General features: G+C 38.0%; 1 protein-coding gene across 2 annotated transcripts; it reads right to left on the reverse strand.

Moving 5' to 3' along the window:
* Positions 1-10,036: 10,036 nt before the first annotated feature.
* On the reverse strand, positions 10,037-116,388 carry NTN4 (netrin 4). Of its 2 annotated transcripts, none has more exons than XM_029205526.1 (10): positions 115,957-116,388; positions 112,593-113,122; positions 77,512-77,790; positions 52,112-52,238; positions 49,950-50,138; positions 26,182-26,395; positions 25,706-25,818; positions 19,414-19,482; positions 16,472-16,642; positions 10,037-11,453 (listed from the first exon to the last, which is right to left on the reverse strand). In XM_029205526.1, exons 1-10 carry the CDS (start codon positions 116,009-116,011, stop codon positions 11,317-11,319), a joined length of 1,884 nt encoding a protein of 627 aa, XP_029061359.1. In that variant the 5' UTR covers positions 116,012-116,388; the 3' UTR covers positions 10,037-11,316. The 2 variants fall into 2 exon arrangements, with proteins under 2 accessions (XP_029061359.1, XP_029061358.1); XM_029205525.1 differs by having other exon boundaries at positions 10,040-11,453; positions 25,706-25,821.
* Positions 116,389-140,142: the final 23,754 nt, after the last annotated feature.

Consider the following 140,142-nt stretch of genomic DNA (forward strand, 5'->3'; position numbering starts at 1 on the left):
TAGATTCTGTGTACTTAACCACGCCAATAAGCTGTTTCTTTTTGTAGCTGCTGTTCAATAAATGTTGAATGATTGAATAAATAAGGAAAAGGGAATAGTTGAATATGCTTTGGGGGATATCACCTATTGATTCATTTGACAAATATTTTCTGAGTACCTGCTATTTGCCAGGCACTTTGGTATGCATAGGGGATAAAATATGAACAAAACAGATATGATCTCTGCCCTCAAAGAGCTTGTACAACCTAATGGAAGAAAATAGACTAAGTATGAAAATGAGTAATTATCTTATTATGATGTGTTATTTTCCATCCTTCTAAGGTGGTGGTCTAGAAGTAGTTATCACTATCATTGCTATCCAAGATGTTTGGTTTCATTTTTAGGCAATCAGAGTACCACCCATACCAGTTCCATAGGGTATACTGTTAGGTAATGGGGCCATGATGGCACCATTCCCTACACTCAGTGATTTTTTTTAAAAAAAGATTGTAGGGAAGTCATCATTTCCCAGGCTTAATAGGGAGAAGAGAATGGAGATGCTGAAGCTCCTACTAATGATGGTACCTAGCTGCAGGAAGAGTTACCAGTTCATTGTCTCAGGACTCAGTTCCTGAGTTCTTCCAGCAAATGGTGCAGAGGGCCAGAAGGAAGAGAGAGATTCAGGGAGAGTCAGAGCAGTTGGCTGCCTCTGCAGACTGAGAAAGCACATGTTAAAGAAGAAGGACTACAGTATAATGACTAAGAACACAGACTCTGGGGCTCAGAACTGGGCTTGTACTCTTGCTCTATCACTTACTGCCTGTGATACAAGGGCCTAGTTGCTCACTTGGGCTTCCTCAAGAGTAACATGGGAATAATAATAGCACCGGCCTCATTGTTGTGAAGATAATGCATATAAAGCAGACCTCAATGACCTCTGGATTTCAGGGGAGTCAGGACATTAGAGCCATCCCAGTGAAATTCACTTTGCCTAGTGAAATTCAAAAGCAGAGAAGTTGCTGTTAGACACAGCCAAATCACCTTCTCTTTAATGTCTCCAAGAATCTCTCATTCAGGGCTTCCTCAGCATACATTTTTGTGGTTCATTAATAGCACTTATCCCGGTGTGACATACTGTTGCTTGTTTGTATTATCTTCTCAATCAGATTTCTATTTGCTAGTGTTTGAATTGCATTAGTTTTCTCCCCTCTTCCACCTCTCAATTATTAGAATAAGCGCATGTGTACTCTATGTTGGAGGAAATACATACTGAATCTGTGGCTCTGTAAAGAAATGGTTTCTGGGAATTCCCTGAAGGTCCAGTGGTTAGGACTCAGCGCTTTCACTGCCCTGGCCTGGGTTCGATCCCTGGCTGGGGAACTAAGATCCTGCAAGCCATGCAGTGTGGCCAAAAAAAAGTTTCTCTTTGCAGAGTGTAATAATTATCCCTGCTCTGTTATCAAAGTCAGTGTTTTTGACTCCTAGTAACACTAGCCTAAGTTTGTATCAGTTGAAGCTCCTTCGGGACACTTCTTAATGATGGGATAATTTTTTTTTCTTTGCCTTAAGAAAAATTGGAGCAACTTCTCATATTTTTCTATTATTTTTCCTCCCTTTCTTTATAGAGGAAGAAATAGCAAAGAGGAGGTAAGCAGGAAGTGAGTCTCCTAAAAAGAATTCCCTGGTGGTCAAGTGGTTAGGACTCCAGGCTTTCCTGCAGAGGGCCCTGATTCAATCCCTAGTTGGGGAACTAACACCCCACAAGCCCTGCGGTGCCCCCCCTCCCCCACCACCCTGCAAAAGAATCACAAGTGAGAATGAAATTTGCAGGAGAAATTCAAACAAGGGTGATTTGGAGGATGCAGTTGGACCTAGAAAAGGACACAGGAGCATTTGGTTTTCAGGACCCTGAAAGGAGTGAAGACTTCTTAGAACAGCCATCAGTAGTCATAGATGTAGATTTCTGAAGCTTAAGGAATAAACTGTTCTGCAAAATTTCCAGATCACGAACAATGACTCTGCTCTGGAATAGCAATCCTTGAAGTTGAAAATCTTCGAACCTCTGAAAAGTCATTGCTCAAAACCTGAGGATAATTCACCAAATCCCAGACTGACCTCCCTATAGAATCAGCTTGTGGTTCACGATTTAAAAAAAGGCAGGGAGAGAATTTGTAGAGTTAATTACTAGACCTCGGTCTATTAAATGTACAAAGCATACAATGATGGTGCTGAAGCTTTGACATAAGTGGAGGAACTTGAATTCTTTTGCAGCGGGAATGTGCTGGAACTTCCCAATGGCTTGAAAGAATGCTTAGAATTTCTTTTTTTATTATGATCACTGTTATTTCTCACAGAGGCAAGTGCATCTTCCCGAGCTCTCGTGACTGGAGTAGATGAGCCCCCAGCAGGTTTGTGGGGAGCAAAGCTGGCCAGTGCACCACAGCTTGGGCACATGGGATCCCTGTGATTCTCATGCATGAGTGTCAGAGCTGTTGTAAATCTTTAAAGCCAACAGGAAAATTAATGAGCACCGCACAGAGCAGGACCTTGTCAGCTCCATAATGGGTGGCGGGGGGAAGAATTCTGCTGCTTCCCCCCAGGCATTTAGTGTAACTCAGAAACGCCTGCTTTGTGTTCATTAGCCAATTTTAACAGCTTTCCACTCTGAAGAATTTAGTCATTTACTGCTTTCACTTCATCTGGGGGAAAACAGTGTTCAGTGCAATCAAGAGGATAGGGTCTATTGCATTGAATTTTCCCTTTAGTGATGAAAAAAGAATATCTCTCTTAAATCATTTAGGGCATTGAGTGCTCCATAAATAATTCCTACAGTGTGGATATAGAGCAGGGATTATTATATCTATCTTCTGAACGGACTTCCCTACTAAAATGTAAGCTCTATGAGAGTAGGAATTTTGCTTTGTTCACCACGGTATCCCCAAGACCCAGAACAATGCCCACTGCATAGGAGGGTCATAAGAAATATCTGTCTTCAAAACGTTGTTCTGAGGACTAATTGAGATGAGGATCGTGATGGTGTTTGGCACGCTGAAAATGCTGGTTCTACCCCTACCTTCCATAAATCATGTTGTTTTAGTGAGAATTTACATAATGGACGACCTACTCAATGGGAGAGTAAGCTAGGCTAGCATCTACTTACTGCCGTAAAAATAGATTTTAAAGAACTCTTCAGGTTGCAGGGTACTTATTGTTCTGTTTTTATACATGTGTTATTTTTATTTTCTACTTAAAAAATGAAAACACATTTCATAAAGATATTGAATCAGAGTCCTGAAAAATCAACTGTGGCCTACATGAGGCTTTAAAACATCACTTCTCAAATAGCTTTTACCTAATCCAAGTAGGATGACATTTGGGGGCAAGTGAAAACTTAGAGGAATCTTTCTTAAAGTTATAGCCTTCTTTCCTGAGCCATTTGGTGAGACTTGTGAAATTCTGGAGGATGCAAATTAAGTATACTTGTAAATACTGCATTAAAAATAATGTAATCACTGCATTTTTGCTTCAAACTGCTTAGTGCAACATTTATCAAAGGCAGAGAACACGCTGATAAAAATATCCAGTTGTGTATTCTCAATTGTTATAAAAAGCTCTCAAGGCTGCTGAAGGTCACTTCTGGGCAAGTGTCCCTGTGTAAGAGGTTGGAGCGTGTGTTTATGTATAATGAGTATTACTGAGGTTAAGGAATTCTGTTCACTGTGATGCAAGTTGGGTACATTTCCTTGGTTTTTCTCCCCATACATATCAAGGAAAATGTTATCCTAGATTTTACTTCTCATTTACAGGAATGGGAAAGCAAAATGTGAAGTCTGTGTGGATTCATATTTTATTTGTGGCTTGAATCCTTATTTCTGAGAGAGGGTAAGTTAGATGGTCCCCAATGCTTTCCTTTCCCAGTGTCACCGCTTTTTACCTTTCTCCTTACTTCTTAAGCTTCTGAGTGGGGTACAGTTGAGTGTGTGAGTAGGACTGGCACTGTCTAAAGGGTAATTAGGAAGCTGCCTAAGTGTCCTGATTTATGAGGCATTGAAAGGCACAGCTGACCAAAAATATCTCCTCCACTGGCCTGCCATCAGTGCCTGAAATTCCCATGATAAGAATCACCCATTAAAAGTTTTCTGCAGACACGCATGGTTTATTTGAGTTAATAAAACATTGTGTTTGGGAAAAAGGAAAGTGGGAAAACAGAAAGTATCTCATTAGAATGACTCATTTTATCTTATCAATCTACCAATCTCTTGGTCAAGAGTAGCATCTTGACAAGTAAGTATACTGTTTAAGGCTGGAGGGAATGTTGGGAGTTCAGAGTTTTGTGTAGCATCTTCGTGTAGACTCTGAGCAGTATGAAGCCAATAGGCACTTGGGAGGAGATTGCCCAAAATGGACCAAGGAGCTAAGATATCAAAGACAAATTCAGGCATTTCGTAATTCCGTTTCAGGCCAGGTTAAGAAGTAGGGTATATAATAGCTGGAGGAATCTCCTTTCAATTCCCTTTTTCCACCATTTTGGTTCTTGGGTAACCATGACAGGACTAATGATTCGGTTATTCATAAAATAATATGTGTGATGAAGGCCAAGTAGATTTATGACCAGAGGGAGATACATTTGTAGAAGCAGAACTAATGATAATTCTGACTTTGTTGAGACTATTCTGTAAAAGTGTCTAGAGCAGTGTTTCTCAAAGTCTTTTCTATAGACCACCTGTATCTGAGTCACCACTGGTGCTTAGTAAATTGTCCCTCCCGGATCCCCACCCAGACCTTCTGAAACAGACATTGTGAGATAGGGGCCTGGGACTCTGCACTTTAACAAACATGTCTGTTGATTTTTATGGACATTATTTGAGAATCATTGGTTTGGAGGCTTCAGTAGATCATAGGGGTTAAAAGTATGTGTTCTAAAGCTAGGAAAATCAGGGTTCAGATCTCAGCTTTTCTGCTTGTTTGGTGACCTTGGACAAGTAACCCTCTGGCCCTCAGTTTCTGTCTAATAACAGTACCAACTTCACAAGATTGTTAACTGAGGTCTGAGGTAAGTCGTATAAAATTTAGCACAGCATCTGGCACTTAATAAGGGCAAAAGTGATAATCATTATTAAGATGAGTCTTAGGCAATGCTTACTGGTATTAAATATTTTGATGACTATGTACCTTGTAAAAGGTAAATTTAAAATTCTATTTCAATATATGGTAAAACCAATTGGTTTCCTAATTTCCGAATTACTATCACCTAAGATTTCTCTGTTGCTTTATTTTTTTTAGCTTTTCTGACTCCTCAAACATAACTGATAGCAAAAGAGTTGGATGGAAAAATTTTGTAATAAATGTTTGCAGTGATCTCATATAAATCATGATATCTATGTGAAGTATCTATGAACATACTTCAGTCAACCAATGGAAGAATTGGCTGACTGAGTATGTTCTACTTTAAAATATCTTGCATATTCTTACTAGAACAGATCACCTGGCTCCTTTTCCAGCTGTTGCTTTCCTTTATTCTCTTATATCTTTACCCCTTCTTTCTTGCCTCTTGCTCTCTCTCCTTGGTTGACAAGTGCCTACATTCTCTATTTTTTTCCATTTCCTTGTGTCTTTCTGATGTAATTCCTTCTCATTTATCTTGCAAGCAGAATTGCTCTACACAGCAAAATTTAGAGCTGAGAGAACTGATTGAAATGCTGTTGAATTGTACAGTAGCTTATTCAGGGACATTACTGATAAATGCAAAAGTGGACCTTATACCTAAATAGATCTCAGAAAATCAGATCAAGAGGAAAAGAGCAAAGATAAAAATGGACTCATTATCTCAACTTAGTATAAATTATGGTAAACAGTTTTACTCTAATGGCAATGTAATAATGAGAAAGATAGTAGAAAATTATGTAATCGCAAGGTGGAATAATGGGATACATTATAATCTGGAGTATAGAGAAGGAAAACTGGGAGAAATGCTGACCTTCAGTGTTCTTCCCTCAACTATGATCTAAAAGAAACAGCCATGTGGAGTCTAAAATATGACACAAATGAACTTATCTATGAAACAGAAACAGACTCACAGACACAGAGAACAGACTTGTGGTTGCCAAGGAGGAGGGGGGCGGGGGAGAGTCGGATTGGGAGTATGGGACTAGCAGATGCAAACTATTATATATAGAATGGATAAACAACAAGGTCTTATTGTATAGCACAGGGAACTATATTCAATATCCTATAATAAACCATAGGGGAAAAGAATATGAAAAAGAATGTATATATATGTATAACTGAGTCACTTCGCTGTACATCAGAAACTAACACAACTTTTTAAATCAACTATACTTCAATAAATAAATAAATAATAAATAAATAAATGAAATGGCCAATGGAGAAAATGGTGCAGTTGGCATCATCTCACGTGAATTCCTTTCTGAATGCTAGGATCCCCTTTTAGTGGTTGAAATACGGACTCTGGGAATTAGAATGCTTGGGTTTAAACCCAGGTGTCACAATTATTAGCTGAGTATCCTTGGACAATTTAGTCTCTCTGTGCCTTAGTTTCCTTATCTGGGAAATGGAGGTAATAATATGTCCTTTACGTGTGCTTAGGAGGAGCAAATAAGAATAACACATATAAAACATTTTGAAAAGTGTCTTCTTAATTATTGATTTCTACTGATATATTATCTTTCTTATTTTTTATTCACCACGTTTGAAATCCTTGACGGTACCCTGGCTGAGGAGGGGGTGTCCAGGGTGTCTCTGGGTGGACCATGTTGTTCACACTGTGAAAATTTGCTGACAGTGGTTATTTTTCTTTCTGGGAAGCAAGTTTCCCTGCCTGGCTGCCATTCCCCTCTATTCAGATAAGTGCACTATGATTTGATCATCCCCTGTAAATCTTGGAGAGCTTTGGATTTCTAAATTGACTCATTATTAACGATCACACTTTGGAACACAGCCACCCACCTGTGACTACCTAGTAAGAAACTAGAGATGTGTTCAGCATTTACTAAAACTCTCTTAACAGAACATGCTTCTCAATTCTGGAACTATCTATTTGGCCCCGTGCATATTTCTTTCTCTCTCACTAGTATTTTGCTTTTTTGGGTCATTCACCCTATGTGAGTTGACTAATAATAAAGCTGAGAATTTGTCATTTAAAATATTGCAGGTCTCAAAACACAGTCAGTAATGCTCAAGAAGTAGAGAAATGTTTAAATCCCTTTGGCGCAAGTGTAGGAAAGCAGGAACAAGGGCATCGGTTTTCAAAAAGTATTCTCAGACAAATCATTCTCTGAGATTTAAAAAAATCCGTCATGCAAGGCACCACCCTTTTGCTTCTATTCCATTTTATCATACCAATCTCCCTTGCAAACTTGAGGTTATTCATAAATATTTTCCTTCCAAACTGTGGGAAATAAATCGTGAGTAATTTGGCTCTTTGATAAAGTTAGGTTAGGGGACTGCTTCTCATTGAAACAATGAACACAAAGGCGATTCAGTCCTGGGGCCTCTGACAAAACTCTCAACAGCCAAGGCGGTGTTCGTGCTCCTTGTTCTCAGGCATTCCAGAGCAGTGGCAAAGGGACAGCCAGCACAAGGAATTTTCAAGGGTTTTTTTTCCCACCCTTCAGAGTAGATAAGTCTCTAATCATTTAGAAAGGGACTCGTTCTGCAAGAACCCAAAGTATCCCAAAGAACTATGTTTACCCGTAACAGGCCTTGCTCTCTGTTTAATATAGCCAGATGCACACTGCTTTTTGGACTCGCCATCATATCCCTACAGATTTGACCTCACTATTAAAAGATTATCCCGTGATTGAGAATTTCCATTGCATCAAATACCAAATATTAGTAACATTCCTCTATGGGGAAAGTGATGTAATAAGAAGGCATAGACTGGGTTGACCTCAGACAAATTATGCACATAGGTATGTGGAGATTATGCAACTAATCTGCTGGCTAATAAAGCCCCACAGTACAGAGAATAAAGCTCTGGGGGCAGAGACTTTCCCACTAGCTCGTGAAGGAAGTATTCATGTTCATCTGGAGCCATAGATGGAAGTTTTATGTGATTCTGTTGCCTTGGTACTGTGATGGTTATTTTGAAAGATGCCAAGGGTGAGAAAGTGTACAGAAGTGTGGCAGAATGATGGAATGATGGAATGGGAGTGGGGTCAGGGGGCGGCTTGCTCACATTTCATTTTGTTGTTTACTTTTACAAAGAGGAACATGAGGTTCCTTCTATTTTTCTTTCTCTTTCCTTTTTTTTTCACTTTGGAAGCCAATAATGCTCATAGGAAATTAAAACTGCAGTGAAAGGGCTGCAAATGATTTAAGAATCAAAAATTAAAAAATGATTATAACACTGACCTATGTTTTTGGAATGTTGCCAGAAAAGGTGTTGAAACAGCACCTAATGAAGATTCTAATCAAAAAAACTGGAAAACCATATAGGGGCCCAGCAATTTGGTAAACTATCTAAATTAAACTTTCAGTTATGATTTTGCTTGAACATACTTTAAAAACAGTTGATTAAATTTTAAGTGTTTAGGGCTTCCCTGGTGGTGCAGTGGTTGAGAATCCGCCTGCCAACGCAGGGGACACGGGTTCAATCCCTGGTCCGGGAAGATCCCACGTGCCGTGGAGCAACTAGGCCCGTGCGCCGCAACTACTGAGCCTGTGCTCTAGAGCCCGTGAGCCAGAACTACTGAAGCCCACACGCCTAGAGCAACAAGAAAAGCCACCGCAATGAGAAGCCCGCACACCGCAACGAAGAGTAGCCCCCGCTCGCCGCAACAAGAGAAAAGCCCGTGCGCAGCAGCGAAGACCCAACACAGCCAAAAATAAATAAATAAAATAAATAAATTAAAAAAAAAATTTAAGTGTTTAAAAAATAAATTACAAAAGCAGTACGTGACCAATGAAAGAAAGTCAAGCAATGCAGACATATGCAAAATACAAGGTGAGAATTCTCTTTCCCCTGCAGGGGTAAATACTGCTATAATCTATCTGTCAGAACTTTTGAGATGCTATGTTATTATAAATGTGTTTTGGGGGTGGGAGCTAATACTATAAGTATTGTTCTGTCATTTTCTTTCACTGAATAGTATATTGTGGGCATCTTTCTACTCTTTTAAAAAATAGACATTATTTATATTCTTCTTTTTAATGTGTAGTAGCTATTTTATATAAAGTGAAATGGAAAAGAAGGCAACCTGGCAATTTTGAAACTTAAGAAAATCCTATATCTGACATACTTAAAATATTTTTCTTGGTATGATGTACTTACCACCATGTTTTATAAGTTGCTTGTAAATGATGTCTACTAGTTAGCATTCCATCTATGAGGATAAGATAGGAATAGGTAAGAAACTAAGAGATATGCTACAGATTATAAAAGCAGACTTCATAAGAGTATGTATAGTATAATTCCAATTCTATAAGAGGTATGTATATGCATACAAAGTAGTCTAGCAGCATCTACACTAAACTGCTAACAGCTATTATCACGATTGTTGGAATATAGGCATTTTTTTTTCTCATTATGGTTTTCTGTATTTTCAACAGTGAACTTTTATTACTTTTAAAATTAGTTAAAAAGTAAATGTAAGGGCTTCCCTGGTGGTGCAGTGGTTGAGAGTCCGCCTGCTGATGCAGGGGACATGGGTTCGTGCCCCGGTCCGGGAAGATCCCACATGCCGGCTGGGCCCGTGAGCCATGGCCGCTGATCCTGCGCGTCCGGAGCCTGTGCTCCGCAACGGGAGAGGCCAGAACAGTGAGAGGCCCACGTACCGCAAAAAAAAAAAAAAAAAAAGTAAATGTAATATAAAAAAATGCAATGCATCTGATGAAAAAGTTCACGTCCAACAGCTACAGAAAGTAAACCCATCTGAATTAGCTTCCACTCCATCCCCAAACCCTAGAATATAAGAGTAGAAATACCAGGTCCTTATTTGATTTTCTTAGTTTAAGGAATTAGATTTGAGTTCCCTCATTAAGAGAAGGTAATCTTTAGCATCAGTGAAAGAGTTGATCAGGAAGTGAGGCAAAAATCAGGAGATCATATTCCTTTATTACATATATGAAATATAAAAAATTAACAGAGCAATATATATATATATTTTGCAAGTCCACAGGACCTCAGGAAAAATATGTTCTGTATGTGAAGTTAATCTTACGGCACTGTGGTTCAGGTTTTATATATTCAAGTACAGAAGAAATGATATGTATAGTGGTTATGCATGAGTACAGAAGAGAAATAATAATGAAAAACTGTAATTTGGTGAACTGTCACATACATTGAGTCAAAAAATGAGTGAATAGAATGACCATATACTGTTAATAAAGACAAGGAGGAAACTGTTTCCATATTCAGGTTTAAATACTAAACACAAAAATAAAACAAATTGTGTCTACAGTAATTTTTGAAGTGTATACAAGTGCATTGAAAATAAATGGGCTTTTAAAATTTAAAGTCCATTTTCTCTTTATCCAAGCATTTTCTACGCTTATGACTCCTTTCTCTTAGAGTCTCTTCTTGTTCAGTTTTTTTAAAAGTTTCATCATGGCCGGTATCTGTGGAATCTAACGTCTGTCCCAAAGCTGAGACTTCATGCAAACATATTCTCCTTTCAGGTTGCGTCTTCACATAGTTACTCTCAAGTGTTCAAGTTTAAAGAGTACAACTTCCACATTTTTTCCACACGTAGTGATAGTGCTTCTGTTTCAGCAGGTTTTCTTACGTGCCCTTTTCTTCTTTTTTTTTCTGTCAACAGCAGTCTCCAAACTTTCACAACACAAGTGGTAGGTAGTAAAGTGCTTTATACAATGAAATACTATATACATGTGGAGAGGTTCCATTTAACACCCCACAGACCAAAGTTCACACACATCACGCAAGAGAAGGCTCTTTTTAAGAAACACCTTTTCTGATAGTAGGGTTGGGGATTCCTTAAAATCTCATTAATTACTCCAAGTAGCACAAATGTAAGTAACATATCTGAAGATGGGAGGAGTCCTTGTTACGTGCATTGCCCTTAATGGATTACTGCTAAATATCTTACTGCTATTAAAATATTCTTAATAGTTATGAATTTCAGAATCAGTCCTATAGAAAATAGGTATCGGTATTGGATTTTTCATTCCACTTTATGAAACAAACTGTATTTAAACATGGGCCCAAAAGAGATAGGGTAGACGAGGGCCATGCATTGGAACATTTCTATATATTTTGGCACTAAAAAAAATTTCCAGTTTCATCTTTGAGGTCTCCTTTCCATTAATTTTGTGTTTTGTACATAGAGAATTGCCATTATGTGCTATACACCTTTTCTGCTACTTGCACTCTCTTTTCAAAATATCTATGACTTTTCTTCCAAGAGATGGTTTCCAGTGCTGGACAAAACTTTTCATATTCACGACTAGTTTGCCTGTTCTTACATCCTCATGTCCTGCTACAAGGTACTCCAAACCTGAAAGAGAACAAAATTAGGGACTATGTAGTATCATAGTTTATTGAAGGGAGAGATGTGACTTTAGCAGTTTCATATATACATGGTTCACGGTTTTATAAATTCATAGTTGAAATAGGGAGTCATATGCAATAATAGCTGACACTTAGTAAATATTTATTATGTGCTAAGTGCTCTAAATGTATTATCTCATTTAATCTTGAAAATAACCCTATGAACTAGGTATTACCTTTCTTCTTTCCTTGTTTTACAAATGAGGAAACAGAGGCTTGGCAAGATTGAGAAACAGTGTTTGCCAGTAAGCAGTGCACGCTGACTCAAGTTCAGGCCTGTCTGATTGTTGAACTTTTACTCTTTCCCTCTATGGTGAAGAAGTGAGGATTCTGTGGGTACTTAACATGCTGCCACAGTTCAATATTTCTTGGAGACTCACTATGTATAGTAGTGTATATTAAGGAGGATTTTATAAAAGTGAAACAATCATTTGGGAAAACGTATTGGAAGAGAGCTATGGATTATACAAAATAACACATATCTCCTATATAAAGTCAGTGTGTTTTTGGAATATAGAATGTTTGTTTGTCATACTTAAAAAAAAGATGAGACTTGACTAGTGCTGACTTTATAATCCAAAATTCTTTTCAGGCTTCAAGTAAAAATTTTGGCTAACAAACATAAAAATCCAAAAGGACAATCTCATTATCCATACATTAATAAAAGGAAATGTGATAATCTCCCTCGGTACATGTCTGTAGTAATATCAATATTAGTATTTTGAAACAATTTTCTTTAATATTATAGGGTAGAGCAAATAAGTAATTACATTTATAAAATAAAACTTTCCTATATAAGATCAAGAGACATATACTTTAAAACTCAAGTTAAGGGAAAACACAAGATGTTAAAATTCAATTGAAAATATCAATTTAAACTCATGGTTTAATATATACAGTCTTGTTCATTCACTAAAATGACTTTAAAAATGTCATTCCAGTGGTAATGAACACCTGTAACAAACATAACGTCTCTAATAACAGGTCTCACTAAAGACAAAACAAAACTAAACAAGGCTTCTTGAAGAAATGCTTTTTTTAGGTCCAGGGCAGGAAGATACAAGGTAAGCATGGGATTTCTTATTGTGCTAAAAAATGCAAGGAAGCTTTCAAAGCTTAATGGGAATCATTTTAAAAGGATACAGGAACCAGCAAGGGAGGGTTATAACTCGCCAAAGTTGTGATAATTTGAGCACCAAGAATGTAATAATTGTGTGTGTGTTAATATACTGAATCAACAAAAATCCATAATTCCAAAGTGATACTCAAAAAAGAGAAATCCAGAGAAAAATTAACTTGTCATCTTGAGACAGTTGTTAAAACCATTCCTTACTTTGGAAATTGAAAATTAAAGGAAAGAATTTAGCATTTATCATGCTTTTATAATAGGAACTATATTTCACGGTAACCTAATAGCCCAGCTTGGGAGAGAAAGTCCTCTTACAGAATAATGTTAATTGATAAATGAAGGGAATTAGGTGAAATTAGAAAAACATCATTTCTCAAATTCTAATGAAATTATTCATTGAGGAAGGGATTGCCAATTGAATTGGTGATAAAATCATTAAATTGAATAGTTAATGTGGAACTGGATGTTTGCTTAGTGACTAAGTAACTCATACTCATTGTTTTCTAGTCTCAAAAGGGAACCCAATGGAGAGATCAGACTGTAATCACTCCAACCCCAGAGTCAAGTTTAGCAACCCTGACGGTGGGTCATCCAGGTACTATATATCTTGTGATGTGATTTAACATGATGTGATTTAACATGAAGCACACAACAATATCTTTGATGAATTCTAGACAAAATGTTTATCTTGAGTCTATCAAGCTTTTCTTTATGAGTACAAGAAATATAGGAAGTAGAGAGACAAGCTAAATGACACCACAAAGAACCAACCAGACACATATAGAAGGCAGGATAATCTACAGGACACCTGGCCTGGTTTCTTCAACAATAATAATTTCTTCAATACTAAAAAGAAACTCTGCATGAATAAAAGATACTTGAGGGACTTAAAAACTAGATACAATGTGTGATTCTGGATTGAATACTGGCAAGGACAAACCACGTCTAAAGAACATTTTGGGATCAATTGGGAAATTGGAATATGATCTGAGTATTAAGAGTATATGAAAATTAAAACTGAAGGTAAAGATAATAACTGAATAAAGTAGGTTGCAGAATGAAGCATATACTTATGATTTCATTTTTGTTAAAATATATACATATATATATTCGTAAGATGGATTATAAGGTATTTAAATTCTTTAAAGGGTAACCTTAGCTTCTTCATGAAAAAGAATCCCGATATTTGATTAACAGACTAGTTAAAACATAATCGTCTTAAAAAAAAAACAAAAAAACCCAAAACATAATCGTCTTGATATTGTTTGTATCATCTCTAAAATAATAAAATCCTCAGTTAAAAATACGATAAACAATTTTTAGGAAACTTTCAGTGTTAAGTCTAGTATTTTAAATGAATTTACTTTGAAACTATAAATAGAACAAATATTATAGGAGTTTGCCATTACTTTGAAGTATAAACAAATTAAACTAATAAAAATGATGCTGAATAAATCCATAAATTATGGAACAGCATCATGCCAAAAGTTAGCATGGAAAACAATGTTACCTGTTGTATCACTTATTAGCATTTACATTTTATTTTCCTATCTCTATGCTTTTGACATCTACCTTGCTCTAAGTTTTTATTTATTTATTTATTTATTTTTATTTTTTGGCTGCGTTGGGTCTTCGTTGCTGTGCGCGGGCTTTCTCTAGTGGTGAGCGGGGCCTACTCTTTGTTGCGGTGTGCGGGTTTCTCATTGTGGTGCCTTCTCTTTGTTGCGGAGCACAGGCTCTAGGCACACGGGCTGCAGTAGTTGTGGCACGCAGGCTCAGTAGTTGTGGCTCACAGGCTGTAGAGCGCAGGCTCAGTAGTTGTGGCACATGGGCTTAGTTGCTCTGCGGCATGTGGGGATCTTCCCAGCCCAGGGCTCAAACCCATGTCCCCTGCATTGGCAGGCAGATTCTTAATCACTGCGCCACCAGGGAAGTCCCAACCTTGCTATAAGTTTGAGGGTGCAAAGTTTACTTTATATCCATAGAGAAAGAAAATATAATACTTTAGTGCTAGTCTTGGTATTCTAAAATACATGATTGATGAATGAGTAAATGTATGTATGAATGTAGGAATGAATGAATTTGCAGGGATGCTAATTAGATTACTCCTTTTCAAAAGTAGCAAAGGAAATGTTGGCGTGTAAAGTTTCAGAGTTTTCTTATCAGCTTTCTTTGGCCTTAGCTATTGAACTTGTAAAATGGAAAAACAAAGTGAAATGAAAGAGTGTCTGGTTTTGCTTTGGCAGGTTCTAGTCTTTTCATCGAAGTGAATAAACATGTTTTCAAGAATTCTTTGAATAATTGTGCTTATGTTTTCAATTGTGATGAACTCAGTTGATTCTTTTACTCTATTTGGCAGAAATCTGATTAGGAAGTGTAATTCACTTCCTGGAGGGTGGCTCAGATTGTCAAAGCTTTTGTTTATAATGTCTTACTAAAAAACTGAGTGGATTTCTTTCTTTCTTTTTCTTTTGCCAAGATAGTAGAAAGTGCTTATAGAAAGAGCCCCGGGAAACAGAACTTAAATTGATGACTCCTAGTCTCCGGTATTCAAAATCCAAGATTCTGATTACTTCATTTGTTCTTTGTAAACATATTTATTTTAAAATGTCTTTAAATTTTTCCTTATTAAAATTTAGATTAATTTAAATAAAATATGAAGAGGTATAAAAGGGTGTGAGAGATTAGTCAGTGGTCAAAAGTCAAGAGAAGGGTGTGAGAGATTAGTCAATGGTCAAAAGTCAAGAGTTTTATATCACTGTAGATCGTTTAGGTTGTGGGGATAAAATAAAAATTCATAGTTTTTCTCTCTCTTTCTCTCACTCAGTTATCTATTTCTCTCAAATTTATTAAGCAAAACCCATAAATGACTTCTTAACATAACTGTGGTTTCCTGGACTTAAATTTGAAAAGAATTAGATCCAGAACACAAATTATGCACCTGTTTCAGCAGTGCCATTAAGACACAGCTGGCAACTTCGTAAACAAGGAAATACAGAAGATTAAAAAATATATTATTTGTTTTACTAGAACTTACTCTGTGGGTACTTTGTTACTGTTATTTGGGTACTAATGGTAGGCCCTGGAGATGGTATGGTCAAAAATCTAAATCCCATCCTCAAATTTAATGAGGGAGACAGAAATAAGCAGCTTATGACACAGTATGAGTGTACTTGTAGAGTGAACAGATATGAATCCCATCCTTACTTGCTTGCCTCTATGTCTGCCACAATGTTTTAAAGTGCAGATTTTCCTCCACTCCAGGTTTCTCTAAGATTCTGTAGTTTTGTTGTTGTTTGTTTGTTTCTGCTGTTTCTAATTTGAAACCAAAAGGTCATTTATTGAAAAAGAAGATGATGAGAACTTGAGAGTTGTTTTCTATCCAGGAGAAACAGATGCTTCTCATGCAACAGTAAAAATGAATTCGATATTATTTGCACAGATGGAATTTTGCATTTGAACTTCCTTTTGGGAGCAAGTTCTAACCAGGGCATCATAATAGGACCTAGCTTTCCAATACAGTATTACTGGCAGATAAATTCGTGAAAGTGCTTTCCTTGCTACTGACACCTGGAACCAATCTGAGACTTCTCTTTCAGGACAGAAAATATTATATTGCTGGATTTTAAAATATTTTACTTTTATAGAGCATGTGAAAGAGAAAAAATTTTTTGATGTCAGTTCAAGGAATTCCATTTGGATTTTCCCTAGATCAGATGGTGAAAAGGAGAGATACTCTTGCTGAGTTTATTTAGGTTGTGGTTCAGAGAATGTAGGACAAGCAGCAAATCAGCAGAAACACGGTAGGTAACAAGCTAGAAGAGACTAATGCTCACCAGGGTTGAGGATTGGACAAGTGCAGCCTCTGTTAGTCCATGATTCTGGATATAATGTTCGTTTTCCTCGTAAAATTTTCAATTTGGTGGATTTTAAGACTTTTTTAATCTTCACATTGACCTCAGCATGAGATCCTTTATCATGAGCTGATAAAATCTTTATTTTTAGCACTGTAACAACACAATTCCAAAAGTCAAAATGCATAGAATTTCATACTATCCTTTGAACTTTGAACAACTTAAATATGCATTTCAGAGTATAATGGAAAAGTAAACCAATGATGATAATGTGGAAATTTGCTTTAAAAATCATTAGGGATTAAGAGGTACAAACTACTATGTATAAAATAGATAAGCTACAAGAATATATTGTATTGTACAACACAGGGAATATAGCCAATATTTTATAATAACTGTAAATGGAATATAACCTTTAAAAATTGTGAATCGTTAGTTGTACACCTGAAACATATAATATTGTACATTAACTGTATATACCTCAGTAAAAAGAAAGAAAATCATTAGGCTCATTGATTTTGCACTGACTTCATCTCATTTATCTATATTAACTTCCTGTTCTTTCTTAACATTTTTCAACTGCTACTTCTGTCCATATCACTATGCTAAGAGAATATCAGCCATTTGCCTACTGCAAATAAATCTTAAACACATTCAGCTATCAAATCTAAATAGAAAAAAGATGCACAGGAAGTAGAATTGTTATCCTGGTTTTTATTTAGATTCTGACTATATTATACTCTTATAGCTAGCTTTGTGTAATGTTATGACAAAAGGCAAAATGTTACTGCCAGGACATATTTTACGTATTCTAAAGAGATTAAATAATATTATTGATTACTTAATTTTCTTCCCTGGTGTAATGCAAGCTGACTGGGATTAGGAAGCTGTCCTACGTGATGGCAGAGCTCCAGTTTTCGACATGACTCCTGATTCTATTATGTTCTTCCATCTATGAAATGGATGTGGATAGGGATCAAGTAATGGGATAAATTGGGGTGGGGAAAAACATAGACCTAAGGAACACTGAATGCAACGTTCTGTATTATTAGGAGAGTTCTTACTGGCTCATCTATATCTTGGAAGATGATGGAAGATTGTGTGTAATAAAAGAACCCTATCTTGGCTGGTACCATATCCTGAGAATATGGCTGTCAGATAGCCATGTTTTCTTTATAGATTCACCAAATGCACCAAATTATAGATTCACCAAATTTTAGACGTCTAAGGGCTCTTAAGAGCTCATCTAGTCTTGTTTTATGTATGAGGAAGCAAGTTTTAAGTGAACTGCTCAAACCTGTATGCCTGATTGATTAGAGGTAGACTTTGGACTAGAACTCTGATAAGATAAATGCATGAAGGGTACATATTGTAGTAGCCCCTCGCACATGGCCAATGCTCAATAAATGTTCACTATTATTTTTCTAGCTCAAAGAGAGCAGGAAACTTATCAATTCACTATTATAACTCAATAAATATTTGCTAAAAGAATAAAAATGAATCGAGTATTTTTTCTATTAAGTCAGAGAATGGGGAGGGGGAGACCATTTTCCCCCAAGTCTGTAGGTGTATTGCACTTAATAAGACCAAGATACTTCATGACATCATTAAAAGCATTCAAGTTCTCTTAAGCAGAAAATAATACAGTTGTATTAAAAGATATCAATGTGGTTGTAAATTCAGTCAAAGAGCTACTGAATCTATGTGATAATGAAAATCAGTTGATATTTCTATTGAACTGAATGACTTTGGACTAAATTGTCATATTTTTTTGCTTTTAATAGTAAATACCTTTCCCTCTAAACTGACTTTTCTTTACTGGGCACTATGCATTTCAAAAGTTTGCTTCTATTATTTAACCAAGTTGGCAGGTGAAAGGAGGGAAATATGCACATAATTTTAGATAAGATTTATGAGGTTTTTAACATTTGTGTGTTTATCTTTTATGAGAATAAATACAATGTTATCAAGAACCTAAACATTTTGTTTCAGAAATCATGACTTAAAACTTTCTCTTCATTGTAATGCATAAATAATAAATAATGCTGTATACATTATGGAATAATAAAAAGATTCAGACACTAGCCAATGATATGTTGGCAAGATAAGGCATCTTTAATATACTTAATAATAAACATAAAGCCATTTAGAATTTGAAGATAGTAACAGTCTTTACTTAGGGCAATGGCATTTTCCTTTGTCCATACACTGTATTTTCCTGGCATTTGGAAGGTAGAGGATTCTAGAGTATATAGAGAGGGCAGGGAAGAGACTCAGGCAGAGAGCTTGTCTCAAGGCCCCCCCACTATATTTCCCCTTCCTTCCCTAACACTGACTGAGCATCTAGTATGTGCAAGGTAATGTGCTGTGTGCTTTTCAAAAATCTCATTTCATGGGGAAGGTGGCGTCATCCCTATTTTACAGAGGAGGAAGTCTGGAGACATTAAGTTACCCACCCAATAAACCACAAATAAAACCCATGTAGGTCTGAGCCCAAAGCCTGAGCTTTTAATCACTGTGAAATATACTGCTTTAAACTGATTTCTGCCTAGTAGTACTACAGGATAAACTGGCTGAGAAATCATTTAAGTGGCTAGAGACTTCCCTTTTAGATTACTAATACAAGAAGCATTTATAAGAAAGGATTACGTGTCATGATTTTTTTCTTTTTCTTGTTTGCCTCTTTTCCACATAGCAGGATAACCCTGCTTTGCTCTAAAGCCTCCTGCTCTCACCATTACATTCAACACCATCTCTATTAGGAGAATCTAGGTCAAGGCCAGACTACTATGTTTACTATTATTATATAAGACTAGTGCTTTGATTTACTGTGAATGTGATAAACCAGGCCACCCATTTCCTTAAAAACTCTTCCTACTTAGTTTGAATAGATCCTTAGAAGCATTCAAGCACTTCAAACTCACCGTATGAATATTTCATTCCACAGAATGCCTTGGAGTTTCTTAACACCTGTTCCTTACACTCACATTTACCTACAGAAAGTAAATGAACATGGTGTTAGTTATTTAGAAAAAAAGTAAAACAAAACAAAACAAAAAACAATCGCAAGTAAATTCAAGAAATCTTTGGAAGACTTTCAAAATGCCTTTGTACATAGTCTGTAACAGCATTCTTATACTTATTTATGTACCTGTTTCCTCTCTAGACTGTGATCCTTGAGGACGATGGTTATGTCTTATTCATCTTTATATTCTTAAAGCCCAGAATGGATACGATTTTCATTCTTTTTTTTTTTTTTTGGCCATGCCGCTCAGCTTGTGGGATTTATTTCCCCGACCAGGGATCAAACGCGGGCCCTCGGCAGTGAGAGCAGAGAGTCCTAACCACTGGACCACCAGGGAATTCCCCAGGATTTTCATTCTTACTGATTTAACAATTAGATATAATTCTACCTCTTCCCTAACCCCTCCCCTCCTACCCTCACACATTGCATTTTATAGGCACTGAGTGGCATAACAGCAGGTAACATTTACTGGGGAGCACTTACTACATGCCAGACACTATTTTAAGTCTTTTACATTTATTTACTAAGTATTTATTTATTTATTATTTATTTATTTATTATTATTTATTTACTATTTACAATAGTCTAAGATTCTAACAAATAGAAATTTGACAGGAATACAGAGATAAAAGGATGAGCAAAGAAATGTAAGAGAAAGAGGAGAGAGTGTTCATGGAAGAACCAGTTGTTCTGTTTATCCTGGGTACAGATTGAGTTGAGAATAATAGAAGGTATCATGGAGGACCTTGACTGATATGCAGTTAGGGCCGGAATTTAATTTGTTAGATAAAGGGGAATTTTCAAAGCTATCAGCTTAAAGAAGTTACATGAATTTTAAAATATATATATGAAAATTAATCTGGCATTACTGTATCAAAACTATTGGAATGGAGAAAATATGAAGGCGGGGACCAGTTAGAAACTCGTGAAATTGGTAACACACAACAGTAACTAAATTGAATACCAACTATAAGCCATAAACTTTATAAGGAATTTTATCCATATGATCTTATTTAATATTTACAGTTAGGTTATGAGATAGGTACTATTAACAAATGAAAAAAGGAAGGCTCAGAGAGGTTAATTAGCTTGTTCAAGGCAGCGTATAGCTAACAAGTAGAAAAGCCAGATTTTAAGCCTGGGTTGGGGAGAATCTGAAGCCCCCAATCTTTCCATTGTACTGTCTTTCTAGGGCAGATGGGATGTGGGTCTGAGAGGTGGCCATGGGTGTAGATAGGAAGAAATATCAAAGGATGCTGCAGAGTTAGGGTCTACAGGTCTACAAATCCTGTCACTGCATTGGATGAGGACAAGCATCGAATTTTATGAGGAAGCATAAAAATGTACTTGAAATTTTCAGCCAAGGTGACAGAAAGGATTGTAGTTTCACTAACAGAAATAGGGAAGTTAGGAGAAGGAGAGCATTTTAGGAGTGTATTACGTTTTTTTTTTTTTGTAGTAATCAATAGTCTAACTTAATTATTGAAAGTTTATTGAGTAGCTCATAGAAAGGAGAAAAAGCCGAAGAACCAGAACTCTGAAAGGACAAGAAACAAGAGAGTGCCAGAGATCTATTGGGCAGTCTCTTTACGGCTTTGCCATTGGAATCATGAACTCTAATCAGTTTCAGAATTTGCCACTTTCAGCTCAAGATTTAAACTCTAGGGACAGAACATCTGATTGACCTCTCTAAGACTGTATTAAATGGCGGAAGAGTGGTTCCCCAAAGAAAAACTGGGTTGAGCTACCACAGAAATAGCAAGAAAGAAGGGGAAAGGGATCTGGTCAGGCAAAAAACAACAGAGGTCTAGTACGAGGAGAATATAATGAATTAGAGATGCTGACAGACATACATGTGGAAATGAGAGTGTGATTCTGGTGAGACTAGGTAGGTAGATATGGAAAATGGAAAATATTGACATATCGGCTCTAGCTAAAGTTTCTTGAGAAACCAGAACGAGATCTGCAAGTAGAAAATCACAGTGGAATTAAATAGTGGGAAAGATTAAATCAAAGATGCTTAAAATGAGCTGTTGTGATTTGTTAAGTAATATTGCTTATCATCTAAACAAAGCAGAGGATTGCTCATTCAGAAACTGTAGTAACCTGAGTGGACAGCTCATTGCCTTTGATGATTCCACCAAAGCAAGAGAGTATGGTAACTACCATGCATATCTTACTCCTCAACATAATGCTCTTCCCTTTGTCCTTGAGCCTATAAGAACATGAGTAGGGAGGGACAATATTGGGGTGGGGGAGTGGGAGGTACAAACTATTGGGTATAAAATGGCTCAAGGATGTATTGTACAACATGGGGAATATAGTGAATATTTATAGTGAATATAGTAATAACTGTAAATGGAAAGTAACCCTTAAAAATTGTATAAAAAGAAAAAAAAATTTAATAAAAAGAACATAAATAAGTCTGTTACTTGAAGACCTTTCCTTGGCTGCTTTCCAATACTCTCTTTTCATATGTTAAGAAATCAGACATTAAAATTTGCTTTTGAATAAATCTTTTTTTGATTAGGCTTCAGCCCAGATGTGTTTTCTTAAAAGAAATTTGGAAGAAGAGGAAAACCTATTTAGTTATACTGGGTTGTTAGAACGTTTCAAAAAAAAGTATTGCTTACAGTTCTCTGGTACTAGTTAAAGCCAGTTTTGTTGGATAGGAAGTGAAATTTTACATCTGATGCTCTCTACCCCACAAGAAGTGGTAGAAATTAAGAGTATCTTGGTATAGTGCATTATATTCCTAGTTATGGAAACTTATGGCAGGTAAATAGGTATGTAGGCACATAGATTTGAAAATGAACCACAGTGCTTAGAAAACTGATTATCACTTTTCTGTTGAAAAAGGTGCCCAGGGGCACTATTTTATACTCATTGGGAATATTGCTGTAGCAGGAGACTGAACAGTCTCTTCCTCAATCCGGAGCTCATCCAGATGAATTTCAGAGACTCTCTGGGGACATCATAGACCTAACAGCTGTTGTGGATGTGAGAGTCTGGAGTTAGTCTGATGCCAGCACCGTTATGTGCTTCATTAGTGTGCTGCCAGCTCCCTCCCTAGTAACATGATGATTGGCTTAATGAATGTCTTATGGCACTAGAACCTTGATTTTTACAGATTTGGCTTGGCAGACAAAGTTGGAGAATTCTGAAAACGATTGTGTTAGAAAAAGAGAAGAAATCTTTCAAAAGTGGTTATTAAAGTTAACATCATAGAATTCAGACTACGTAGCATTAAGGCACAAAATTAATGGGAAAGATTTTTCCTTTTCAAATGCTAAAAAAGACAAATATGACAACTTCATATTACCTTATCTTTCCCACCTTCTTTCCTGTTGTGAATTAAAATGAAACCAATTAGGAAAATGATCATAAGATTATGTTAAGTGAAAAAAAACCCATGATATGGAATTGCAGATACCAAGTGTTTCTATAACTTGAGTTCTTGATTCTTGAAAGGTCCATAAATTCTCTATGAGAAGGTATTAAAACTGTGGTTTCTTACTCTGCTTCAGCCACACTGGCCTCCTTGCTGTTCCCTAAATAAGTCAGGCCTAGTCTCACCTCAGGGTTTCTGTACTTGCTGTATCTTCTGCCTAAACTCTCTTTCCTCTGTTATCTGTATAGCTCACTCCCTTACCTTCCTCAGGTTTTTTTCTCAAAAGTCCTTTCATAGGACTTTTCTGATCACCCCATTTAAAAGTATGTCCCTCTCAAGTATTTCTTATCCCACATCCCTGCTTTATTTGTCTATTATATTAAACATCATTAAATATTTTACTTGTTTATTAGCTGTCTTCCTCTGCATGAACGTGAACTCCTTGGAGACTGAGGTTTTTGTCTGTTCAATTACTAGATTTACAGCACTGGCACGTAGTATGAGTATTCAATAAATATTTGTCAAATGAATGAGTCTATAAAGCATTCCTACAAATTAGTAAGAAAATTACAAATAGGAAATTCACAGAAAAAGAAACCTGAAAGTCCAAGAAACCATGAAAAATTCCTAATCAGGAAAATGCAATTAAAATGACAAGATCCCATTTCACACCCATCAGATTGGCAAAAATTTAGAGGTTTGATAACATCAGTTTTAGAAGTCCAATAAATATTGAATGAGTTAAACTGTGCCTGAGTTAACGAGTTAGAATACTGCTTGGCCCCTTGTATGTGCTATATAGACATTTGTTAAATAAGTACAAAGTACTTATTTGTGAGGATGTGGAACAACAGGGTGTCATACTTTGCTGGTGGAATGCAAATTTATGCAACCACTTGAGAGAGCTATTTGGCAATAAATGGTAAATTTGACAATAAGCACACTGTGACCCAACAGTGTCTAGATTGTACCCCAGAACAAGGGTCAGCAAACATTTTCTATAATGGAACAGATAATAAATATTTTAGGCTTTGTGGCCATGGGGAAAAATTAAAGATTTTATGTAGGTACTTATATAACCATTTAAAATAACCATTTAAACCTTAGAGCAGGCAGCTTAGCCTGTAGAAAAGTAGATGGCAGGCCACATTTGGCCTGAGGGCTGTAGTTTGCCAGCCCCTGATCTAGTGAAACTCCTTCTCAAGTACACAATATAACACATATAAGAGAACATTCATGGTAGCATTATATATAATAGTGGAAAATTGGAAATTGGAAATAACCTAAATGGCAAACAATGGGAGAATACAGAGTGTTGTATTCATATAATAGAATGGATAAATCTAAAAAAAGTACACATTTAACTAAAAAAAAAAAAAATCTAAAGGGTAGGTAAGTTATCATGTACATGAGATTTTTAAAACATTACATAAATATATAAATATATAAATTATATACTATTTAATATATATATAGTAAAATAGTAAAAATGTGAAAGTGGATGATGAACACCAAAATTCAGGTTAGTGGTTATTCTGTGGAGTAAGGAAGGCTAGTCAACTTGTAGATTGGTACATCAGGGGCTTCAAATGCATCTGTAGAATTTAAATGAAAATATGAGGCAATTATGGCAAAATCAAGATTTGATAACACTAGAAGGTGTTCACATGGGTGTTCATATCACATTTTTGGTGTTTGTCATGTTTAATAATAAAAAATATTTTAATGTTATTTTAAGTTTTATTTGGATGATTTGGTGAGCACTTTACAACCAAATGCTGACAAGATTTCTTGTCCACATTTATATTTGTGACATGATTTAAGTTGATGCTAAATAGAACCACTTGAGTTTCTATGAGAAAAGAATAGAGATAGGATGAACACAGAAATTATGTGTTCACGCCAGTATCACAGCCTGCTCCTCAAATGACAGAACAGGTAAACATCACAGGAAAATTAAATCAGAATAAAGAGGAGTATAGACTTGATAAACTCAAGGAATCATATTTATGTAGTAAACAGTGTTTTGGCTTCAGTAAAAATCATTTTTCATATTCAATTAATGTTAATTTGAATTTTATTAGTTTTATTTGGCTTATATTTGTAAAATTATTTTTGTTTTATAGTTGGATAAAAGCTTTAAACATGAGGAGTTCACAGCTAGCTTTTGCTTTGTACTGAGTTACATACACTAGGTCTGTAAGAATGTTTTTCCTTTAAATGAATCTGTACATTTCCATTGAGTTAGCTCTCAACTGTGTAAAACAGTATGTTTTAGAGAGGGGAAGGGACTTCCCTGGCGGTCCAGTGGTTAGGATTTCGCCTTCCAATGCAGAGGGCGTGGGTTTAATCCCTGGTCAGGGAGCTAAGATCCCACATGCGTCGTGGCCAAAAAACCAAAACATAAAACTGAAGCAATATTGTAACAAATTCAATAAAGACTTTAAAAATGGTCCACAGCAAAAAAAAAGAAAAATCTTAGAGAGAGGGAAACACACCAAAGTATTAACAGTGGGATAGTGAGATTTGGGTTTTTTTTTTACTGTGATATTCTGCATTTTCCAAATTTTCTGTACTAATTACATGTTATTGTAACAATCAGAAAATAAACAAAAGCTTGTTAAATACCATTTAGCTATGTTTAAGAGTTTTATACTTACGGGGGTCACTACTTTGTTAACCTTAGAACTAGAGTTCCCCTTGTAAGATCCAAAATCTGTTCTCTGGTTTGTCATGAATCACTGTTACTCAAGACCAGACCCGGAAATATGACTAGACGCAGTAATATCTATTGTCTCACCTGAATGTCGAAGTGCAGAAAATCCTTGCTCATCCTCCCACTCCCAGGTTGGTTCACTCTTATTGTGCATGGAATGGAAGTTAGGAATTTCATGATGCCAGTCTATGTCTGTGCTGCTAATAAAATAGAAAATGATGAAGAACTTATTAAGGAATTTCTTAGAACTTGAATGAAATGAATGTATTTCTAGAGATTTAAACCTTATTAGCTACCTTCCCATCCTTTCACTTTTCAGAAATAGTGTTGTAAAGGGCTTATTGTTAAAAAGAATAATTTATTTTGCAGAATGAACCAGGCCATCTCTAGAATCTTGCAAGAACAAATTACTTGACTCTGCACTTTGACAAAAATTTTTTAAAGAGATGTGCAAATACATCTTTGTCCACTAGCGGCATGCAACGTTTTCCAAATCACTACCAGATCTTCAAAAGAATCTGAAAGACACAGAGGTGAGAACAAGAGCCATGCACATTCACCTGCTGATGCAGTCTCCTGTGAGAGGGTCGCAGCTCCCTGCACAGTCACAAGGCCTGCAGCCATAGGCTCCGAAGCCCCAGTATCCCACCATACACCTGTCGCAATGTGGCCCTGCCACCCCAGGCTTGCAAGGGCAGTCACCGTTGCTGGGGTCACAGAAGGTCACTGAGCTGAAAGGAAGGACAGCTGATCCAACTGGATGACAGGAACACACTACAACAGAGAGGACACACAAGGACCAATGAGTGACCAGATTATCTGTGGAGATTAGGCCCAGCCATCCCAAACTGGCTTCCCTTCACCACACAGCATATCTCTGAGGCTCCTCCTTTACCCACTTGGTGTATGCTCAATGAATGAAAGCTAATTAAATGACAGATAAGAAGATATCATCAGAAAAGCACATCTGCTGCTAAACCACCTAATTTATCCTAAAATTAAAGGCATTAAATATGAATGGCTTTTGTTTGGGGTGATGAGAATGAATAAGCAAAGAAAACAAAGAAGGAGCAGTTAGTGAGAAAGGAAAAAAATCATGAGTGCATGGTGTTCTGGAAGCCAAACAAAGTTTCAAGGAGGTGGACGACATCAACTGTGTTAAATGCTGACAGGTCCAAGAAGATGAGGAACAGGAATGGGTCACTGTACTTGACAGCATGAAGACCACCGGTGTCCTTGGCAGGAACGGTTTCAGTGTAACAGTGAGTGGCGAACCTCACTGAAGAAAACTCAGGAGAGAATGGGAATAGAGTAATCTGAGCAAGAGAACAGACAGCTCTGATGTGAGCTTTTCTATAAGGGCACAGAAATGTGGTGGTAGCTAATACCGAACGGATATATGAACTGAAGTGAAGGTTTGAGTTTTTGTCTGTTTTGATTGTTTTAAGATGGGGGAAATTACAGCATGTTTGATGTTGATGGAAATGATCCAGTAGAAAGGGAAAAATGGATGAGTAGAAGAGACATGGGAGAATTTTTAAAGGGATACTTGAGTGAGGAAAAAAAGGATGGGATTTGGTGTAGAAGAGGAGGTGTTGGACTTGGGTAGGAGCATGATTAGTTCATAGTAATAGGACAGAAGGCAGAGCATATGGATACAAATGCAGGGAAGTGAATAAATGCAGTGGTGGGAGCCGGTGGGATTTTTCTTCTGATTGCTTGCATTTTTTTTTGGGCTGCGCTGGGTCTTTGTTGCTGTGCCCGGGCTTCCTCTAGTTGCAGCAAGTGGGGGCTACTCTTCGTTGTGGTGTGTGGACTTCTCATTGCAGTGGTTTCTCGTTGCGGAGCACGGGCTCAGTAGTTGCAGCATGAAGGCTCTAGAGCATGCAGCCTTCAGTAGTTGTGGCACGTGGGCTCAATAGTTGCAGTGCGTGGGCTCAGTAGTTGTGGCGCACGGGCTTAGTTGCCCCGCAGCAATGTGGGATCTTCCCGGACCAGGGATTGAACCCGTGTCCCCTGCATTGGCAGGCAGATTCTTAACCACTGTACCACCAGGGAAGTCCCCTGATTGCTTGTATTTTTCTGGATGAAATAGAAAGCAAGGTCATCAGGTGAGAGAGATGATGAAGAATGGGAGTGGGAGAGTGAATGAGACACTTAGGAAGTGAAGTATAATTGCCAGCAGCATAAAGGCCACCTTTTGAGGTTAGTAGTCATCAATTTATAGTGACCCCAGATAAAATGATAGGTTGTTTCTCCAACCCTATACAAGTGGGAGAGTTCAGGTTTGGTGTAGGAAGAAAGCTTAATTTGATTTGTTGAACGTTTGTGTCCCCCTGCTTCAAATTTGTATGTTGAAGCCTAATCCCCAATGTGATGGTATTTAGAGGTGGGGGGCCTTTAGGAGGTTTGGATACAATCTGGGGGAGATGAGATTGGTGCCCTTATAAGGGAATGAAGAATGCAGAGCTCTCTTCTTTGTGAAGGATGTGAGGCAACAACAGAGGTTGGCAGTCTGCAACCCAGAAGAGAGCTCTCACCAGAACTGGACCGTGCTGGCACCCTATTGCGGACTTCAACCTCCAGTTATTTCTCCAACTGTGGGAAATAAACATTTATCTTTTAAGCCACTTAGTCTATGGTATTTTGTTATACCAGCCTGTATGGGCTAAGACAGCTCCTCAGACTAGAATCTATAATCAGCCACTTCTGCAAGTCCTTTCTGTTAATCAAGTCCTTCCCCTCAGCCCTCTCCCAACTCCTGCGATTGCCTACTGCTCAGTTTGACAATCCCCAACACTTTCTTTGTTCATGGGCTAGCAAGAGTAGCTGAACAAAGTAAAAAAAAATGTGCTTGTTGGGTTTATCACAAATGTGTGTACCCTAACCTCAGTAGGGTCCCCTAAATAGGGCTCATTAGCCCTATTTATTCAATTGTCCCTGCCTATTTTTTTTTAATAAAATTCCTCACAGTGGGTGTCCCAAAATTTCTCCAGGCTTTTTAATTCACCCTCACCACTTGGTCTGAAGATTCTGATTCACTGACAAGGTCCTCAGGTAATCTTTTCTCCACCTCAAAATCTCTTTATCTTCAACTTTCCACGCTTTTCTCTAAGAATCAAATGAGAAAGCTGGAAGAGATCTTGCTTTATGGCCTTGTCTCTCACAAGCTCTGTGATCCTGGGCAAAAAATGTAACTTTTGTGAATGTCGGTTTCTTCATTTGGGTATCTACATTACACGGAGATTTGATGAGAATGAGACTATTCTAAGTGAGATTACTTCAGCAAGGTGCATAGCACAGAGTCTGACACCTGCCGGCCCGGCTCTTCCTTCTGAATCTTCTCAAGTAACTTTCTAGATCCCACTCCCTCCTTTATCCCCTTGGAAACTTACTCTATTGATTACTTTCTTTGTCATTAAAAGCTCTGTTTGGCTTCAATCTGGCTTCATATCAACTACTAACTGTGTGACTTTTGGCAAGATACCTAGCCTCTCGTTTTCTGTTTTCTATAAAATGGAAAAGAGAACAATATCTACCCTCATACAGTTGTAAGGGTGAAAGGAGATCACGTATATAAAGCACTTAGTATAGTGTATGGCATATGGTTAGTTAATAGTGAGTTAAATAACTAATGAATTCATTAGACAATTCTTGTAGAAGCGTAGAGTCTATGCCTGTATAAGTTATGGTGACTCACGGATATGAGTCAAGGAGCTCATATCCGTGTGGGGGAAACAGAGGAATAAACAAAACATTTCCATAATCTGTGATTAGCACTCTGATAGAGCTCTATAAGAGCACAGAGGAGGGGTGCACAGGCTGAGGGTCTCACATAGGATCCACAAAGGAGGGGTCATTTAGACATCTGAGTTGATCCTAAAAGATGAGTAGGAGTTTGCAAGGTGAAAAGGAGGGGAAGATAGACAGTTGCTTATTTCAGCCTGTCTTTAGATTCTCTCCCCGTTGTATTTCTTATAAATAATTAAAACAAAATTTTAATTGTGGTAAAAAACACATACCATAAAATTTACCATCTTAACCATTTTTAAGTGTATGGTTCATCCTCATTGCATTTTATGTTTCTGCATTATATGTGGAAGCTCTTCCTGCTTCCTGAAAACGTGAAACTCTTTCATGCCTCAGTGCCCCTGGCTGTGCCTGCATTGCTTTTACCTTTACCCTTCCTTGTCCCACGCCTTCCAGACAATTAACCACCCTCTCTTCTATGCTGCCTCTGTTCTTTGTATGTATTTCTATTTTGTGTGTATCACAGTGCATTATTATTTATGTGCCTGTCTCCCTTATTACTGGACTCTGAACTCATTGACAGAAGGATCTTTATCTTCTTATTTTTGCTTTCTATGCCCCAGAACAGAGCCTGGTACATAGTAGATGCCCAAATAAGAATTTATGGAATTGACCTGAAGGACATTCCAGGCTGTAGGAGTCATATGTGAAAGGGCCTATTCGGGGACTGTGAGAAGGTTACTGTGTCTAGAGTGTACATTGAGTGGAAAGCAGTTGGAGCTGATGAGCCTGAAGAAAAAGCTATAGAGTTACGTTTGGAGCCAGACTGAGGCAGGGCCTAACCCAAGAAGTTGAATTTTGTCTTATGGGTATAAAGAATCATAGGAAGTAAAATGTTAAAAAAGCAGAATTACGACATGGTTATAATTTAATTTTGACAGTTACTTTGGCATCATTGTGTGAAATAGACTGCAGTAGGGGGAGACTGATGGCAGAGAAACCAAAGAAATGAGAGAGAACAAGGAACTTGACTAAGACAGCAAATGAAGGAATGGGAGAAAAGCTTGGATGTGACAAACCTTATTTTTTTTAATAGTGAATTGATAGGGCTCAGAGGCCATCTAGATGAGGAGGAAGAATGCATTGTTGAGGGACAAACAGAAACTGAGGAAGATTTTAAGGTTTGTAGTTTATGAAAGTGAATGACTAGAGCAGGTTGGGATAGGTGAATCCATGTTGGGGTGGAGACAGGGAAGGGAGGGAGAAGAGGGTGAGTTCAGGGTTAGACATATTAAGTTTGAGATGTCTGAAGGATGCACCAATAAGTTATAATACGCAACTGGAAATAATAATCTGAAGTGTAGGAGAAGGTTGGGGTCACAAATACAGTGTTGAGAGTTGTCAGCAGATGGGGATTGAAACTAGGAGGGCTGGATGAGATTTCCCAGGGATAGTGTATAGAGTGAGAAGGCAACCAAGGGTGGAACACTGGTCCAGGCAGTTAGAGGAGCAGTAACTTGTAAAGCAGATAAGGACCAGATAGAGAGGGAAAAGAATCAAGTAGGTGTTGTTATAGAAACCAAAGGATGAGAAAGTTTCAAGTGATTAACAATGTAAGACAACACAGAATGAGTAAGTCACGTAAGATTTATAATAGGACAGTAATGCTGTCAAACAGGAAGGTGTTGGTGACTTGTGAGAACAGGAGCTGAAGAAATGCAGGTATTGATGGTGTAGTACTCTGTTTAGATCTCTTTAATTTTGTTAAGCCTATAATCATTAGTGCAGTGGTTCCCAAACCAGCGGGAATGTGAGAAGTCTGCAAAAGTTCTTTACATCTTACATATGTGAAACACACCCTTCCTCTCCTCCCTTATGCTCTCCTTGGTTGAGAACCACTACAGTAAGGGCATGGAATATTGCCTTTTTTTTTTTTTTTAAACAAAAGGTATAAATTATCTTCTTGAGAATATTCATTTATTTGCTTACTCAACCAACATGTGTTAGTTAATAATTCTAATGTTTACGAAGCATTTGTAATCTACAAAACACAACTGCCCCTTAATCAAACATTTAAGATCCTTCATACTATGGCCCTAGCCCACTTTTCCGGTCTTACTTTTCATTACTCTCTTGCCTATAGCCCTTATTCTAATCGAATGGGATGAATTCTTGCAGATAGCCTTTATTCTAATTAAATGAACCCCCAACGTTTCCTGTTTCTGTACCTTTATTAATTTCAATAGGGAAATCTTTTCTCCTATACCTATCTGCCAAAATTCTACATGTCCTTTAAGATCTATTCAAGTGTCACCCCTAAAGTTGTTGCTGGAAGGGTATGGTCAAAGCGATTCAACCATTTGGAGCAGTGGAAGTGCTCAAGGTAGCAGCTCTGTTTGCACCTTTCTTGTAAAGACAGAACTTCAAAACTCATATTCAGTGATATTCAGAAAAGAGATGCAGCACCCTTCCCTCTGCTACCCTCTCCCACCTCACCAAGTATGAAGCCCAAAGCAGCCATTCCAGTTACCCATCTAATGGACAAGTTTACCTTCTTTGAGAAGTCATTCCTTATTTCAGCACAGTTGAATATGATTTCATCCTTTCTTTGAAACCCTCTAGTGCTTTAAAAATAACACTTCTTCTTAGAGCTCTGGTCTCTTCTACTTTGCATTTCAGACAGTCAGAGGTTTACTTTTCTCTGTCAAACCGGTATGTAAATTCCTTGAAGGTGAGCATGGGTCTCACTCACCTATCCCCTGAAGGGTTTAGTGGAGGTAGACTTGGGTTCAACTCCTAGCTAAATTTTTACCTTTATGAGCCCCGCATTTCTATTTTACCAGGTGGTACCGAGAGTTAAATGAGCCATAATGTATGTCCCTAGCACTTAACAGGCAATTAGCAGATAGCAAATTATGGCTGCTCAAAAAAAGACTGTTTTTGTTTGTTTTTATTCTTATTCCTCTTCTGTGAAGTCTGTCTTCTTGATCTTTCCCTATTTTCTATTGGATTATTGTTCTAAAACAGACTGTTTAATTGAATTAAAAGGCAGTGATAAAAGAAACTATTTACAAAGGACAGAGGAGGAAAACACCATAATAGATTTTGTTCGAAAGGATAACAATGTGTGTGTTTGTTTAAGGCAGCATTTATTGATCTGTTCACTTACTCAACAGACATTTAATGAGCATCTACTATGTGCTAAATACTGAACAAACTCCTAGGGATAAGACAATCTTGGCCCTTAAAGAGATTCATAATTTAGAAGAATAATTATTACAAGATTAAAAAAAAAACTTACCTAACACAAGAGAGAAGTAAACATTTTGCTTCTAAAACGTTGAATTTCTCAGGAGACCAGTTTTATTTTAATTCATACAGTTACGGTGATCACTATTTCCACATTAAATCCCCAGATATTTTTTCTTTTGGTTGGGCCTCATTATGAAAACATTAGGCATTTTCTCTTAAGATAGCAAAGCACTTTTGATTTTTCATTTGTTTTTAATTAAATAATTTGGAAGTATTATATAATATGTAACATGAATGTATCAAAATGCTATGACTTTAAATTAAATCCCATAATCCAGTATAAACATTTCATCATTTTGAGGTGACTAAACCAATAGTTACTGTATGATTCAGTTAAGTCAACTTGGTTCTTGACAGCAGACAGGGAGCCAGAAGAAAGACAATGTAGGACTCTCATCTATTATTATATGGTATTCCACCACCACCACCATTATGTTTTACTCTAATAGAAGATCCAATCCTTTCTAGGATTTGACCTCTCTGTACTGCCATGTATTTTATTTTATTTATTTAATTTTTAAATAAATTTATTTATTTTATTTTTGGCTGCGTTGGGTCTTCATTGCTGCGAGCAGGCTTTCTCTAGCTGTGGTGAGCAGGGGCCACTCTTCGTTGTGGTGTGGCGGGCTTCTCATTGTGGTGGCTTCTCTTGTTGCGGAGCACAGGCTCTAGGTGCACAGGCTTCAGTAGTTGTAGCTCGCGGGTTCTAGAGCGCAGGCTCAGTAGTTGTGGCGCACGGGCTTAGTTGCTCCGTGGCATGTGGGATCTTCCTGGACCAGGGCTCGAACCCGTTTCCCCTGTGTTGGCAGGTGGATTCTCAACCACTGCGTCACAAGGGAAGCCCTGCCATATATTTTAAAACCTACACACATTTCAGGAATGGCCAGAGAAGAATGTGATTCTATCACATGTGCTAGTGGATTTCTGTCAATGTGACTTTTCACATAATTACAAGATAAAAATACCATTTGGAAACTATGCAGAACTAGCTTCAGGCAGAAGGCCCTGACACCTTTCATGGCATACTTTTTTGGACTGCACACGGAGGCTTACCTTGCATACCTATCTCTTGAAGTTTGTATAGCAGGCAATATCTGACACACATAATCTACATTTCTTATTCTCTTCCAAAATGCAAATATATTTTCTTCTTGCTTGGGGGGAAAAAAAAGGTTCTTCTTAGATTCTGGTTCAGGTTCTGATCCTCCAACATATATTTCTTTTTTTTTTTTAGTTTATTTATTTTATTAATGTATTACTTTTGGCTATGAGTCTTCGTTGTTGTGCGCAGGCTTTCTCTAGTTGTGGCGAGCAGGGGCTACTCTTTGTTGCGGTGCGCAGGCTTCTCATTGTGGTGGCTCCTCTTGTTGCGGAGCATGGGCTTTGGACACGTGGGCTTCAGTAGTTGTGGCACGCAGGCTTCAGTAGTTGTGGCACGCAGGCTTCAGTAGTTGTGGCTCGCGGGCTCTAGAGTGCAGGCTCAGTAGTTGTGGCACATGGGCTTAGTTGCTCCATGGCATGTGGGATCTTCCCAGACCAGGGCTCGAACCCGTGTCCCCTGCATTGGCAGGTGGATTCTTAACCACTGCACCACCAGGGAAGCCCCAACATATATTTCTTACCAATTGTTGATTCTAAAATGCAACCTAAGCACTTACTTTTTATGCATTCATTATGATGAACGTCAAATTAGAACCCAATTGCAGTGACATAAATCCTTGACTTCAGCTTTCTCCTTGTTAGACATAAAACCCAATAGTAAAGATTGAACTAACATCATATACTATTATTCTAAACTTAATTATTTGTTTCATTACCACTTTTGGTGTATTCAGCTGTGGTAAATTGTTCTTGACAGCTGAAAATTGCCTGGTAACCAGATATGTTTAGAAACTATGTGGTCTACCTAGGTAGCAAATCACTACTGGAGTAATTATTACCACTACCCCCCAAAAGAAAATTTGCCCTAGGCTGCTCTCACATAATCATATTGGCAAAGCAAAATTATTAAAAATGTCATTTTAATTCCTCACTATTGTCACAAGATTTCTTTAATAATGAAAACATCTTATTTTAAACAATATGTTCTATACTGGTATGTCCTGTTATAAGAAAACATGACATAGTAATACAAAACTTCCAGAAGAGATGAGATAGAGGAAATGGGTACTTTACAAAAGATTTCACAACAATTTTCCTTCAAATAATGAATTTAGATAATTGCTAAATGTTGTACAAATTTTACAAATATATATTACAGTTATATATTTGTAATTACATCTATTTTGTGAAGTATTGTCCCTCCATAGAGCATGCACAGAAAAGAGGACATGAGCTGCTTTTCTCCTAGGAAACATAACTATTAATGAAACAATGGATGAACACGTTTTTAAATAACCTTGTGTATCTGTAAGGCTCTAAACTAATAATTGTTTCAATCGCAAAGGCTGACAATAAATACAGCTGTCTGGAAAGTACCTGTAATATCTCAGGAAGACATAAAATAAAACAAAGGCAATGTAATAGAGTTGGTAAGGGCACAAACTTAGGAGTCAGACTAGAAGAGTTCAAATTCTGGTTATGAGGCTTACTCCTTATAGGACTGTGAAATTAACCCCCTCAAGTCTCAGTTTTCTCATTCATGAAGGAAGAGTAAAAATACCTAGGCTATAGAGTTGTTTGTGTGAGGACTAAATGAGATAGTGTATATGTGTAGCAATGTTTCAGGCATTTAGTGGTACCATATGCTTAGATAATAACTATTATTGTTATCTGGATGAAACATATTGGTTTTAAAATGTCCATCATTCATTCATTCATTATACCTTTACCAAAGAGTTCTTGAGCTTTAGTGTTAACATGAATTATGCTAGGGGCTGAAGATACAAAGACAAATACAGTCATATCTCTTCAGAGAGGGAAGAGAGATATGCAAATAAATAATTACAGGGCAGTAAATGTTAAAACAGAGGTAGACCAGGGTGCATGGAAACACAGAGGAAAGAATAATAACTGCCTCATTATAGATATGGGTTGTTTTTTAAGGAAATTAGTGATCTAACTGGCTTTCAAAATAGGCTGAAATTCCTTGCTTTGCACCTGTGAGGAACTGGTGGCAAACAGCTTTCTTGACTAATCTAAATCCTATAGAATTAGGTTACTCTCTTGTTACATGTTCCTTTCTTTGCTTAAAAGAAAAATTAATCAGCTACTAGTCTCATTTTTTGGATCACAGTATGTTGAGAAAAAGTAGGGTATTATCTATGATCCTGCTGCTTATAGGGAGATACCCTGCCATGGAATGTAGGACAAAAGTCACAGCTGTCAATCTACATGAACGTAATAAGCATGTAAACATGGGTACAAAATGGCCAGGAACATAATGGAAGAGTTACGGCTTCCTTTATTTTGATGGGGTTGCTAAAGCATTTGGTGGTAGAGTCGCAGGAGACCACTGCTGCCTTTTCATCTTTATTCCCACCTTCACTTGAGCTCTATGAGTCTTCATATCTTTCACTCAGAGAGTGAGCCATAGTGCCAAGTGTGCAGCAGAAACAGCCTGCTGAGTTTAGCGTCTCACCTTTTTTAAATTGCCCGAACTCCTTAGTATTACCTGATGTCTCTAGCTTTTGCCATTGTATTAGTAAAAGCTACACTTGGAGCAAAATACCCTGAAAGTATTTGCTCCTGATTTAGCTTTTCTAAAAACAGAACTCAAAGTTCAAGGCCCTCAGCTGGGAAAGAAACTGCTCGTCAAGCCCTTTCACCACTGCTCAGTGGCCACTCCTTCAGCTGCGCCTCCCAGCCTCCCAACATTGTTTTCTCCTGCAAAGGCCAAGGCCCTACAGAATTTCTGATGGAGAATTTTTAATATCAAAGCCATTTTGAAAGCTGTCCAGCTTCCTGCCGAGGTTCTTAGAAGGAACAGAAGATGACTTTGAGATGTAGCTCCAAACAGAAGGAGACAGTATGAACTGTCATTACTATATTAAGTGTGAAGTTAAATGTTAGATAAAATGAAGTCTTCTACATTTTTTTGGCATTATTTTCTCCTTCTACTATCAACTGTTTTTTGGGGTTTTTTTGCTAGTGGATGGATAGCTACAAATAATAAAGAAAAAACTAAATGAACTTTACTCAAAGACAATATGGTTTACCCCTTTACTCTCCTAAGAAGCATCTTTCTATTCATCCTTTAAATGTTATATACATTGTATTCAAAGATAGCTAGTTCCACAATATTCAAGATATATGTTAATTTAAAAAAAAATTACACTAGAATAAATTTAATAAGAAAATAACCTAAATTAGGATTTGCCTATCAGTTACTGAAATGCAATGTCTCCTGAACTGTACATCCCACACAAAAGAAAGAGATCCATTTATGCATGAGATCTATTCATTCTTGCCTCTATTAAATGCTTTTTAAAAATAAATATAAGGTATTTAAGTGTATTTCCTATCTGTCTTCTATAAGCTTTTAAATGGGCAATGCAAATAAATACAAAAGTCATGCCCTTTAAAAATTTTTTTTTAATTCAATTGTTTGAATATATTCCCACTCAATTTTTATTTTATTTATTTACTTATTTTTGGCCACACCATGCAGCATGCAGAATCTTAGTTCCCCTACCAGGGATGAAACCATACCCTCTGCAGTGGAAGCACACAGTCTTAAGCACTGGACAGCCAGGGAAGTCCCAATGCCCTTTATTTTTAATGCTTTACTATGTGACCACTGCTCAGACCCTCAGTTTGATTTCTGTATCATTCCTTTCCTGTTTACTAGTTGTAACTGAGCCAGTTCCTATTTATTTCTGAGTATATCTAAGAGATCTTAGCAAGCTAAATAGCCATTTTATATTCCTGGGTTGCTACTTTAGTTAAAATTGAAGAAAGTACTTTTGAGTGTACAGACAAATTTTACTATGGGAAAACTTTTAGTATAATTTTGGACAATGTATTTTGCTTTGGAGAATTTGGTTTGATCATACGCCATTATCTTTTTTGTTGAAGACAGTCTTCTATATTCCCAGGCCACTCAGGTACCACTCAGGTGCCTAGTTCCTAGCTAGGCATCTAGTGAGAAACTGGGGTCATCTCTAACTCCTTTTTCCTTTGGAGAAAGAATCCCTATTGACTCCATTTATCACCATGGAACTGATGGGTTAGCCTCTGCTAGATTCTGTCATGGTACCCTTTTCTTCTTAATACTAAATGCAGTTTTTAATTTTCATATTTACTTGGGTAAATTTATTTATAGCTTGTTCCCATGGGGTTAGGGACTGTTTTGTTGTATATACCGTGAATAGGATAGGGCTGCCACATGATAGGCACTGAGTAAATCCTTGTTGAGTTTTTAAAAGATGGATTAATTATAGCCAGTTAATAGATATTTCTTAATGACTGATGGTCTTCTGGCCTCCAATGTAATTTTGTTATGATTTTTCGCCTCATTGCTGTCTCCATAGTACATTGTGAAGGCCTAGAAGGTAGGGGCCATGTCTTTTCATCTCTGTATCCCCAAAACCTAGGACCATGACTGACCCATTTTCAGAACTAATCTCTGTTGAATGAATGTGCCTCTCAATGAGCAACAACCAGGAAATGATTTTATGTTTTGATGAACCTTCTAAAAGGCTCATACTATTTCTTTTACAGGTTTTTAGTATCTTAGCATCATAGCATTGCAACACTAAGATATTAGAAACAGAACAAACACAGCAAATTCATAAAGAACTGAGATGGTCAAACAGAACAGAATATTCTGAATCTTCCCAGTGCAAGACTGTTCCCTGCATGAGTGCAAGACTGCTTCCTACATTTAATGCTACACTCAGTCAAGTATTATTATTTATTATTTGTAAGAAAAGTTCTTTATTCTAACTCTGTGGGAGACATTCCCCACCCATAAATACCTCTCACTGGCAGCAAAACATTTTTTTTTCACATTAATCAATCTGAAATTCCTTTCCTCACTTTCATCCAATTATATCTAATTATGACTCTTTGTTCTAGGTAAGTTAAATTATTCTTTGCCCCTCCCTATGTCCCCTTATACCTTTCAAGTATATGTAAAAAGTTGTTGTATTCTCCCTGAGCAGTTTACTAGTTGATCTGAGAATATTTATCTTCTTTCATATTTATTCATTAGTATCTCTCTTTTCCTGATTGTTTTGTTGGTCTATTTGAAGCACTCTCCATTTACCTCCACCTTTCTTATACTAAGATTCCTTAAGATAACTACAGCTCTTAAGATTCAAGAATGCAAGTGTGTGTGTATATATATATATATATATATATATATATATATATATATAAAATTTCCGATTATTTCTGCCTTTGTTTACTCATTTTGTTTTCATCAGTTAGGTCACAGTATGGAATCAAGTTCTTTGGATCTTTATAGGTCTTTGGATCAAAGTCTTTAGGGTCAGACAAATCTGGGTTCATATCTCTGCCTCTGACCAGCTGTGTGAACTTGGACAAATTATGTAGTCAATTTAAGCCTTGGTGTCCTCATTTATAAAATACAAAAGATACCACCTAACTCGTAAAGATTGCTAAATGAGAAAACTTATGTAAATTGCCCAGCACAGTGTCTGACCTATAATAGCCACTCAACAAATGCTAGTTCTCTTCTTTATACCCCATCTAGTTTTGTCTAGGCTTTCTGAGAGTTTAGATATTTTATAATTATTTGCTTGATTATTTAATGCTTCTTCTCATCAAATGCAGAATAGCATATTATTTATTTATTCAGTGAACTGTTCTGGAGACATTTTAGAGAATTCCATGACCTCTCCCACTTCTCTTCCAAAACCTGACTGACATTTATTATTCATCAATTCATAAAGTGTCTCCTTTTTGTGGTGAATTTTAATGTTATTTAATCTTTTTAAAGGATAGTCCTAGTATGATTATTACATAATGATATATGTATTTTACCTAGCTCTTTCACTTCTTAACCTTCTGGTTTTACCTCCTAGATTTTTTTAAAACTGAGATTAAAGTTTCCCAACTCTTATTGCCAAGTCACTGTTCTATTTAAAGTTTGCTTTTCGAAAACAGTTACTTCATATTGGTTCTATGCTGGAATCATTCACAGTTGCTTCCAAAATAAAACAAAGATGTCTATGTTGTTTATATGACATAAGATGACTTCATGTGGATTTGCTAAAACTACAATTTGAAAGAAAAAGCCCACTGAGCTACTACTGGAAGAAATGTCAATGACCCTTGGGGAACAATTCTTTTATGAGATGGACTGGAATACAGGCACAAAAATGAAAAATGGAAGGTGATATTGTGATAAGGTATTCTGGATTTGATTAATTTAACAATTATACTTCAAAGACAATTTGAAGGTAAAGAATAACCATGCTAAAGATAGAATGAAATAATTGTTAAATAGAGGTACAAGCAGAGAGAGACAGTGATTCTTCTTGGGACCATGTTGAGAAGGTGATATCTGAGTAGACTGTGAAGGATGGAAAGATGGTCTGCAGCAAGATAGTCACCCACTCAAGGCACTTGTATTTCCATCAGTTGAACAGTTTTCATCTAAGCCAGAAAGAAGAAAGAAGAAATAAAAAGCAAGAAGGAACACAAGAGAGATTTGAATGGATGATAGAACTCATTCTTTACAGAGATAGCTTGCTACTTAGGGTAATGGTAACCAAGTAGACAGTATCTTGGTAAACATTTGGTTTAGGTTTTAGGGCAGAGGGACTAAGTTTATTTTTATTCACTCTCTGCTAAAAGGCAGTTGAATACATTTATTTTGTCCCACCAGGGAAGAAGGAAGGGCATGTCAGTTCTTCAAGAGGTTGTTTACTCTGACAGAGAATGAATGATACTTTCTTTTCCATTTGCTCATTTTTCTTTAGATGTAGAAAGAGACTATGCAATAGTCAAAAATATGTCTTGACATAAAAGTCAATTCATTTGTTGTAAAGTAACTAACTGGCTATTTCCCAAAAAGAGAACTAATTCTGTTCTATAAAGCATTTCTTCTGTTCTATAAAACATCTGTTTCAATCCACGTGTCCCACTAAAGGAAGGGAAATTTTCTATAGAAAAATGTCATGGACTAGCTGTCAATATTCCATACCCAATCAATTTCCCACCCGTTGAACATTTAACATATCCTTTGGTGTTAAAAGAATAGGGAAGCAGGGGAGGATGGGACTTCATGAAGTACTGGCTTCAATATTTATTTCAATACCAACATAACATACTTATACTAGTTTAATGCTATGTTCTGGAATATGTAAACATGGAAGTAAAAGTAAATTGTCAATGTAGTGATAAGCTAATTTTATTATAAATTCCAATCTCATTATAATAATTCACTTTAAAGTATGAGGTATTTATGGTAAATAAACCTGTACACTATGAGTAAGGGAGTCCTGTGAATGGAATTGCTTGGTATTTATTTTGAAACTGTTACATGAAAAACAGACATCCTAGAATTCTTCCAGAAATTTTCTTGGAGAAAGGCAGAGGTTCTGAGTTAGACAGTCTTATGTGGGAGAAGATAATTGAATGAATGCTTACCAGCATTTATATCTATCATTGAGTCAGGAAAAACGTGTCTAGCCAGAGTTTTAGTAATCCTTTAGGATTTTCCACCAGAGATATGGCTAATTCAGGGAGTGGATTAAGTTATAGATGATAATTAGCTCAAAATCTTTGATCCAAGGATGAAAGTGAACAGAGTTCACACTAGAAACAGGAATAGTATGTGTAGTGGTTCTCACATGCTAGCCTGGAGACCAAAAGGCTGAGTCAGAATCACCAATGATGCTTTTTAAAATAAAATACAAATTTCTGTCTCCATCCCTGTTGGAGATTCTGATTCAGCAGATCTAGGGCAGGGCTCTGAAATTTCATATTTCAGCAACTTTTCCCAAGCGATTCTGGTCCACATACAGGTTTGGGAACCAGTTACTAGTTAGCAACAGTGCTTGAGATCAGATAAGGGGGCTGTGAAAGTGGAAGCCAGACTTTGTTCAAAGGAGAGAGACCATCCCACTTTTGGTTTAGAGTCTGAGTTCCTGATATTAAAAAATATATATATGGTAGCTTGAAATAGGCCATGGTGGGAATATTTATTTATAATATTTATTTATTATTTATTTATTTGGCTGCGCCGGGTCTTAGTTGCGGCACATGGGATCTTCATTGCCACGTGTGGGGTCTTTATTGCGGCATGCAGGATCTTTTAGTTGTGGCACGCGGGATCTTTAGTTGCAGCATGCGAACTCTTAGTTGTGATATGCGTGTAGGACCTAGTTCCCTGACCAGGGATCGAACCTGGGTCCCCTGCATTGGGAGTGTGGAGTCTTAACCGTGGACCACCAGGGAAATCCCCATGGTGGGAATATTTAAACCATAGAAATTGACCAGTGCTACAAATCAGGGCTTTCTCCCCCCTAGAAAGCCAGCATGCCACTCTCCAGTAGGATTATTCTATTTTTAATATGCTTGCCATAGGAAAATCTACTTAGGTTATAGGCTACTAAAGGCACATAAGTGACTTTAAAGGTTTCACGTAAGCTACTCTAGAAGAAGCTTCTCTTTATTTATTTTTTTACACAGTAGGTTCTTATTAGTTTTCCATTTTATACACATTAGTGTATATATGTCGATCCCAATCTCCCAGTTCATCACACACACACACACACAGACACACACACTCTCCCCCCTTGGTGTCCCTACTTTTGTCTCTACATCTGTGTAGAAGAGACTTCTCTTTTAGAACAAAGAGACAGTATTCCTCCAAGTGTCTCAGTACAGTGATAGTTATATTTCTCATGTATCTTAACAACCAGTCTGCGCCTCCATTCTGCTCTCAGCCCTAGATTCAGCTGGAGAGATTTATAGAGAGAGAATCTCTATAAAATCTATAAAATCTCCTGTTTTATAGACGTTAAATGCACTGTCTTTAAAAAAAAATTTTTTTTTGAGTTGTAGAAATAAATTCAGTTTCAATGATCTCCACTAGTCTTAAAAAAGAACAAACAACATCTCTAAAATCCTCAGAAGTAATTTCTTGACTATGAAAATGTGTAGTTGATTGTTTGGGTCCCACAGTTGACTCTAGTTAAGGTTAAAATAAAGAGGAATTGAGAACAAAGATGATTTAATTTCTCACAGGAATAAATCTATTGGCTAGTAGATTTGGTTCAGGGCCCTGTTTATTCAGCTTTGGTGAACTTATGGCCATTAACTACAAGTGTACACATAAGGACCATAGTATTTAGCATGATGTTTGTCAGGAGGAAAAAAATAGCCTAGAACAGCCATGGGGCCAGTAAGTCCTGAGTATTCTATTCAATGTATAGTATATAGATTCTGTGAGGAAGAATAAACATCAATTCATTCCCTTTTCTAGATTATCTCGTTAAAGGCAACAAAGGCAATCATCGATTAGAAAGTAGGACAAACTTTGTATTTCAGCAGTTTAAAAGGAAAAAATAAAAACAGCCACCAAGGAAGTATGGAAGGCATCTTTTTAAGGAAGCCTCCCCTTAATTGCCCTCACACCACCCCCAAACTCTCCTTGAGGCACTTCATATATCACTTTCATTGCATTTTCCTCATATGATGGGGGGCCATTAATACTTTTGTGCTTCTGTGAAAGTTAAGTGAGTTACTAAATATACAGCCCTTTGAACAGTGAACAGAAAAGAGTAGGCACTCAATAAATGTCAGCTATTACTATTATATCATTACCATCACCACAGTGTATTGAAATGATCCGTTACTATAAATTTCTCCCCATCTAGAATGTAAGATCCTTTAGGGAAGACCTTTTCATCTTTTTCAGAGCTAGTGCTTACTGCAGTGCCTGCCATAGAGGAGATGTTTTTCCAATAAGTGCTTCTTTGGCTAAATTGAGCTATGATTTATAAACTTTGACCTGCTGTTTCAGGTTTTCAATAGTTCCAACTCCTGAGAAGACATAAACTAGGAAATAAGGGTGAGAAGCGTTTTGATGCATCGTCACTGATATTCCAATAGTAAACTTTGACCTGCTGTTTCAGGTTTTCAATAGTTCCAACTCCTGAGAAGACATAAACTAGGAAATAAGGGTGAGCCGGGTTTTGATACATCGTCACTGATAATCCAATAGACGGTAATTGTCCAGGCCTATTTAATATTATGTTTGTAATTATTTCACTAATAGAAATATAAATTTTATTATTTCCTTGATATACAGTTGTAGGCTCTAGCACTTGGAAATGAGGAACAAACATACAGAAGGAATCTTCTAGGATATGTCTTTGTAAGTGACTCTTCATATAGATATGGCCACAAGACAATAGCAGTATTTCCCGTGCATTCTGTAGAATGCTGGTCCTAAAAGATGCTCTGTAAGAAAAGCATTCTCTGATTAGATTTGGGAGACAGACTTCAGAGCTCTATAGGAGGTTTATCATGAACACTAGCATATTAAAAGCTCTGAGAAATCCTGAAGAAAAGAAACCTTTGACTAATTCACCACTTCCTGAATTTGAAGGCTGTAGAAAAATTTCCCCGAATCTAGTTCCTATTAACACCTTTCGGAGTTAGTGTTCCATGAATCAAACTTTGGAAAATGCTATATCATAGAAACACATTTATCCAGATTTCCATTTTTTTCCTCAATAAAACTCTATGTAATTCATAAAAAAAATCTAAGTCTATGTGCATACAAACAGAGATGCAAACTCTGGTTAATTTGGATGGTAAGGGAATAGTGGGATATTCTGTCTGGCTAACTAATTTTTAAAAATTAACTGTAGAGTAAATGCTAACTGCATTTAACCCTTGATGAAAAGTACTCTGCAGCATTCTCAAACTTTAATATAACACAACCACCTGAGAATTTTGGTAAAGCGCATGTTTGATTCAGTAGGTCTGCGCTGGGATCAGAGGTTCTGCAACTTCTAATCAGCAACTGCATGATGCCAGTGCAGCTGGTCTTTGGACCACGCACTGAGTATCAGGTTACTTTTCTGCCTTGGTAAGCACAGTAGAGTAAATATAATAAAATTGTTACTTTGAATAACATTGTACATGCTGTTGATGGAGCCACACACTGAGATAGTTTAAATTTTTAGAGATACCCACTTGTTTTCTTGATACTACCTTCCTCATAAAAGTAAAGTGGGACCCAATAGGCAGAAAAGTTGTAGCTCTAGCCATATTTCTATCAGCACTTAGCGTGAAATGTGGTGTACCGTAGGTACTTAATAACTGTTAAGTACCTTAACCTATTTGTCATAAACTTTATTATCAGCCTTGGTAACTCTAAAGGTGATATAGAGACACATCTGCTAAGGAGGGAGTTAATGATAAGAAAATATTACTAAATAAAAATGAAAATGTTGCCAAACATTGCCAATCAAACAGTATAGTATGGAAAATACTTGAAAGAGAAAAAAATTGAATGTGCCAATAAGTGGTGGAATTTACCCCTGGCTCAGAAAAGGGAAGGGAAGAACCAGAATACTGTTCTGGAAGAAGATGCCAGTAAGAAAACCCATGCTAGGGAAGTGGACACAGGCATCTCTGCCCCAAACATATGCTGGAATAGTCATAAAGTGAATGGAGATACGCCTTCCTCAGGCAGCCTACCCAGGATCAAGGGTATGTCTAGAAAACGAAAAAAGGAAATACAGATCTTCCCTACTAATCCATCCACCACCTACAAATTATGCTAAAAGGACTAAATTGGTGCCAGTTATTTTCATAATCCCCCTACCTGGTTCAAGTATTGTGTAAATATTTTTAATTAGGAGTGATTAGCAATATGAATTATTGGTAGTAGTTTCTAGCTTGAAGTCTTTCAGTACCCCAGATGCAGGGGAATTCTATGATAATTTAAGGGGTTGAGAAACTAATCCAGACAAGTATGTTACAATTGTCTTATAATGTTTTCTTCCTTCCTTCCCTTCCTTCCTCCTTCCCTCCCTTCCCTTCTTTCTTTCTTTCTTTCTTTCTTTCTTTCTTTCTTTCTTTCTTTCTTTCTTTCTTTCTTTCTTTCTTTCTTTCCTTCTTTCTTTTAAATATATTAATGTGCTCTTCATGCAGTTTTCATTAAAATAGCTTTGATACCTTTGGTCTTCTGACACTTGGATATTGCCTATAAATATCAATTGGCAGGGTCCAGGTAATTATACTAAAGGTACCTATTGACTGATTATCATCTACTTGTGGATAGTTCAATCCACACCATCTCACTGACTGAGGCGTCCAAGATGAGGGCACCTCTAGCCAACCACCCATCTTCTCTATTTCTCTCATCCTCATACTCCTTTATTGTCTTCCCCCTCTTTTTTTGCCTCTATAACCATTCTGAAATTTTTTCAGTTCTTTGAACATGCTATAGTCTTTCTTCCTTCTGCTCCTTTTTAGCACTGGTTGTTCTCTCTGCTGGGAATATTCCTACCCATGTTATGTTGATTCCTATTAAACTTCAGGTCTCCTTAATCAAAAAATTAACTCTTGTTCATTGCCCCTCCTATGAGCTGCCCTGTACACTCTCTAAACAACACTGGTCATACTTGTGTGATCTAACACACACACATATATACCACTAGTTGTCTATACACACACACACATACATACACACACATATGTGTATATATATATATACACATTTATATGCACATACACACACACTCATAAGCTCTTTAAAAAGACTGTGTCTCTTGCTCACTGTTATAATTCCCAAGAATTAGCACACAGTAGTGTTCAATAAGAATTTGTAGAATGAAAGAATAAGTATTTTAAATGTCCTAATTTTGCTCAAGTCTGTTGACCTTGGAAATCAAACACTATAATATGGAAAATATTGTCTCTACTGACATTTTCACAGGCTAAAAAATAATAAAAAGTTATGTGTTTTGTTAGTTTTAGCTACCTTCTCAAATTTTGCTTATGTTTTTATAGAACTGTAGTTTGGGGACCAAAAACCTATAAAGCCTTTTCGGCACAAGTCCCTAGAAGAGCTATATAAGTAGTGGGGTAACTTTTAAAATAATCTCCTCTTTCATGCTCTTTTTATAAAACTCTGAAGGCATGAGCCCTCTAGGATTTACATAGTTAGAGCTGGCAACCTTTTTACGTTTTGTAAGAATATGAGCAGTAGCTTGAACATAGAACAGTAACAAAACAAAACAAAACACAAGGTATTTATCTTGGCTCCAAGTCTGCCAATAAACCTTTCTATTTCTCTTTTTATTGGTAAGACACAGACATTTTTTTAAAAAGTCACTGTTTTAATATTTTGTACATTTACTCATCTTACAATTTTGTAAAGCTGCAGAATTTAAAGTTTGATTAGTAAAGTAAAATGCAGTGCATAATATGCAATGCTTTCAAATTCATCTGAACATTATGTCAGTAAAATATATTGGAAATATATGAAACTTTCCTAATTAAATCACTACAATGGCCCCCAGTACCCTAGGGAATAAATACTAAAATTTTTAGGATAGCATACAAGACTCTCTAAAATCTAGCCCTAAACAATGTTTCAAAGTTTTCTTTCACTATTCTTGTAGATCTTCTACTTGTTACTCTAATGAAAGTGACCAGCCATTTGCTATACCAGAACATAGGAGATACTTGAATGTTAGTTAGATATTAGAAACTGGGTTTGTTTTAACCAATGTAAGTAAAATTGGGGGACCTTCAACTAGACCAGTGTTTCTCAAACTTTAGCTTGCATCAGAAACACCTGGAGGGCTTGGAAAACTCAGATTTCTGGGCTCCACCTGAAGAATTTTTGATTCAGTTGGTCTGGGCTGGAGTCTGAGAATTTGTATTTCTAACACATTTCCCACGTGATGCTGTTGCTGATGGCCCTGCAACCACACTTTGAGAATCACTGGTTTGCTTGTTAACTTCAACTAAGTTAAAAAAAACAGAAACCCCCACAAACTTCCAGTTACAAGATAAATAAGTTTTGGGGTTGTAATGTACAACATGATAACTATAGTTAATACCGTACTGTATATGTGAAAATTGCTAAGAGAGTACATCATAAAAGTTCTCATCACAAGGAAAAAAACTGTAACTATGTGAGGTGATGGATGTTAATCAAACTTACTGTGGTGATCATTTCACCATTATACATATACTAAATGATTATGTTGTACACCTTAAACTTATACAATGCTATATGCCAATTATTTCTCAATAAAACTGGGGGAAAATAAAAAAAAATACTGCATCTTGTCACTCCTCATTCCAAATCTCTGGCACCTTGGATCCTTCTTAACTTGTTTTGGTGATAAAAGCACTTATCACCTTCTAACATACTATATATTTCACTTATTACTTATATTTATTGTGTGTCTTCTCTGCTAGAATATAAGCTCCTTGAGTGCAGGGGTCTTTGTTTTGTTCCTGAACACATCCTAAGCCCTTGGCACATAGTAGGCACTCAATGTATATCCATTGAATGAATGAAGGAAGGAAGGAATACGTTAGGTACATTGTACAACATACTGTTTCAAGTTAGTGCTATATAACAGTATCTTTTTGAAAATGTTGCCTGTTGCTATACAAGACAGTTACAAGTATCTAAGTTACTCAATGACAAATTAATTTCCTTTCTTGTTTCATCTGCTTGTTAGTCCATACATTCTTATTTTTAGACATTTCTACTAGTGGTCTGAGGATGTGGAATACACACATACGCATATCTATTTAAATATATCCTGTACAAATGGTGTTAGGGCTGAATATATTCTAGATTGAAACAATTTCATAAGCAGACCCTTCAATCAGCACATGGAGTTAAGGAAACTACATTTTAGTCCCTAAGGTACTGTGGATTTTAAAGAAGTAATTATCTTTGACATAAGGTATATTTAGTCAATCAAGAGTGGAAACTCTATAGTATTATTTCCCACTGTCTATCTTATAGGACAACAGTTATTATAATACTAGTTTTCATTTCTTGGGGGCTTACTATATGACAAGCAACGCGCTAAACACTCCACATACTTTAGCTTATGTAGTTCTCATTACAACCCTGTTGGGAGAAGGAAATCGAAGTGCAAAGAGCTTCAACAGCTGGCGTAGGATGGCACGGCCATAAGGGGCAGGGAAAGCTTCTACTCTAGTTCTGTTTGAAACCTATTAAAATGAAAGTCTGAGTACAACAAGGAGCAGGAGTAAAACAGAATTCTTGGAGAAATATTATGACGTAAATCCAAATTTGGGGCTCAAGGTTGAAAGGGAACTGTTGCACATTCTATCTTCCACAGTCTAAGAGAGAAAGCTTGTAACAAGGAAGACCACTCATATTTCATGTAGGTATCTCCTGCCTGAGGTTAAAACTGTATTTTCAAGAGCAATAGAATTTTTCCTTTAAATTAAAAATGAACCCAAGATTTTAAATGATGGTTTCCCATTGTACTGCTCCTTTCCTGTCACTGTTTTTGATCTAGAACATGGAGTCCTTGGCGGGGAAAGGAAGGGCATGCTCATTCATCTCCATTAACAGTCTTGAGTGGTTTCTGTTATCTAATAATTTCTGAGCTGAGAGACGTGGAAATGCTCATGTAGTTAAATGACTTATTCATCCGCACTGGACTTCTACTTAAGCTCTGCATATATCTTTCACAGTCGTGTTTCAGGTGATGTCTCATTAATTGAGCAGATCTTTGAAGATTCTACTCTTTTTTCAAATAAACCTCTTCTTGGAGTTATACCAACAAAAAAGCAGAACCATTCTGTAACAGTTTAGTATTTGGGGGGAGAGTAGGGAATTATTGTTATGTTCTAAATTCATTGCTACGTTAGAGCAGAGTCAACCAAATTGCGTTCACAATGAAACCAAAACCTGTCACTTTTCAGGTGTTCAAATTCACTGCAGAGATGAACACTAGAATGACCCAAGTGCAGATAACCACTCTTTCTTTCATCTATTTGAGTCCATTATTGTCTGCATCCTACTCATATGTTTGGTCTTAAGATGATCTTAAATATATCTCCCTCTTCATCATTCTTTTTTTCTCTTTTATTAGACATCTTGTTTTCCAAAATGTGGCGCTATAGGAAACAATTGAATATTATACTGTTTCCACCTAACAGATTGAAAATTCTTACCCCTGATCAATGAAGTTAACTGATGTGTGTGAGTGGATTGTCTGAGAATTTCATGACCTCTCTCCCATGCGTGAGCAAATGAAGGATGGAGAGTCATCTCTTTTGTACAAATCGACCTTTTTTTTTTTCCAGTAACCATTAATTCACTTACATTTGCAAGCATCGGGGGCAGAGAAAGGTCTTCGGAGGTCCCGGTAGAAGCCTGGCTTACACCGTTGGCAATGCTGACCTTCTGTGTTGTGCTGACAGTCATTGCAGACGCCACCACTACGATTCCCTGATGCCTCCCACACATTAATGTCAAAGTGACAGGCATCAGCATGTCCATTGCACTTGCAAGCTGGGAAAAAGAAGCATGGGAGGAAAACAAAGAATTAAAAATAAAATGACAGGTTCTCTAATATTCAGGCAGTTAAAAGTAGGGTAAGCTGATTCCTAATTTTTAAAAATTTAGTTTTTTCACACTCAGAGACATAGAGAACAGACTTGTGGTTGCCAAGGGGAGGGGAGATGGGGAAGGGATGGAGTGGCAGTTCGGGGTTAGCAGATGCAAACAATTATATATAGAATGGATAAACAACAAGGTCTTACTGTACAGCACAGGGAACTATATTCAATATCCTGTGATAAACCGTAATGGAAAAGATTTTTAAAAGAATGTATATATAGGTACATACATCTATCTGTATGTATAACTGAATCACTTTGCTGTACAGCAGAAATTAACACAACATTGTAAATCAACTATACTTCCATTAAAAAGAATTTAGTTTTTTGAATAGTATACATTTTCACAGTACAAGATTCAAAACAGTATAAAAACATTTATACATTAAGAACTCTTTCACCCTGTTTCCTCTGGCCTTCAGTAGCTGCTTTCCTTTCTTCCTTCCTTCCTTCTCTTTCTCCCCTCCTTCCCTCCCTCCTTCCTCCGAGCCTAGAAGAAACCTTCTGGTGGACAGGGGTTAGTAACTTGGCAGATAGATTGATTTACCTTTCATGAAGTACTATTCCTCAGCTATTGCTGTACTGGTGAGTACGAGGTAGTCTCCTATAGAAGCCTTAATTTTCTTATAGAAGAGGCTTGCAGAGTTTCTCATATAACAATTTCTCAAAGGCATTTCTAAGATTATCAGTCAATAGTGCCAAGTGCCAAGTCTCTGTGTTCTATATGTATTTAGATATGCAGCTGGTTTCGGTGGCAAGGGCCAGAATGGCACTCTAGGAATTTAGGAGAAATTCTTTAGATTCTCTTGATGAGTGATTTGAATAAGGATCCAGACTTTTTTCTGGAGGTCAACTGCACTTGAAAATGTTTGTGCTATTGTTTTTCATTGTTTCCTTGATGTGCTATGATATTTTGACCAGACTCATAGTCTTTAAAAAGCATATTGTAAGATAATTTAAGAGTTTTGCTTAGAGGAAACCCTTTACATTTCCTAGAAACTAAAATAAATCAGTTATGATTCCAAATTGTGTAAGGGAAGAAACTTCTCACAATTTTACCCACTGTACTTGCCTTTAAATCCTAGTAAAACTGAAGTCTGTGAGTGTAAACGTTGTTACGGGCATGTGTATTTCTCTGTGTATGTCTATTTCAGGTATATTTCATTTTGAATTGCAAAGAAAAAAAATGATTCATGTTCCCATATTTTTTACCCTTCTATCTAATCTCCAACCTCAAACCCGAAGTTAGCCATGGCAATGTTAATCTCATTCTTGACGAACTGGCTTAGTTTTAAATCTAATTTGTCACTACAAGTATCATAAGTGAAAAGAAAGGCATTATGGTATTACAGAAAAAAAGCATTTAATTTGGAGTCTGAAGAGCAGGGATCAAGTCCTGACTCTATCATTTACTAACTTTGGCAAGTTACTTAATCTTATTGAGCCTCAGTTTCCTGATCTCTAAAATGGGATTAACACCACCTACTTTTTAGGGTTGTTTTGAGAACTGAATTCAAGGTAGCTATTTTCATGATTATAATTCAATATCTCAGCTATGATGGTAACTGCACATTCTAATCCTCAGTTGCTCTTGCATCTAGCCATGTTTTATTATGTCAAAGTCTCAGGGAGGGTGCTTAGGTCCCACAAAGCGTCCCAGCAAATGGCCAATACATTATTGGCAAAATAGTATATCGGTGATTTTGCAAGCAGTAATTGTTTCCAAATGGCTGAAGTTACAGTGGGCAGTGATATGGTTTATGTTTGATATGGGCTACTACTTTATATTGTGTTTCTAGAGACAACAAGGGGTCCATAGATGTTTACTTTACAAAGAAGGCTTTGAGTCTGTGGTTTGGTACTTACTTCTGCACTCTTTTGGAGACCCTGTTTTGCCATCAGCTGCCTCCCAGGGGCGGTCATTGTATAAAGGTGCACAGTGTTGGCAGTGGGTGCCTGCTGTGTTGTGCTTACACATACACTTTCCATGGACCTGCAAACAAAAATAAGTAAGTGCTATGAGCACAAATAGTGCTAGGGAAGAACACTCTTCCCACAACCTCATCTCATTGGTTGGCTTTAGCCATATGACATTCGTTCATTTTTGCTAAGAAGTTAGTCATCAAGATGAAAGATCCTTTCTTTAGTTTGTCTTGTTGTTAATTCATATCCTTGGCTGTATATGTGACCCTAGTGAGCAATTCTGAGATACTGGCTAGGCATTTACTTCAATTTTTGTTTTGTTTTGTTTTTTTGTATTTTGTTTTTGGTTATTTATTATTTATTTATTTTTGGCTGCGTTGGGTCTTTGGTGCGGTGTGTGGGCTTCTCATTGTGGTGGCTCCTCTTGTTTTGGAGCACGGGCTCTAGGCGCACGGGCTTCAGTAGTTTTGGCACACGGGCTCAGTAGTTGTGGCTCGCAGGCTCTAGAGCGCAGGCTCAGTAGTTGTGGTGCATGGGCTTAGTTGCTCCGTGGCACGTGGGATATTCCCGGTCCAGGGCTCAAACCCGTGTCCCCTGCATTGGCAGGCGGATTCTTAACCACTGCACCACCAGGGAAGCCCTACTTAAATTTTTAATACCTTTAAATTATTTTATTCTTTACACAGAAGTAATACATCTTCAATATAGAAAACTTAGAAATCTGTAATCCCATCACAAAGTGACATCATTATCAACATTTGAAGCATATATTTGAGGTACTTTAAAAATAAAATTATATTTAATAAAATTTAAAAAAACACAATTATATTAAAAAAACACAATTATATTTAAAACTTCTTTTTTGGATTGAGATCATCATTTCATGTCATTAAATATTCTTGTACAACACACATTTTAATGGCTCCCTTGTATGATGTAAAATTTATTTGACCAATCACCTATTTTTTGTCATTTAGGCTTTAAAATATTTTTACATACTATATTTTAATTCTATAATGAATATCCTTGTAGCTAACAATCTGTGTACATCTTTATTAGGAATGTGTTTTCTAGAGGTAAAATTGAACAGTCAACATTTGTATATTTTTAAGGCTTTGAACACATTTTGTCATAATGACTGGGCATTTTCTTTTAATCCCACAATTCAGAGTAGTTGAGGGTTTTTAAAATAGTATTTCTCACAGGGAGGAATACGTTAGTGGAATTATCTGGGATCTGAGAGTTTTATGAGAATTTTAATATTTTTTGTATTATCTCACCAATAATTTCTTTTTTAAAAATTTTATTTATTTATTTATTTGGCTGCGTTGGGTCTTCATTGCTGCACACGGGCTTTCTCTAGTTGCGGCGAGTGGGGGCTACTCTTCATTACGGTACTCAGGCTTCTCATTGTAGTGGCTTCTCTTGTTGCAGAACACAGGCTTTAGGTGCGCGGGCTTCAGTAGTTGTGGCTCACGGGTTCAGTAGTTGTGGCTCGCGGGCTCAGTAGTTGTGGCGCGCCGGCTCTAGAGCGCAGGCTCAGTAGCTGTGGTGCACGGGCTTAGTTGCTCTGCGGCATGTGGGATCCTCCCAGACCAGGGATAGAACCCGTGTCCCCTGCATTGGCAGGCGCATTCTTAACCACTGCACCACCAGGGAAGTCCCCACACATTCACAGATTTCCCCTAGCCTCCTAGCACCGCAGCTTGGTTAATTTTGTTTCCTCTTCCTGGAAAGTCTCTTCCCTTCTGCCTGTCAGAAATACTGCCCAACTTCAAGAACCATCTCAAAACCCAGTCTCTCTCATGGTCCTCAACAACTGCTAATCTATGGTGATTTCTGCATTCTTTGAATTCCAACATCATTTTGTTTCTTAGGTATTTATTTATTGTCTTGTTTATCTGTAATTTTTTTCTATGTAAATTTTTTTTTTCTCCAGCTACATCATACTTTGCTTAGACAGAAAAAATGTTTTGTAATGCTTTGTGTACCAAACATTGCCTAACATAGCAACTCTCTTGTAGATATTCATTAAATAATTGTTGATGGGTTGATATAATTTATTACCTTTATGCTGATTTACCTCTTATACTGTTTCTCAAGAAAACAACAACAATACCTCATAGATCCAAATTTGGGAATCCCATTCTGAGCTGCTTTAAAAAACGTTCATTTGTGCAGTCATGACATCATGTGTCAATAAATGCATTTTGCTACTGGAATTCAGGGCAATACTTAGTTATTAGGAAGTATTCCAGATGATCCCAAATATTAATTTTTAGAAATTTATTCTATCAAATAAATAGTTATTCTATAAAATAACTTCTGCATGGTAAGATTCTTTTTTAATTGAAATATAGTTGATTTACAATGTTGTGTTAATTTCTACTGTACAGCAAAGTGATTCAGTCATGTGTGTGTGTATATATATATATTCTTTTTCATATTTTCCATTATGGGTTTTTTTTTTGCGGTACGCAGGCCTCTCACTGTTGTGGCCTCTCCCGTTGTGGAGCACAGGCTCCAGATGCACAGGCTCAGCAGCCATGGCTCACGGGCCCAGCCGCTCTGCGGCATGTGGGATCTTCCCAGACTGGGGCACGAACCCGTGTCCCCTGCATCAGCAGGCAGACTCTCAACCACTGCGCCACCAGGGAAGCCCTCCATTATGGTTTATCACAGGATATTGAATATAGTTCACTGTGCTATACAGTAAGACCTTGTTTATCCATTCTATATCTAATAGTTTGCATCTGCTAACCCCAAACTCCAACTTCTTCCCTCTTCAACCCCCTCCCCCTTGCTAATCACAAGTCTGTTCTCTATGTCTGTGAGTCTGTTTCTGTTTCGTAGATAAGTTCATTTGTGTCATATTCTAGATTTGAATGGTAAGATTCTTTAAAGGCTCTAAAAAGATGGATGATCCTTTGTTTACTTGTACTAGATCCTGATTTCAAACAAAATGGAGTCTTTTGAAAAAATGAATAAGAAAAATCTTCCAAAGTTGAAGAATTTAGTGAAGCGAAGGCATACTTATGTAGCTGGCACAAGTGAGTAGCATAATGAAGATTAGCAGAAAAAGCAGTTTTGTAACTGTCTAAATTCTATAATAACCTGTGAAAAAATAAAAAACAAACCACTACATACAAAACACCCAGGATACAAATATTTGATAGAATTAAGAGTCCAAATTCCTAGAATAAACCATCCTTAATTCATCATTGCTGTTAAGGAGATTATATGGAATACTATCTGAGGAGGGCATTTGAAACAATGTTAAGAAGTCCAAAGTAAATATAGTAGAGACCAAGGTCAATAATTGCTATCTGTATAAAACTCTAAGTGCGGTCCCTGAGGTTGTGTCTTGAAGAGTACATAGGATTTTCCTTAGGGAGCAAAGACAAGAAGATAACCCCAAAGGAATATTCTGAATAGTCAGTAAGTAAACCAGAGGACATGTGTTGAATAAGTAGGTTCTATCTAGACCACGGAATACATTATAGAGCTTAAGAATGATGAATTTATCCTGTAATACTGAAGATCCATTGAAGATTTTTGAGTAGGAAGTGATTGAAAGGTATATCAAATATACTTTATTTTCCTCTCTTTTAAAAGATTTCCTTTTATCTCCTATCTTGTCTGTTATGTTGTTTCTTCCCCCTCCTTTATTATTTCTTTTCCAAAATTTTTACCCCAGCTTATACCTTCCAACAGCCAATGGCAGTCAAATGTATTTTCTGATAATGTTTGGAATTTTAAAAGGTTGTTAATTTTTATTTTATTGCTTTTTTGTATCCTTCCTACTTTTAAAACAACCATTTATTGAATACTATATAAACATAGATGCTGCAAATTATTGCTACTTTTCTTTAGAGGAACTAAACTATCATCATAAGTCAGTTTATCTGGTGTGGTCTTGGAATGCCCAAGGCCTATATGTAATTTCACCCAACTCATAGGTTAGTCCTGGCCCACAAATTCCAGGCCTCAGGAGGCCACAGACATTTAGGGAAACCTCATCAAACATTCACATGTATCACAAGATAATGTGGACAGGTCAGTTCCCTCTGGAGTAAAGATTTCAGAGCATTCCCTCATTCCTGCATGCCAAGGATTGGGATGAACCTCCCAGGGTCTGAAAGATGCCAGCCCAGCAAATATTTCTGCACACAGAAATATTCAAGGAGCTGTCATTTTGAGAATTACCAAAAATAGCTGTAAATCATTACCTAGACCATTTGAAACAAGAAATCCTTCCTCAGCAATACAACTGTTACAGTTCAAGCTTGAAAGATCACCCACTATTTGATGCTCGTGAAAAATGTGCAAGTAAAACTAGGTCTTCACTGAAAAAAAAAAACAAAACAGAAAAAGGAAAATTTAGTAACAAGTTAAACATAGCTCTTATTTGGTACACAAACATAAGCTAGACAAAGAGCAGGAAAATGGGATTATGTATTTAAGGCTTAGTTGAAGAGTGGTGTCTGGCTTTATAATTGGAAAATGAGAAATCTATTTCAACAAAAAAATCTACAACTCCTAATTATCTAAGAGGTATACCTCTTAGATAATACCTCGGCATTTTGGATATTCTATGAATTTCATAAACTCCTTTGCTATGCTGAGAGTATATTTTTTCTTTTGATGTCAAAAGTTTTCCTACCTATGTCTGAAACCAAGCAAGACCCTGTGGGACTCCTGGGCATGAAAGCCTTTCTGTGTCCCCTGTTTTTTGTTTGCAGGGAATAGTCTTCAGCCTCCATGACCTTCCCTGAGTTCCAAAGGGCAGGTCCAAACAGTTGCTAATCAAGGAATGGAGGCGGTGCAAAGATAAGGGAGGAGCAGCCAAGAAACAGTAGTGCAGCCTTGGGGCAGGGTCCTGCTTCTGCTTCAAGGGACACACATAACAATATCTTTAAGCTCTTTACAGAACTAAAATTCCCAACAAATGGAAGATGTTAGCATTCTTCATTCCAGAGAAGCTTATCAAGAGAGACTACCTGAGGCCAGATTAAAGGAGTGCAGGCCCTGCACACACCCTGACCCTTATCAACAATTCCGCCTTTGAACCATTGCTATAAAATTCCTCACCAAATCCTCCCAGGTTGGGACACACACTTTTGAGAGGCACAAGCCCGCTGTGTCCCTCTTTGCCTGGCAAAGCAATAAAGCTATTCTTTTCTACTTCACCCAAAACTCTGTCTCCAAGATTTGATTCAGCACCGGTGCACAGAGGCCAAGTTTTCAGCCTCATGTCTAATAGCATTTATTTGTTACTAATATTAACCTACTTGCAAGTCATTTTTAGCATATTTATCTTACAGGGAGGGAATCATACAAACTTTGAACCAGTAATTTAAGGAATTACTGGAACAGCTTGCTCATTAATACCTGTGCACTTTGACAAATATTATATATTAGAGGCAAATAGACATGGAAGAGAAAATACCACTCCTTCATATGTAAGGCTATAGAAGTAAGAATCTAGGTGGGTGCAAAATGAGGAAATGATTCTTTCAAATCCGTCATTGGAAGATACACATCTTGCTTAGAAAAGCTGCTTTCTTTTTTATTATTTTTATTTATTTATTTATTTATTTATGTCTCTGTTGGGTCTTTGTTGCTGCGCACAAGCTTTCTCTAGTTGTGGGAGCAGGGGCTACTCTTCGTTGAGGTGTGAAGACTTCTCATTGCGGTGGCTTCTCTTGTTGCGTAACACGGGCTCTAGGCACGTGGTCTTCAGTAGTTGTGGCTCATGGGTTCTAGAGTGCAGGCTCAGTAGTTGTGGCACACAGGCTTAGTTGCTCCGCAGTATGTGGGATCTTCCTGGACCAGGGCCCGAACCCGTGTCCCCTGCATTGGCAGGCAGATTCTTAACCACTGTGCCACCAGGGAAGCCCGAAAAGCTGCTTTTTAATTGTTCTCTTTGGGGCAGTAGGGCTTCTAGTAGTCAGCAAACATAGAGTTGAGGAAATTGGCCATGGCAGGAGGTTGTGAGAATCTGGTTGTTTGCCATGTCAAGCATATGGGTTGGACAATCACTTATCAAGATGTTGTAGAATATTTAAACATTAGATGGAAGATTGGCTTTGACAACTTGTAAGGTCCTTCTAGTCTTAAGGTTCTATGATTCTAAGCCCTGCTGTTCTGTATTGTGAATACTGCCTGGTTGTAGGCAACTACTCATAATCCTTTCTGAGCTACGAGATAAGACTTAAATGTCATATGGCTGGGTCCTATTGGCATCTCTCCAATGCAGCATGTTTCCAAATGATGTGAAAGTCAAACAAGGGAGAGCTAGGAGAATATCTCTTCTTTTTTGCAGGTACTACCTGATGTGGCACAAATGAAAAATAAATGTTAATAGTCTCTGAAGATGGATTTGCATTTGTCAATAATGACTATACCTAAACTAAATTGTATTCTTTCTGATTTTTCTTCTACTGTTTTCCTCCTTCTGAACTGCATTTTCCCCATTGCTTGTGACTAAAGTAATTGTAGACTGTCATTCTAGCACCTGCCTTCCAAATAAAGGTATATTTCATCATCTAGTGATGCTCACCACAGACATTCACCATAATGGAATTACCAAAGCGAATAATCAATCTGGTTAAAGCTTTGAAGGACTCAAATTAACTGAATTGTTTTGTGAATGTCTGATAAAATTTACTTCCCAACTGCTTTCCAAGAAAGAAAGGACCAACTATTGTTCATGTCCTACTAAACTTTATAATGAAAGCTAGCGGAAAAAAAGATTTTACAGCTAAATATTCAGAAATTCCTGAATTTCATCAATTGACTAATTTCCTTGAGCTCTTGTGCCATTATTGTTTACATATACATGATTTTATTTTCATTCTTTGAATTCCAATGGGAAATGAATATTCTTTCATACCATCATTGGAACTTTAAAAAATGTTTGTGAAGAAAGGATACAAACAGTGCCTATTCTATGAACCTAAGAAAAATGCCCACTTAAAGGCAGCTGTGGCAATTCACGGACCTCCATTTAGCTCTGACAAATGATTTAGAAAGTGGAACAATGCTTTGTAGCACCTTAAGACAAAATGTAAAGGCAAAAAACTGATTTAATTTCTAAAGAGATAGTATGTCCCTTTTAGAGAAAAGGATTAACTTCTAAAAGAATGAACTTCTTATGCATGAAAAGAGATAAATTCTAATAAAGGCCAGCCTGTTAGAACCTGCTCCTCTTAAGCAGGGCAAAAACAGGCACAACAATGCTACAGCATAAACCTTTGAATAGAAAGCATTGTGAGGAAAACACGTCTTTTCATTAACAAATAAAATATTCCTCTACCCCTATTAAAGGTTTGCATGTTTTAATTTAACAGAAGAAGTGGGAGTTCTATGGTGAATATAAAGCATAGTAATTGAGTTTGGTAAAAGGGGGCTTGAAACATACTGTCAGAATAGGATAAAATAGGCTGAAGCCCGAGTATTCCAAACGCTTGCCCAGTAATATATATAGCAAGAATGTAAGAAGTTGAAAAGCTCTACAGTCTATTCCTTGGTCTATACTTTAACACTAGAGAAAACGGGTCTTGTAAGAAAGCATGGGCAAAAAAATAGAGGTATAGAGCAGAAACAATTATGAGTAAAGAATGAAAATCAGCCACGAGAGGCTTCCCTGTCAGCCTGTTGCCTGAAATTCTTCCTATTGGGACTCATTCCTGTAGCTTCTGAATGGTGCTTTAGGTTCAAGAGCTCCCTACAAAAATGTACTTAAGCTCAGAAGGCGTAAATCCTTAAATTATTAGCAACAAACATATCAGCAGGGATTATAACCATCTGTTTTCAATCCTAAAACTGTACTCAGAGTTGCTTAAAGGAGGAAGAAGTTTCCTGGTGGAAGGAAAGGGAATGTCTAAAGGGGAGAGGGAAGGAGCCAAAGACAAACTGTGCCTACTTCACTATTTTGCCAAGAACCTTGCTCTGGCTGACAAACCTGGAAAAAAAACAAAAACAAAAAACATGCATGGAGCCAATACAAATTTCATAGGAAAACTGCATGTAAGTACACTGTATGGTAATCGTGTTTATATACCTCTCTCCACTAAACTCTTGCAGGGAAGAAACTGTGGCTTAAATTTCTTTGAATCCCCAGTAACTGGCATATAATAGGTTTTCAATCAATATGTGTTAATTTTTTTTTTTTTATTCAGCCAATGTATATTCAAATGAGCATTGAGAACCTTAGTTATTGAGTTTAGTTCCATTTTAAAAACTTCCCAAGAAAGCAGGGTGCTAATTATTCATTTGAAGTGGGAGTAGGATACTTTTGTTTGTCACAGAGCAGGATTTCGGGCAGACTAGGATTGAAGGACATTCAGCTTTGTCCAGAGTGCTTCTGGTCAAGGAATATTGGTAAATATGATGTTACATAGACTGGTCGTCTATAGTTGATCTGGGAGAACTACTGTAGGCCCGAGGAACATGGATTAGTCAGGGAGGGAAATGGGAACGGTAAAGATGAAGAAGAAGAAGATGATAATGATGATGATAAATAATAACAATTAACAGTAGTAGTTAATATTGATTAGCATTTACTATGTACCAGGCACTGTTCTAGGCATTGTATAAATATTCATTGGATTTACACAAGAATAAGGTAGGTATATTACTTCCATTTCATAAATGAGGAAACTGAAGCCCAAAGAGTTTAAGTAATTTGCCCAAGGTCACAAAGCCAGTAAGTGGTGGAGCTATTTGAATTCTAGCAGTCTGACTCCAGAGCCACCATCTTAACCCTTAAACTATACTATTTTGAAGACCCTGGGGAGTAGGATTTTTGAGGGATCTACTTTGGCCAGATCTCTTCAGTGTGTTACTTAAATAATGTTGGTATGTTTCAAACCAGTTTGTCCTTGGAGAGCTCCTTGGGACAAAGGCTGGTTTGGACTCAAAGTCAGCCATTTCAAGGGTATTAAGTTCTTGAATGGATTATTTTTCCTATTCCTCTGGGAGGAACCTAGCAGTTTTCAAGATGGGTGAATATAGGAAGATTGGCCCCCATTTCCCATACCTGGCATGAATAAGTTCAGGGCATGTACTGGTAGAGAATACTTTTAGATTTTCATTGGTTCAGTGTAAAATCTGTCTGTACACTGAAAATTCTGATGCCTCCTAGGGGCATTTCTGGGCCACTGCAAGTATTAACAACTCTTTAACTTATCAGAAACTCCCCTGAATAAATTTGCAAATGGAGATAATAGGAATGTAAATGAATTCTAATTAAAGATTTGCTCTTTGTGAGTAGCCTCCCTTTTGTTATGTGCTCTCCCTATTAGATATGATTTCGTAGGGATAGATAGTAATATTATGTAGTGTGATGGCTTTTAAACAGTTTTAATTTATAAAGAATGGTAAGTGAGAACACTGTGCATAGCCTAATGATTCAGGTTAATTTTTAGATTCAGGTTGCTGGCTTATTTCCATTTTTTCAGGTACAAAACTTTGTATGCCCCAAAGCTTTTATTTATATATCTAAATGGCAGTTTTTCTGTGCCATTGTGCATGCTATTTATCATATGAAATCAGGAGTTGAAGTAGTATTCAGAAGCGTGAATCCACACACACAAAATTTCCAAATGCTACTAAATCTGTGTACTCCAAATTGTGGACATTAATTTTAAGATTTCGTAAAGATGTGTTTCAGCAGACCTCTGTTTTGTAGTATTACAGCTAGAACTAAGAACTAAAATCAAGTTTTGTGGTTTATCTTTCAACATTCATCATGGCGCTTTCTGTGAAATTAGATGATTGGTCAAAACCAAAAACAAAACAAAGCCCAAACAAACTTTCCAAACCAACTTCCCTGCAGAAAGGAAGGCAGAAACTGCTCCAGGACAGAGAAAAGCATTTTGGGCTTTCCAAATAAATTTCAAAACACTTTTGAGTTAAAAAATATGGTTAATAACGTAACCTTATTTAAAAGCCACATGAAAGAAGGTTTTAAAATATTCCCATTGTTTTAAAATGTACTATTAGCTCAACAATGGTTTTAAAGTGAGCACTTTAGTTTAAATTTTGGGTTCTTCAGTAAATTTTAGGTAGGATTCTCTCTTACCCTTCAGAGTGATGATTTCCTAGAATAAAGAAAATCTCTCTCTCTCTTTGTGAGTCCAGGTATAGGGACTACTTTTATTCATAACAATGGGCTCAAAAGGTTCAAATGTAGCAAGTTTTGGGAAACCACATTATCAACATTATCAGAATAATTTTCTTTGCATATTTCCCTAATTAACAAATAATGTTCTTTTTGTTTGGTAAAATTCAGATAAACTTTGAAATGCTGCCCCCCCCCCCCCGCCCCAACCCCACGCCAAAAAAAAAAGACTAAGTGTTCTGGCTAGCATACTTTTGTGGGTTATCTCTGCCTTTTTTTTTTTTTAACATCTTTATTGGAGTATAATTGCTTTACAGTGGTGTGTTAGTTTCTGCTTTATACCAAAGTGAATCAGTTATACATATACACATGTTCCCATATCTCTTCCCTCCTGTGTCTCCCTCCCTCCCACCCCTCTAGGCGGTCACAAAGCACGGAGCTGATCTCCCTGTGCTATGCGGCTGCTTCCCACTAGCTATCTATTTTACATTTGGTAGTGTATATATGTCCATGCCACTCTCTCACCTCGTCACAGCCTACCCCTACCCCTCCCCATATCCTCAAGTCCATGCTCTAGTAGGCCTGTGTCTTTATTCCCATCTTACCCCTAGGTTCTTCATGATCTTTTTTTTTTTTTTCTTAGATTTCATATATATGTGTTAGCATACGGTATTTGTTTTTCTCTTTCTGACTTACTTCACTCTGTATGACAGACTCTAGGTCCATCCACCTCACCACAAATAACTCAATTTCTTTTCTTTTTATGGCTGAGTAATATTCCATTGTGTATATGTGCCACATCTTCTTTATCCATTCATCTGTTGATGGACACTTAGGTTGCTTCCATGTCCTGGCTATTGTAAATAGAGCTGCAATGAACATTGTGGTACATGACTCTTTTTGAATTATGGTTTTCTCAGGGTATATGCCCAGTAGTGGGATTGCTGGGTCGTATGGTAGTTCTGTTTTTAGTTTTTTAAGGAGCCGTCATACTGTTCTCCATAGTGGCTGTATCAATTTACATTCCCACCAACAGTGCAAGAGGGTTCCCTTTTCTCCACACCCTCTCCAGCATTTATTATTTGTAGAATTTTTAATGATGGCCATTCTGACTGGTGTGAGGTGATAACTCATTGTAGTTTTGATTTGCATTTCTCTAATAATTAGTGATGCTGAGCATCTTTTCACATGCCTGTTGGCCACCTGTATGTCTTCTATGGAGAATGTCTACTTAGGTCTTCTGCCCATCTCTGCATTTTATTATCATATCACTGAACCATTTTACAACTCTGTAAGTTGTAGAAAATGAATAATAATTCAAATAACTCTTGTCCATAGAAATGCAAATCAGTTGTGTCTGACAATGCAATTGATCATTGCCCTTCATATTGACCTATTTTGCACCTCTTTGTATATTTCTTCACTTACCAGTGTATGTGTGGTTCTTTGAATTTTCCTTTGAAGCAGTTATAAGGTCTTACTGGTACCTCATTAATTACTGGGTTAAGTAAAATGGTTGACACATGTTTATTTTATATCTGTGTGACAGTCATGGCTTTACTCTTTAAAAATGTATCCTTGGGACTTCCCTGGTGGTGCAGTGGTTAAGAATCCGCCTGCCAATGCAGGGGACATGGGTTCAAGTCCTGGTCTGGGAAGATTCCACGTGCCGCAGAGCGGCTGGGCCCGTGAGCCATGGCCGCTGAGCCTGTGCGTCCAGAGCCTGTGCTCCGAAACGGGAGAGGCCACAACAGTGAGAGGCCCGTGTACCGCAAAAAAAAAAAAAAAAAAAGTGAAAATAGCATTAAACTAAAAATTGTGATGCTCAGGAAGCTTATGGAGATTACATTTAGATAAGATCATACTATTACCAATTTATGTGATGTTTTTTCTATCATTACTCCTTACATAAAACTATTTCTTATTTGCTTTTTGTTTCCAATGGGTTTTAAAAATTATTTCTGACTACTGGGCTTTTAAAAATGATGTCTGTCCAACAGGTATATTTATTTGGATAAATCCTACAAATGAATAGTTAGGTTACACGCATAATTTGGTTTCAGATTTGCATGTGTACAATGGCAATAAAGTAAGGTACTCTGATTTTAAGACATTTATTTCAGTGTATCTAAGGAATTGCCTCATAATATCAAATTAGCTCCTTTTCTCCTCTATAACAGCTACAATTTCTTCAAGATATAGAACAAGAGAAGATTGACAAATATCATTAGAGTCTTGCTGCAGTTCTTTTTTATAGGCAGATTTTGACTTTCCTAAAATACTATATAAGAAACTATCTTAGTATACAGCTAAGGCATCTGAAATTTCTTTCAAGCCCGATTACTGCCTGTGTTACTGTGTTGAGTCACTGGGACAGTTGCTATCATACATAGCCGTGTGACCCACTCCATCTCTGCTCTTCGTTTGATCTCAGTTAAGTCTTGTTTTCATAAGTTCACTTTGCACTTGTCTTTTTATATTTAAACTTTTCCAAGGTCACAACACAAATCAGTGGCAAAACAGGGAACAGAACTCCCAAGAGAGTTCTAAAATATTAGAGGCTTCCATCTTAGAACAGTGATGTCATCAGGAAGATTTTTTTTTTTCCTTCCCACAAACACCTAAAATAACTTCTTATGATAAAATCTCTGGAGGGAAAAAGGGATCATATCAATTTCAATTTTTTAGTATCTATTTAATTTGAATAATCTTAGAAAGAAATAGCAAAAGTAGAATTAACAATATATAACTTCTCCTACGCTGTTAAAACTATCAGACAAGAACCTAAGAAACTAAGTGAAGGGAAAAACTAGAACTCATTTTGTAAGCAACTTATCTGTCAAGCAGCATTTGATGCGAGAAAGAAGGAAGGTCTTGTAGGGTTTTGTTCAATGTCTTTGAGGATTTAGATGGGTTTTTATAATTAGTTGGGGACCAGGTAAATTCTATTAGAAATGCTGTGGGGGATTATTAAGTATGTTTCACCACATTGACATTCGCTTGCTCAATGTATTCACATAGCTTTTGGTTATTTTAAAGGAAAATTCCTTGTCACGGACTATTTTGCATTCTTATACAAAGTTTTTTCTTTCTTTTTCTTCTTTTTTTTTTTTTTAAATTCATTCTAGTTCACATTTCCCACTGTTTTCCTTTTTTCTTGACAGTTCTGTTTAACTGTCACTCAGTATTCTATACAATGCAGAGGGTGTTACAAAAGTTGACTTAAGATAAATGAGCCCCTGATTATAGTACAGGAAGCCAGTTGCTAGGGCATGGTTTCTTCCATAGTCTTTTGTTGTTGAATTAATTCATTCAGGTGCTTCTTTTCATATTGGAAAATTGCTTGTTTCCAGGTGAATCTTGTAAAATATAGTCTTCATTATTGAGTATGCTTATATGAAAGATTAAGGTGGAAGTACTGATATTAAAAACTTATGCTTGTTTGGCAACTCTATCAGAAAGCAAAACTTATGCTTGTTTGGCAACTCTATCAGAAAGCAGTCATTACCACATCTGTGATCATTTGAATATGTTCAGAAACAACAACCACAGATACTGAAAGAATTGGTTTTCTTCAATACCCATCCATCCAAAGCTACTGCTTTTTAAAACAGTCGGCTTAATGACTGGGACTTGAAAAGAAATATATTCATTTTGTAAAGTTCCTTTATAACCAGCCATGGGTTGGTTGGTTTGTTTCTTAGTTTTTGATTTTTTCTTATTGAGATTATATTCACATAGCATAAAATTCATCATTTTAACAATTGTAAAGCATGCAATTCAGTGGTTTTTAGAATATCCAAAAAATTGTGCAATCATTGCCATCACCTAATTCCAGAGAATTTCCATCACCCCAAAAAGAAAACTTGTGCCCATTAAGCAGTCACTCCCCATTCCTCCCTGAGCTCCAACTCCTGGCAACCACTAACCTACTTTGTCTTTATGGATTTGCTTTTTCTGGACATTTCATAGAAAAGGAATAATACAATATGTGGCCTTTTGTGTCTGGCTTCTCTCACTTAGCATACTGTTTTCAAGGTTCATTTACGTTGTAGCATGTATCGGTACTGCATTCCTTTTTATGGTTGGATAATACTCCATTATATGGATATACCACATTTTGTTTATTCATTCATCAGTTGATGGACACTGGGTTGTTTCCACTTTTTGGCTCCTATGAATAATGCTGTTATGAACATTCATGTAAAAGGTTTTGTGTAGACATATGTTTTCAGTTCACTTGGGCAGATACTGAGGAGTAGAATTGCTGGATCATATAATAACTCTATGTTAAACTTTTTGAGGACCTGCCATACAGCAGCAGCACCATTTTACATTCCTGCCAGCAATGTATGAGGGTTCCAATTTCTCTACATCCTCATTAACACTTGTTATTATCTGTCTTTTTGGTTATAGTCATTCTAGTGGATGTGAAGCAGTATCTCATTGTGGTTTTGATTTGCATTTCCCTAATGCCTATGAATGTCAAGCATCTTTTCATGGGCTTATTGGACATTTGCATGTCTTCTTTGGAAAAATACCTATTTAAACCTTTGCCCATTTTTAAATTGGGTTCTTTTCTTAGCATTATGTGGATAAATGTGACATAAAGAGAATAAATTTTGGAATTAGATACATGGGGTTTCCAATCCCTGCTCTCAATAATCTTGGGTAAATTCCTTAATAACAAGACATAGTTTCCTACCTATAAAATAAGGATAATAGTACTGGCTCCATGTATTTGAGGATTAAAAGAGAAAATATATGTAGATGTGTGACACAATCAAGAACAGTCATTATTATTGATATTTTTAACATTATTATCTGAAATGAATCTCTTATTTTTTCAATGCCATTGATTAATTCATTCATATATTGACTGGGGATTTTTCGAACCCACTATATGCTAGACAGTGTGACTATCCCAGTATCTGCCATTAAAAAATCAGATAGTTTAGCAGATAGGGAAAGCTGGATATGTAAGCAAATAACAGAGTGAAGTAAATATTTTAATCGTGATAAGTACAGTGGACTCTTGGAGGTCTGAGGAATGATTGGGGCTTTGTGTCACGGCCACTAATAACCTACTTGTTTGATAAAATAGACTGTCATTCTTTGCTTTGCATGTTAGTGAAGTTAGGTGCCTAAGTGTAATTCTCTTTTTATTACATATGAGAATTGAATTAAATTACAAATGAGAATTAGAAGATAAATATACTACAATTATGATCTTTAGCCTCTATTCAGCATATGGAAATACTACAATTCCATGTTTCCTTTAATTTTAATGCCTACTAGGGGCTTATCTGGGAAACAATGAAACCATTGCCCTTCAGGAATTCTGAGAGCTGACTGAGCCAGCTAAATTACATGCCTGGTACTGGTGCCCTTAGAGATGCAAAAATTGAAGGACAAAGACACTTGATCAGTGTTTACTTTTACAAATTTCATAATTGTTTGTATATATAACATATTTAATAGTAGGAAAAAGTAATCATTTTTCCATTTCCATATACAATATACGGTAGTTTTTGAAACCATAATTTTCTCTGCTTTTTCTATCTAAAGAGCTCGAGAGTTAAAAAAGTATCAGAATTCCATATGATTAAAAAAATCTTGTTAAGAATTAACAAATACCATACTACTTCTGTATCCCCACACATGTACTATTTTATTCCATTAAATATTTACATTGCTAAGATGACTCTAGCTCCAATTATAGCATTAAGGTTTTGAATGCCAAGATTAAGAGACCTTGTCTTCCTCACTATTTGAAATGGCTGTGAGGTTCCTCCATCTTGTGGAATAATTATTATATATATCTATATACTTGTCTGTATGTGTGTGCGTGTGTGTATTTTAACCTTTAACTAAAATTCACCTCATAAGAGGGAACAGGACTTAAATTACAACTTATCTTCTACTGAATGTAATTGTTTTAAGACAAATTGAAGTACATTTCCAGCTCTTACAAAATTGGCAAGACACAAATGAAATACCACAGAGATATGAGACCTGGGGTTGTGAACCAGAAGTCAGATATCTGTAACCTCAGCTTTTCTCTTTCCATGTAGCTTCACCCTCCACTCACTCCATTATCTTAGCAATTAAACAGGGAGACTAGGCTTTCCAGATCCAGAGATCTGACTCTAGGCTCCCAGCTATCCACAGGATGGACCCCCAAATGCTACTGGATTGAAAAGGAAATATTCATAAGAAAATCGGCAAAGTGAGATATGCCTTGAATATCTGAGGAGTATTTTACAGTAGGAAAAATGTCAAATTTAAGTTGTTGTTTCCCAATCTATACAACTAGCAGCTTAAACCTGTTAAAGAAACTCATTTTTGTATCCTTACAGTGCCCAAATTTTGACCTAAAAATACACGTGATTCACTTTCTGTAAAGCATGTTCATGAAAAGTTGAATGTACAAATATTATACTATTTGGAGAATCAACCTTACTTTCCTATTGGCTTATATTTTACTTTCAGAGATGTCAGCTCTCACACTAACATTTTAGCTTTCTGGTATTTTTATCCTTCAACCTCTCTGTGAAGTAGTCAAAAGCCTATAAACAAATACTTAAATGTTCTGGGGGAACCCTTGAAAGGAACCCCACAGGGAATTCCTTTCCTGAGTGCAAAAATTATTTTGTAACGCCTCTAGGTTTAAAGTCTTCTGGTTTCCTAATCATCAAATAAAAAGAGTAATCTCAGGCAACTTTTGCCATTAAAAGAGAGTGTGTCTTACTGTTTAGAGGGAAAATAAGGCTAGATTCATTTGCAATCTTATAGTCAAAACACTAACAATTTGCAGCCATGAACATGTTTTACTGACTTGCCCTGCTACTAGGAAACACAAGGTAGTAAATGAAGTATAAAGAACACTCTGTACACCTTCTATGTAGTTATTCACTGCCAAGGGACGACTGGCAAAGTTATACTATACTAACGTAGGAATATTGAAAGAAGAACTCTGAGACCTTGAAATGAATTGAGAATAGTCTCACACTAACTGCATCAAGCTGACAGTTTCTCTTTTGTTAATATTAGGAATACAACATTGCACGCCCCTTGGTGATAGGATTACCCATTCCTCCTGGTCTAATGTGACAAGTCAACTGCTTGGGATTGCTTCTGCCTTTCATTAGCAGTGAAAATGATTTATGGCTAGAGATGGAAGTAAAGAATGGTAGATCCCGAAATCCCTCTTCCTAATAAAACCAAAGATACTGATCAAAGATGATTCATACCCCCCAAAAGATAGTCACTTCTGAATTATTTTCTTTGTAGATTTTCCAAACTTATTGCTTTTACTCTTTCTTTTTTCCCTTTGGGCCATTTCAGTAATGAATAGAAGAGAAGAGAGAATCAATGATAATTTCTGGTTCAACAGAAATTAGATGACTTGGATAGATTACCTATTCCTATAAAAATAGTCTTTTTAATGAGAGTTTTTTTCTTGGTACCATATTGGTGGTGGAGGTAGGGTATGGTAGTAAGAACTCTGAATGTGAGAAATTGCTCTCTATCACTGTGACTACAAGCAGGTAAATTAATCTCTCAGTTCCCCTTATCTGCAGAATAGAAACAAAAATGCTTATCTTCTAGGATTGTAGTAAGGATCAAGTGAAATAATGCATGGGAAAGGGCTTTATAAAATATAAAACAAGGAAACCTTGGTTGTGGGACTAGTGTTTGCTCTCTTGTGTCCTCACTTCCCTCTTTGCTCAGTTTATTTTTTATTTATTTTTTGGCTGGGCCACACAGACCCATGCCCTCGGCAGTGAAAGCTAACCACTGGACCACCAGGGAATTCCCTTTGCTCAGTTTAGATTCCATGATCCATGATGATAATCAATCGCTTGAGCCCACCCCTACCACACTTGCCCTCCTGTGCTTTCTCCCCTCTTTTTTACTCTGTTCTTGGCATAATATCAAGTATAGATTAAGTACAGATTAAGTTTTTAACAACACAACAACAAAAAGAGAATGGGTGGTGAATTTAACCTGAGCTCTACTTTTTATTAACTTTTGGGAAATCAGTTAGCATTCCCAAGCCTCAGGCCTCAGTTCCTCATCTACGAAAGAAAGTGATGATGATACTTCATGCAGTTGTTGTGAAGATTAAATTCAATAACACTTGTAACATGACAGCACAAGACCTGGCACACTATAAGCATTTAAAAAGTTGTAACTATTATCAGCAGTATTTATAATCCATGATAATTATTTTTTCTCTGCTGAGAAGACCTGACACTAATTTATAGATGTTCATTTCCAAATATACATGCATGTTTGCTCTATGAAAATATTTTAAAATTCTGATTTAATATCCTCATTTAATAACTTTACTGATTGTTTTTAAACCCTCTGCTCTTTTCCTTAATACCTTGAAGAGCCAAGAGCTTTCTAATTATTATTGTCCATTTGGCTTATTCACAGTACAGTAAAGAATTTTTAAAAGGAAAACTATGGTCTTAAATCTGTCCTGAATTTGTAAAACATGACATATAAGGTGTGCAAATATAAATACATGAATAAATGTATTCAGATTCAGATGAGAAAAATTTTTGTAATGAAACTATATGAATGATTCTGAAACTTGCCTTACACAGCTAGGTAGGCTAAGTAATATTTTCCTCAAAACCCACATTATGGTTCCATAGGTTTTAATGTTTTCTTTTAGATTTAGAACACATTAGTCAAAATGTTGACACTCTTTTATAATGAGTTTCTGGTTACAAAAGAAAAATCCACTTTAACCTTAGTGTAACTCAAGGCATTTAAACAATTCTCCACGGCATTCTATGGCCTCTTGTTATCCAATGAACGATATTTTAGTAAAACAATGAAACGTTCCATGTTCCTTCTTATTACCATCCATCATCCAACAGCTGTACAATCACCAGCTGCTGGGAAAAAGAGAACTACATCAGTTCTCCCCAGCTGCAAGGAGAGAAAGCTTAAGATCTCCTCTTCACATAATTTCTGGGATCCCAGCAGGCTGGAATCAAAGTACAGTTTTCCTTGACACAAAAACTCTAGCCTTGTAAACATGTCAAAAAGCACATACACTATGATTTATTCCTGTCGCTACTGGGGAGAAAGTGTCTGTGAGAAATGTGGTAGAAAAGGCTGAGATAATATAAGATAACAACAGCAATGTAGACAGAGGCTACCATACGCCAGGCACTGGCTATCATATTTTTAAGCCTCACAATAACTATATAAGGTAGACATTGTTCTCATTTTCTTAGGGAACTGAGGTTCAGTGAGACATTAATTTAGTAAATGCTGTGGGGAGTCAAATCCAGGTCTATTTGACTCCAATGCTAGGGTCTTAAACACTGTGCTGTTCTGCCTTCCAGTGACATGAACAGATAAGGAAAAACTGAACTGGTGAAGGCTAAATGGAATGGATTGGGAAGAAGGGGAAACATGGAAAAGGTGGTACTACTTTAAAAGACACAGGAGGAGTGTTTAAAGGTAAATGAGGCTGCGAACTGGTACCCCACTTCATGCCTTTTCCTACCCCCCTCTTCCAAAGAGGGAAAATGGCCCTAAAATCTTATATAGCTTAAGAAACAGACTAAGTATCATTTCCATTAACTTCCCTAGTTCTCTGTCATCAGCCATCAAAAATTCTAGCCCGTAAAACCAGAGTTCATTAACTAATTACTCATCCTCACAACACTGGCTGCAGGGGATTTGGCATCGTCTATAAAGCAGCAGCTCTCAAACTTTAGCAAGCACTGGAATCACCTGAGGGCTTGTTAAACACAGATTCCTGAGCCCCATTTTTAGAATTTCTGATTCAGTAGGACTGGATATATATTTGCAATTATAACAAGTTCTCAGGTAATCCTGCTGCTGCTGGTGCAGAGACCTCACGTTGAGAATGACTGATATAAAGAAAAACTGTGCTAAAGAAAGTCAGATTTATACACACATACCTATGACAGGCTGACTAGTAAAAGAATGCTCTCTTAAGAGGCTACCTTCTGTTCTGCAGGCACAATTTATGAATCTGGTTATTTACAGCTGCATATGTATAATGAATGGTGTTCACAGATACACAAATATGGGAGGACAATTGACCTTATGACCATGCTCTTAATAAAGCAAAAGACTATGCTTTTAATGTGCAATTTGCTCAGCTAAGCAATCATAGGGATAAGAATATCACATTCAAACCAGGCAACTATGTCCAAATTTAATACCAGCTCTTTATAATCCAGAAAATATATATACATGAAAATAAAATGCACCTAAGCTTAGGGATGGGAAAAATCTGAAACCAGAACCATTCACATTTCCAGTCATAAGCCTCTGCTGGTCCAATTGCTTATGGCTTTTTTTTTTTTTTTTTTTTAAAGAGAGTCAAGACAGCAGGAATTCTTCTGGAGCCAGATCCCTGCAAGCCATCATGGCCTTGGCCACTTACCTGTTTCTAACCCCTTACCTGGCCCTAGCTCCACGTGTGACTTGGTCTTGCCTGGTTTTGGTACATGCTATAGTTACAGCACTGGGGGCTACCAGCATTGTTGCAGAAGTTGAAATCAGTACGTAAGCTGGGGAGTAGGATGTCACAAGATGAGTATTATTTTAAGATATGGCTTCCAATTTCAAAGGAGCCTGAGATGAGTAAGGAAATGAGGTTTCCATCCCATAGGATCTTCTAGGATGGAGACTTCTCATTCTAATATCCTTTTGAAATGGAAAAAACCACTTACTATACAATCCCCTTTTCTTGGTTATCCAGATCCTCTTTTTAGGTTGATAGTTATCTATTTGGGTGGCGGGGGGCAGGGTCTACAGTAACTTTAGTGTAGCAGAGAAACCAAGCTGCAATAAGTCTACATGATTAGAGCAGATGAAGGTTACCTTTCCAAAGGGTAAAGCCTAAGCCTAGCTGGCAGCACACAAAGATTAACACCAAAGCCCAGGGAATTCTCTTGTCTGGTACAACACTGCATTGGCCTATTCATGATATGAAATGAGTGACTGCACAACCACGTTGAATGAAAGTATGAGGTCCAACTGGCCAGAGGCAACATCCCGACAGGAGATAATCACTGAAGAGGTTGCTGAAATAAAGTGCAGTTACCTACTCTCCACTACTTCTTGCTGAGAGGGGTGAGGGTATGGGATGGGCAGTAAATGATGTTCTTCATTCTTCAAGTAAGTAAATCCTGATAGGATGGGGTTGATGGTCAATCAAGTAGTAGAACAGGATGAAAATCTAGGCTAGTTCTAGATCTTTCTAAGGAAAAGAACAGCAGTGATAAGGGAAAAGAGAGGAACATTAAAAATGCCTGCAAGTATTAAAAAGGAGAGCCTTCTTTCTTTTCACTTATATAAGACAGGAGACGGCATCTTTTCTTTTTCTTGTGGCAGTGGCAGCAGACTTGCTGGTTTTCACAGAATACGATTTCTGTAATATGGTCTGTTGACAAGGCTCCTCAACCACTGGAGAACAAACAGGCTGACCGTTAATGTCAGAGCTAGGTCTTCTCACGAAGCCTTGGACAGGGGCTATTTCACATGCTGGATCCACAGAGGAACTGTGGCTGCAGGGCGCTTCAGTTAAAGCTTCTGAAATATTACAATGGAGTGATTGGCAGGTTTTGGGGGGCTCTGACTTCCTTGCACATGTAAATTCTTACAGAAAAGCTGGAAATATAAGGATGGGGGAGATTTTGTTTAGAGCCACAAAGTTCCAGACACCAGCCACGGATGTTTCTGCCCCATTTCACTACCTGTTCTTTTCTGAGAAACACATTGCTGAGTGTTAAGCACTGTGGTTGAAAAAAATGATTCACCCTCCCTCATCCTCCGTGTGAATCTCACAACTGCAGAGGCTGAAGACAGGAGGGTTGTCTCTGTTCCCTCTCATCAGGGAACTCACTTGGTGACCTAGTGGATGTCATGAGCAAGGTAGCCCAGTTGTCTGTGTCCCCTGCCACAGAGATGTGGCTGACCTTTGTCATGTAGATGGAGAATTCCTTGGTCAGCCTCTCCGCCTGTTCAGGCATTAGCCCTGTGAAATAAAACATGGCAATTTGGTTAGCGATGTGCTGCCCATTGTGGGAGAAGCCCTCTTTCTTGAGGCTGGAGACAAGCTGAATCCGAATCTAATAACACAGTCGGCCATGCCTTTCACTTCTTGCAACCGTTGTTTTTGCAAATCCAGGCTGGTCACAATGGTTAAGGCAGTCAGGGCTCCATTGAGAATACATGGGATGGATCGAGATCTTCAAATGTGACTCCACCCTTTTGGCTTCATTAGCATCTTTGTAGGACCACAGTGAAGGCTCCCACATACTCACCATGTAAGCCCGTGTTCTTGGCATAGGATCGGCAGAGACAAACACTAATGCCCTCTTGAATGAAGTGGTGCACAGCCCAGACATCCGTGTTACCATCACCACTGTCCAAGCCTTGGTAGGCTGACAGACGATTGTAGAGAACAGTTGTATTTTAAGACTTTTGCCATCAGCAGACCAGGTCAGAGAGGTGTACTGGGTGGCTCTGCTTTGCTGCTGGTACTGATAACTTCTTGCTTCAGTTCATTTACAATGACCTTGCCCTCCAAGTCCCAGAGCTGGGTGTTGGGGCCCATGGTGGCACAGGTTGAGGCTGAAGCACAGGGAATTGATGATGTCCCCACCATCTGGCATATAAAGGTGCTTGCTTTTACTGAGGTGCCACAGCATGACCTGGCCACCCTTGCCTTCAGAAGCACAGAGGGATCCATCTGGAGAGACAGTCACAGTGCTCAGGTGGCCTGGGGGGCTGATATGGTTGGATTTCAGTTTGCAGTATTCCAGGTTCCATACGTTGACCAGCTTGTCCCGGGCACAGGAGATGATGATGGGATTGCTGCTATTGGGTGAGAAGCAAATGCAAGATACCCACTCCCAGTGGCTCTCACCCTGGACAGTCTATTTGCATATACCCAGAGTATATAATAAAAACTTCCAGAATTTTCTCTTCAGCCTAAGAAAGTGTTGCTAACTCTTTGAAAGTTTACATTCAGAGGATTTACTTTAAAAAAAGAAACCACTGCTTTTTTTTTTTTTTTTTTTTTTTGGCCATGTGGCATGCAGGATCTTATTTCCCCAACCAGGGATCGAAACCATGCCCCCTGCAGTGGAAGCGTGGAGTCTTAACCACTGGACTACCAGGGAAGTCTCAAAACTATTGCTTTTAAATGCATACTCATGAATGCTTTATAAGGCTCTTGAGAACTCTGGTAATTTAGTTTGGCTGACCAGAGCCATTCAGGTTGTCTCATAGGTCATGAGACAAATCAGATATGGCCTATTCTGGGCCATGTTTTGGGGGCCTCTAAGCTTGTATCTGTCCTTTTGCTCAGGACTCTACCCTGAAATAATCCTATAAGGCTTGGATTACAAAGATAGTTGAGGAAACAAAAGGCCAGTGTCATGGTCCGTTTGGGCTGCTAGAACAAAGTTCCATAGACTGGGTGGATGATAAATAACAGAAATGTATTTCTCACAGTTTTGGAGGCTAGAAGTCTGAGATCAGGGTGTCAGCATGGTCAGGTACTGGTAAAAGCATTCTTCCAGGTTGTAGACTTCTCACTGTGTCCTCACATGGCAGAAACAGAGTTAGCTAGCTGTCTGGCCTCTTCTTTTAAGAGCACCGATCCCATTCATGAGGGCTCCCCTCTCATGACCTAATTACTTCCCAAAGGCTCCACCTCCATATACCATCACATTGGGATTAGGGTCTCAACATACAAATTTGGGGGTGGGGACAAAAACATTCAGAACATTGCAGCCAGCCGGCTCTCCTTCGCTAATGCACTTAAATGTAATAGCAGAAATTTATTAGCATCTTACCTCATGCAAATTTTCCTGTTTCAGTCTAGTTGGTTGACATGTATCTAGAATATCTAGGTTATTTTCTATTTGAATAATACCTGAACCCAATTAACTTAGGTATAACAAATTATTCCATCCTTTATTTGAAACAATATTGGTTCAAAAGTCCATTAATTAGTAGAAACTAGTAGATGTTTGTTGAATGAGTATTGCACTCCCTTCAACTTGGAAGCCCCAGCTTCACTTCTAGAAGTAACAGCATTGTTTCTATTTTTGTAACTTCCTGGCTACTGTCCTAGTCATTTCAGTTACCCCAATGCTATTCTGCACCCCAGCAACTCAGCCCAGCTAACACAGACTGTCCTGCTGGCTAACTGGTTCATGGTCCCTCACGGCTGTACCTGTATCAGGGCTGGGAGAAAGAAGACAAATGTGTAAGTCTACTCTTTAGGTAATGAAGTAAGGATATTCTGAGGCCTTTTAAGTTTTATTTATTTATTTTTGGTTTGGTTTGATTAGAAGTATCAGAGCAAAACATAAAAAGAAAGAATTTAGAGTGCTCTCCTACTTGCCTAATCCTCATTCACAGCTCTGGATGCATCCCAACAAGGTACTTGCTGTCTGAGCCACTCTGTATCTTTTTTGGAAGAAGATGAGGTGAAGACAATGACAGTAATTTTCATCATCTCCCTATTCCTATGTTGCTATCATTCAACCAAACACCTACTGAACACCTTCTTCTGGCTCAGGTAATACACTCGGTCCTGAGGATATGAAGATCACACAGTCCCTGTCCTCAGGAAGTTTGTGATCTCCTGGGAGATGCCAACAAGTAAAAGTTCAGAGGAAAGCGCAATGAGAAGTGTGAGCCTAGAGGAGAGAGCATTTAAGTCTGCCTTAGGGTGAGAGGCTACTCTTTACAGAGGAAAATTACTGTTCATTCTACTGGCTGGCCAGCAAAAGATACTGGGCATTAAATTGAAGTTCTTATTTTTTACACTCTAAAATCTCCTTAACAATGGCACCCATTTACTGTCAAAGCTGGTTTCTATGTGATAATGCCACAAATATGATTATGCCAACCTCTCCTACTGCTCGCCTTACACTTTATATCTGGAAGTCATGGTACTAAAAACTGGCATGGATGTTATCCAAGGAATCTGGTTATCATACTTGACTATTTATAATTCTAAAATGGAAGATTAAAAAACAAGTTAATAGGCACTTTATAGGATGGGCATGGAGTCAGAGGAGTGAATCAACAGAGGAAGAAAGAAGAAGAACCATGTAAGCACAGACGCACTCTAAGGGAACTTAGACTACCAAATGATTTTTTTTCGTAAGTGAGGACTTGTTTTACATACCACGTGGAATGCTCCAGGGGCCTTGGCAGGTCTGAAGCCATCAACAGGTATACACTGATCAGCGTGGCCATTACAGAAGCAGCTGCCCTTGACAATGAAATCATAGATTGCATAGTGCGTAAAATGTTGAGGCTTTGCATTCAGGTTGTTTCTCTGACAGGGACAAGACTGTCGTTTTAGCAGCTGCACACGGAGGTTGGTGATCTTTAGCTGCTCCTGCACTTTGGCACTGTAAGGGTTCTCCACATCATACGGTGGTGACAAAGCTCTGAAAATAACCTGTAAAGAAAAAGAAAATGCTGTGCATATATAGGACTGTGTGCAAACCCTGAACTAATTGCCCCGTGTAGTCCTGGTTTGATTTATACCTTTTATTATCTGCAAGTGATAAGATAACAAGAGGTTTTCAGACCTTGATCACCCCTGGGGAAGAGCTGCCCTGTTATTCTAAGGAACAGATGTGCTGCCTGTTGGGATGCAGAAGAAGTATAAATTGAGTAATCAGCAGAAATCTGACTCTTGGGATGAAGGTAGCCATACAAAGATCTCGGGGGAAGAGCATTCTGGGCAGAAGGAACAGCCAGTTTGAAGGCCTTGAAGTGGAGTCAAGCTTGGCTTATCCAAGGAAGAACAAGACCAGTGTGACTAGAGTTCAGGGGACAAGGGGGCAGTGGAGAGGAGGACAGAGGCCACGTATGACAGATCATGAATAGAGAGCCCTTTATAGGCCGTGGTGGAGTTATCCTAACTGTAGTGGGAAGCCACTGGAAGGTAATAGGCAGAGAAGTGATCTGATTTGCATTTTTAAAAAAGGTAACTCTCTCGTTTCTGCGAGGAGAATGGATTATAAAGGGTAAAGGATAGAAGCAGGAAGACCAGTTAGGAAGTGACTGCAAAATAAAGATCCAGGCACTTATATTTCTAAATGAGGTATGACCCTTTCAAAGACTCATCATTTATTAATTGGGACCACTTTCGCTGTGAGTATTTTTGATTCTCCTTTTCTGGATCTGCCTTGCAATTTGTGGCATATATTTGGAATATTTTTACTGGAAGTAAATATACAACGCTTTGAGGGTGGATTTGATTTCTAAAATGAGTCAGAAGTCACTTGAATCCAAGGCAGTGAGTAATGTACCTGATCAAGTTAGTTAACAGCACTTTTGGTTAAATGCAAGGTGTAACTAAGTAATGAGACTTTTTATTGTGCAGGTTATAGACAGACTCTACAGGCAACTTAAGGCTTTAGTTCTGAGGAGGAAACCAGAGGGAGGAAGGCTCAGAAGGGACAGACTTTGGACATGTCTGTGAGTCTATACATTATACAGGGGCAATAAAATGGGCCTTGGGGTGGGGTGGTGCAAATTCTCTAGTGGACCTGTTACTTTGGAGGAGTAGAGGTTAGTGGAAAGGGAAATCACTGCCCATGGAAACCAATGAATATAAATATAATGTAACATGAAGCATTATTATAAGGAGGGCAACACTGTTACACCTCATTATGCAGTTAAAAAAAACACCTCAATCAATCTTGTTGATTTATATAGTAAGAAATACAAAGCTCCTCTGAAAAATTCTTAAGCATCTCTTGACTTTTTAAAAATATGTCAAAAAAACCCTATTTACAAAAAAACAGAAATATTTTGATAACCACATAACGGTCGTCCCTTGGTATCCGTGGGGAATCGGTTCCAGGCCCCCCTGGATACCAAATTTTGCGAATGCTCAAGTCCCTTAGTTGGCCCTCCATATCTGCAGATGTGGAGCCTGTGGATACAGAGGGCTGACTGTAGTATGAAAGTAAAGTAATTATTAAAAGGTAAGCTTTGGATAAACTCCCATTTAGAGAGAATGTACCTAAAAGTAACTTTCCAGAAAAAAATTTTTTTTCTTTAAGGAATACTTTGGATAGGAAAATTTCATTTTATAAATTGCTTTTGCACAGAAAGTATGAAAAGGCAAGAATCTACTCTGTAGGATCACATCTCCAGGTCTATTGGTACAGAACTGTCCTCAATGAAATATAACTTAAGGGAAGGTGATAATCAGCACTAGGCCTCCTATAGCCAATTCTCCATCCAGCAGCCAGAGTGATTCTCTATTAACAGAAATTGGACCATGTCCTTGCTTAGATCTACACGCACCTAAAGACCTCCCATGTCTCTCAGAATAAAATACAAAGTCCTTATAATGGCCCTGCTTTATTTTTTTTTCTTAGTGCTATTACCACCTGCACATTTTAGTTGTAGTTGCTTAATGTTTTACTGTCTTCCTCGTCTAGAATGTAAACTTGTTTGTTTTTTTTTTTTGGCCACGTGGCATGCAGAATTTTAGTTTCCAGACCACGGATAGAACCGGTGCCCCCTGCAATGGAAGCACAGTTTTAACCACTGCACCACCAGGGAAGTCCCTAGAATGTAAACTTCTTGAGTGGAGTCATTGGTGTATCCCAGAACAGTGCCTGGCACAGAATAGGTATTCAATAAATTTTTGGTAAATGAATTGATTAACTATAACATTGTTCTTGGCACTCAAATAATAGGTGAGAATTTCAAATAACTTCCTTTTACAGGGTCCTAAACAGACTGACATACTGAATTCATGTCATAGCACCAGAAGGGGACAGGTAAGAAGTTGTATTAAAGCAATAGTTACCAATAATGAATTATTAACCAGTATCTGCATATGTAGCTAATTTTGAACTTGCAAAACTTAAAATAGTTGTATCTTAAACCATATTCTGCACCATTTATTCACATGGAAAGTGGTAGAAAGCAACATAGTATGGAATAAAATTTTCCAATAAACAATATGTCACCTATTTGAAAGTCAATATAGAATTAATGTCTTTTTCTTTTAACAACAGCCTAAATCAGAACATGATTTCATATTTTGAATCATTAAAAAAAATTTTTAAAAAGCATTGAATCCATTGTGAGCTTTACATGGGGTTTATTTTCCATATGACTCCCAGACACTAGCATTATGTTAGACATTTGTGAAGAACTCTTGCTCTAAATAAGATCAGTGATGTGGCTGCCTCCCAATTTATCAACCACAGTGGTGCAAGGACATGGAAAAAGGTACCCAGTGCTAACTAAATAAGTATTCCACTGAAAAGTCTATTGCATACTACACTGTCACCCACCCATCCTTTTCCTGAACATTGGTGGCAACTGTTTGCTGTCTCTGCTCCTGGCACATATTTACCCTTGACATTTACCCTAGTTCCCTCGGTCTCCCTCCCCGTGAGAATTGTTCAGCACATGCAGGACTACAGGAAGATCTGTCAAGGTTTGTAGGAACTTAGAAGCTCTTTTGCTTCCTGGACCCAGACTGTGGAAGCTGAATGGCGGCTCTGTGCTTGGTGTGCATGACACCACAGTTGGCACGCTGATATCAGCAGGGAACGGACATCATGACCCCTGAGGCTGCGTGCTGGAAAGGAGACAGCGGAGTGCCACAGACACAAAAGTGGATGGGAATTTAAACCATGAAATCTTTTTTCCAGAAAGGAGACGCCTTAATCTGATACCCTGGGAAATGGATCTACCCTGTGTCAGGAAACAAAGAGTGTGCCAATCCAGATGCTTCAAACTTCTGGCAGGTCGCCTTTTGGGTCCCACCCAGTTTTTCTTCAAATATCCCCAGAAGAAGCCTGTATGGCACTACTTAAATGAAGGAAGAAAAAAGTGTAGAAGCCCTCCATATAATATCAGCCTCTTCTGTTTTTGTCCCCATCAGGAACTGGATGTACCTATGGGCCCATCACTGTTCCTCTGCCTGTGATTGCTTCTGAGGATGCACTCCTAACAAGACATAGTTAAAAAGCCAGAGGGGGATTAGGATCAAGCCCACTTTGATGTTTCCAGCTTGTTAGTGCCATTGGCCAGGATTTCATGATCTTATTTTTTTAACTAAGAAATTTGATTATGTTTTAGTGATTAATACTATGCTCATTACAGAAAAATCTGTCACTCAAAATGTAGAAGACATTAAAAAACTACAATTCAGTCCATCCTAAAGGCAACCAGGGATACCAGCTTGATAATATTTTTCCATCTAAACTTCTACATGTATAAATACAGAATATAATGTAAACAACTTTGTTTCAACTTAGCAATACTTTGTGAATATTCTTCCAAATCGTTAAAAATAACTCTACATACATCAGTAGTTCTCAAAGTGTGGCCCCCAGACTAATATCATCAGTATCAACCTGGAAACTTGTTAGATATGTAAATTCTTGGGCCCTACACCAGATTGACAAATCAAAAATTCTGGAGATGGGGCCCAGAAATCTGTGCTTCAGCAAGCCTTCCAAGTGATTCTGATGTACAATAAATTTTGAGAAACACTGCTACATAATTTAAAACCTGGTTAGAATTCCATTGTGTGGATATGACATAGTTTATTCAGCCAGACTGCTACTGTTAGTCATCTAAGTTGTTTCCAACTTTTCAGTATAACATTACAATGTACAGTCTTGTAGCTAGAATATGGAAGTTTATAATAATATCCTGACACATTTCCAAATGAGAAAATCAAGAGTTAAAGGAATGCATAGTTGTTTTTTTTTAATGTTTTTTTAAAAATTAATTGATTATTTTTTGGCTGTGTTGGGTCTTCGTTTCTGTGCGAGGGCTTTCTCTAGTTGCGGCAAGCGGGGGCCACTCTTCATCACGGTGTGCGGGCCCCTCACTATCGTGGCCTCTCTTGTTGTGGAGCACAGGCTCCAGACGCGCAGGCTCAGTAGTTGTGGCTCACGGGCCTAGTTGCTCCGTGGCATGTGAGATCTTCCCAGACCAGGGCTCGAACCCGTGTCCCCTGCATTGGCAGGCAGATTCTCAACCACTGCGCCACCAGGGAAGCCCCGGAATGCATAGTTTTAAAAGCTATCTGAGTTTCTTGAATGAATCATGGACCCTTTCCTACATAATCTTTGGAATCTTCACATTTCTCTGGTCTTGCCTCACTTCTCTAATCCTGGAATCCCTCAAACTTTGCCTAAGGATCTGGATTCTTGGCTTAGGTTCTGCCATTTCTTATGCCCCACTAAAACAAAGAGATCTTTAAGAAGTTCTGAACAGGTTAGAATCACCTATATGTTCTTTCTTTTCTAGAATACTTACAAAAAACTCTCAATAATACTGAAAGTTAGTAAAAATTGTATTCTTTATGTCTTATTTATACTCTGAGATAGAAATTTCAACAGAGTATTAACACAGTGTGAACAGAATAAGAAGTAGAGGAAGTATTTGGTACGTGATAATCAAGGAATTCTTTCAGTATTGAACTCATACCTGACATATTGCTTTGTGCCTAAAATTTTATTGCCTGTGTTGAATCATAATAATTTGAGAAACTTAGTTATCACATTAAAAAAAAAACTTTTCAGCTGCTAGCTTGAGGAATATTTCAGGTCCAAGTTGATTACCCATCCCACGGACTCCTCTGGCACTTGCTCTTTCCATGACAGCATTTTTACACTAGTACATTGTTATTGCCTATTTACTTGTCTGTATCTCACATTAGACTCTGCTCAGTGGGCAGGCATCTTGTTTGTCTGGTTAACAGCTGTGTCCCCCGGCATGTCCCACAGTCTTTGGCATATTGTAGCATTTCATAATTATGTTGAACGAATAAATGAATGAATGATTTCTCCAAATAGCATTTTTTAAAAGGAGAAGCCAAATAGGGAATAGGGTTTAGAAAAATAAAGAAAGCAAGATGGTCTTACCACCAGTTCTGCACTCTTGATGAGGAGCATGTGAACACACACATTTGCATAAATACCTATGTAAAAATAGGTAATACATTTCAAACGGCTTTATGGATTCTTTCTCTTCAGTAGCACACAAGATCTTTCATGTTCTTCAGAAAGCAAATCAGGCAGGCATGAGCAAGCACCCAAACACATACAAATACTAGATATTTCCCATGGTTTCTGGTCTAGTTTTCTTAGTTACCAAAAATAGAAGCTTCAGGATCATAACTGCAACTGTTATTTAATGGTTTTTGAAACCCTAGACATCTTCATATTCTCAAAAGAGCAGCTTTTGGTTTCATTGATTTTCTCTATTTTTCTATTTCATTTTTGCTTTTATCTTTATTACTTTCTTCTGCTTCCTTTGGGTTTAATTTTCTTTTCTTTTACTAGTTTCTTAAAATGGAACTGTAGATTATTGATTGGAGACCTTCTTTTCCCCTAAGTGCTTCTTTAGCTGCAGCTCATAAATTTTTCTATGTTGTGTTTTCATTTATAAATCAGTTCAAATGCCTTCTAATTTTCCTTTTGATGTCTTCTTTGACCCATGGGTTATCCAAAAATATGTTATTTAACTTCCAAATATTTGGGGATTTCCCAGATACCTTCCTATTATTGATTTCTAAGTAATTCCTTTGTGGTCAGGGAATATACTTTGTATGATTTGAATCCTTTTACATCTATTGGTACTTGTTTTATGGCCCAGAATATGGTCTATCTTGATAAATGCTCCCGTGCCCTTGAAAAGATTGTATATACTACTGTTGCTGGTGAAGTGTTATATAAATGTTGATCAGCTCAAGCTGGTTGACAGTGTTATTCAAATCATCTGTGTCCTCACTGATTTTCTCTACTTGTTCTGTCAATTTCAGAGAGAAAGTTGTTGAAATCTCCAACTATAATTATCAATTTATCTATTCCTTCTTGCAGTTCTTGCTTCATGCAATTTGAAGCCTTGTTATTAGGTGCATAAACATGTAAGGTTGTTATATTCTCTTGATTAATTGGCTCTTGATCAGTATGAAATGTCCTTCTTTATCCCTGGTAATATTCTATTATCTGAAATCTACTTTGTCTGATAATAATATAGCCACTATCAAAAGCTTTTGATTAGTGTTAGCATGGTATATCTTTTTCCATTCTTCTCCTTTTAACTTACTTATGTCTTAATATTTAAAGTGGATTTCTTATAAGCATCATAATTGTGTCTTTTAAAATTTTTTATCCAATTTGATAATCTCTGCCTTTAATTGGAGTGTTTAGACCTTTTAAATTTAATGTGATTGTTGATATGGTTGTGTTTAATCTACCATCTTGCTTTTTGCTTTATATTCTGTCCCCTTCTTTTTCTCTCTTCTGTTGGATTGAACATTTAGGGTCCTTTTTACTTCTGTTTTTGTTTATTAGTCATAACTCTTTTAGAAAAAATAGTGATTGCTTTAGGGTTTATAGTATACATCTTTAACTTAGCACAGTCTATCTTTAACTAATGTTTATCACTTCACATATACTTTAAGACACTTACAGCAGTGTACTCCCATTTCCTCCCCTCAATCTGTGTTGTTTTCATGCATTTGACTTCTATATGTATTATAAAGTCCATAACACATTGTTAATATTTTTTCTCTAAAAAGTCAATTATCTTTTAAAGAGATTTTAAAAATAAGAAAACAATTATTTTACATATAGCCACCTATTTTCCCTTTTTGATGATCTTCATGCCTTTGCACAGATCTAGATATCCATCTGGTATCATTTTTCTTCTGCCTAAAGGACTTTTTTTTTAACATTTCCTGTAGTGCAGCTCTGCTGGTTTTTTGTTTTTTTGCTTTTTATGCCTGAAAAATTCTTTATTTCTTCATTTAAAAAAATTTATGTATTTATTTATTTTTGGCTGCATTGGGTCTTCGTTGCTGCTGCGCACAGGCTTTCTCTAGTCGCGGTGAGCGGGGTCTACTCTTTGTTGCAGTGCACGGGCTTCTCATTGCAGTGGCTTCTCTTGTTGCGGAGCACAGGCTCTAGGCGCACGGGCTTCAGTAGTGGTGGCGTGTGGGCTCAGTAGTTGTGGCGCATGGCCTTAGTTGCTCCATGGCATGTGGGATCTTCCCAGACCAGGACTTGAACCCGTGCTCCCTGCATTGGCAGGCAGATTCTCAACCACTGTGCCACCAGGGAAGTCCCTTCTTCTTCATTTTTGAAAGCTATTTTTGCCAGGTATAGAAGTCTAGGTTAACAATTTTTTTCGCTTTCAGGATTCTGCCCCACTCTCTTTTGGCTTGCATTGTTTTTGTACAAAAGCTGCCATTCTTGTATTTGTTCTTTTGTGCATAATGTGTTATTTTTTCCCCCCTCTTGCTGCCTCAAGGTTTTCTCTTCACTATTGGTTGTTAAACTATTTGATTATGATGTGCCTTGGGGTATTTTTCTTCCTGTTTCATGTGTTTAAGGTTTGTTGTACTTCTTGGATCTGTGGATTTATAGTTACAGTCAAATTTAGAAAAATTTCAGCCATTATTTCTTAAATTTTCTGTTCCCCTCCTCTCTCTTCTCTCCTTCATGGACTCCAACTACACATATATTAGATTGCTTGAAGGTGTTCCACAGTTCACTGATTTATTTATTTAAATTGCTGGTTTATTTATTTATTTTTCTGCATTTTTTTCTCCCTGTGTTTCATATTGGATCATATTTCTATTGCTCTATATGGAACTTCACAAATCTTCGCTTCTGTAGTGTCTAACCTACTAATCCCATTCCATGTTTTTTTTTTTTTTTTTTGTCTGTGCCACGCAGCTTGTGGGATCTTAGTTCCCTGACCAGGGATCAAACCCAGGCCACCACCAGGGAAGCCTGTGAATTTTACCTTGTTGATTGCTGGGATATTTTTGTATTCTTGAGTTCTTTTCTGGGGTGCAGTTACTTGGAGATAGCTCGCTCCTTTTGAGGCTTGCTTTTAAGTTTTGTTAGGTGGGGCCGATGCATTCATTAGTATTGGGCTGGCTCTGCACTTTTACTCAGGCAGTACCCTTCTAATTACTCTACTGATGCATCACAAGGTTGAATTATAAGGTTTTCCACTCTGGCTGACTAGTCCTGGTCCTATATAACCTCTGAGGATTTTCTCCCTCTGTCCTTTAGGGTGGTTCTTTCTCTGGCCTCAGGTAGTTTTCTTAAACACATGTGTTGATCAGTACTCAGTTGCAGACTTGAGGGGGACCATCTGTAGATCTCTGGAAGCCTCTTCCAGTGCAGCTGTTTCTTCTCTGGTACTCTGCCCTGCAAACTCTAGCCACCTTGGCCTTCCCAGACTCTCAGCTCTTTAATTCAGGAAATCCATTAGGCTCCTCCTAGGTTCCTCCTCCCTGTACTCCCGCCTGGAAGCTCCAGGCAATAAGCTGGGGCAATCGTAGGGTTCACCTCATTTACTTTTGCTCTCCCAGGGATCACTGTCCTCTGCTGCCTGATGTGCAACACCTGAAAACATGGTTCATATATATTTTGTCCATTTTTTTTTTTTCAAGTTGTTTCAGGCAGTAGGGTTAGTCTGGTTCTCGTTATTGCATCTTGGCTGAGAGCTGAAGTCTAAAGAACCAAGAGAGCTTAATTGTATAAAATACAATTTATAAAACTGTAATTGGACTAAGCCCTTATTTTTGTATAAAAATATCATAGAAATGACATATTGAAAATTTCATAATAAAGCTAGAAGTGTGGTTCCATTCCGCAGATAAAAAGGCTTGAAGAACAAATGAGTTTTCTTATGGGGCTTATTAAACTAAGAAATAGGAAAAATAATTGAAAACATAAGCATTTAAACTTTATAAGTTTATTCGATAATTCAATTTTGGTAATTTGTATATTTTAATAGACAGGTAAACCTTCACTATAACTTTCTTTATAATTTATGATACTTATTGTAATCTTCTACTTTATATTTTTATGTTTATGCTATGCTGTGATGCATCTTTGTATTCCCATGTACTACTGTCTGATAGATTCTCAACAATACATATTGAAAGACTGAGTCAATATAGAATCATGTTAAGACAGATTTATTTTTATTTTCTGATACAAGAATAATAATATGGGAATTCCCTTGCGGTCTGGTGGTTAGGAATCTGCGCTTCCACTGCAGAGGGCACGGGTTTGATCTCTGGCCAGGGAACTGAAATCCCACACGCTGCATGGTGTGGCCACCCCGCAAAATAATAATAATATAAATATAATAAAATTTTATTTATATAATGTGAATTTTATTCATAAGAGAATATACTAGGCACATAGTACTTCACAAGAAACTTTATCATCTTAAAGGTATCTTAGTTGTTTGCTAATCTTATACCACTTAAAAGTTTTACTTAAAAATTTTACTTTATTGAAAAAAATGGATTTACTATTAGTCAATATTAAAATACTTTTTGAGTACCAAATTTGAATAATGTATTTTCAGTAATAAATTTACACCAACTGCCAGGATGACAACCCATTTAAAGAGGAATCCCTGGTACTTTTGCCTAATATAATCTACAGTAATAACTAACTCTAAATTAGAAAAATAATCACACTTCTTCCCTACTCTACTTAAGCCTGGTTAGAGTAACATCTGTATTAAGAAATATTTCCTTTACAGATGCCTTTTTTCTTCTTGATTTCATTTTTTTAAAATATGTAAAACATTTTTGCTTCCATAGGCAAAACTATAATATAGAGTCTATCTAGAAAAGTCTCATATTATTGATGGCCTCTCCCTCCTCTGAAGGCAGTGCCTTTTATTTGTCCTTAGTTTTCCTTCCAGTGTTTCTTTTGGAAATATATGTATATATATATGTTTTATTCCCTTTTAAAAATTATGTTAAATATAAAAATATATTTACCTCTTTTTCAATGGAAAAAGAAAAAAAGAAATATTTCCAATTACATTATAAAGCCATCATTTGTTTTATGTGGTTGTTTACTAGTTGTTTACAAATAGCATCTGATAAATTCATTTGAATCTCATAACTACTACACATTGACAACTGTTCTGTATATTGTTAGGTTGATGACACACCTAAGACCTAAACATAGAAACTGATATATTTGTCTTCATTTCTGCTGTTTATCAAGCTATCTCAAAACTGCAAATTCCCATACTTAAAAAGTTCCTAAAATTTAGTGCGATTCACACACTCTAGTTTTATATTGTCACCACGCAAACAAGGATGGCTTTATGTCACTTGACTTCTGAAGTTAGTTGCTGGCACCATTTAAGTTGAGGTTTTAGGAATTTGAGACGAAAAGCTCAAAGAGCACAGATTCTTTGAGTACATGTACCCTAATATGTTTTTGAAACCAGCTTTCTGCTTTCCTGGGTAGGTAACCTTTGGGAAAGTATGTGAAGTTTCAGGCTTTTTAAGGGTTGCCGTGAGTGGAGAGTTCCGGTTTCATGGAGAGAGAAGGCTGGACAAGGAAAAGATAGCATAATTAACAGGTGGGCATCTGTGGCGGAGTAGCTGGTTGGTTTAATTTTAGAACATTTGTCCTTGTCTGTGCCACTTTAAGTGGAGCACCTACTTGTCTTAGAGAAGTGTGTCTGTCTTTGGGCAGTGCCAAAATCCTTTTGCTTACACTCTAGAGCATTAAGCACCCTTTTTCATCAGATAGCCCACCTTTTAAAGTGGGAGAGTCTTATCTACTCAACTAGTTCTTCTAAGATAGGACAATATAAGCTAATAAAGCTCTCAATGGAGCAAGCTGAGGAATGCAGTGCACTCAAGTGACTTACTTGTACTATAATAACCTCGATTTGTAAGTACACAAAAGCCTCTTTGCATGTTTCAAGGGCATATTTACAGTTTTAAAATGATGAAAAGGCAGCTTCTTAAATATCTTCAGGGGGAAGGGAAACGACAGAACTGCAAGGAGGAACAAGAAACAAGACAGAAGACCAAAATAAAAATAAAGATTGGGGCTAAAAATAAATTTTAAAACATTTTTCAATACATTTGGAATCCTAGCTTTTCCTTTGCCCTCAGTACTTGGAGTCATAGGATTTGAGTGTCAAAAGAGTCCTTAGCAATTGATGATCTAGTCCGACTAGTGGAAACTGAGACGCAGAGCACTCAAAGTGATTTGCCAAAGGTCAATCCATAGGCTTGTGACAGAGCTAAGACTAGTACCCAGTTTCCTGACCTCCAATCTAATGATTTTTCCATTATATCCCACTTTATACTTGTTTGGCAGCTAGCCATTCCTGAATTAAAGTTAAATTTAAAGTGGAGGATTAAGGAAAACATTATATATGATTTATCCCATTTCCACTTGTCATGTTAATAATGGATGGGACTAACTGTGCCTGCCACCTTTATTTTATTAATGGATGTGAATAACTGTACCCTTCATAAAAGTAACGATACCTACTCTTGTTTGGCTCACAGGGATACAGTGAAGATTTTTAAAAAGATATCAGATATAGAAACACCTTGAAAAATTACTGCTCTTTATAAATAAAATTGATTGGTGAATAGCTTTTTATTAGGGACCTGCCTTGTTTTTGCCAGTCTCTCTTCTTTGGGACTGAGCCCTATCAGTAAATGCAGCCCAGTGGCTAGGATTCATTGACGGGCCCTTCAGATGTGGATTGTATGTCAACCTGAGTAACTTCTCAGCATTTACCTTCTGTTTCCTAGAACCATGTTCGGCCTACAGTCTGTAATACCCTCTGCTTCATCTTGGATCCCTGATACCTTCTGTTTGCCTCACCGATACTGGAAATTGCATGCATGATCTCTCTGCTTTCACTGCCTGTGAAAATTCCAATTCTTGCTCCCTCTCTGTGTACTCAACTTTATATACTCCAGTCATACTGAACACTTTCTGTTCCTAGAAAGCGCCATGGTCTCTCTCCCTTCCCTTCCCAGCCTATGCCCATAAAATTCTACTGCCTGGAATACTTTTCACACCTCTTTGCCACTGTCACCCACTGCTTGACCCCTGTACTTGGCCAACTCATTACCTATCTTTTAGGTGTCATCCTAGATGTCACTTTCTTCACCATTCCTCTCCACTGCACGCCTAGACAAGATGTTCTTCCAACGTGCTACTTCAAGCACCTGTTATTTCTTTCAGACTTAAAACTTAACCATGTCTATTTTAATTGCTTATATTCCTCTCTAGACTGTGAGCCCCATTAGTGCAGAGGGCCTTGTTTGCTTGCCTACCAGTGTACAGCGAATGCTTGGCACATAGAAGAGTTAACACATATTTGTGGAAATATGATACTCATGCTTGATAAGGATTTACATGTCACAAACTGCGTTCACCTTTATTTATGTCATTTCATCCTTACAGTAAACCTATGGTGTGGTTATTATTCATTTCCATTTTTCAGATATAGAAACCCTGAGAAGGTGTTAGTTGACATGTCCAAACTTACCTACCTAGTAAGTGACAGAGCTAGTACTTGAACCCAGGTTGTTGGAGTCCAAGTTCAGTGTTATTACCATTACATCACAACTAATTTTGTTTGGTTATAGAATAATTAAAAGTCTAAAGCAAGTGATCAGGGGATATAAATAATTGGAGCAGGAGAATAAATCTGGCAAAGAGAAGAGCTTGAACCATGGTGGAGGCAGTGGGGAAAGGGTGGGGCAGAACACCCATAGGTGAGAGGCAAAAAAAATGAATATTAGGACAAAAACTAAGAACTAAAGGCTAAGTTTTAGGGGCCACTCATAGTTAGAGGCCAGAAGAAAGGAGATGAGCCAGAAATAATACAAAAGAAGGATCAGTGAGCAATGTAGGAAAATAATGAAAATTCATTTTCCTAAAATCCAAAGGAAGTGAGAATGCAAAGAAAGAAAATGTAGTTATTAATGGCAAATTCAATTCAGGAGGCAAGGAAGAAGATTGAGAAAAAAAATGGGGGAGGGGTTGGCTGGCTCACAGAAGACTTTTGAGAGCCTAGATGGAATAAGGAACGGTTTGTAAAGGTTTCAAGAAAGAATAAGGGACAAAGTAAAGGAAGCAAGAAAGAAGCAATTGAAGAATTTTGGCAGTTTGTTTATTCATTCATCCACTGATAGACATTTGGGTTGTTTACAGATTTTGGCTATTATGAATAAAAGTGCTAAGGTCATTCACATAGAAGTCATTGTGAGAACCTAAGTTATTTTTCATGGGTACTTAGAGGAATTTCTAGGTGGTTTGATAAGAGCGTGTTTAACTTTATTGGGAATTGCAAGTCTGTTTTCTAAGGTAATTGTACTATTTTGCATTTCTCCTAGCAATGTATGATGAAAATTTTAGTTGCTACACGTTCTCACCAGCACTTGGTATTGTCAGTCTTCTTAATTTTAGCCTTGATAGTGAATGTGAACAGTCTCTCATTGTGGTTTTAATGTGCATTTCCCTGTTGACTAATGGTGTTGAGCATCTTTTCATGTGTTTATTTGATATACATCTTCTTTGGCAAAGTATCTGTTCAAATCTTTTGCCATTTTTATTCTTGTTGTTTTTCTTCTTGTTGAGTTATGAGTTGTGATATGTAAATATATACTCAGATATGTGATTGGCAAATACTTTCTTCCAGTCTGAGGTTTGTCTTTTTCATTTTCTTAATGGTGTCTTAAAAGCAAAAGTTTTTAATTTTTATGAAATTCAATTATAAATATTTTCCTTTTATGATTTGTGCTTTTTGTGTCCCAGATAAGAAATTTTTGCCTAACTCAAGGTCATAAATATTTTCTCCTAGAAGTTTCATCATTTTACCTCTTACATTTAGATATACAGTCCATTTCAAGTTAATTTTTCTATATGGTGTGAACTAAGTGCTGAGAACTAAGTTATTTTTTTTCTTTCTTCTTCTTCTTCTTTTTTCTTTTTTTGCATGTGGATATCCAGTTATTCCAGCACTGTTTGTTGGAAAGACTAGCTTTTCTTCATTGAATCACCTTGACGGCTTTGTTTGGTATAGTTTTCTTCATGTTTCTTTTGCTTGAAGTTTATTGATCTTATTAGATCTGTGGATTTATACTTTCCATCAAGTTTAGAAAAGATTTGCCTGTTATTCCTTAAAAAAAATTTTTTTTGTCCTCTGCTTCTCCTTTTAGATTCCAACTACATGAATGTCAGATCACTCAATATTGTCCCACAGTTCACTAATACTCTTTTCATTTAATTCTCTTTTCTCTATGTACTTCATTAATGTATAGTTTTCATTGTTATGTTGTCGGGTTCACCAGTTTTTTCTTCTGCACTATCTAATCTGCTATTAATCCCTTGCAGTATATTTTCATTTCAGATATTGCATTTTTCATCTTTAGAAGCTCCATTTGGATCTTTTTTTATATCTTCTATTTCTATCTTCAATGTGTTTGTGTTTTCTTCAACATATGGAGCATATTTATAATAGCTGCTTTAACTGCCTTTGTTTGCCCATTCTATCAGCTGTGTCATTTCTGATTATGTTTCTATTAATTGACTTTTCTTCTGATCAGGAGTCATATTCTCATGGTTGTTGTTTTTTTTTTTGATCTTTTATGTTATTTTATTTTTATTGGAGTACAGTTGATTTACAGTGTTGTGTTAGTTTCTGCTGTACAGCAAAGTGAATCAGTTATACACATACATATATCCAATCTTTTTTAGATTGTTTTCCCATTTGGTCATTACAGAGTATTGAGAAGAGTTCCCTGTGCTATACAGTAGGTCCTTATTAGTTACCTATTTTGTATATAGTAGTGTGTCATGGTTGTTAATTTTGATTAAACATTAAACATTTGTAAATATTATGTTGCTGGTTGCTGGATTTTGATGCATTTCTCTAAGTAGGGTTAGACTTTGTTCTGCAGTTAATTTACTTGGGGTCAAATTGTTTTGAGCATTGTTTTTAATTTTCGTTAGGGTGAATCCAGTTTAGTCTTTATTCTAGAGCTAATTTAACCCCACTAGTAAGGCCATCTGAGGACCCTTCTGAGAACCCTTCCCAGTGCCTGTGAATTATGAGGTCTCTCCACTTTGGATGGTAGGAACATGAACTATTCTCAGCCTTCTGGGAATACTAGGAATTGTTCAGCTAGCCTCTGCATTCTATCAGTTCTTTTCCCCCTCTCATAGAGTTTTAGTTCACACATAAGCAGCTCAGTATTCAGCCAAAGATTTGAGGGGACCTTTGGACAGATCTTTGGACTTCTCTCTTTCTGCAGCTTCCTCTTTTCCAGTATTCTTCCCCACAAATTCTAGCTGCCTTGGCCTCCTTGAGCACTGATATCCTCAAGTCAGTGAGATCACTGGACTCTGGGTTCCCCTTCCTATGCCATGCCTTAGAAATGCCCCATCAATAAGCTGGACAGTCACAGGGCTTGTCATATTTGTTTCCCCTCTCAGAGATCAGTCTTGTGCTGCCTGTTGGCCAGCCTGAAATAATTGTATCACATATTTTTTCCTCGTCTTCTAGTTTTTTAATGTGGAAAGGTAATTCCTACAGCAGTTAATCCTTCACAAGCAGAAGCAGAAATCCCATTTCAAAGTGCTAACTTTTAATATGTTGCAACTTCTTGAGTGTCAGAAATGAGACAAAAGGGAAAACCTAACTGATTTTAAGGAGATCACTTTGAATACTTAAATGTAATTATTCTTTCTTTCTTATTCCTTCCCTCTCCATCTCCCTTTCCTCCCTAAAGGGTAGAGGATTCTACCTGAGATCTTTCCCTTGAGCAAATGAAACTTGCAAATGAAACTGCTTTCTATAATTTGTTGTATTTGGAGGTGCACTCAGTATTTAAGGAGCAGAAACCATAGTGTTGCAGATATCCCCCTTTTTTTTTTTCAAAGTAGATGATATTACAATAGCTCTGAGTAGCTATTTCATTTACTGAATTAAAAGTTCCTACGGTTTCACTTTGGCCCTGCTGTCATTCAACACGATCAGAACAAAGCTCTTTACCCTCTTCTATGCCTCAGCTGCTTAACTGTAATATCAAGGTACTTTAATGCGGAATGTAAAATTGTGCACTTGGAAAAGTGAATTTTCCTGAAGCACAGCAATTGAGATATTCCTTTAAATGATGTGCACTAAAAGAGTCAGCCTTGGATCTCCAGTTTACTTACAAAACCTACCCACACTGAAAAAAGATAAACCATGAACACTCAGTTGTTAAGACCCAGAAGAATTCTCTAAGTCTACTATATCTACATTTCTATAAATACGTAGTTCTTTTCTTTTATCCTCCTCTTTAAGAGTAAGACAACTCAAAAAAAAAAAAAAAAAAAGAGTAAGACAACTCTTAAACGCTAACAAGACTGAATGCCAGGAAAATTGTCCATTGTGGCAAAAATTTTCAGCCATTTTTTCATGTTAAAGGCTTTAAAATTTTTATTCCCCTCTGTTTATCTCCTCAATTAATCTTCCTTATAAAAATGCATATATACATATAAGTTAAAAACAAACACTTTCCCTAACTATGTACCATAGAAAACCACAGATGGCAATTAGCTTGACTTTATTTTATTTTATTATTTTTTACTATAAATTTATTTACTTATTTATTTATCTGTCTGCGTTGGGTCTTTGTTGCTGCACGCAGGCTTTCCTCTAGTTGCGGCATGCAGGGGCTACTCTTCATTGCAGTGCATAGGCTTCTCATTGCAGTGGCTTCTCTTGTTGCAGAGCACAGGCTCTAGGCACCCGGGCTTCAGTAGTTGTGGCATGTGGGCTCAGCAGTTGTGGCTCGTGGGTTCTAGAGTGCAGGTTCAGTAGTTGTGGCGCATGGGCTTAGCTGCTCCACGGCATGTGGGATCTTCCTGGACTAGGGCTCGAACCCGTGTCCCCTGCATTGGCAGGAGGATTCTTAACCACTGTGCCACCAGGGAAGTCCCAATTAGTTTGACTTTAAAACTAGCTTTCTTATTGAACATTTGTGTGCCTATTGGAGGATTTCCATAATGCAAACCTCCACTAGAATGTGCTTTCAACTTTTCATTCAAGAGACTTAATCAGGAGCAACCAAAATGTACTGCTTAAGGTTTAAAAAATATATCAAACTTTAAACACTGTTACCCTGGAGGGGAGATCCTGGCTACAAAACAAATAGACTTCAAAGGGACCTCCTGACTTTCTCTAAACCACAGATAAATATTTGCTATTACTATGGTAATAGGTAGCATAGGGCCACTTTGTCCTTCACTTGTAGAAGACCTTGAAGATAGGTGTTGATCGCCACCAAGAAAAGTTTTCCCAGTAGAGATAAATCTCATACACCTTTTCCCATTAAGTTCTAGTCTGACATACAAGGATTAATTGCAAGAGATTAATTAAAGAAGAGAGCTGAAAGCTAATTAGAAGGAGAAACTTGCAGAAATAAAAGCCAATAAACTGGCTTAAAAGATAAAAAGTAGATATTATTTTCTCTACTTTGACCTACATGTAATGAAGTACAATCAGTTCAACTGAAAGACTGGTATCCCTAATTTATATGTTTGTAGAGATAGAAAACAAGGGACTTCCCTGGTGGCGCAGTGGTTAAGAATCCGCCTGCCGGGCTTCCCTGGTGGCGCAGTGGTTGAGAATCTACCTGCTAATGCAGGGGACACAGGTTCGAGCCCTGGTCTGGGAGGATCCCACATGCCGCGGAGCGGCTGGGCCCGTGAGCCACAACTACTGAGCCTGCGCGTCTGGAGCCTGTGCTCCGCAACAAGAGAGCCCGCGATAGTGAGAGGCCCGCGCACCACGATGAAGAGTGGCCCCCGCTTGCCACAACTAGAGAAAGCCCTCACACAGAAACGAAGACCCAACACAGCAAAAATAAATTAATTAATTAAACTCCTACCCCAAACATCTGGAAAAAAAAAAAAACCACCATGTTCCTTCAATGAGTCAAGTTCTTTCACAATATTATTATTTATTAAAAAAAAAAAAAAAAAAGAATCCACCTGCCAATGCAGGGAACACGGGTTCGAGCCCTGGTCTGGGAAGATCCCACATGCTGCAGAGCAACTAAACCCGTACGCCACAACTACTGAGCCTGCGAGCCACAACTACTGAAGCCCGCATGCCTAGAACCCGTGCTCCACAAGAGAAGCCACTGCAATGAGAAGCCCGTGCACCGCAACGAAGAGTAGCCTCCACTCGCCACAACTAGAGAAAGCCCGTGCAACAAAGACCTAACGCAGTCAAAAATAAATAAATAAAATAAATTTATTAAAAAAAAAAAATCCGCCTGCAAATCCAGGGGACACGGGTTCAAGCCCTGGTCCGGGAAGATCCCACATGCCACAGAGCAACTAAGCCCATGCGCCACAACTACTGAGCCTGTGCTCTAGAGCCCACGAGCCACAACTACTGAGTCTGCACGCCTAGAGCCCATGCTCCACAACAAGAGAAGCCACTGCAATGAGAAGCCCACACACTGCAAGGAAGAGTAGCCCCCACTCGCCACAACTAGAGAAAGTCTGCACAGAGCAATGAAGACTCAACGTAGCCAAAAATAAATAAATAAAAAATTTTTAAAAAGATGGAAAACAATAAATACTATAAAATTAGTCTATGTTTCCTTCCACTCCAGAGTAGAGATTTATAGAGAAGAACTGGAAGTACAGAATTTTCAGGATGTTTAAGCCATTGAGCTTACAGAGCATGAAAGCCCATAACAAAAATCCTGACCTCCAAAGAGAAACAAATTAAATCTCATTTCAGTTTCTAAAAATGTTTTTTTCTCATACTTTAGATAAGAAAAAGACATTTCCAACCTGGATAGATTGCAAGCTTGGCTAATATAAATCCTAATTGTGTCTCTTATCAGCAGTGTCATTTCTGAGTGATGACAGAGCTGTGATTAAAGATAAAATTCCAGGTCTATGTGACATTAAGCCTTTTAATCAAAGAAGCATTTATTCATTCAACCATTATTTATTGAGGAGATACTTTGTATCAGGCACTGTGCTAGGTACTCTGGATACAAAACTGAATAAGAAAAATCAGTCATGTGTAGGATTTCAGTTGTTCCCTAATTCTTGAAAATTGAGCGAGCTTTGTTAAAAGTGGTGTAAGAAAACAGCCCAAAATATTATTTTTTTAAATCAGAAGAGCACGTAAGGCCGTTTAACCAAATTTCTCAATGCTGGAAGTTCCTCTAGAATGGCTGATACCCATCTGTTCTCTATTAGATCCCACACCCTCATCAGGCAGCATATTTCATTTTTTGATGATTCTAATTATCAGAAAGTTCCTCTGTGTTAAGCTAGATCTGTCCTCTGTAACTTCTAATACTGATCTTGAAGCTACACAAAATAAGTCTATTTTACTTTCAACAAGCAAGTCCTTCAAACATTTAATGGCAGCCACCAACTTCACTTTCATTTTCCAGGTTAAATATCTACAGTGTCTCATATCATGTAGTTTTTAGACCATTTACCACTCTGGCTAGGTAGCAAGTGACCTCTGTTTTATTTATATATGTAAGCAACCGATGACACTATTTTCCTCACATTTCCCCCTCTAAGATGTCAAACAAATTCTAAACTCTACTGCTGAACATTTTTTTCCAATTCTTTTTCAATCCAAATGCATTTCAAAGGTTTTTCTGTAACCTAAGGAATATTCAGATTTTAAAACACCTATAGTATTTCAATACAGCTATTTGGGAAGAAATGGAGTTGATGAGTAGGGACAGTGGTATGAAAGTAAAAAAAAAAATGAATTCACCATGAGAATATTATTTATGTAGCCTACTGAGCACTCACCTACAATCACGGTAAAACAGAGAGGCAAGATTGCCATTCCAGTGTCATTATTTTGGGAGGTAGGGAAGGGAAGAGTCACTTCTATATCTGAATAGAATGTCTTAACATTATCTGCATATTTCCATAGTATCTGTCATTGTATTATTTAGTTCATGAGAAAATAATATTCCTGGTTACACACCAACTAAACTGACAGGCAAACTGGCAGGTAAGGCTGACGTAACGAAGCGGGGTTGGGGGTGGCCACAGCAGTCTAAATATTCAGTAGGTACATATGAACAGAATTGGTTCCCCCTGTCTCCATAAGCAGCTGAAGGGATGAAGGTGACTGGTTGAAACTGACCAGGAGATTAAAATGGCCTCTGAGGATGAAAGTACCAGCGGCCAGCTCCACAAGTAACATATCCTTCTGGTTACACTTAAGGCACCTGCTAGAACGTCCAGAAGTAGCTAAATGCTTTCTCAAGTGAGCTTTTTAAAAAGGAGAACTAAAAAGGAACAGCAATAATACATCACTGAACTCTTGGCCCATGAATTTCCACGTGCGCCTGGTGCATATTTTATAAAGTTCTTGGAAAACAGGTGTTTCCCACCTGTTCTGGTTACAGTATTTCAAACTGATAATCTTTTAAACATGTTATAACTCCCTGACTAACTTGAACAGGACTTCAAGAGAGACTTTTTCAACCATATTGTTTTAAAAGACCATTTATTTTAACAACAAACCTACCATACAAAGTCATGAAGAGTATCTATTCTTAACAAAAGAATAAAGACAAGTCCAAATAGGGAATCCAGACCAGGGTCAGGAACTGAACTTTGCTCACTCACTCTGAGTTCCCTACAGAGCAACCTCTTACTAGGATCACTTGGAGATTCCTCCTTGAGTCCGAAATACCAACAAGGTGTAGGTGGATACATTTTTTTTCAGTTTTGATAAGAAGTTTTACTTTAAGCTCATACTTATCTCTTAACATAACTTTGCCATCTAAAAATATCTTTTAAAACTTAGTTCTTTATCTTGTACTTGACATTCATAATATAGTTTTAAAAGAATTTGTAGAGTCACAATAGATATGTAGAACTAAATATGGAATGAAGAGACATGAATTGTTCTTTGTACATCTGATTTGTTCATTTTTCTCTAAATCTAACTCCTTCTAGTCTATTTTTGCCTGTTTGTGAAGATGACTGGGCTACTGCTTTAATAAAAAAAAGTATATAATTCTTTATATTCACTCTACTATGAAATGACCAAGACTGATGTGTTCTCTAATTAAATATCTGTCCAAAAGCACTAAGCAAAAATGTAGACCCTTGATGCTCTTGAAAAACATTGACAGTTAACCAATGTTAGTACAGGATGTCCCTAACTTACAAGTGGTTTGTGTTCTAAAAATTTATTTGTAAGTCAGTTGCCTGGCCTTTAGAATGCATTTTATGTCTAGTTTTGTTTACTACTGTATCCCCAGAGCCTGAGATAGTGCTAGACACATAGTGGGCATCCAAATATTTGCTGATTGACTGGATGAAGTGACCTAAAAGTGCACTTCACTAATAACGTAATTGAACTATATTATTGTTAATAATAATTAGCATTTATAGAGCACTTAGCCATTTATAAAACACATTTATATGTGCCTTATTTTGTCCTTTCTCACATTGATTCAATTTACAAATGAAGAGTCTAAGACCCCGAAATTAAAGAGAGAGCCATTGAAGCTACTTGAGAGGATTGGGTGTGAGATGCGGAACTTGAATTAAAGTGGTAACAGTGGAGGTGAGAACCAATTAGAGATAGAACCACCAGAACCTGGTGATGGACCTGATATGGGCCTCCAACTCCTACACTTATGCTATCACATTGCATGTAGAAATACAAGCTATAGATAAAATATCATCTATACATACAAAATAGAGACTCAGAGAGAGTAGGGACTCATTTCTTTTTCTGCTGACACCCTTTTCTTTAGCAGTTAAGTGACTTCCTTATTTTCAGTGGTTAAGAAGAAGGACCCATTCACCTTGCAAGAAATGAGATCTCCCCAAAAAGATTACACCAAAATTGAGGGCTCCTGCCTAGCTAGCAGGAAGACTGATGTGACTAGCTAAGCAGTATCCAGCCCAAGACCCCTGCTATTGGAGTAGTTTGGATGTAAAGAATTTTCTTAAGTCATTTACTCACTCTATGGCATAACCCATGTGTTCAGAGGTGGATGAGACACTAAGGGGTCCTGAGACAAATCTTCAAATCTGTACACAAATCCTTTCTGTAACATCTCTCATAGAGGCTCACTCAGCCTTTGCTGAAACATTTCATGGGATGAGAAACTCAATGGATCTCACTTTGTCTTTTGGATACATCCGTTTTTTTAAAAAGTCTTTCTTTGGTCAAACTCTTGCTTTCTGAAAGCATCAGAGTCCATTTAATCCCTCTTCAAACATCTGAAGAATGCTAGCAATTCCTGAACATCCATAAATCCTCTCTCACAGGCGAAATATCCCAAGTTAATTGTTCATGATATAATGAGGTTTCTAACTGATCTCACCAATTCTGCTCAGCTTTCTCTAAATAGGAATATCTTGACCTGAACATAATATTCTAGCTGTGCTTTGACTAGAGAACACAACAAAAGAACTATTCTCTTTTTGTTTGGAGCATTATTTTTCTATTAATGCAGCCTAAGACTGCATTAGCTTTTTTTGGCAGTCATGATGTATTGTTGACTCACATTGAGATTACAGTCAAACGAAACCCTCAGGTCTTTTTCACATGAATGGCTGATAAGTCACACCTCTTTGGTGGTATTACAGCTGATTTTTGAAAAGAGGAATTTATCACTATTAAGTTTAATCTCATAAGTTTTGCTCAAGAATCTTTCACAACGTTCCCTGAGTTGTCTTTCTTAAACAGTTCTGATTATGTTATCCTTACCCAGAGCTACTGATTGATCTCCACTACCCACGGGATCAAGTCCAAAATACTTTGCACACTAGACCCTGTATAATCTGAACTAAGCCTTCAGGGTTAGCCTCATCTTCCCTCATCCCTCTCTTCTCCATTCCCCACCATTCCATACTCTTCAACCATTCTGAGCATTGACCTTCTTCACACATGTGCACTTTTCCATGGAATTTCCTTCTCCACCTTTCAATTATTTTTTTATACTTTAAGAGACAGCAATTTAAAAGTCCCGATCAGACTATGAGCTCCCTGAAGGCAGGAATATACTACAGTGATGTTCAGATAATAAGAAAGAGACATAACTTACAAGTTTTATATTTTTAAGTTTTTTTGGTTCGATTTTTCAAAGAAAAGAATATTTAAACCTCTTTCTTCAAAGCTAGTTTCTCCTCCCAGCTCTAGAAATGCAGGTGAGTGGGGTTTGGCTTACTTGAAATAACATTTCTTAGGGATAGGGAGTAACAACTTTGGCAGTTTATCTGAGTGAACCAGATAGCTGCACAGGTTTGTCCAGAGGCCATGTCATAAGGTGATTGTTTTCCAGAAGCACAAAAAAACCCCACCTTTGCACCCAACACAGCACTGTGAAAAGAAGCCCAGCTGGAAGCACTGCAGGAGCAGAAGCATGAGGCCCTCTATTCAATCATTTCCAATGATTTCAATGAAAAACTAAACAAAATCCCCCAGTTAACCTTTACATGCACCTGCTGCTGTTTTCCAACAGGTGTTGATAGATTTGTACCTTTCCATCTAAACTGCAACCCTTTGTGCCAGGCCTTTGCAGATTAGAAATAGAGCCTATGGTTTGGGTTTGCAAAGGGATGGCGGCTACGACATTGTTCTTGTTGAGAAATTGTACTAATTAACTCTCTGCCTTGGGATCTGTCATCCTAAATGGCTATAACTTAACAGACACTTAGCAAGTCACCTCTCAAACAGACTGTTTAGCGTGCCTGCAGACCAGGTGCTCTGCCATAAAGATGAACAACAAAAGGTAACAAATAGTTATTATAGATAATCTTAACAATAATAATGCCTCAGAGTTCATATATTTGATAAACAGCTATTTAGCAGGCAACATGTTAGATGCAAGTCTAGTGTTTCCCGAAGTGTGGTCTGGACTGCCTTAAGGAGCTCACAGAACAATGCGATAAACGCCATGACAGAGGTGAGCGTGTGATAAGGGTGCACAGGTGTAAGGCACATACATAGTGCACCTAACCCAGGATTTTGGAAGGAGGTGAAGTTTATGGAAAGTCCTTAAGGGTCAATAGCAATTATCTATCCTTTCATCCATCCATCCAAAAATATCTGAGTGACAACTTAGCTAAGTGGATGAGAGGTAGGACTTGGGGAGAGGAGCATCTCAGGAAAAGAAAGCATGTGTGCAAGGGTCAGAGGATAAGAAAGAGCATGGCACCTTGGGGTAATACGATGGTTCAATAGATAGAGCTGGAGGCTGGGGTATAAGCGGCAGTGAAGAGGCTGAGGCAGCCGGTATTAGAAAGGACCTAGCGTGCCCCATTAAACAACGTGGACTACGCTATGAGGAAACTGGAGAGTCAGTGAAGGGTTTTAAGCAGAGAAGTGACATTTTAGATTTCATAAAGATCCTTCAGAGTGTGGTATAGAGAACAGATTGGGAAGCAAGCAAGACAGAGTAGAGAGAACCTTCAGGAGAACATTGCAATAATACATAGAAATGATTTGCACCACCATTTGTAGCTGTGGGGATGGAGAGAAGCATACGTACTCAAGAGACACTGCAGTAGCAGAATGGGACAGGCCCTGGGGACTGACTGAGGCTGGGTGAAGGAGAGAAAAGAATCGAGAATGAATCTCAGTTTTCGCCTTGATGGGTCTTTCTGGGTTAGACAGTGATGCTATTTGTTTAGGTTTTTATTTTCTCAGTGAGGTAAGAGGCAAACTCTTTGGCTGAGAGCAAGCAATGGGTGTGAGAAGGGGTTTTAGGGAGAGGAGAAGACACTTTGAAAGAGTCATTGCAGGAATGAAAGGGAGCTGACGGAAAAAGGATTTCCAGGGAAGTTTGAGGGCCAAATTCAGGCTGGAAAACATAAATCTGTAGAGGTATCTCTCAGCACAATTGTGTTATTATTTTTCCCATTAGAGTTCAGCTATTTAGCTGAAGGAGTGAGAAGGCGAACAGTAGAATTGATCTAGAATGGGGATGTGATGGACAGACAAGGGGGCAATGGAGTTGAGAGAACTGACAGAAGATTCCAGAGAGAAAATCATGGGAGCAGGCTAGGTACCATGTCCATTTTTGCAGACAAATAGATATTTGGGGGCCAAAGAAGAGATAAAAGAAGTGGTCTAATGTGACATAACTAAATTGTTAAAGAGAAGAAATAAAAATTAGAAAGGAAAATGGCCAAAAGTAACAAACAGGATTGATAGAGCATGTGGGCAGGAGTTGACGATTACCTTTCTGTTGTTGCAAACTATATCTCTTCACTACGTCCCCTGCCCCAGAAAGGATTCCCCAGTGGGCCTACGTTCTTCTGAACTTTGGTAATCATCAGAGAGAGTGCTACTGTTACAACAGGCTGAGTGTAGTGTCCTACCCCTTCGGGTGTGTTGGGATGGCGAACATGGGTTGTTGGAGAGTGAGGTGCCTAGTTCTTCTGACAGAGAAGTGGTTGATGTGGCCTCCATTTACTTTTGCTTTTTATTTGGAGGTGGGAGTGGAGTCAGAGGGTTATTCATTGGGACACAGAATATGAGAAAAATGTAGGCATCAATTACAAAAGGAGCTGATGGAAAGCCTCAGAGACCTCAGCAAGGTCAGGTTGGCTGAAATAAAAAGAAACACAAATTCTTAATGGAGATTAAACAGTATAAGGGAGTGATTACATTTTCTCTCTTTGATTTAATTTGAAAACACTGAAACCTTTTTCAGTAGCTGCCGAAAGACAGAGTGTTAGCACAAATGATGTCACGCAGAAGGCATTTGAATGTTTTTCATACTTTTTTTGTTTTGTTTTAGGAACTGTGATTATGAAGTGTAAAGTAACATCGGCAAACATAGCTGATGCCTTGAAAGACTTCTGCTCCTGTCAGTTACAGGAAAGTTAGGAAGACAAGTGAAATAGGACATAGAAAGAGGGTTGGTGTTGTGTTTTTGTTTGTTTGTTAACAAGACAAACTATCCAGGAAAAGAGCTTGTTTCTTAGAGATAAAGTGAGATGTATACAAAATGCCCAACATAATAGAAACTGGCACATTATACTGTGATCTGTAAATGATGCTTTTCTCTTCTCCTCCTTAATAGAACAACTAAACATTAATACATAAGCATTAATAAAAACATTAATATTTTTCAAGATTGTGAAAATGTAAATACTTGTACATAAATGGGATTAACTGCACAGCACCCTTGCCTTAGGTAGATGTTCTCCATCACATTTTGCAAATTAAATTTCACAACCCACTAAGCAGAAAAAATGTGTACAATGCTATATTTTAATTTCATTTCCAATACTGTAATAGCTCAGGGGCATTTAAAAAATGCCTTTAAAAAAAAGTCATTCCAAAAAATTGCTCCTATAGCTGGAATTGTGGGTCAAAAAAAGATTAAAAGTTGGATGAGTCAAGATAACATGGAATGTGAGGCCCTTAAAATCTGAAAGCACCTAAAATCAACATTTCTCTTTCAGCATGATATTTTCAAGGGTTATCATTCTCCTTCAATACTGTTCCCTCTCCCTTTTCTATCATCATTCATTACCTGCTCAGTGCTTTCCCTTCTCCTTATTTGTTTCGGTTCATCTTTTGAAAACCTAAAGTTGCAGTTCTCATGCCTTCCCTCTGACTTTTCATTTTAGGTTTGTACCCTCTGTTTCGACTGTAGCAAGTCAATGTTATTCGAATTCATGTTGTTGCTTAATTAAACAACCTTTTAATTACCAACCCGCAGATTGGTAAGACTGGTTCTTGTATAAGCCTGGGCAGTTCCAAGCGTTTATGGTAATGGCAGCGTCAGTGGACTAACTTTGATCCTCTCCTGGGCTCAGTTCTTGGACTTTCCTCTTTTCTATCCACACCCACTCCCTTGACGATCTCATCCAGTTTCATGGCTTTAAACATCATCTCTGCACTGATGACTCCCAAGTTTATATATTTAGTCCAGAACCCTCCTCTGAACTTTAAACTCACAGATCCAACTGCCTACTCGGTATTTCCACTTGGATGTCTCACAGGCAACTCATACCTAACGTGTCTACATATAAGCTCCTGGCATTCCTCTCCAAATCTGTCCCCTCTAGAGTCTTCTTCATCTCAGTAATTGGCTATCCCATTCTTCCAGGTGCTCAGGCTAAAAACATGCTTACTTCTCTCTTTCTCTCATACCCTGCATCCAACCTGTCAGCAAATGCTGTTGGCTTTTATCCATACAACCAATCCAGAACTCAACAGCTTTTTACCATTTCCACTGCTACCTTCTGTCCAGGCACCATCAGATCTAGCCTGAATTACTGCAACAGCGTTCTAGCTGGTCTCCCTGCTTCCGCCTTTGGTCTTTCCTTAACACACAAACCAGAGAAATCCTATTAAAAATAAATTGATCATATTGCCCCTCTGCTCAAGACTCCACTGGTTTCCAGTATCATTCAGAGTAAAACTCAATGACTATAATAACTTATTGTCCAAACTGGGATCTCTTTGAGAGTGAAAGGGGATGCTACAAATAATGAACAGGATTTAAGTGATCTAGGTGTAAATTTGGGCCATCCTGGGCACCTATTTATCAGGCTCCACATAATCTCCCACACCTCCCCGTTATCCCTCTGACCTCTGACCTCACCTGTTATACTACACCTCAACCCCTCTGCTTCAGCACCAGCATCTTCACAGTCCTATCAGTAGGAGGCAGACTTCCTCAGGGCCTTTGCTCTTCCCCTAGACATGCCCATGACTCATTTCTGCTTCCCTTCAGGTCCTAATTTAAAAGTCACAGTGAGGCTTTCCCTGGGAGCTCTGTCTAAACATTTAAAACCCCCTTCCTACTTCCTAGCCCCCTTCCCTGCTTTTTTTTTTCTTTCTTAATTTACACTGATTATTGATACTATCTAACATTCCATATATTTTACTTACTTAACTTGTTTAGCACCTTCCATTTAGAATGTAATCTCAGGGGCGGCAGTTTTTGACTTTTTGCTGTGTGTCCGCAACTCCTAAAATAGTTGGCACATAGGAGACACTATATAAATATTTGTAAGAAGAATGAACGAATCATGACTAGTTTGAAAGGATACTTAGGAGTTGTGTAACATCCAACACAATTAGTAAACAGTATTATCATTTTACAGTTATTTTCATATAATTCAATTCAGCACCAGCCCCCTCACTGTCCTGAAGTATTCTCCAAATGTACTCTGGACATTCATGCCTTGTGGGGATCTGTGCTAGGTTCAGAGGTTGGGGGCCTGGGAGCCACAGAGTGGATACAAGGAGAGAGGAGACAAAGTTCCTCACGAAGTGACCACTGTAGGAATAGAAGAGATGGGGGACATGATATTATAGTTACATGTGAGTGACCAGAGTGCATGGGACTGCAGACCAGAGAGAGATTACGTTCAGTGACTTTTCAGACAATTCTGATTACTGATCAGAAGCAACAACGTCCGTGTTCTCTGGCATGATTCATTTTCCTCATCTTCCAGAGCCCCCAGCCTCTAACACTCCCATCCTGGTCTGTGTTCTCCGCTCCTTGGTGGGAAGTTACCTTGTACGCCCAGACATACCTGACCTCCAGGTGTCTGTTCCTCATTGGCCTTAATTTTTCAATATGAATCATCAGTTACTAACTCAGCATTTTGCAGTCTGATCTCTCAAAGTTTCCAGAAAATTACAGCCAAATACTGGCAAAGTTAAACCATCGAGTAGAACAAGTGCGAAGCAAGCAGATGCTAAACAGATTTTTTTAATAGCTAGAAAGAAGGTATTTGGTGGGGGGGGGGTATTCACCCATTGAAATCAATAAGTCAAAGTTTATTGATTTAATTTCTGGGTTTGTTCGAATTTTTAATGTAGCTCTTTTGAATAATTTTATTTGATAACCATCCTGTGGGTTTTCCTTAAACTAAAGCCATTTTTTAAAATGTGCTGTTATAAGTCTCTAGCCTCACCCCTACAGGAAGGGAGTAGCCCCAGGGTGTGGATAATTGAAACACTCTAAACAAATATATACAACATTTTATTTTCAAAAAAGTTCAACAAAATTGTAGCTGAGAATATGCTTCAAAGCATAACATTAATAACTTAGAAGAATTACTTAAAGCGGTTACCAACTAGATAAAAAGTATTCCCCTTCCACCCAACACACAAATCAATCAAATAAAAAGCATGCTAAATGTACTGAAGAACTGTAATACTCATTCCCATATAGTTTATTTTAAATGATCTTGGGTAACATTAAGTGCAAAGAATCTTTACTTGTTATTTTTCTATCTAATGTAAAAAAAATTAACTTTATTATGCAAAGTTCACAAACCCATATTACAAATTACCAATTAAACTGTAAGTTTTACAGTTTCATAATTACCAGAGCAATGTAGTTTTAGTTTTGTTTTGTTTTTAATTTTGGAGTTATAATAAAACCTAATCATATAAATAATTTTAAAGCAAGCTAATCATCCCAGCTCTGGCACAGCTTAGCTCATTACTTACTTACTCTGACCAAGTTACTCTGACTCACTAAGTCTCAGGTACTTTGTCTGTAAAATGGGGTCAATACTTGTACCCAACTAACAGGGTTCTTGTGAAAATAAGGGATGCAGAGGACTCTACAGAATGTCTGGCAGATGGGAAAGCTGCAGTAGATAAGAGCTGCCACTATGACTCATGACTGATGCTGCTGAAAAAATAGGCATGAGCACATTTCAATGATTGAAGAAAACAAGTAGCTAACCAAAGAGTAGTGTTTAGAAAGTATTTCTACTCATGTATTACTTTGTTTTATCTTTTCAGTTTAAAAATCCTAAATATTGTCTAGGACATTATACATATAAATACCTGTAAAAACCTGATTAATTTATCATTTTCTGCACATTTGTGCCATACTGACTTTATCACAAGGTATTGAAATATAATCCTTTTCAATGGCCTAAAGAGACAAACAGATACTCAGATCTTGCAAAGCACATTATTTTCACAACATACTTGGGGAATTAATCATGCACTACCTCATATTATTTAATCAATCAGTCCATAAATTATCACATTTAATCTCTTACCCACTGGACTGTAAGGATTACGAAGGAAAGGAATGTATACAGTTTTTGTATCTTTCACACTACACAGCTTGGTACAAAGGAATTTCAAACTGGTATAATGGAAACAGCACTGGGCTAGAAGTCAGGAAACACGAACTTCAGCTGAGTAATTGCAGACAAGTCACTTAACTCTCTTCAGGCTTCAGATTACTCATCAGTCATGTGCTTTTCCATCAATGACATTCAGGTTCCTTTTCAAATGCTCTCATTTTAAGAAACACTAGCAAGAGGGGTTTTTACCAATGTTTGTCATTTTAATACACAACTTCATTTTTCCATATCAACAGGTTGAAAGAATGGGGCCCTTAAGTACAGATTTTGTTCACTCGTGAAAACTTGCCAGGAACTCAGAGTTCTTGTCACTGTCTGTTCCATCAAACACAAATCCTTCAACCTGCTTTAAAAACAGCAAGCCCTCCCCTGCCAGCATTCCCTATCCCCTACCCTGTTTTATTTTCTCCTTACTACCGATCACACTCTGGCATACTGTATATTTTACTTAGTTATTTGTTCTCTATCTCCCCCTTCCCCACCCCCATTCCCAGTACAATGCCAAGCACCACATCTGCCTGTGCCTTTTTTTAAAAAAAAAATGGAGGTATATTTGAAAATTAAGAATTGCATGTATTTAAGGTGTACAATTTGATGATTTGATATACATAAATATTGTGAAATAATCACCACTTTCAGGTTAACATTTCCATCACCTCAGATAGTCACCACTTTTCGGTATGTGTGGTGAGAATACTCCAGATCCACCCTCCTAGCAAATTTCAAGTACACAATAAAGTATTGTTAACTATAGTCATACTGTTGTACATTAGATCTCCAGAACTTGTTCATCTTGCATAACTGAAACTTCGTACCCCTTGAACAACACCTTCCCCATCTGTGCCTTTTACCAGGATTTTGGGAGCACTTAATACCTCCACCCCAGCATTTCCCAAGTTGTGCTCTGAGGATCTCTAGAGTTCTGAAAGATAGTCATCGGAGTTCTGCAAAAAGAGGGTTGCATGGGCAAATAAGTTTGGGAATGTCCCATCCTATACTTCCCACTTGGAGACAGAGGACACATAATGAGAATATTTATATACTTATAAATGTCTAATTTTGTTAAACCCAGTCAGTGTTTCCCAATCTGGTTTTGCCATGGAAACTTTCATTCCCAGAACACCACTGACATCTCAGAGGACATTTCTGCTCAGGAGAAAGCCATCTGGCAAATTCTTTTTTACCTTCATGTCACATCCAAATGAATAGCAAATGTGAGAGAGTGAGCGAGGACAAAGGCAGATAGCTCTTTGCTAGCAATTCTTAGAGGTAATGGAGAGAGAACATGGTTTTATGAAACAAATACTACACTTAAAGTCAGAAGACTTGTGATTTAGTCCTAGCGCTGCCACATAACTAACTAACTGTATGTCGCTGGGCAAATCGCCCTACCTCTGAGCCTATCTCCTCTCCTGTAAAGGAGACACATTTTAGGATAACCATATCCTATTCTTTGAAACTGCTGACCAGTTTAGAAAGTTTCTGTGTAGTAGATTTGACTTGGATTTTAAAAGTATTTAAATTTAAAAATTATTCTTGGATTTAAAAAGTATTCTTCTGGGTGGATTTTTCGGGCCTATATTTTTAAAGTCCTTTTTCAGATGACTGGTGCCTTCCACTCTGAAGATGGGCATATCTGATTTCTTAGACATGAAACTACAGGACTCTCTAGGGCCCTAAAAGCCCAAAGAAATATTTTAGAATGAATAATGGAAACCAATTAAGTCTGGGATATATTTATGTTAGTCTGAGTAGTAGGATAATACCTAGAGAAAGCCTGAGACGTCTTATATAGAATGGAGGAAGATACAGGTCTATAGTACTATAAATAAGGAGTAAATGAAATTTGAGACTACTTATTTGATGCTAGATTAATTGGCTTATTTTTCTGATCACTCAGTTTTCAAAGAGAGTGATTGAGGATACAGGGTTGTACTGAAAAATTAATTTGTAGCTCAGCACTAATTTATATTCCAAAGCAACATGCGAGAGGTAGATAATAGTCATTTCCTAGGGGGCTTCCTCTGGTCCTTACCTTTGAGGAAGACTCTCTTCTACTCTCTAACTCAGGAGGGGAAGATTCATTCTCAAACCTGTCTCTGAAGGGAAGAAATTCTATGATGGTTTAATGTACACTTGCAAATAATGCTCTAGAGAGAACTAGGTGGCCCTTGATGTTTTTCTTGCCGTTGAAATATGTCTGCTGAAATAACAACTACAGTAAAAAAAATTTTTTTAACTGGATATAAAAGGTGACTGCACATTGAAAGATCTATCTAACGTAAATTTTGGTCTCTGCTTGAAATTTGATGTAAGCATTGATGACAATAAGTAGTTTGGCTTTAAAGAAGACAAGATTTTGCTCTGCTATAGGTTAAATAAATGTTCCTTTAGTCATCTCTAAGTAATTGCTGGGCCATTGTAATACATTCAATATGATATTTGCTAAGCAAGCATGCCGGCCATCTGGTTACTGAAACTCTATTTTTGCTACTTCATAGGTACACATGGCCCAGTAGCACTGAGATGCAGGGAACTGATAGGAGCCTGTGGATCAATTCCAAAGCAATTTGAGAGTTCAAGCCATTCATTTGTTTGCAACACAAAGTGTTCTCCACGGAAGAAAACAATGAGTCTAACTTATCTGTCTCTTTCCTGTCCTGGTATCTTTAAAAATGTCCATCATGACAGGGTGCATGCAGGTTTACAATATTAAGCCAACTTTAGAGAAGAATGGAAAGAAGACTAAGAATGGAAAATAGTCTGTGTGCTGCTTGTACCACATCCTGCTCGGCTCTGGTGCCAGCAACTCTGTTCCTGGTCTGGGGAGTGTCCACAGAAGAAGAAGCAGCTGGGTAACATGGCAAAAGTCCATATGGGTCTGTGGTAGGAGGGAGAAGAAGTTTCCAAACCAGTCCTTCCATCAAGTCCCTGGCAAGCACCCCTGTCCCCCAAACCAAAGACAGAATTAGCAGCACTGAGTACAATGCCTGACACATATAGTAGGGGCTCAATGAATGTTTACTAAATATAATCATCTGGGAAGTCTGTGAATAGTAATATAAATGACTGCTAGAAGAATGATTATGTTAGTCTCTGAAGCCATTGTAATACATGCATTGGATATATGCTTAACACCTGGTCCAGGCTTTCTCGACTTTGACACTATTGACATTTTGAGCTAATAATTCTTTGTTGGGAACAGGAGTGGGAGGGATGCTATCTTGCCCACTGTAGGAGGCTTAGTGGCATCCCTGGCCTCCATCCACTAGATGCCAACAGTGTCCCTCTCCCCAGCAAAAATGTCCCCCTCGTGATGGGGGGTAACAAAATCACTCCTTGTTGAGAACCACTTATCTACTCTGTGTGTTTGTGTCATGTACTAGAATTAGAAATACTATACTCTCTCTTCTCTTTTTTTCTGCATTGATATTTCTTGATCTACACGTTGAAGGTATTTTATTCTTTTAATCTGCTTTCTCTCAATTGCCTCTAAATTCCATGTTTTCACATATCTCAGTGGGGAAGGGCTTTCTAGGTACATCTGTACAAGTTAAAAAAGACATGTTTCCCCCTTAGGAGAGGGGAAATATGAAACAAAGAGTAAACATGCCATACAGAAATTGGACTAGTAGCTAAGGAGGCTGTTTTGCAGAATGATATTGAGATGGTCTTGCGCCCAGGATAGACCCCAGACTCTAAGCTGAAACTGATGTGTATGTGTGTCCAAAAAGAGCTTCTGCATCTTAAAAGAAATTACCTTCATTTGTTTGCTATGCACTCTTGCAATCTTACCAGTAAAACTCCTCTGTTATATAAAAGTATCCTTCTGACAAACATATTTTTTTCTCCCTTGGTTTTGTTTTTATTTACTTCCTATTTATGCTAACAGTTTCAGGAAGATACCAGCATGGGCTCCAGGAACAGGCTGTCTCAGTAACTCTTGCCTCTTCAGAAGCACAGTAATCAGTCCTGCTAACTGAAGAAATCAGTAGCCTTTTAAACCTCTAAGGTAAAATGATAATGTTGCATATTTCCTCTTTCTTAAAATGAAAAATATTAAAATCTTAGAAGTCTGACTTAAACCTAGCCAGTGGACAACCTGCTTGAAAATGACTACACATCCATGTCTAAGGGTGAGAAATAATTTATGACAAATAAAGCTCATGAAAAATTCTAATTTCACTCATGTTGCTACAAGTATACCTTCATGCTTTAAAAAAAATGTGGGCTGGTAACATTTTTCTACCTTACTTACAGTGTAGAGTTAAACATGGGCCCTTACCTCTCCTCCAGTGCACGGGAAAGGATTGGAGTATCTAGAAGTGCAAATAGCTCCCTTCTTGACAACATCATCTTCCAGGCCAAATGTAGCCGGGCAGTTACTTGCAAAGTACTTGTAAGGCTTCCATGTTTTCCCAAAGTCCTGGGACCGGTCCAGCACCATGGCTGCCGGCCTAGGGGACTTGAACACCATAATCAGATGAGTGAAGTAGAATTCAGCTTCCAGGTCTAACTGGATCTTTTCTCTGTGCACATCCTCAGCAGACTGCCACCACGTGCGAGGAAACCTGAAGGATGAGTCTGCCATGGCAGCTGGCAGGTGAGCCAGGTGAGGCTGGGCAGCACTGCATTTGTCACATTTGGGCTGCTGACAGGTCAGATCAGTGTTCTCACTATAGAAGCAGTACAGTTCAGTGGCGTTCTGACCACAGGTGGTGTCTGCCCAGAGTTTTCTTCCTAAAGCCAAATTTCCCATGCGAGGGTTACAGGCTTTTTCACAGCGGGAACTCAGTCCAGCCACTCCACTCAGTCCTAGAGATGGGAGAGCATATGTTATTCAAGACAAACCCATCTGGAAACCTCTTTTGTCCACCTAGTCCATCTTCAACAGTCGAGTTATCCCCATATTGCCCCAAGGCTTTCAGTAAAGAGGAAATGCTACCGAATTTCAGCATGAATACTGCTCTGCATTTATACTGTGTGCATATGCAAGTGTGTGAATGTGCATGTGTGTGTGTGAGTGTGTGCCTGCGTGCCCGTTTCATGTAAAATTCCCATAGAAGAAAATAAAATTACTTTGGGTAAAGGGCAAGAGGAAGGAAAGTGGAAACATTGGGTAAAGATAATGGGACTGCTTTCTAACAGTCTCTATTTTTGAAATACACTCATTTGCTTTTGAAGTCATGACATAAATAATACCAAAAACCAACAATGTTTTTAAGATCACTCAATTTAGTCTTTCAAATATAATTTGAGTCTTTAGCATTATCTAACATGTTTATGAGAATGCATTAAGGAGGAAATGTAGAATTCTACTATATTTTTAAGACGAAAACATGAAAGGACCAATTCCCTAAGAAAATCAATATGAGGTATTGGTATACAATGGGATCTCATTTAGGGATACAAAGCTAGAGACCACTGGAGCCAAGACGTGCAATATCTATTTTTAATATTAAGTAAATGTAAGTAAGAAAAAACCCTCTAAACTGCCAAATGACAGAAAAGCTTATTTGACACACTCTCTGCCTCTTGAGTGCTTCTACCTATGACAGGTTCTACAGTAGTTACCTGTTTGCTTAACAGGAGAATGTTTACAGTCTGGCAGCCACTAACAGGACCTTTAAACATAATCTGTGAACTAAAACACCTTCCTAAAGAAACATGCGCTTCCACCCAAACAAAGGTCCAACAGACTTTAATGTTTCAAAATTACTTAAAATGATAAACATTATACACCTACTAACATCCTGACTACATAATATAATCCTTAATTTGGGCTTGTCATTTTAATTATGAATACCTGAAGCAAAATTATCTATTTTAAAAGTTAAAACAGAGAGGGAAAAAAAGGGAAAAGAAGTCAAACCCCAAATTCCGGCTAATTGAACGTTTCTGTTTCTTAAGAGGGAGCATCTCTGAATTGTTATCACTATACTGTTGGAGAAGCCAAATGACAGCTTAGACCAAAAGAGAGACATTTCACACACTCAACTGACTATCACGAGCCTCACGAGCCTTATGGTTCTTTGCAACCATAAGAAAGGGCTTCCTTAGGCATATTTTTTAAATGTCAAATTCAAGTGTGCATTATGCCTGGACTCTGTTTGCCACTTTTCTGATTAGCTGGGGCAACAGTTGCTTGTGGCCAGGATCACCCAAACACACAGTGTGCTATGACTCACCTGTAAAGCATTTCAGGGAAAATCATATACTGCCCGTACAAGTATTTTTGACTTGAAACACTTGCCTTGTGGTATTTATTTACAACCTCTTGATTGCTTGCATGTTTTTGCCATAACACGGTTTGAAAAGGGAAAGGTTTATTAAAGTTCACCTTGTGGCTGGGGGAGCATGCATAACAGCATGCAGGGGTGCATAAGTAGCAAGAATTAAAGTAAAAGCTTAGACCTTTAACGGCTCCTTGGGAAAAGTACTGAATAATTTTAGATGTCCCCACCCCAAACTAGGAAGAAATCCAGAAAAGACTGGAGCCAGATAAATAATCGGTGGACACAATACTTAGAGATCCCTAAAGAAGTGACCATCCAAGTATAGCAAGGATGCTCCTAAGAGTCCGACGCGTTTGGGATGCAGACTCTAAAGCCTGGCTTTTACTTCATGCTAGCGTCTCTGGGGGCTGAGTGGATGAAACCGAAGGTAAGGGAGAAGTGTGCCAATGCTCTCTCTCCACCAGTCCGTCCCTCCAGCCCACACTCCCCTTTCTGGAGCAAGCGAGATGCGTTTGAGAGACCAAGTGGCCAAAGAGTCCCTCACTTTCTTTCCCCCTTACACCCTGAACCGCACTTACGCCTAGCTGGAAACCAGGTGACCTGCAAGAGGAGGGAGAGGAGCAAAAGGGGTTCCCAAATTTAGAAACGGCAAGCTAGGAACGGGTGGCCAAGGGCAACCCACGGCAGCCGGGATGGGAGTGGGAGGGAGAGCGCATCTGACGACGCCTCTACCGGTCGTCCAGTTACCGAGACAGGAAGCAGACCCGCCTCCGACCTCCCGCGGAGCCTCGGCCAGGGTACCAATTCCCCAAGGGCGGCAGGCCGGCTCCGTGCAACCCGGGGCGATCACTACCTATCGTCCCAGGCCGGGGTCTCACTGAGTTCTAGCCACTGCCCAGGGAGAGGCCACTCACCCCGCCCCAGGTGTCCCTACCTGGCTCCCTAGTACCCAGCATGAGGTCGGGGACAACGGCGATCGCTCTCAACAAGAGAGCGGCCCCGGCCCACGCGCGCCCAGGGTCGCTGGGCCACCCCTCCCCATCATTCCTCAGGCCATGAAGTGCCGGGGGATGGCGAGCTTGGTCCTTTGTTCCCTCACAAAATGGAAAGGCAGTTTTTTACAAGTCCAAACCGAGAAAAAAACCAAGGTCGCGCTGTCTCCGGCAGGGCGCACCCAGGATATCGGGTTATCCAAAGGCATGTGTATCGCAGTTGCAAAAAAAAAAAAAAAAATCAGTAGTATTTTAAACTGCTGAGACCCGGGGAAAGGAGGCGGAACATGGCCACTCGTTTCATCCTTGGGAGCTGAGCTCTGCGCTCTCAACCTGCACTCGCCTGCACCCCCGAGTTCCGAGGTGGGGCACACAAGGGGCGAAGGAAGGGGGTTGGGGGCCCGGCAGCGTCACCACCCACCTGCGGCCACCGCGGAGCAGCCCCAGAGCAGCAGCAGCCGCGCGCAGCTCCCCATGGCCGGGAGGAGCCGGGAGGACCCGGGCCGGGCGGGTGCGGTAGGGAGTCGAGCCCTCGCGGCCGCGGGATGAAGCGCCAGCAGTCCTCGGGAGGAACCGGGCTCTTTATTTCTTCCTCCTCCTAGGGCGCCAGGCTCGGTCAGTAGGCGCCGGCGGCGGGGAGCTGCGGGCTGGGGCCGCGCCGGGCGGTGGGGTGACCCTCGCGCACCGGCCTGGAGGGGCGCGGGCACCTCGGGGGCGGCGGGAGCCCCGGCACCATAGCCCGCCTGGCCACGCTGCCCCGCGGAACGGTCCTGCGGGCTCCTCCGCCGCTAGTCCGGGGCTCGGCGCCCGCAGCAGCCGCTGAACTTTGCGAGACCTTTCACTTCCCGGCCGCCTCCGCCGCCGCCGCCACCGCCACCGCCGCCACCGCCTCCGCCTCCTGGGCGTCCTCCTCTGCTTTTACCACGTCCTCTTGCTGCTGCGTCTCGGTCCCGTCCTTCTCCATGGGCAGTTCCATGGGATGCATTTTTATTGCACCGACACCGCGGCGCTCCGATGCCAGCCCTCCTCCCCTCGCACCTCCACCCCTTCCTCCCGCCCGCCCCCCGCGCTCGCTTGACAGCCCGGGCGCAGTAGCCCTCACGGTCGGGCCGCCGCCGCCGCCCGGGGAGGGATCCTCTCGCCCGACCAGCCGCCCCCGCTGCCTCGCTGCCAGCTCCACCCGCCCGCCTCAGCCCCCGCGCGCGTCCGTCACCTCGCACCCCAGCTTCTCTCGTGCCCCTCCCGTCTCTTGCCCTGCATCTCCCTGTGTGACCCCCCTGGTGCCCTCCAGCACCCACAGGCCTCCTCTGGAAGCAGTCTCCCACCTTCTCCCGGAACATTCCAGAGAGCAGTTGACTCCCTCTTGATCAGGTCAGGGCATGCCAAGGGGCTTAAAAAACCGCGAAACAGGCTAGCTCCTACTTCCTACATCCCCCAACAAAAACAAGCCCTCCTCTTCTCCCGCCACCCCTTCTCCCAGAGTCTAACGAGCCAGGGATGGAACCCCTGATCCAGTCCGGGGTCAAGGGCAAGGGAGAGCTCATTAACTGCTAAGTGGCATTCGCCGCTTCTCTGCTGACTTTCGGGGGGGTGGGGGAGGGCATCTTGGCTAAACAATCAATGCTTACTTTATCCGAGGTGTATCCGTTTTGATGTAAAACGTGTTCCCTAATTCAAACTCAAGGTGCTAAAAGAAAAGGGTCACAGGATTAGCTAGTACCCAGTTTAAGAACATCCTTGTCTAGGGGCAGGGGCACGACAAAGACAACCTCTTTGGTCCTTCCAAGCACTCTCTCTCCAGTTGTGCTGCGAAACAATAATGTTGTGTAATAACGTATGGGGAACAATTTAGTAGCGACGGCAAGCAGCTAATTGTGGATAGGATTGCTCAGGGCTGCTGCTTATGGAAGACGATTACACAGCCCTTGAGTCTGGGACTTTTGCAAGTTCTGTGAAGATATAATTCTACGTACACATCCAGGGAAATTGGTTAAAGTTAAGTAGAAAGCAATTTTTTATTGCAGTGTTCATTTTGTGCCTTTAAATATTTTTCAGAAAATTATCTACTTTACAGATACCATTCAGTTGTGTGTGTTACTGATGACGACAGTTCAGAGCTCTGGGGCATATGTAGATATTATTTATGACTCAGCTGGGGACACGTAAGAAGTTTATATCTCCCAGGAGGGACTGGGGCAAGGTCAGCATCATCCATTTGGGAGACATTAAAATTATTCTGGCCAACGCTGGGAAGTGGCAAAAGGTGTGGAACAGCAATTTATGTAACACTTTAGAAAACAAACCCTTTGAATTTTTCAAATATTGGTAGTGTTAGGGCTTTCTTCATATCTTATAGACATGTTCCCGATGAAGTCAGTGAAACACGTCCCCAAATTATTCTTCTTACCAAATGATAGGAAATTATAACAACCAAAGGCTCTAAGCACCAATATTAACCTAATTAACAAAGCAAATCTTTAAAAAAAAGAAAGAAAATGCACTTTTATTATTAACTTCTGATTCTACTATATTGAGGCAGAACTACTCCATTTCTCATTACAAGTGTTAGGGGCATAATATCTGCACCAATCCTGCCTTGATAATATACTTCCTTGATTGCTCTGTAACTGGTTCCTGTTTCCTTTAACAAGAGAGTAAATGCCTTAATGGTCAAGCAGTCTTTTATACTTAGTCCGTATAAAACATTATTATGTTTTCCTTTTATTCTTAACTGAGAACGCCTGCTAGATATATAGTAAATTTTCATTAAAGGTTTTTGACTGAGTAATGTTAAAACTATTACTATATACTAAGAGCAGGGATTAAGAAGAAAACCAGTGAAATCAGAATGATTCTCCATATTCTAAAGAAATCTGTATGTTTGTACCAAGATGAAGCAGCTCAGGAGAGAAGTAATTAGCATTCTAATAAAGTTCATTTGTTTGTATAGTCTAATTTAGTTATAAATTTTATTTTCATTAAAAAATTTTGTTTTTCTTTTTTTCTATTTTCATTTTGAAGAAACTATACAGGAAAAGTTTACCTACCTAAGGAAAATCTTGCTCAGTGATCAGCGTATATTGCCTATGATTAAGTGTTTTTGAAAATTTTAGTAATGAGTTTAGAATTTTTTTAAAAAATTATGAATTAGTAGGAAGCTTAGCATGGAATTTTGATAACCAGTTTTCAGAAGCCACATAATTGACAAATCTAGACTACTCCTGAGAACCTGAAAGAAAGATAAAAGGGCCTTTAAGAACTAAAATAGATGGCAAAAAGTCCATGCACCAAAGACCTTATTCACAGGAGAGCTCTTTAGGTCTTCACTTAAATTATTCATGCAATGTTAATAAGTTTGGTTATGCTGTTATCCTAGACCATAGCATATTGGAAGTAACAAAGTAGAATGAAGCAGAATCCTGTTAAAACAAGGAATGAGTTGCAAAGTGGTAAGAAAAAAGTAGCCATAAGGACCAAAAACCCCACAGCCATCTGAAGACTTTTAGTTTAGAGGCAAAGCACCAAAAGGCTGCAAAGGTATCACTCGAGTATAACTTAGTACAGTAAATGAGGTTTCTAATGGATCATGGGATTATTTTAGCATCAAAAGGAACCTTAGGGGTCTTTGAGGCCAACTTCTTACCCCATCATGAATTCTCTCCACAAAATCTCTGTCCAATGGTCATCCAGTTTCTGTTCTAGAAATCTCAGTAAACAAAAGCAGCCCTTTTCATTTTTGGTACTATTTTGTTTAACTGTGACGTCTTTCTTCTTAAAATTCTACCTATGTTTATAGTTTAGTTGTCTGCAACAATACAGAATAGGTCCAATCTCTTTTCTAATAGGTATTTGAAAATTTGAAGTCAAGTTTTATTGCTCCTCCTAACTATTCTCTTCTTCAAGTGTTTAATTGCCCATGTAGCATGATTTCCAAACCTTTAACTATCTTATTCACCCCTTTTCAGATATACTACAGTTTGTCAATGTTGCTTTTATACTGTGCATCTAGAACTCAACTCCAGGTTTGTCTGAATCGGTGTAGAATAAAACTGAACTAGTAGTTCCTTTAACTTAGGTCTAGGGCTTGTATTTCATTAGCCTAAAAATGTATTAGAAGCTTTATGATGTCAGCTGATATTATGCTTGACGCAAACTAAAATCCCTTTTTATATACTGCTGTCTTAAAGAGTCATTAATAAAACATAAAACATGTTTTGTTTAACCAGAAGGAAAGAGTTCCACTAAAATACACTGCAGATAGCAAGCATTCAATAAATATTAAGGAAAAAAAGCAACAAATTCAAATTGCTAAATTTGAAAAATGGTTAAATTCTTAAAAGGAAACTGTTACTCCTGAATGGGATAAGTATCTATTTTCTGAAAAAATCATCACTTCTATGGAAAATTTGATTCAATAACACAGTATACATTGTTATTACTATACATTTCCAAGGAAAGGAGGGACTTTGAAATAGTGATATTTTTAGTATACCTACTATCTTTCCTCCATGGAACTATAAACAGTATCTCATTTATCCTGGAAGCATCAATGTGTGGGAAGGAGCAGGTATAATTTTGCACATTTTCAGAGAGAGAAAATGATGTGAAAGATACAAATGCCAAATTAAGATCATCCAGTAAATATACACCAGAGATAGGACATGGGTTTCCAGATTTGTTTGTTTGTTTTAATCATTGCTTATCCATCAATTTTCCATGAGTACAATCTTCTCTTTTTGAACTAGAAGACTTTTAGGAGACAATTGTTTCCATTGAAATAATCCTATATTTTGTTTTCTACCTGGTCTATGCCCTTCAAATGCCCTTTAAAAACACCATCCTGGGAATTTCCTTAAGCCTTAATCTAAGCCTTCTGCCACTGGCACTGTGTTTCTTATTTCATCTGCTTCCTGGCTACAGCTGCTCATTCCTAGGAAGGGAGTAAGAGCCTTTGAAAACACATGTGCTCTTCCAGGAAGGTAAGCAGTACTTTCCTTAAAAAAAAAAAAAAAAAAAAATGCACACATGTTCTCTCATGTTCAAATTAATTATATGGAGTCTAGAAAGTTCAAATAAACAAGAACAGTTCTGTTGTTGTTACAGAGATAGCTACTCTGGACAACACTGTATTGGCACAAATTTTAAACATTTTCTCTTCAAAATAGCTCTTAGCTAAAACTTTCTATACATATTTCTATTTCTGACATTAATGAAAAGATGCTCAGAGACAAATAACTACTTTTTTAAACGTAGGGAAATAGATAAAGAAACAGCTACCAAAGGCCTCATGAGGATGAAAGAACAGTAAGCAATATGGGTAATTTCTCTTATTTATATCTTTTATATAGCAGTATAGTAATTAGGAGCATGGACAATGGGGTCTGACTCCCCAGATTTTAAGCCTGGCTCTGCCACCTGCGAGCTGTGTGAGTGTGGGCAAGTTATTTAACCTCTTGGTGCAACCATTTCCTTATTTGCTGTATGGAAATAATAACAGTATCTAATTAATAAGGTTATTATGAATATTAAATGAGTTTATATTTATGAAATGGTAGAAAAGAGCAAGACACATTGGAAGCACTTTAAGTTTTGTTAAATACATAATATAGTAAACTACAAATCCATCAAGTACATACAATCCCTTTTGACCTGCCCTAGAATTCCATCTTCAAGTTATATGTGGATATTTAATAGGCAGAAATGAAGTCGTTGCCCTGGCTTAATTTTAAGTGCTGTTTTAGCTGTGTAAAAGGCATTGCACAGGAGATGAAAGTATGAAGCAACAAATCTTTTTTAACTAGAGGGAAAGAGGGATTGGCACTGATGGAGCAGCTGCAATTTACCAGGCACAATGTTGAATACTTTGTAATTCTCACAGCAACTTTATATGGTTAGGTTGTCAACCACTTGATGAGAAAACTGAAGCTCAGAGAAGTTAAATATCTGAGCCAAGTTCAAACAGCTAAGTAAACTGACAATGCAGGATTTGAACCCCCAGTGTGTCTGACTTTACGCACAGTATTCTTTCTGTTTCCTCTTTCAAGAGCGGTGGCATAACAAGGCAGTTAAAGAAAGTGTGTGAGACTAGATTGCCAATTTCCTCATTGGTAAAAACACTCATAGAATATTTTCTACCTTAACAATTACCGTTGAACCCACTGAGCCATGGATTTAACTACCACCTACCTTGTTTACTCCCTAACGTCACTCGTGGGCCTCAGCACTGTCAATGGACACCTCCACTTAGACATCTCAAATTCAACACATTTAAAACTAAACTCACTATCTTTCTCCCCTAGCAGGTTACTCCTCCTGTGTTTCCTATCTTAGTAGAAGGTCACAACTATCCATCTACTGGATCAACACAAATGAGTAGTATTTTCCAAACTTCTGCAGAATACTCATGTTTGGTGAGATATACTAAGTGTTCTGAGGAAAAACAGTTCTATTGTCAAATGATATCAATATTAGGTTAAACAAAATTAAATAGGACTTAGCACCTTTCATATGGTAAGTTCATTGCCAATCTTTAAGAAATGGACATAACATTATATTACATAGGATTGCATTCAGTTGCGTGGACTCAACTCACTAGCTTAACCAAATTGAGATTGATTTTCTTCCCATGACAGGAAGTCAGGAGGTAGGCAGTCCAGAACAAGTGCAGCTGCTCAAGGAAGTCATCAGGACTTGCGTGGCTTTCTTCCTCATGGTCGCAAGATGGCTATTCCACCTCCAGGACTTGTGTCCCCCTTCTAGGCAAGAGAAATGGAACAGAGAAAAGGAAAAAGGATGTATGCCATCTGAGTCTTAAATAGCTTCCCCAGCAGCCCCACCCACCTGCTTATATCTAATTTCCTGAACTGGGTTATGTGGCCTTTCCAGACCCTGAGGAAGTCTGAAGAGGTGAATATTTTAACTGGGCACATTGCCACCCTTAAAAAATCAGGCTTCTTCTATTAGAAGGAAGAGGAGATTGAATGTCAAGTAGACATACTGTGTATGTCATCAAATTGTTAGTAATATTTCACTAGTGTATCTGGCCCAAGCACCTATTAACATATTTCATGGCTCCACATCGTTGACAGATGGAATTCATGCTGCTTGGCACCCAAACCTGCTGTGATGTACCAGTTCCTGCCACAGGGTCTCTGGCTCCACCCAGAGTGAACTTCCTGCAGTCTCTGAGTGGGTAACGGGCTTCATGCCTCTTGTTTCTGCATGCTCTCTCCCTTCCTTTGCCTCCTCTTCTCCTGGCTAATTCTGGCAGGTCCTCGGAAATTCAGTTCAGACAATAACTACTATGACACATTTCTCTCTTGCTCTCTCATCTTCCAACAGGGTTAGTTGCCCCCTCTATCATCCCATGGATCACTTCATTATCCTCAATTATAGTTTTTTTCTTATATATTAAGTGGGGGAAAACAGGAAGCAAAATTATATTTATGCTTTAGTTAGAACTATGGGAAACATACATATGAAAAAGGCATGGAATGTATCAAAAATACTAGAGATGCATGTTTCTCTAGCTTCGAAACTTTCAGCAATACCATATAGTTGTTATGATCACATTTGTTTTTGTTTTCTTTTTTTTTGCGGTACGCGGTCCTCTCACTGCTGTGGCCTCTCCCGTTGTGGAGCACAGGCTCCGGACGCGCAGGCTCAGTGGCCATGGCTCACGGGCCCAGCCGCTCCGCGGCACGTGCATTCCTCCCGGACCGGGGCATGAACCCGCGTCCCCTGCATCGGCAGGCGGACTCTCAACCACTGCGCCACCAGGGAAGCCCTGGATATTTTTTAGTACTAAACTTGGGCTGCGATTTCAAACACAAGCACTTTTCTGTATGTTTTTATTTCAAATCTCACAAGATTACAATGCAATTTAGAGGACAAAACGGTGACATAATTTGCTTTAACCCTAAATTCAGTATAATGGACCTCATTGTAGAAGAGAGACTCAGTTACCAGGAACATCAGAGAACCTCATTAAATAATGTCGAACCATAACACCATCCTCAGAGCTCAAGGTAACAGCTTCAGGGTATTAATACATTTCGAAAGCCTATAAACTGAGCAGTAAAAGAAATTGGAAGGCCATAGCCACTCAAGGTTACAAGAAAAATAATTTCATTTATGTTCCTGCAAAATTCAAAATAGCACCTCCAATGTTCTACTTTAAACCTTCTCTACTTATAAATGCTATTTACTCACAGAAATAGTGCCTATTAAACTTGAGGAATAAAGGCCTTAAAGCCAAAGTTAATACAAAATTAATATGAAAATAGTCATTGCTCTGGTGAAGTCTAAGCAATTTTTCATGTATGCAGTTAGTCTCTCTAACATAACTGTAGAAGATTCCTTCATCATAAAGGAATAGTACATCATTTTCCCACCTTCTTCCTTCCTTCAAGAATGTTTGAATGGACTTCCCTGGTGGCGCAGTGGTTAAGAATCCGTCTGCCAATGCTGGGGACATGGTTTCGAGCCCTGGTCTGGGAAGATCCCACATGCTGCAGAGCAACTAAGCCCATGCGCCACAACGACTGAGGCTGCTCTCTAGAGCCCGTAAGCCACAACTACTGAGCCTGCGTACTGCAACTACTGAAGCCCGCATGCCTAGAGCCTGTGCTCCACAGCAAGAGAAGCCACTACAAGGAGAAGCCTGCACGCCGCAACCAAGAGTAGCCCCTGCTCGCCACAATGAAAAAAAAGCCTGCGCCCAGCAATGAAGACCCAACGCAGCCAAAAATAAATAAATTAAACAAATTATAAAAAATAAAAAGGAATGTTTGAATGAAGGCAGGTTTTATTACAAACAGAAAAGAAGGAATCCTCTTTTAAAATGATTGATTATTGTTAGAATACATGATATCCCTATTATGGACAGAACTCTGCTTTTGGTAATGAAAGCATATAGAATTATATTAACACTTTTAAAGCAGTATTAGAATTTATATTAAAAAGAATCCTGAAGCAGTAGGAGATTTCTCAGTCTACTAATAACCCTATAGGAAGTTTGCTCTGAAATTATCATATTCTCTGTCTTCCTACCGACCCAACAGGGGAAAAGAAAGAGGTACAGATTACTATCTCTTACTCTGGAAAAAAAAAAAATCAAAACCTGCAGAATTGAAGTAATATGTAGCTAAACAGTAGCTTTGAATTCTTTTCTCAGTCTCACTGGTGTGGTCCTGGGTATGTAGTACTTTTTCTTTTTCCCATGCTGCTTTGATGCTTCTTTTGTTTATTTATTTATTTATTATTTATTTTTTTAACATCTTTATTGGAGTATAATTGCTTTACAAGGTTGTGTTAGTTTCTGCTGTATAACAAAGTGAGTCAGCTATATGCATACTTTTAAATACGTGAAGAGAGTCAAATACGTTTGTGGTTTTCTAGTATGTACTTTTTTTGTATACAAAAGGATATTTAATGGCCCCTCTATGGACTCAAAATATCCTGCAATCAGTAAACAAATATCTTGAATATGCATGTAATCCAAAGGGATCAGTAAATAGAAAAAAAAATTCCCTATGCAAATTTGGATGAACCTGTCCTAATGTGCTTACTCTCAACGGGACATTGTTTATTATAACCGGTAACAATAGCTAGTGTTTATTGGGGACTTAAAGCACAGCAGGCCCTGTGCTAAACGCGTGACATACATTATCACCTTCAGTCCTCACAGTCACACTAGGGAGAGACCTTCAGTCATCATCCTCACTTTACAAATGAGAACTGAGACTCGCACAGCAGAGCTGAGACGGTAATCCAAACCACTGTTCTCCAAATCCACTATGTCCATCATGGGTCTTTGGAAAATATGGAAAAGCGGCAAAAAGAGCAAACCCATCATACCAAGAAACCAGTTTTCATTTTGGTATATTTCTTCCTGATTGTATTTCTAGCCATACAATTTTTGTTCCATACTCTTTCACTTATTATTGTTAATTTATTAGAAATTATTTCAAAATATCAATTTTCATGGCCATTAACTATTCCAGTGATTGGATATTCCTTGTTCAGCTTAATGCCACACTTATTTGGACACTTGGGCTATTTTCAAATTTTTGCTATAAATAATACTTTTATAGCTATTTACGTGAATTAAATATTTTCTTAATCTGGGATTATTTGTTTATAATCATTAAAATGGAAACACCAGGTCAAATACATACATTTAAAGGCCACATTAAATACATTTAAGATCACATTGCCAAATTTATTTTCCAAAAAGGTTACATCAATCTGTACAGCTGCTACCAATGTGGTGCCTATTTCACCTCACCCATACCAGCATTGGGTATTATACTTTAGAAATACAAATTTCCTAGTTCAGTATGTGAAAAGTGATTTTTTTATTTGCTTTTCTTTTACTGGATTATGTGCAAAATTGAACATTTTTTTTCTATGCTTGCTATTCAGTTTTATTTTACCCTTTTCACTGGATTCCTAGGGTGGAAGCTTAGATTATTGTTTTTAGTTCGCTTTTTCTGATATACACATTTAATGCTATAAATTTTCCTCTAAGCAAGTTGATTTTGCTGTGTCCCACAAATTTTCATAAGTTGTACTTTTATTTTTCTTTAATTCAAAATATCTTAAAATTTCTCTTGAGATTTCTTCTTTGGCTCATGAGTTACTTAGAGGTATGCTGTTTAATTTCCAGATATTTGGGGATTTTCCAGTTATCTTTCTGTTATTTGTTTCTACTTTAATTCACTGTGGTCTGAGAACATGCCATGTTTGATTTCTATTCTTTCAAGTTATTAACGTGTGTCTTACGGCCCAGAATATGGTCTCTCTTGGTGTATACTTCTTGTGAGTCTGCTGTTGTTGGATGGAGTATTCTGTAAATGTCAACTCGATCAAATTGACTGATCTGTTCAGGTCATATATACCCTTACTGTTTTCACCTTTTTCAAATTATACTCACTTAAAAATATTTATTTATTTATTTATTTATTTATTTTTGGCTGCGTTGGGTCTTCATTGCTGTGCACGGGCTTTCTCTAATTGCGGTGAGCAGGGGCTACTCTTAGTTGCGGTGTGCGGGCTTCTCATTGCAGTGGCTTCTCTTGTTTCGGAGCACGGGCTCTAGGCGCACAGGCTTCAGTACTTGTGGCACATGGGCTCAGTAGTTGTGGCTCACGGGCTCTAGAGTGCAGACTCAGTAGTTGTGCCACACGGGCTTAGTTGCCCTGCAGCATGTGGGATCTTCGCAGACCAGGGCTCAAATCCATGTCCCCTGCATTGGCAGGCGGATTCTTAACCACTGCGCCACCAGGGAAGTCCTATACTCACTTTTTACAACTAGTGAACAAAACAACAGAAGAGAAAAGTAAATTAAAAAGCTTAATTACACTTAAAGTTTATAATGGAGGAAACAGATTTCCATGCATGCTTTTCATGAAGTTTTTCATTTTTGCCTATTACCTCTTTCTAACAATGAAGAGGATGTATGAGAGGAAAAGCTGGGTGAGAGGGTAAGCCAGAAACACAGAAGAAAATGTTGAAAGGAAACACCAATCACGTCACTAGTCTGAGATTTTTCCATATTCTAAATGATGGTTTCACGCCTATTGAAAAAAAAAAAGCTTATTTTATCTTTGTCTTCTTGAGAATTCATAATTTTTAATTAAAAAGTAATAACTCTTAGAAACAACATCTATAATCTCATATTTTGAACTGACCCTGTTTTCACTGTAAAATACCAGAAAATCACAGTTATAGAGTCGTAAAGGTAACTGTAGTACAGAAAGTTTGACTGATTACATAGTGTTATAGTTTTAAGAGCTCCTTCAAAAGCAATCAGACTATTTGGAAAACCTCTTTCATAATATATGTGTTCTTCCTTTAAAATGTAAACACTGGGCTTACCTGGTGGCGCAGTGGTTGAGAGTCCGCCTGCCGATGCAGGAGACACGGGTTCGTTCCCCGGTCCGGGAAGATCCCACGTGCCGCGGAGCAGCTGGGCCCGTGAGCTATGGCCGCTGAGCCTGCGCGTCCGGAGCCTGTGCTCCGCAACGGGAGAGGCCACAACAGTGAGAGGCCCACGTACCGCAATAAAAAAAAAAAAAAAAGTAAACACTGAGCCAATCTTAGAAGCAAACACTGACTGCATACTTATATCAAGTCAGTTGTTGCATCTTAGTTATAGCAATCCAAAAACGTGAACCATAGGTTTACTTTTTAACTCCAACCCTGTTCAAAGATCACTTATTGGCCTCTGAAGGAACAGGTGGCATGTCTGTTATAGTTTAACAAGTGGCCTTTGGGTGAGGTATAGTCATTCAGATACCTCTGGATGCTTTGGATGCTCTCATGTGTGGCAGGGTACACTTGCTAAAACATTCTCCTCTCTAGATCTGGAAACCTAGAGTCTGTATCTTAGGCACTGGGCTGGTATTCCAGACTTCCCTTCTGAGTCATAGATGAAAAATGCCATCTTGCAACTGAGATAGCACTTCCTTTGCCAAGAAATCACATTCCTAATTTCCTAATGTTGACATTACGATCCAGTTCTTGGTATATAAGACAGCTTTTCTCTTTGCAGTATACATATATCTGAGCATTCATCTTTCTGATAACAAACTTTACAGGGATTTTTTTTCTATCAGAGGTACCGTTAATTATATTAGGCTCCCCAGAGAATTCCAGATTCACTTCAAATACCAGCAACTCAATTCTATTCCACTACTCACATCTGTTGAGTTGGGTTGAATTGGAGTTGTATTACATTAAAAGTTAATTTTAGGAGTATTTATGTTTTTAGGAAATTGAATTTACATTTTTATGGGTATGGTATAACTCTCCATGTATTTAAGTCCTCTTTAAGGCATTTCAATAGAGTTTTATACTTTTCTTCATAAAAATCTTGTCAATCTTTAATCAGACATTCCTAGACACTATTTTTGGTTATTTTTATAAATACCTTTTTAAAAATAATATTTTAAAAATCGTTGTTGGTATATTGGTACATAACTGATTTTTTGTGTATTGATCTTATATCTAGCAACCTTACTAAATTCATAGTTCTGATATTTTTACTTTTTGTATTTTTCTGTATAAACAATCATATCATATGTGTATACACATGGTTTACTTCCAATCCTTAAAACTTTTGTTTTTCTTTGCTAACTACGCTGGCTAGAACACTTAGTACATTTTGAATAGTCACAATACTGGAAGACTGGTGATTTCCCTTATTATTTTGTGAGGTAAGCAATGTGTTTAAAAGATTTTTTTTAACCCAGCACTAGGTGTTTTGTACAGAGAGAAATCAAGTTGTCTAATCTGCCCTATTGCTAGAGTCATATCCTACCTTAATCATTTCCCATACCCTTACCTTCTTTTTCTACTAGGTGAATTGCTCTTTATACACTAAGTCCATGTTTTAAAATCACTTTTCTCATTTCCAATGGTGTATTTTTTTTGAAATTGAATATTGATTGTGAAATCAATATTGAGAAATTATCTTTCTCTTTACATTCAAATTACCTCTTAATATTCATGGCTTCCAGGAAAAACTTAATTAAAAAATGAAAGTACTTTCAAAGACAATGAGATGACCATGGGTCTACCTAGCACATTAATGAAGCATTCTTTATATCTTCCTACAATATTTCCAGTACTTCCAAATGTGCAGCTTGCTTTGTTGCACAACATCAGAGGCACCATTCACATCACTGTCTCTGTGAATGGCGTTTCCTGAAATTTTCAGTGCACAACCTGCAAGGCTGATGTAGTGGCCTTGCCTGTGTGTTTCATTTTTCTGTCTAATTAGGACTGTGGGTTCTCTCTCAAGCAAGTAGTGATAATCTGCAAATGTCTGGCTCCAAAAATAACCCTAAATATGTTTCAAAAAGATTCTTTGGCTGCAAGCAGAAAAACAGTATGTCTAGGAGATGGGTTACTATAATACAGCTTTAGTAGGGTAGCCTCTTCTTCCACCCCAAATCAGTATTGATTCAGTGTTCTTTAACTTTAGTATTATGTAATTAAGTAAATTGTCACTTCCGTTTATATAAACACACAATTAGGATGAGGTAAAAAAAATGGAAAGCCGGGGCTTCCCTGGTGGCGCAGTGGTTGAGAGTCTGGCTGCCGGTGCAGAGGACACGGGTTCGTGCCCCGGTCCGGGAAGATCCCACATGCCGCGGAGCGGCTGGGCCCGTGAGCCATGGCCGCTGAGCCTGCGCGTCCGGAGCCTGTGCTCCACAACGGGAGAGGCCACAACAGTGAGAGGCCCGCGTACCGCACACACACACACAAAAAAACACAAGGAAAGTTGGGTGAATTGCTTGGGGGAAGAGTCAACATAAAACTAATAAATTACAGATCTCACTAGTAGTAATAATAATATTTGTGATTAGATAATGGTAAGGTGGTAATGATAATAATGAATCGTAGTTGTTTGGCTTAGTTCCCTTTTTTTTATTGAAGTTATAGTTGACTTACAATGCTGTGCCGATCTCTGCTGTACAGCAAAGTGACTCAGTCATGCACATATAGATACTTTTTTTCATATTCTTATCCATTATGGTTGATCACAGGATATTGAATATAGTTCCCTGTGCTATACAGTAGGACCTTGTTGTTTATCCATCCTATATATAATAGTTTACATCTGCTAATCCCAAACTCCCAGTCTTTCCCTCCCCCAACCCCCAGCCCCCTTGGCAACCACACGTCTGTTCTCTGTGTCTGTGAGTCTGTTCCTCTTTTGTAGGTAGGTTCATTTGTGCCATATTTTAGATTCCACATATAAGTGATATCATATGGTATTTGTCTTTCTCTTTCTGACTTACTTCACTTAGTATGATAATCTCTAGTTGCATCCATGTTGCTGCAAATGGCATTATTTTGTTCTTTTTCATGACTGAGTAGTATTCCATTGTATATATGTACCACATCTTCTTTATCCATTTATCTGTCGATGGACATTTAGGTTGTTCCCATGTTGTGGCTATTGTGAATAGCTGATATGAACATAGGGGTGCATGTATCTTTTTGAATTACAGTTTTTTTCAGGTCTATGCCTAGGAGTGGGATTGCTAGATCATATGGTAATTCTATTTTTAGTTTTCTGAGGAACATCCACACTGTTTTCCATAGTGGCTGCACCGACTTACATTCCCACCAACAGTGTAGGAGGGTTCCCTTTTCTCCACACCCTCTCCAGCATTTGTTATTTGTAGACTTTGGCTTAGTTCCAAATTTAAACTGCATTGTGGCTTAGTTTCTGCCATAAAATGTTCTTGAGAGAGAAAGAGAGAGGATTATATATAGCATAGCTGCTACTTTCTCACTAAGAAATGTCAGTGTTAATGATGTATGCCAAACATACAATGATACCAGATTCTCAACTGTTTGAACTATCATCTCATGCCCAAGCAATGTCAAAGTTAATTTTATCTGACTGAACCCATAAAGTTCTCTTTAGAAAGGCAGGTCTTTAGTTATAGACTAAAAAGGGCAAAGATTATAGCCAATTCATCTTTATAGCTGTACATCCGCAGTTTTAAGTTATATATATATTCCACTCGCTCATTCATTCAGTATTGGATAGCACAGTTTTAGACCTCACAGGGGGTAATACCACAAAGGGAATAACATGTACTGGGTGCAAAGTAAGCGCATGCAACCAGCTTGCGCTATCAGAAAAAAAGCACTGGATGGAGCCAAAAGAGGAGTGTAGATCAATCATGACCTTGATAGAAAAGGATAAACTTTGGATGCTTGGACACATTTGCAAATAATGATGCTACCATAGAAGCTAAGCAGAGGGCTAAAATAGAGACCACAGGTTATACGAAAAGGTTATGAATAGTCAAGAGTTCGAAAGCAACTTAAATGAAAAAAATAAAAACAGTCTGCCCTGGCAATGTGTAAGGTATATTAGGCTTGTCACTAATATGAGGTGGCTAGGGACATCAACTGTATTACTTCATCCTTATATCACCAGTGCCAGGCATAGAATAAGTTCTCAATAAATACTTGTTGAAAATGGAAGAAGGATGATCAATTAGATACCTATGTGACCTAATTTAAAATATTCTGGGACTTCCCTGGTGGTGCAGTGGTTAAGAATCTGCCTGCCAATGCAGGGGACACAGGTTCAAGCCCTAGTCCGGGAAGATCCCACATGCTGCAGAGCATGCACCACAACTACCGAGACTGTGCTCTAGAGCCCGCCAGCTACAACTACTGAGCCTGCATACCACAACTACTAAAGCCTGTGCGCCTAGAGCCCGTGCTCTACAACAAGAGAAGCCAGTAATGAGAAGCCAGGGCACCGCAACAAAGAGCAGCCCCTGCTCGCCACAACTAGAGAAAGCCCACGCCCAGCAACAAAGGCCAATGCAGCCAAAAATAAATAAATTAATAAAATAAAATATCCCAACTCACAAATGTCACGTGTGGCTAAAGAAAATCTGTTTCTGAGTTGTTTTTATAGGTGTGGTTCAGCCAGCATTGGTGACACATCAGGAAAGATGGCAAACAGACTGAGAACAAGCTGCAAAAAAGTGATCTCACTGTAAGCAGCAGGGGTGGGCCTGGTAGGTCAGTTCTCATACAAGCACATTCATTCTAGAAACTTCTCATATGACTGAGAAGACGCTAACAGAAATTGAACAGATTTCATCACTAAATAAATAGGAAACATCAAATAGGTAATGGAAAATGTTGAATGATGATGGGAGGAGACATTTCTAGATAATTTATAACCTCCTTCCTTTCATTCCCTTTCACATGTTGACTTCTCCTATTCCCCTTGACCTCTTCCATCCCTACCCTATGAGGCAGGGATGTTTCCCTGTAATCCACTCAAGAGCACTATCTTTGGAAGTTAAGTAACTTGCCCAAGATCGCCTAAGAAGAGACAGAGCCAGGATTTGAAAAATTGGACTCCAGAGCCTGTGGCTATTACCATTCTGCTAAACTAGATTTTGCAGTAGTTACATGGCAGGTAGAAAGCAAAATGCCTTAAAGTTCTCATGGGTTTTTTCCCTATTCTGTCATTAAGCAGCATCATCCTTCAACTCAATCAACGATTCCAACCTTCCTCACCAGAAAAAGCCACCTAAACATTTCTAATTGCCTAACAATATAAAACAAGAGAACACCAAAGATCCAGAAATCTCCAGGAATAAAGAATAGAGGTGGGAGGGGACAGTGAGCATTTTACTGCCCACTTAACCTCATTCATAACATGGGAGTAATAATAACTTGTATTTTGTAGGTTTCCGTAGGATTGAATAAGTTACTTAAAGCACTGAGAATAATGCTTGGCACATAGGAAGCATTTAATAAGAGTTAACTATTATTTATTTTTTTCCTATCAGGGGCAGTGGATTGTTTTTTCTACAAAAAAATTACAATAAAAAAAATTACAATATCACTACATGTTTTCAGTTCCTGTAGCCCAAGAATGTGATTTCTAGCATGTACTCATATTTCTTAAAATCCTATAGAACTTATTTGGATATTCCATGTTGTAATACAACATACCTTAACTTACTAGTTTAACCAGGAATTCATATTGCTTTAACAAAAATGAATTAAAAGATTATTGATCATGTTGCAAAGGCAGAATAGTGAGATGCTTAGAGACCAGACTCTGGCCTTCTAACTCTAGAAGAATCCCAGATCTTCCACTCATTAGCAGAGTGACTTTGGGCAAATTATCTACCCTATGTATACCTCAGTTTCCTCATCTGTAAATTAGGATAGTAATAGTATCTACGTCATAGACTTGTTATGAGGATTAAATGAGTCATTACAAGTAAAGTTCTAGGAATATGCCTTGCACATAGTCTGCACTTACATGAGTTACTATTTCTTTTATACTTTTTCCATATAGTTGAAAAATGTATTTTGTCAATTGATTTTTAAAAATTTATCAGCAAAATGTCCATAGGAAAACATTCAAATTCCCCTACTCTAAATGCCTAAAATTTATTTAATATGTGGTTGAAATTCAAGCTTTCTATCTGTCTAATTTTAGTATATTGTAATTATTGTTTTAATTCTATTTTAATCCTCAGATACTTAATTCGGAGTAGTTGCCTTTTACTGTCTCAGCCTGTTACTTTTCCTAAAATCCATGCTTAGGTTTAAACTTGTTTATATAATTTTTTTTAACATCCTTATTGGAGTATAATTGCTTTACAATGGTGTGTTAGTTTCTGCTTTATAACAAAGTGAATCAGCTATACATATACGTATATCCCCATATCTCCTCCCTCTTGCATCTCCCTCCCACTCTCCCTATCCCACCTCTCTAGGTGGTCACAAAGCACTGAGCTGATCTCCCTGTGCTATGCGGCTGCTTCTCACTAGCTATCTATTTTACATTTGGTAGTATATATAAGTCCATGCCACTCTCTCACTTCGTCCCAGCTTACCCTTCCCCCTCCCCGTGTCCTCAAGTCCATTCTCTACGTCTGCATCTTTATTCCTGTCCTGCCCCTATGTTCTTCAGAACCATTTTTTTTTTAGATTCCATATATACGTGTTAGCATATGGTATTTGTTTTCCTCTTTCTGACTTACTTCACTCTGTTTGACAGACTCTAGGTCCATCCACCTCACTACAAATAACTCAGTTTCATTTCTTTTTATGGCTGAGTAATATTCCATTGTATACATGTATCACATCTTCTTTATCCATTCATCTGTCGATGGACACTTAGGTTGCTTCCATGTCCTGACTATTGTAGATAGAGCTGCAATGAACATTGTGGACATGCCTATTTTTGAATTATGGTTTTCTCAGGGTATATGCCCAGTAGTGGGATTGCTGGGTCACATGGTAGTTTCTATTTTTAGTTTTTTAAGGAACCTCCATACTGTTCTCCATAGTGGCTGTATCAATTTACATTCCCACCAACAGTGCAAGAGGGTTCCCTTTTCTCCACACCCTCTCCAGCATTTATCGTTTGTAGATTTTTTTGATGATGGCCATTCTGACTGATGTGAGGTGATACCTCATTGTAGTTTTGATTTGCATTTCTCTAATGATTAGTGATGTTGAGCATCCTTTCATGTGTTTGTTGGCAATCTGTATATCTTCTTTGGAGAAAAGTCTATTTAGGTCTTCTGCCCATTTTTGGATCGGGTTGTTTGTTTTTTTGATACTGAGCTGCATGAGCTGCTTGTAAATTTTGGAGACTAATCCTTTGTCAGTTGCATCATTTGCAAATATTTTCTCCCATTCTGAGGGTTGTCTTTTTGCCTTGTTTATGGTTTCCTTTGCTGTGCAAAAGCTTTTAAGTTTCATTAGGTCCCATTTGTTTATTTTTTATTTTATTTCCATTACACTAGGAGGTGGGTCAAAAAGGATCTTGCTGTGATTTATGTCATAGAGTGTTCTGCCTATGTTTTCCTCTAAGAGTTTTATAGTGTCTGGCCTTACATTTAGGTCTTTAATCCATTTAGAGTTTATTTTTGTGTATGGTGTTAGGGAGTATTCTAATTTCATTCTTTTACATGTAGCTGTCCAATTTTCCCAGCACCACTTATTGAAGAGGCTGTCTTTTCTCCATTGTATATTCTTTCCTCCTTTATCAAAAATAAGGGGACCATATGTGCATGGGTTTATCTCTGGGCTTTCTATCCTGTTCCATTGATCTATATTCTGTTTTTGTGCCAGTACCATAATGTCTTGATTACTGTAGCTTTGTAGTATAGTCTGAAGTCAGGGAGCCTGATTCCTCCAGCTCCGTTTTTCTTTCTCAAGATTGCTTTGGCTATTCGGGGTCTTTTGTGTTTCCATATAAATTGTGAAATTTTTTGTTCTAGCTCTGTGAAAAATGCCAGTGATAGTTTGATAGGGATTGCATTGAATCTGTAGATAGCTTTGGGTAGTAGAGTCAGTTTCAGAATGTTGATTCTTCCAATCCAAGAATATGGTATATCTCTCCATTGTTTGTATCATCTTAATTTCTTTCATCAGTGTCTTATAGTTTTCTGCCTACAGATCTTTTGTCTCCTCAGGTAGGTTTATTGCTAGGTATTTTATTCTTTTTGTTGCAGTGGTAAATGGGAGTGTTTCTTTAATTTCTCTTTCAGATTGTTCATCATCAGTGTATAGAAATGCAAGAGGCTTCTGTGCATTAATTTTGTATCCTGCTACTTTACCAAATTCATTGATTAGCTCTAGTAGTTTTCTGGTAGCATCTTTAGGATTCTCTATGTATAGTATCATGTCATCTGCAAACAGTGGCAGCTTTACTTCTTCTTTTCCGATTTGGATTCCTTTTATTTCCTTTTCTTCTCTGATGCTGTGGCTAAAACTTACAAAACTATATTGAATAATAGCGGTGAGAGTGGGCATCATTGTCTTGTTCCTCATCTTAGTGGAAATGGTTTCAGTTTTTCACCATTGAGGATGATGTTGGCCTTGCGTTTGTCATATACGACCTTTATTATGTTGAGGTAAGTTTCCTCTATGCCTACTTTCTGGAGGGTTTTTATCATAAATGGGTGTTGAATTTTGTCAAAAGCTTTTTCTGCATCTATTGAGATGATTATATGGTTTTTATCCTTCAATTTGTTAATATTGTTTATCACATTGATTTGCGTACATTGAAGAATCCTTTCCTTCCTGGGATAAACCCCACTTGATGTGCTGTTGGATTCTGTTTGCTAGTATTTTGTTGAGGATTTTTGCATCTATGTTCATCAGTGATATTGGCCTGTAGTTTTCTTACTTTGTAACATCTTTGTCTGGTTTTGGTATCGGGGTGTTGGTGGCCTCATAGAATGAGTTGGGGAGTGTTCCTCTCTCTGCTATATTTTGGAAGAGTTTGAGAAGAATTGGTATTAGCTCTCCTCTAAATGTTTGATAGGATTCGCCTGTGAAGCCCTCTGGTCCTGGGCTTTTGTTTGTTGGAAGATTTTTAATCACAGTTTCAATTTCAGTGCTGTGATTGGTCTGTTTAAATTTTCTATTGCTTCCTGGTTCCATCTCGGAAGGTTGTGCTTTTCTAAGAATTTGTCCATTTCTTCCAGGTTGTCCATTTTATTGGCATATAGGTGCTTGTAGTAATCTCTCATGATCCTTTGTTTTTCTTCAGTGTCAGTTGTTACTTCTCCTTTTTCATTTCTAATTCTATTGATTTGAGTCTTCTCCCTTTTTTTCTTGATGAGTCTGGCTAATGGTTTATAAATTTCGTTTATCTTCTCAAAGAACCAGCTTTTAGTTTTATTGATCTTTGCTATTGTTTCCTTTATTTCTTTTCCATTTCTTTATGATCTGTTCTTTATGATTTCTTTCCTTCTGCTAACTTTGGGGTTTTTTTATTCTTCTTTCTCTAATTGCTTTAGGTATAAGGTTAGGTTGTTTATTTGAGATTAAACTTGTTTATATAATTTTATAACAATTTCCCTTACTAACAAAGCAAACTGTTAAGATATAGTGAATGTGATAAGTACTTAGAATATTTTATTTTTTGTACAGACTCTGCTAAACGTCGTAAGTCTTAGAGCTCAAAAATTAAGCAAAATACATGTACTTTTTTGTACATATTTTTTAATTTTATGCTTAAGTACTGTTTATGAGTATTGAAATTAACAACAGGCTCAAATCAAGAAGAGAAATATGCCAGTGACTCAAATTTTTTAAAAAATAAATAAATTTATTTATTTATGTATTTTTGGCTGCGTTGTGTCTTTGTTGCTGCGTGCGGGCTTTCTCTAGTTGCGGAGAGTGAGGGCTACTCTTCCTTGCGGTGTGTGGTCTTCTCATTGCGGTCCCTTCTCTTGTTGCAGAGCTCGGGCTCCAGTAGTTGTGGTGCACAGGCTTAGTTGCTCCGCGGCATGTGGGATCTTCCCGGACCAGGGCTCAAACCCGTGTCCCCTGCATTAGCAGGTGGATTCTTAACCACTGCGCCACCAGGGAAGCCCCGCATCCCATTTTAATGCTGCTTAATTTTTAGACTTCCTGTGTGAATTAGCTAAGAGATACAGCAATTTAAATAATAATGATGAAAACCTTTTCTATTTCCTGCTTAATTTCTTTCTAAAGGAAAGTATTGTTTTTAAGTATTTCTCAGGCATTCTCTATAAAAAGAAAACCAGGAAATTAGAATTCTCTTAACAGGCATATCTTCTAGAGCTAAGAATTTCGGATGAAGGAGAAAGTGAATAGAGAAAAAGTATTTTTATGAGTTTAGAAAGGATAGGTCTATGTAGATCTAGAGTTTAAAAAGTCAGTCAAGTGTTGTCTGTGTCATGTTAATAGAATATTATTTTGTGAATTCTCCAGCCTTGTCCCAATGTCTGGCATCATTCACATACCTGCATACCAGGTATAGGTGGCATGAATGCAGCACACACTGATAACCTCCCCTTGGAAAAAAGATGAATAAAGAATATTTGCCATTTGGTTCACTCCTCGGAAAATATCAGAGGCATAATAGGAAAAAGAATTAAAACTACAAAAAAAATTAAAAGAAAATTAACTTATAAAGAAGTCAGAGTGATCAGCTTTCATATTTATAATTATGGAAAACAATTTACTCACATTACTAACGGTATAGATAAGACTTTCTTTAACTAAAGATATGTCCTTTCATAGAACTGAAGATTTTAAAATATAATTACAAAATTTAAAACCTCTACTTATCCAAAATCAATTGACTATTCACAAACTTGTGTCTTCCTCTGCTTCCATTTCATGATTAACAAGGAATTAGTTTCAGCACTCTTTTTAGAGCATAGGTTGAAAAGGCATTTTAATTTCCATCTCAGGGTAATTTTAAAACCACATCAATTATTTTTCATGTGCAGCTGTTTTTTATCCACAAATTATTGCTCTAGGCATTTTTACTTTACCACACATTTCAGAAGAGAAGGAATGAAGGGAAACCAGCTAATCTACAAATGTTTCACCAACAGTAGATCAGACCACAAAAAAGTGAAGGAGGAGTTATGAACCAACATTTCTTTAGGAATAAGAACTGCTTATTGGATATATATTATATATATATAATATATAATATAAACACTGGATATATAATCCACTTTAATTGCATTTAATTATCACTAAAGAATTGATTTCTGATTTGCTTTCCCCCTACCATTTATTCATTTAATACATATTTATTTATGTGCTGGGAAACATAAGTGAAGCGTAAGACTGTTCTCAAGAGGCTTACATCTGATTGAGAATACAATAATTGCACGTAAAACAGAGAATGATATAAAGCAATAAAACACACCAGAGACTGGTATGCCAAGAAGAGGAAGGAGAAGGGTGAAGGAAGAAGGGAGAAGGGGAAGAGGAGGAAGAGGAAGGGGAAGGAGAAGGAGATGGAGAAGAAGGAGAAGGAGAAGAAGAAGAAGAAGAAGGGCAGCTAAGATTTGGATAAGCTAAAGAAGGGCAGGGAAGACATTCTCCAAAGGCAGGAGTGAAGGTTTAAAGTGAATAAGGAATGTTTGGGATACACTGGGTAGGCGTGTCATAGGAGCAGGGTACACAGAGGTGAGTAGAATGATAGAATTTAGCCTAGAAGGGAGCTTAGATGTCATCTTTCTGAACGTGCAAAAATCTCTTTTATAACATCTCTGGATGATAGCCATTTAACATCTACTGTTACACGTTTCTTGTTTGTTTAGCGAAACACTAATTATGCTCCAGGTACTGCTCTGAAGAGTTCACAGACATTAACTCAAGTGGTCTCATAACAGCCCTATGACCAAGGTATGTTCGTCATCCCTGCTTTACAGATGAGGAAGTGAGGCAAGGAGAAGACAGGTGATTCGCCTCAGGTCACGTTGCTGGTAAGTGGCTGATCCAGGATCCTCATACAGATGGTCTGGCTGCAGAGTCCACACTCTAGCCTGGTGTCTACCCTTTTCCAGGGTAGATGGCCCTTCTACTGTTGGCCAGCTCAAATGATTAGACATGAGATTGAGAAGCTTCTAAAATTTTTCTTATATTTCAGCCTTATTTGTGATATAGATTCGCCTCATAAAAATTCAGATTTCAAGCAAAGAACACTGTGGAACTCCAAGGATTTGAGTGCAGGTCTTCCTTGACTTACGATGGGATTGTAGTCTTATAAACCCATTGTAAATTGAAGATATCATAAGTTGAAAATGCATTTAGCCTACCGAACATCATAGTTTAGCCCAGCCTACATTAAACGTGCTCAGGACTTCCCTGGTGGCGCAGTGGTTGAGAGTCCGCCTGCCGATGACGTGGGTTCGTGCCCCGGTCCGGGAAGATCCCACATGCCGCGGAGCGGCTGGGCCCGTGAGCCATGGCCTCTGAGCCTGTGCTTCGCAACGGGAGAGGTCACAACAGTGAGAGGCCTGCGTACCACAAAAAAAAAAAGTGCTCAGAACATTTCCATTAGCCTACAGTTAGGCAAAATCATCTAACACAAAGCCTATTTTATAATAAAGTGTTGAATATTTCATGTACTTTACTGAATACTTGCTGAAAGTGAAAAACAGGATGGTTGTAAGTGTGTCAGTTGTTTACCCGCATTATTGTGTGGCTGACTGGGAACTGCAGCTCACTGCCACTGCTCAGCATCATGAGAAATGGTACCACATGTCACTAGCCCAGGAAAAGATCAAAATTCAAAGTACAG

The sequence above is a fragment of the Monodon monoceros genome, unplaced genomic scaffold (assembly GCF_005190385.1).
Source record: "Monodon monoceros isolate NGI ecotype Baffin Bay Population unplaced genomic scaffold, NGI_Narwhal_1 Super_Scaffold_6, whole genome shotgun sequence".
NCBI classification, from domain to species: Eukaryota; Metazoa; Chordata; class Mammalia; order Artiodactyla; family Monodontidae; genus Monodon; species Monodon monoceros.

Bases quoted from the DNA above. Each gene is read 5' to 3' on its own strand.
- NTN4 (XM_029205525.1), bottom strand. From the start codon at position 116,011: ATGGGGAGCTGCGCGCGGCTGCTGCTGCTCTGGGGCTGCTCCGCGGTG. The intron at 50,139-52,111 runs GTAAGTACCAAA...TCTTTTTCCCAG, and splicing joins GTCTCCAAAAGAGTGCAGAA to CTTGCAAGTGCAATGGACAT. The intron at 19,483-25,705 runs GTGAGACAATAG...TACTTTCTGTAG, and splicing joins TTCTGCACTTCGACATTCAG to GTAAATGTGAGTGTAAGGAA.